General features: G+C 45.4%; 4 protein-coding genes and 1 long non-coding RNA gene across 11 annotated transcripts; all 5 read right to left on the reverse strand.

Annotated features, from left to right (window-relative positions):
• Positions 1-1,136: 1,136 nt before the first annotated feature.
• LOC130378531 (zinc finger protein 638-like) lies at positions 1,137-52,198 on the reverse strand. 5 transcript variants are annotated; one of them, XM_056585268.1, is made up of 25 exons: positions 51,823-52,198; positions 23,626-25,375; positions 21,195-21,256; positions 20,259-20,288; positions 19,980-20,155; positions 18,395-18,508; positions 17,979-18,127; positions 13,444-13,656; positions 13,072-13,170; positions 12,824-12,861; positions 12,695-12,738; positions 12,102-12,130; positions 11,762-11,881; positions 8,489-8,620; positions 7,867-7,914; positions 7,526-7,696; positions 7,025-7,174; positions 6,098-6,865; positions 4,471-4,953; positions 3,981-4,175; positions 3,609-3,867; positions 2,938-3,210; positions 2,297-2,401; positions 1,814-1,935; positions 1,137-1,675 (listed from the first exon to the last, which is right to left on the reverse strand). In XM_056585268.1, exons 1-25 carry the CDS (start codon positions 51,897-51,899, stop codon positions 1,619-1,621), a joined length of 5,664 nt encoding a protein of 1,887 aa, XP_056441243.1. In that variant the 5' UTR covers positions 51,900-52,198; the 3' UTR covers positions 1,137-1,618. The 5 variants fall into 5 exon arrangements, with proteins under 5 accessions (XP_056441243.1, XP_056441245.1, XP_056441238.1 ...); XM_056585270.1 differs by having other exon boundaries at positions 2,938-3,162; positions 17,967-18,127; XM_056585263.1 differs by having other exon boundaries at positions 17,967-18,127.
• Positions 52,199-53,432: 1,234 nt separating this feature from the next.
• LOC130379494 (uncharacterized) lies at positions 53,433-55,614 on the reverse strand. The gene is made up of 2 exons (XM_056586358.1): positions 55,348-55,614; positions 53,433-55,069 (listed from the first exon to the last, which is right to left on the reverse strand). The coding sequence occupies exon 2, from the start codon at positions 54,911-54,913 to the stop codon at positions 54,269-54,271; it is 645 nt and encodes a 214-aa protein (XP_056442333.1). The 5' UTR covers positions 54,914-55,069; positions 55,348-55,614; the 3' UTR covers positions 53,433-54,268.
• A 9,788-nt stretch (positions 55,615-65,402) lies between these two features.
• On the reverse strand, positions 65,403-68,938 carry LOC130379363 (CD209 antigen-like protein E). Its single transcript, XM_056586136.1, has 6 exons — positions 68,808-68,938; positions 68,488-68,649; positions 68,113-68,261; positions 67,421-67,533; positions 66,946-67,147; positions 65,403-66,546 (listed from the first exon to the last, which is right to left on the reverse strand). Exons 1-5 carry the CDS (start codon positions 68,914-68,916, stop codon positions 66,970-66,972), a joined length of 711 nt encoding a protein of 236 aa, XP_056442111.1. The 5' UTR covers positions 68,917-68,938; the 3' UTR covers positions 65,403-66,546; positions 66,946-66,969.
• Positions 68,939-69,915: 977 nt separating this feature from the next.
• Positions 69,916-72,461, reverse strand: LOC130379906 (uncharacterized). The gene is made up of 3 exons (XR_008895172.1): positions 71,982-72,461; positions 70,435-70,526; positions 69,916-70,097 (listed from the first exon to the last, which is right to left on the reverse strand). It is a non-coding gene; the product is annotated as an uncharacterized LOC130379906 (long non-coding RNA).
• Positions 72,462-72,529: 68 nt separating this feature from the next.
• naf1 (nuclear assembly factor 1 homolog (S. cerevisiae)) lies at positions 72,530-85,001 on the reverse strand. Of its 3 annotated transcripts, none has more exons than XM_056587031.1 (9): positions 84,861-85,001; positions 84,116-84,527; positions 83,524-83,641; positions 83,333-83,426; positions 79,709-79,791; positions 79,312-79,472; positions 78,757-78,808; positions 78,239-78,323; positions 72,530-73,298 (listed from the first exon to the last, which is right to left on the reverse strand). In XM_056587031.1, exons 2-9 carry the CDS (start codon positions 84,520-84,522, stop codon positions 72,889-72,891), a joined length of 1,410 nt encoding a protein of 469 aa, XP_056443006.1. In that variant the 5' UTR covers positions 84,523-84,527; positions 84,861-85,001; the 3' UTR covers positions 72,530-72,888. The 3 variants fall into 3 exon arrangements, with proteins under 3 accessions (XP_056443006.1, XP_056443005.1, XP_056443008.1); XM_056587030.1 differs by having other exon boundaries at positions 84,116-84,575; XM_056587033.1 differs by lacking the exon at positions 72,530-73,298 and adding an exon at positions 76,510-77,365 and having other exon boundaries at positions 84,116-84,575; positions 84,861-84,999.
• Between the last annotated feature and the right edge of the window lie 47,612 nt (positions 85,002-132,613).

Raw genomic sequence — 132,613 nt, forward strand, 5'->3', positions numbered from 1 at the left:
ACAAACCCCATTGTAATACGACCTATATAGATTTGAAGACCAGATCTTGATTTCATGAATAAATAAATTGTATTAATTGAAATAATATACGAAAATAAAAAGGCATAGAATAAAACACTGCATTGCCACTAAACAGTAGTGCAAATAGGCCGTACTGATGTGTACACCAAAGACTTCCTGACACTCCTCTGCCCCGCTGTGTTCGCTCTGGCTGTGGTCGCTCCGAACTGTTTCGGCCCGTGGCAAAGCGAGTCATCCTCGCTGCTGTCCAAGGCATGTTGAGACGCAGCATTTATTTAATGCTCATATGTCCTAGTGCTGAAAAAAGGTTATATGAAAAAGTGTGAGGGTAGCGGTGGTGCGCTAAACTTGTTCTGTGAGCAGCTGGATGTGAACCATGGTGTGAAGGAAGTGAACACAACGATCGATTTTCAACTGTGCGCGCATGCACTGGTGTAATTGAGCTGCGCTGCTATATATCTTTTTTTTTATCAATGTGACGAGTTGCGAGTCTAGTGCAGGCCGGGTTTTTTTCCCAGCACCCCCTGCTGAGAATACGTTCTCGCGGCTATGGTTGCACCAGATGTTATAAACATTAAACGGTCACATAAATCATTACTATTTTTAGAAAATGTATGTTTGTTTCATATAATTGTATTGGAAGTCCTGGTTTTCACTAGGGTTGCCGCGGTGTGGACATTTTCACACCGAGTAATACACTCGTCTCAACACCGGTATTACCGAGTATAAACGGTATAAACTTTGAAACTAGGTCAACCGCCACACAAGCATCGGTTTTTAGACCCTTCTCGTCCTTCAGTTGCCGCAAACGTTCAAAAGCAGCGCCTAGGATTATTCTTGATTTCAGTTTTTCTCTTTCAGCGTTTTTATTATCAATTACTCTCTGAAAAAGAGTTTTCCTTCTCTTTGCTGGTGGTGGTGGTGGTGGGGATGGTGGCGTCTTGTCTGCCATGGAAAATGTCTTCTACTGCTAGGTCCAAATGTGGATTAACTAGTTCCAGTAGATACCGCAGGATAACAACAAACAGGAGCTTGCTCTGGGTCACGAGCTCTGGGTCACGAGTACTGCACGAAGGGGTCGCGCGCGGGGCGCGGGGGAGGGGGGGAGGGGGAGTGCAGTATAACCGTTTGATTGACGTACTTACTGTCCAATGAAACTCGGTGGCAATGGAAATGATTGGCTGGAGTTTTTCGAGCCCTGCCCGTTCCACAGATGATTGACAAGTTTAATTTTCATGTCAGTACTTCTAACTCAGTGGCTGTAAGCGGGTTATGATAAGGATTTCAAGTAATTTTGCAAAAATGGCCAAAAAAGCGAATCACCTACGCAACCTTTAACGATTTAAAAGTTTGAATAAATGATGACCATGAAGGTAAGTTAATAAAATCCTCTTTTATTAGGCATAGCAACCTACTTCCACTTTCAATAAATGAATTAATATATTGTAACCAGAAAATCAACGACTCAAAATGAAAAGGAACGACGACTTTACAAAAAGAAAAACACTGGACCCTCTTCTCCCATTAAGTCGTCAACAGGGAGAAACTGTTTAAAAAAGGCAAGGAATGATAGATGTTCAGGTCGTCTTGGGCGGACCTAGCTTGTGGTAGATTTGCCAGGAGGTTTTTCCGTCTTCTTGGGCTGTAAATATTTCTGAAAGACAGAAAAAAAAAAAGGGAGGTTAATCTTTGCACTGAACCCTCCCTTCAACTAACATGAACTGGTTTTATAAATTCACATAATGTATTGATATTTTACATATTTAACTATGAATTAATGTTGATGTTCCACCTGCAGGCTTTCATAATGTTTCAGTGTCTTGCAGTGGCTGATTTGTGCCTCCTGGCTTCCGGTGAAGAAACGGTTGCACACTTTGCAGAAGAATCCGGTCTTTGGAACCAGGAACTCCAAACCTGAAAATCATTGAGAAAGTCGGGCATTAGACAGTTTACATAAATTTCTAAAAACGAATAACACTAATTACCAATCAAAATTCTGTAAAACAATGCCCAAAATATTGCCTAATAAAATACATATCTTTAAAAAGTGTTTCATTTTTGTGTAAGGATTTGATCCATCTTGCTGAGACTCATGAAGTCATTGAACTGGTTTGGACCAGTCCAAAGTGAGGCCATAACACCACGGTTTAAATACCTGTATATACAGTACGTCCACCAAATACAAAGCATGTAATTATATATAGAGATCTCCACTGAACGCCCGGACTCTGGTCGGCCGCAGTGTGAGGATACCGACGAGAACCACGGCTCTTACCAACAGGACTGCTGGGGTCAAAGGGCATAAGGGCGTTGTCTCCAGGAGAGCTCTTCCTGCTCACCACATCGCTCTTCTCTAGGTCCTCCGAGCCCTGCTCCTTCACTGAAATGGTATATGTTCTGTTAGAGATGGCTCCATAATCTACATAATAATCATTCTGGGACTATTACAGATCTATTATTCATGTGGCAGACCAGTCGCTCTATGTGCCCTTTGATTAGCATAATATTTGACGTTCTAGCTGATTTGCAGTGACCTGAAAATAAATAGAAATTCAACCTGGACCCAATTTCAGACGTTCTCTCGGATTACAGCTGCAGTGTTCGCTTAATACTGGTCTGATTACAAAAAGTGATTCAAGGTTGAAGAATCGTCCAGTTTTACTTTAATTCCCATCTCCGTCTTGCCGGAAATGTAGCTCTGCCACGGCTATTTTAGCACCTACTGTGTTTTAACCATCAATTCTATAATGTGGGAATTATTCCATTAAGCTAGAAGATGGTCAATTTAAATCCTTAACGTGATCACATGCCCACAACGTACAAATCCACATTACTGATCAGCCCATGTTCATCTTACGCTCAGTGATTGGCTTACTCAGGGTAAAAGTGTTCACTCTTAGAGCAGATCAGACGTACCTTCCCCTGCATCAGAGGGCAGCACGTCCTCCCCCCCCTCGCTCCCGGTCTGGCCCCCTGGCTCCCCTGGAACTATGGGCTCCACCTCCTCCTTCACCTGAGTGGGGTCCGAACAGGGGTCCACCTTCTCTTCTTCTTCTGGGGTGTCTCCTGGCGAACGGCCGCCAGGGGAGGAGGGCTTTGACCAAACACTGGGGGCGTCGCCCGCTATGACCATGGTGCATGCTGGGAAAGAATGGACCACAGAAATGGAATGGGACCTGCTCTCCTCCACTATTGAGACAATGGGAACAAGAATTGAAAAGTGGAATGTTTACAGTGATCATTTATATTCTTTACGCATGTTCCTAAACATTTTTAACAAAGCTATTTAAATTTTACCGTTGGCCGGATAATGTATTTAAGCAGCAATGGTTTAACCTTTGGGTGTGAAGGAGGCAATCCCACAAAACAGATTCAATACCTTTAAGTTTTCATAGTCGATTGACGCTGGAATTATTGGCTTTCCAATGTGCATGTCAACAAACTGAATCTTAGATTTGGGACCGATTACCTGACCCTTACTGCAGTGCATGAAATTCTTTATGGATGGTAAGGTACCATACTGACTCTAGGGGTGATGAAGAGTACACATCAAGGCATCACTTGAATCAAGATGAGCTAGTACGTACCCAATACTGGTGTGGTTCCTGCTGGTTTGATTGTGGCCTCTGCCTCCGAGGGGGACACCTTCTGGCCCGGGGGGTTGTGGACCCGGGGCGGGGACTCGTCTGAGGGGCTTGGGGCTTTGAGTGGATCAGGGAGGACCTGGGAGGCCGGGTCCCCCTGCTGAGCATCTGAGTCCACTGGGTCCCCAGGCTGGGAGTCAGGCCCCGGGGGCGGGTCTCCAGCAGCCATGCCCTCCTCTAAGGCGCTGAGTGATGCTGTGGCCTATGCAGGGAACAGGAAAAAACAATCGTGATCCCTTCTGAAGCTTATCATTTTTGTAGTTATTCCTAAAGAAACCTCACTCATTGTGGTTGTGACCTCAAAGCGCTGCATACCTGCGTTTCCTCCTGTGAGGCAGCTGCAGCCGCCGCAGCGCTGGTGACCTCCTCCACGACCCCCGTGTCTGTCTCCATGAGCTCGGGGAGAGAGGAGACGTCTGGGAGGTCCGCCACGTCCCCCACCTCGTCCACCGTCACAAAGTTGTCCAGGTCAAACGGGAAGCAGTCCATCTCCTCCTCCTCATCCACAACCTCCGGTTAACACAGGGAACAGAGGACTGAAGTTTGCACTTCAACATGTGGTTGCTTCATGAGGCCAGGACAAGAGAACACAGCAATGCAGAACATTGATGGAACGTCAATGCTAAAGTCCACACTTGTGATTGGGATCATTACTTTAAGAATGAAAAGACTTTCTACATAACATGCAAAAGTTATCTGAGGGCATAATGTATGAAGATACTTGTTTATGAAGAGGCTGCTGTGGTGACTTATAACCGGTGTCCTCAAGCGCACTGACTCTGAGCAGGCCGTGTATCTTCCTCACCTTGTTTGCCTTCTCAGCCGTACTCCTCTCGGGGCCATCCCTCCTGGAGCTCAGCCGACTGCCCTCCGATATCCCGGAGGACTTGGAGCCGGAGGAGCCCTCCCGCTGGGTTCTGGATCCTTCATAGCGCTCTCTGTCCCTCCTCTCTCTTTCGTCCTCCCCCCTCCAGCCCAGGTCCCGGTCCCTCTTCCTCCTCTCCTCTCTCTCCCAGTCCCGAACCCGCTCCCGGTCTCTGCGGTCTCTCCTCTCCCTGTCCCGCCGGGCCTCCCTCTCCAAGTCCTTCTCCTGCCTCTTTCTCCCCTCCTCTCGGCTTCGCTCCTTCTTCTCCGGCGGCCCGCCTGCAGACTTCTTCTTTTGGGGGGTCTGTGGTTTTCTGGCGGCGGCGGTGTTGGAGGGGGGGACTGCTGCCTCCAGCTGGCCCTGCCGGCTCAGGCTCCTTGTCCTGCATTCCTCCAGCAGCGCCTCCACCATCGCTGGGGTGACCTGAAGGAAATGTTCAAGATGTGATTTGCAGACACAAGACATTAAGCAAAACAGAAAGAATGATTAACCCGCGTTGGAAGTAGGCCTGTCGCGATATGCAGTAAATCAATTAATTGCGCGATAAATTAAAATGAGCGATAATTTTTTGCCGGCCGCAATAATTTCCATTCGCACTCTTTTTTTTTTTTAAATCTTTGCTTTATTGGCCTAATCTGAGAAGAAATCTATGCCATAAACAGAAATATTATAGGCCTTTTTTACACGGGTCTTCTCAATGCCGTGGAACGCTCCGTTCTATTAGACTATTTCTCTGCTGATCAACACTACGAATGCTGCTAACGAATAAATTGTAAAAAGAAACACCATGTGAAGGGATTTTTTCGTTTTGGCAAGTAGCCGTGTAATAAGCGGGATTATGTATAGAACGTCGCCGGTCATTATCGAAAATAAGCGCCTTCAGGGCGAAGCAAGACACCTCCCCTTCGCGTTGGTCGCCTGTTCAGGGCTTATTTTCCCGATAATGACCGGCGTTCTATACATTATATATACATTATATATATTTAGCAGGGTAGGCCTAAGTAACAAATGTCGGGTTGAAATCGGGCTTGGGCTCATAATTACATGGCACAACGAGTAGACCCCCTCGTCACGTGAGTCACTTGTTGCATGGTCTGTGTGGGAGGCAGAGCCCTTGCGTTACACGTGTTTATTATTTTTTGAAGCGCAATTGTGTTTACACCTTTTTATTTAGTGTTTAAATTTTATTTATTGTTTTTGGTTGTGTTTGGTTTTTATTCAAGAGCGTTTTTTGTTAAAATAGACAGTTCATTTTATTTATTGTTTTTGGTTGTTTTGTTAATTTATTCTGGATATTTTAAATGTCTTCCAGACGTCCAGTTCCAGTGTTCTTTAAAAATAAAAGTTGATTGATCTTCGGAAGGGTATACTTTCATTATTATGCCATTATCATTATATTAGTTGAAAAACTGCAATATTATCGCTTATCGCAATAATTTCTGGGGCAATTAATCGCCCAGAAAAATTTGTTATTGTGACAGGCCTAGTTGGAAGTACCATTTTATCTTTATAGGAAAAGCCTGAGTGACTTCTTCAGACATGGCCTTTTTGGGAATGATTGAAGTACCTTGGGCAGTTCAGGAGTCACGCCCTCTGCAGCATCAGTTTGAGGTGTCTTGGTCTTCTTTCCAAGGGGAGGAACCACCGACCCCTGTGGTTCCAATGTATCCTGCTTCTCAACTGCAGCGTTTGGTTCCAATGCATCCTGCATCTCCACTGCAGCGATTGGTTCTACTGCAGTCTTCTGTTCCACTGAACCCTGGAGTTCCACTGCAGTCTTCGGTTCCACTGAACCCTGGAGTTCCACTGCAGTCTTCGGTTCCACTGCAGCCTGAGGTTCCACTGCAGCCTGAGGTTCCACTGCAGCCAGAGGTTCCACTGCAGCCAGAGGTTCCACTGCAGCCAGAGGTTCCACTGCAGCCAGAGGTTCCACTGCAGCCTGAGGTTCCACTGCAGCCTGAGGTTCCACTGCAGCCTGAGGTTCCACTGCAGCCTGAGGTTCCACTGCAGCCTGAGGTTCCACTGCAGCCTGAGGTTCCACTGCAGCCTGAGGTTCCACTGCAGCCTGAGGTTCCACTGCAGCCTGAGGTTCCACTGCAGCCTGAGGTTCCACTTCAGTCATCGGTTCAACTGCAGTCATCGGTTCAACTGCAGTCATCGGTTCCTCTGCAGCCTTGATTTGCTCTGTCTTGGGTTGGCGGTCCTGGGTGTATGCGGGCTCTGGTACTTGACCCTTGCCCTCAGCTTTGCCCGTCTTGGTCTCTGCTCTTCTGTCCGCGTTGTCCCTGACAGCTGCTGGCTTCTTTTGGCTCTTGTCACCGTTGGCAGGCGAAGACTTTTGAGATGCATAACAAAACATCAGACAGGTCCGATTGGAATAGAAAGGTTGGCTTTGCGCACAGACAAAGTCTCAATCCCACTTAGGGATAGGGGCAAGTCAAACCATAAGAACTGCCGAACCACAGCTAGACTACTTAATGTCTGACAGACGTACCTTGGTCACATGGAGATCGGCGGAAGTCTTCAGTTTGGGGTCGGCCTCGCGGGTAAACAACAGGACCTTGTTCTGGACGACGCCAGGGAACCTCTGGAAGCGTCTGAAAATATAAAACGCCATCTGTGGCGTCTCCATCTCGCAGATGATCTGGCATTTAAGATGTTTGGGGAGGAGAGTTGGAAAATATTAACAAACATAACGAAATGCCTCAGGTAATTAATCAAATGTTAAAACTACTGTGGATAAAGTTTAAGAGCTATTATTTGGTTGCAAGAATATCAGTTTGTGTTCGCATTTCCTGCCTCTGTATGAGACCGTTTTGATTTTAGACCCCTTAAGGGTGTTTATAACCAGCCAGGACATCTCTTCACTGATTGGTTCAGGAAATCGATCAAGCCTATCAATCACTCTTTGGCACCTTTGCACAACTACAAATCCTACCTACTCCCCGGTTAAGTTATTTTAAATTAAGAGAGGTATACAATAATAGTGTCTTACCATGCGGTTCTCAAGCACTAGAAAGTTCCGTAACGTTCCAAGTCGCCGGACCAGTTGGATAACCTCATCGGGGCCCGAGGGCGTGTTTGGTACATTGGTGATCACCAACACATTCTTCCATCCCGTGGGGCAGGGCGCCTCCCCGAGGGAACCAGGCACCGCATCATCCTCCTTGTAGAGAAGGGATCAAGGACAAGATGTTGGTGTCAAGCAGAAAACCGAACGCACTAGCATCTACACTAAATCTCTACTCCACACCATCATCCTGTACACACTTTCTAGGCTTCGAGACTCACACAAATGGAACACAGGAATATGTGAGGACAGGGATTCAAACTCACCTCTGTGTTCTCTGGTGACCTCTTCTTCAACAGATTGTACAAGGCCACCTGTACAACGTTAAGAATGTGATTAAAATCGCTCAGTTTGGTGGGAAAAACATTTATACAACAAAAATATTTTTTATTAACAAAGTACTATCATGTAGCATTACATGATCTCGATAGAATATTGTGGTAAGTTCAAAGGTGCAGTAGGTAAGTTATAATGGAGCGCAGATGTAAAATGCAAGGTCTCCACTACAACAATGTGGTTAAGAGTGTTAAACACAACGTTTAGCCAATAATGTTTTCTTCCCATCAACATAACGCTAGCCTTGTATTTAAGACAGCAGATTATCTTGTAAAGCAAACCTCTCCCCTCAAGAGGGAGGGCGACTGGGGGTGGTTTGTATTCCGTTTCACTGATAAAGTCGAGTCAAGTACAGCCTCCTAGTCTCAATGCCCCTTACTCTGATGTCCTTCAACCGCAAATACACTTAGCTTGACTGAACTTTAAGAAACAAAAGCGAATGCCAAAGATTGATTATTGAAAGAGGATTAGGAAAGAGGAGGACACGAGAGAGGAGGAGGGTACACTAGAGGGGGCAGAGGCAGGACCAAGAGCAGGGAGGAAAACACTTACAGGGGTTTTGAGGGTACAGGGCAGCCTGAGGCTGACCATCTCCAGCTGAGAACCCTCCATCTGGACCGGGGTCACGGTGTGAACCTTCACCATCTCTTCTGCGGAGGCCACATCCGGCAGCCACAGCAGCGCCTGGAACAACCACACACAAGGGCTCCACGGTTATAGCAAGCGCCATCCATCACCGTCTGTTCGGAGGCTCATGAGGAACATTAGTCTGGCTATCACCAGACCAAGCTCAATCGTAGATTGCACGTTGGTCTGGGGAAGCTGCCGTCATTTCCTTCAGCACAAGAGGCGTGATCAACGGGCCTAGTTCAACTGACTCTGTACACGATTGGCTGCTTGCCGTCGCTTCCCTGTCTTCAGTGCCCATAGCGCGCCAAGGGGAACAGCCAGCTTGGTGATTGGCTCCCGCAAAAATGTATCGGAAGCAGAAAGAAATGTATTGCTCTTCTCCAGACCCTTGTAAAGGGCGAACTCAAATCGCCGGGAGAATGGGCGGGGCTACCCAGTCTAGGGGAACATCACACTAGCTTGTAGTTCCTCTAATGGCCTTGATGTGGCGTGCGGCATTTGGTGGCAAAATGAACCGTTGCATACTTTGTCAAAGGGAAGAAACGGGAGGGAACTATTTTGTGACAGAGCCAGTTGCAGATCTAGAATTTTACATGGGGTGGCAAAAAAATGCAAGAGTTCTTTGAAGGGGAACAAAAAAAAACAAATAAGGGGGTTGTGTAGAAGCAAAATGGTTCTACACACCATGAGCGAGCGTTTCACTTTTGGCTAATAATGGACGTGCTGTTATTGCTGATGCTCAATCGCCTTTAGCATGCATTCAATTAATAAAGAAATTAATTTTATGTTGAATTGGTTGATTTAAACTTTACCAGGGGACACTGACATTATTTTCAGGGGTGCCCACACTTTTTCTTCTTGCGAGTTACATTCAAAATGACCAGGTCAAAATGATCTAAATAGATACAAAAATGCATAACATTTCATTTATCTCTACTGAGTACATACTCTGATGACTTGCACCGACTGGAGTCAGCAAGGGTTGCATGGTCTGTACTAGGGCTGGGCGATATGATGATATATATCGTGGGATGATATAAAAATGTCTATCGTTTCATATTATCCTCTATCGTTTATATCGTCTTGTCGCAAATCTCACTCTTTACGGTAATATTGTACGTCATTTGGACGACGCTTTACATTCTTCCACACACATGAACACAACACAAACAATCATGGAGGAGAGTGAACGTGACAATTCTGAATAGGAGAAGGACTCCCACGACCAGCCAAGACAAAGTGAGCTCGCACCTAAAAGACGGGCTACGAAATAGGCCTTTCCATGTGGTCATTTTATATAAACTACTGTAATTTTCGGACTATAAGACGCGCCTTTTTCCCCATTTTTCGATTCTGCGGCTAATATAATGGTGCGGCAGAGGACAGCTGATTTGGAACGGAACAACAGCTGTTCGCTTTCACGGGGAAAAACTAAGGAACTTCAACCTACTTAGGCCTACTAATTAAAGTTCAAAAGCTATTATTATTATTAGCTATCTTTGAGTGTTATTAATTATTATTATTATTCATGTTTAACCTCTGTTTTCCTTTTATTCCTAGTCTGTTTTACATAGTTTTGAATGATGACTATATGCTCTGTAAGGTGACCTTGGGTGTCTTGAAAGGCGCCTCTAAATTAAATGTATTATTATTATTATTAAATCTTCAACAAAATATGCAGATACTGTCAAAATCGGTTCCAGGGAGAATATAGGGATTATTTATGTTGTTTTTGATGGTGTTTTTTTCTGAAACGAGTATTCAAATATTCGCTCGGAAAAACCAACGAGTATTCGATGCCTGAAAATGGCATTCGGGCCAGCCCTAATGGTAATTAAACATTAAAACACCTGCGGTTTATAGTCCAGTGCGGCTTATATTTGTACACATCATTCAATTTAGCTGCTGCGGCTTATACTCCAGTGCGCCTTATAGTGCGGAAAATATTCATTTATTGAATTTACAGAAAATGTGCTATATCGTGATATATATCGTTATCGGGATATGAATGACCTATATCGGGATATGATATTTTGGTCATATCGCCCAGCCCTAGTCCGTACAGTAGCTGCTTATAGCTAGTCTCAAGCTTCCAAACGACCATCAGTTATGGTGGAATGGTTTTGCCCTTAATAATCTTTGTGGGAAAAGGCTGACAACATAAATAGGTCGAGCCAAATAATACAGTCAATGTGGTAGCATATTGCCCTGGACTTCAGCTCAATATCAGCTTGTACTATCAAAATCCTCCTGCACTGCAGACATGTTAAGGTGAAACAGTGCTGCAATTTTGATTCGAGTAAAATCAACCTCAACACTTTCCGTAAATGGGTAGCACATATATATAGCATCAGCTGAAGCAAAGCAGTCTTGAAACTGTTTGTCAAAGTCTGACAGTCAATTTTCGTCAATCAAGTGGTGTCATGTCATAGGGATGATAATTTTTGTTACATTTTAAATGCACGTTTTTATATTTTTTGGAATGTCGCGCAATATACCTGCACTAACTTTGCGGTCGACGGTACTGGGCATCCCTGCTTTTTGATAAACAGGACAGGCGAGTCGTTTCACTCTTTGCTGGGCTGTGTTGCAGCAGTGAATGGGGCAGGGCCTAAGATTATCTACAATTATACACCGATGGTTCATTTATTGTTTGTTTCATTGCTTTGAGAGGCTTGAGGACAGTGTTTTTAAGGACACAAAAGGTAGGGAGGCCGTTGGGGAGGCAAGGCTCTATAGTGGGGGGAGGCCCCCCCCTTGGCCCCCAGTAGCTCCGCCCCTGGACAGAGACAATTTATTTTTGGGCCGTTCGGTTAGGACCTCATCACCAAGTTCATCCTCATGTTGAGCATTTTGAGAGGTCCTGGTTGGCAAATGTATTGATAAAAACATTTAAGAATTTTAACAATAATTTCACAATTCATTTCTTATATAAAAACGTTTTTATAAACACATTATCTAAACGCCCTCAATGTCGCACTGCTCCTAATATGGAGAGTTTCCATTGCTGATTGGCGAACCAGTCACCCAATGGCAGAAACCTCAACAAACCTCAGTCATGCACGGACGCAACATCCATATATTTGTCTGATATTATTCATAGATGCTGTGCCCAGCGGAAGCCAGAGTCAGTCGAGCCATCGCCATGTTTCACACCACAGCGTTTTGGGCGAGCAAGCCTCTCAGGACACCCACCTTTTGGCAGCCTCTCGCGATGACAACGTCTGATGGGGTACCGAAGGGCTTGGCCAGGGCGACGAGGTCTGCCTTGGTCCACTCAGAGTCAGGGAGTCCTTGGATCAATACCATGCCCTTCTGGAGGCGAAACCAGACCATGGGAAAAGAAGCTTGTTTATAAGTGAATGCACCAAAAGGATACCATGGATATCCATCCATAACATTTGCATCAATTGCTTTAATTGAAAATGGAAGAGTTGGCTAATTTACAAAGAGGCCGATAAAACAATGAATCAATAACTCAATTTTCCACTAAAACTGAATGCTGATCAGGTAATGGTCATGATGTAGTGCCTACCTCTTTGAAAGCCTTCTGTGGAGCTTTGCCTGTTGGAGCAAAAAATAATAAATTAGAATGTACTATTTAGAAGTATGATCACAAATGCTTAAAATACAAAGTGATTGTTGAGTATAACACACATGACTTTATAGACCTTTGTGGTATCCTCAACAGTTTGCTGTACAATTGCCGTTTACTAAAATGTGGAGAGAAAAAACTAACTAGATCAACGTCCTGCTTCTGAAGTCATTTTCAATCCTGTTTTAGGATTTGCTATATACCCCTATTTGCTATGTCGAGTGGGAGGTCGTTCTGGATGAGCGATTCTTCAGAAGGCAACGACAACAATTGGCCCGTTGGACGCAGGCAGTGAACGGGCTCAGAACAGGCCCCACATGGACCAAAGGAAGTGCAGTTGTTCGGACACCGGAGGAAGCTCATTGTGGAGCGGTTTCGATTGGCCCCTCTGGACCAAGTGGCATGCAAAAGCTCCAGGGCCCTCTTTCCACACAGGGTTACAACTGACAGTGGTGCAGCATCCAGTGTGGGTTCCTCTTGAGGGACCTCTTTATGCACAGGCATTGCACTAGTTAAACACAATGACATTTTACCTTTGCCACTGACAGCAGGTTTCTTGGGTTCACGGCTTGGCTTTCTGTGAGGAGAGAATGTTAACCTTTACCATCAGACAGCAGTGCAGAGAATATGCGAGTTGCGATGAAACGGTAGACACAACGTACCCTTTGAGGTCAGGGGCTGCTGGCGCCACCACGGGTTTCTAAAGATTAAAAAGAAATTAATATTTTGTGTTCTGGGATAATAAAACTCCCCATGCTTTATTTTGTCTCATGAAAGGGTAACCATTCATAACTCCAGCAAAAGGAAGAAATATGGACAGCATGGAATACAGGCTAGACAATTGTTGGTAGTCATGGCATGTCATAGTCCCTGTGACACGCTCCTACGTTGTGGTTTGCTGTTTCTATACCTTGGCTAGGGTGGCGGTGACCGCCTGCTGCCTGATGCTGAGGGTGGTGCAGTCCACCAGCGCCTGGGCCTCCTCCGCTTTCACCATGTACACCGACGCCTGGATGGTGGTGGGTGTAGGGAGAAGAGGAGGGAGGGAGGGAAAGATGAGATGCAAAAATAGATCGTCCATGGTGTCAAGTATTGAGAGGAGTAGTGCAGAACACATTTAAAAATATGCCAGAGACTTCAGAGAAAACAAATCAACTGATTTTGGTTGAATAGGAGCAATGTTGTCATGGCTACGGGTTTTCTTTGAGAGCTCACCCAGTTCAGTATCTTTCTATCTGTGTAGCATGTTTACTGGTTTAGTTGAGCTCAACCAGTTCAGTACCTTTCTTTCGGACATGGCCCTGCTCCTCTCCTCAGGAGGGGCCAACAGGTTGATGGTGTTCTTGCCGAATGTCCCCACCAGATCCGCCACCTCCTGCAGGGTGGCGTCCACAGGGAGGCCGGCCAGGTGGACAAGATGTCCCTGAGCCCCGGAGCCCTGCGGGGGCCAGTTGGTCCCCCTCTTCTTCTTCTTAGCTGGGGGACCTTTGGTTGCCTGAGAAGTCAGAGTGAGCCCTACAGATTAGATTTCTAATCAGAATAGATCTATTCCTATCATGCAATCCGAATGTACTGTATATATGGTATTTACAAAAGTGGTAAGCGCACGTTGGTATGTCTCTCGCGCAAAAACGTTATTTTAGTCTGGACTTGTATGATATATGTAAGGTCATTACTGGGAAAATAAGCCCCGACATTTGCGTCGGGGTCCGGTTCGGTCCGATCCTTCGCCCTGAAGAGTATTATTATTTTCGATAATGACCGGCGACGTTCTATACATTATCCCGCTTACTACACGACCTCTTGCCAAAACGAAACAATATCTTCACACGGTGTGTCTTTTTACAATTACCATTCGTAGTGTTGATCAGCAGAGAAATAGTCTGCCGTTGACGTCGCTTAGCAACTGGACACGTTGGGGTTGATAAGTTACCGGTCAAGTGTTAATAAAGACGTGAATCAGGCAAAAATCCACTTTCCTCGACAGCAGTCAAGTTCAGTGTGCATAAAAGTACAGACGGACAAATTGCAAACAACTGCAGCTCTAAGGTAAAAAGTAGCCGCACTAGGGATGCAAACAATTAATTGATTATCGATTAATTGTCGATAAGAGATTACTCGATTAAAATAAATTACTTGCAATTAATCGCATTTTTAACCCGTAATTCCCAACCGTCCACGTGAGGGCGCGCTTGACGCCAGACGTACTTGACGCACACGCGGGAACACAAGCGAAGAAGCAGGACAAGACAAACGAAAAGCGGGACACTAGAGCTGTGTTCGAAATCGTTCCCCATCATGGATGCAGTGCACTAAATAGGGTGCACGGCATTTTGTAGGGTGTTCGAATTCTCAGTGGTCCACTATATAGGGTACTATATAGTGGACTTAAAATAGGGTACATACGATGTTCCCTACATGTTACCTCCGTATACCACAATGCAATGCGGTTGTATTTTTCCAGGGGAGAACAAGAAGCTGAATAACCGCGAAAACTCGTTCCCTATTCCCCATATAGTGTACATGATATAGTGCACTATATAGGGAATAGGGAACGAGAATTCGGACACTACGCTGAACATTTCTAAACGTCATTTGCCTCAGTAAATGCGCCGGGTATTTGTGTGAATTGATGCGCCGACATCATCTAAGCAAACCGGGCTGGAGGTTGTATTGATGTTGAATGTTACATTTCCTTGTTCAAGTTTTTTTAAATTAATTTTGAATGTTAAATATTCTATGTTAAATCCCAAATAAATTGTTGACATTTCTAAACACAAGCCGGAGACTCCATCATTAAATGTATTCGTTTTCGCGGTTATTCAGCTTCTTCTCCCCTGGAAAAATACAACCGCATTGCATTGTGGTATACGGGAGTAACATGTAGGGAACATTGTATGTACCCTATTTTAAGTCCACTATATAGTGCCCTATATATTCGAACACCCTACAAAATGGCGTGCACCCTATTTAGTGCACTACATCCATGATTGGGAACGATTTCGAACACAGCTACTGACACGATGAAGAGGGCAAAACGGAGTGCAGTATGGAGCTACTTTAAGTTGGTTAATGACGACAAAGACGCCAAATGCACAATATGTGGAAGTATTTTAAAGTACAACTAAACGACTTCGTTGAATTACCACCTAAATGTGTCACATTCAGAAGGAAATTCAGCTTCTCAGAAGAATTGCCGCTTATCAATTAATCGATCATCGATCGATAAGCTGAAACAACTATTGATTAATGAATTACTCGATAATTTGCATCCCTAAGCCGCACCAACCCAAACCAATTTGAATAAGTGTATACATGTTGATTATAGGGGACTATAAATCGGCTATAATCGGGACCACCTATTCCGCATGGAATTGTATTCCGATCAGAGAATTGTATTCCGATTGAGGCGTATATATGATAATTTTTTATTCCGCTTGAGCTGTTCTTCCACTTCTAATCGGATCAGAAGTGTCCAAGTAAACGCGGCTCATGACGGGCTGTTTTCAACTATAACTAATACCTAAAAAAAAATAACCCAGGCGCAATCTCATCTATGAGACGTTTGCTTAGTGGCCTATAAGGAAGGCGCTACAACGAGACGCGACATGGGATGGATCGGGTTGGGCATCGAGCATCGAGCATCGAATGGAACCGGGACTAACATTCCGGTTCTCCCGGAATCGTTCAAATTTTTAAATTTCGATTCCTAGTTTCGATGCCCAGTCCGCTGACCGGAAGAAGAAGCCGCCGAACACTTCCGGAGAACCCGCCAAACTGTGTGTGCGTGCGTAAACATGGAAACTGTGCGGCGGCGCTCGAAAGTGTGGCTTAACTTCACTAAAATAAATGACAAGTCGGCTCGGTGCAACATTTGCAAAACAATTATATCGTGCAAAGGCGGGTGTTCCACCAACATGATCAAACATCTCCGGGGTCATGGTACTGAGTGCCCCGTCTTTGACGCGCTGCGCCGGCCATCCTCCGTTGCCACTTCCTCCACTGCCTCTACCTCCGCTGCCTCTACCTCCGGCTCCGACCCTCACCCTAGCACCGCACTATCGGGTAAGCAACAAATACGTAAACGGTTGGTGGATCTCATTCTCCATGCCGTCCGTCCGTCCGGGGACTTAAAGCTCCTTAATAGGATAACGCCGTTAATGGAGTAAAAAGAGTCGTCATAAACGCTGCGCCGGATGCCTTTCCTCAGGACAAATCCCACTCTAATCTTTTACGCCCTACCTGTCAAGAGTCCCTCACGGCGGCCGTGCCTCCACTCTGTGTTCCCATATTTATGCGTTCAAGCTTCATCTACGCCCAGCGAACGTGTGTTCTCCACTGCAGGAGACACTATCTGTCCAGAACGCTCACGCCTACTGCCTGAGAAGGCAGATATGATAATTTTCCTAAACAAGAACTGTTTCTGATTTTATACTGTACCTGCTGCTAATCTGGGCTAGGTTGTACAAGTTGTTCCTCTTTGTTTGTTCGATATTCTGCACCATGTTTAAGTACCTGCAGGATGTCTAAATTGGACGTTTTCAAAAGTGAATTAAACTATCTTGTGAAAAGTGTACCTCTATGTAAAGAAAATTCATAACATTTATATTTATTTCATAGATTTGATATCTATATACTACCTAGTTCAAAACAGCCCTGTGAGAAATTCAAAATGAAGTTCATAAAAAGTAAAAATGTAATTGAATTCAAATTCATGGAGAAGTTCAGACTATTTCATCCAGAAAGACCTCTGGTTAGCTAGCTCATTTAAAACATGTAAACTTTTTTGACCCTGCCTCTTAAGAGAATCGGAATCGAGAATCGTTAGGAACCGGAATCGAAACAAGGAATCGGAATCGGAACCGGAATCGTTCAAATTCAAACGATGCCCAACCCTAATGGATCGTCACTTAATTTAAACAATGTCTATATTCTTTAATTAGATTGGTTAAACTGCCACCCGGCCAAATTTAATTAAAATATGCCAACCATGCTATCTATCTATAACTGACTGTCACTTCCAGGACTGGACCGATGGGGGAAAAAACGCGTGCTGTGGTTTATCTTGATTATGATTGGGGGTCATTTGGCCAAAGATTTTTGTCATTGTGAAGATAGCAAACTTGTTTCTCGCTCATTATACTGTCGGTTATTATACAGTCTATGGTTGGTTGGTCGGTCGGTCCCCCCCCTAAAAAAAACTTTTCGGATCTACACGATTCATGTTAATGACCTATTTTGAGTTAAAAACTGTGAATTTCGCCGTAAGGTGACTAGATTGCAGGTATGGCCTTAATATAGTGCACTTCAGCATAGAGAAACAGAATGCATCATGGATCTATGCAGGCACTCGGTCTGTAACAATACAGGCATTATTATAGACAACTTCATGATGATGACTTTACATTAGACATTTACATTGGTAAGAAATGTTTACATTTAGCAGATACTTTTATCCAAAGCGGCCTTCAAGTGAGGCTGACAACAATTAATTCCAAAAATCACAATTGAAGTAGATAGATACACAAAACTAAAGTGATGGTCAATCCTAGTTCAGAAAAACAGCTGGACCGGGTGTTGGGACTCAGAAATACAAGAAGAAAACATACAGAATGTATTTGTTTTGTTCTCCCATATGAGAGGGCTTTCCAACACCTTCCTAATGTCTATGGTTCAACAACGTGTCCGTGGCTCAACAAAGTGCGTTCTAGAGACTACTAGTGCTAGATCATCACCAATCACAACCAATCTGCTCATGAGATGTTCCCAGAAATGCAGAGCAAAGAGTGGGAGACAGAGACTAACCGGGTCCGTCACCTTTGACCCGACCGGCCTGGGCTTCAGCTTGGTCCCCGTCTTCCCCGGCCCGTGGGCGATGCCCCGTGGGGCTGCAGCCTTGGAGCGCAGGCCCTGCTTGGAGCGCGGGTCGGCGTACGTGCGCTTCAGACCATGGCGAGACGAGCTTCCTGTGGATACACGTCGGCTTAATCAGAAAAAAAAACGATTTGCACTCGCTGTCCCCAAGACGATGACGGAGAGGCTGCCGGGGGAGCAGCACCGGTAGAGCAAGGCACAAACCAGGAAACACTTTCAATATAAGGATACATAGGGTCGACGACTGAACCCCCTCATGACAGGCAGCAGGGATGACAAGAGCACAACCACCCCCTAGCCCGGCGACACCAACAGTGCTAGTTGTGAGCTTTGGGCTCATAGAGCGTGAGACTCTGTACCTGGGGACCCGGAGGACCTCCTGTCTGGCCGGTTGCCCCCCGCATGGTGGCCCGGGCTGGGGCTGTTGGACTGGGAGCGGCGGCGGTGGTGGTGGTCGTAATGGAAGTTATCACCTTGGAGAGCAGACGCAGGACAGGGATCAGAAAGGGCTGTTCATTCAAGTGGATTCAAAAGTCCCTATGCACATATTCAAACCTTCTGATAATATGGCAAATTATATCAAACTAGAAAATGCATTTCCTGCAGTAAATGCGGTCAGTGCTGTAGTACAAAGTGAGGTTGAAAATATTTTTTAATCAATTGCTTTAAAATTGATTAAAATTTGAAGCGCGCGTGCGCGCGTGCGCGCGTGCGTGCGTGCGTGCGTGCGTGCGTGCGAATAGTGAGCCGGTGCGGGAATCTTAAAGCCCCGTTCACACGAAGCCGATTTCATGGCAAAACCGCAAAGGTCTTGTACGGTTCGGCCTTCCGTACACACGAAGCGAATCCGCGAATCCGCTGACCGAAACCGCAAATTTCTGAAACCACCCTCAGAGGTGGTTTCAAATCTACCCGGTTTCGTTTTGGATTCGTGTGTACGCCTGAAACCGCAAACCATGACGTCATCGCCCCACCCCTCGACCTCCTAGCCAATGGCTCTTAAGCCCGCGGAGTCTCAGAAATCACATGCGAGCATGCGCATAAGGGCAGCCTTTATGCGCATGCTCACCTCTTCTTCTTATTTAATTTCTTCTGGATTTCTGTACCAGAAGCAGCGCCCCTTATGGGCCTGGAATGTGTACTACAGCGTTTCTACAGATCTACCCGGTTTCGCTTGGCTTCGTCTTTACGGAGATACTTCGAAACCGGATAGATCGAAACCCTAACGGTTTCGCCCGTTTCGGCTTCGTGTGAACGGGGCCTAAAAGAGGCCCAATAGAGCGGGAAAACTCGCCCAATCAGGCAACACTGCCTGAACGTCCTCCAAAATTAGCCCAATCCGACGGGAAAAAATGCCCAATCTGGCAACACTGCTGAACGTCCTCACGCTCCAGCGTCAACGTTAATCAATGAGACCAACTAAAAACAAAACCGGTATGAAACTAAAACTGTGATTCTGAAGAAAGTATAAATGATATAAAAATTACGTTGGGATATAATTGAAGACAGATTTGTTAAATGGTTTGAATGAAGATAAACGGTTTTAAAATGATTTAGTAAGGTCGTAATCATTTAAAGTAATGGGATACCATTAACATCGAATACCATGTTAAAAAATAAAAAATTGGAATGGAGTCTCTAGGTGAAAAATGTAGGAAGGAGATAGGTCCCAAAGAAAGAAAGAAAGAAAGAAAGAAAGAAAGAAAGAAACCTAAGAAGAACAATAGTTGAGCGCTGCATGCAGCACTCACCTAATATATAATATAAATTCTAATACTAAAGTCTCAAACTGAACCATACAATATAACCAATGGCATTTCTGAACACCAAAAGTCCCTCAAATATATAATAATCCACTTGTTTGTACAAAGATAATATCTCTGAATGCTCATGGTAAACAAGAGATCAAGATGATGGGTGTCTTTACAACAGGTGTTTTCCTACCTGAGTGGCGCTGATGGCTGTGGGGGCGGGGGGCAGGGTAGGGCTTGGCGTGGGGACGGTGGCGAAGGGGCCCCGGTCTGTGTTTACTGGGGGACGGGCTGGGGGACCAGGAGAGGGAGCGGGAGCTGGTGTGGCCTCTGGCCGGCCATGGGCTCCGACTTCCATCGTGGTCCTTCCTGAAACCATATCAGGGATCAAGGATTACAGTAGACAAGGTGAAAGGACAAAGATAAAACAAAACATGTCCTTTCAAAATACTAAAAACATAGGGGAACTGACCGTGGTCTTTCAGGTTTCAAATCAGGGTACCTAGAGATAAACACACCCGTTAGACAAGGTGGAGTTAAGCTGGTAAGGAAATATAAGATCAGATTTAAATTGACAACAAGAACTGTAAGTGGCTAGTTGTTACAGCTTCTGTAAATGCAGCAACTGCCGCAAACTGAAATAAATGTGCACCTAACTAAATTAAACCTTGTCAACATCCGTTCTAACAAATTGAAACATTTAAAAAATGCAATGGGAAAAAACGATGACATAAACCAATGTCCTTTCAAATGTACTTTTTTCCAAATAGCTATTGATCGCAAATGTCTGGAGCACTGAAGTCCCGTGGAAGCAGCCATGTGATAACGGCATAATGGCGGTTCAGCATGGGTTAGAGCTGCCCCTGCATTCAAAGTGGTCTTTCATTTCATGGATTCCTGCTTAACTCTAGTTTAAATATGGAACACATTTGGTTGATTTCTGCTCATTCACTTTCTATATTCTTTATTATTAATAATGGTAATAAAAATGAGTACAATGGTTGGTCTGTAAAAGCAGACGGAAACTGCACTGATATTTGCCAGACTTTTTGGTAGTGGTTTGGTGTTGATCCCTCAAAAACTGTATGAGGAGATACTTACGGAAAATGAGGCGGAAGAATACTAAAAAGGTTCCGACAGAGAATAGAAATAGTGTTGCTTTCTTAGCAACCTTAATATAAAAGATCAAGACTGAATAACAATAGTGTTGCTTGCTTTGCAACCAAACTAATAACATCCCATTTTACAGATAGAGTTCCCAAAGACAATCTGAAAGTCTCAGTGGCTGGCAAACGCAAAGACCATCAGCAAACAAATGCCAAAACAACATTTCTGTTTCGAGTTCCAGATTTTTCTTTGCCAAGGACATTCAGTTTACAGCCTGATGCGGACATAGAAAAAGCCTCACTTGTTGCGAAGGTCTCTACAGGCGGCGGTGTGGTTCACTGTATTGACATGGTCTGTCCAATCCTGCAGTGAAGAGAGAGCACAATACTGTTAGGACACAAAGATATAAACCCCAACCAAGAGAAGAGATGGCCATACTGCCATACCTAACAAAAATGCATTCTTCCCAGGAGAGGTAGCTTGCATCACATGATATCTGAATCGCGTGACATTCAATTCGATTTTTTTACTTTATTCCTTGAAGATTTGGTCCCGATTTACCTCATACCAGAAACAGAATGCCATTCATGTAAAGTGCAGTACAGTGCTTCCAGTCTGAATTGTGCTTCTTATGGATATACAATATTATGGCTATACAACTGTGCTTCCAGCACAACAGAAGCCTATTATGTTACACAGAAAGGCAATCTTCCGAACATCTTGGAGTTTGCCATGTACGTTGGTTTAAAGGAGCAGTTAGAAATAGTTTCTATGCTTGGAAAACATGAAAATTAGGGAGACTGGATGAAATCAATAGGATCTGTACGTTGCAGATCGCTGACCACATGACTCTGGGGAATATACAACTGTGGCAGTAAAAAATAAAAAATAAAAATAAATCTTTAAGAAGAGGTGTGCCTATTTTACTGCATCGCCTGATATTTCAAATACAGCAACATGTATCAAATAAAAGACGCACGACTTTAATATTCAGAATGATTTAAATCCATAGCCAGGTGTGAAAGTATGTATTGATGTTGAAACAGGTGTAACCAGTAGTTTGTGTCAACCTCATATCATAGCCATATACACATTCTCAAATGACCAATGACCAGGCAATATGGCAGTGTACTCGCAAACAGACAATACAGCGAATTATTTCAGTGGTCATGATGATTCAGTGTTCATGACTTTCCTAAACATCATACATATCTTGGATATAGGTCACATTTGCCTCCATTTCTCTGCATTATGTAGATACTGCTTACCTATGATATTGTCATTTGTGTTGACTACATAAGCAAATCTATAGCAAGCAAAGCAAGCTGAAGATAAACTCCCAATTGTTGTCATAGGTATGCAAGCAATTTGGAGAAGCCAGCCGGAGTAAGCTAGATTTTGTAGCTAACCTAGCAATAGGTCTGCCTAGCCTTGCGCTAGACGCCTTGTGCAATGAGGGCACAGGCCAGTTGGGCCTAGGTCAGCGGTGAGGTAGGGAAACAGACAGCTAAGCCATTCAATCATTCCAGTCGGGGAGAATGAAATGATTGGATGGGTTTTTAAAAGGCCTGCAACAGCCAGTTACTGGAACAATTGTTTCCGAGTATTTTAATTACTGATAGCCGTCAGGTTAGATGTAAAAAAAAAAAAAGTTGTTTAAAATGAATTCCAACACTACCTTTGAGTAAGCCCATCTAAAGTAGGCCGTAACTGTCTCAGAATACCACTTTATACCTCAAGAGGCGATTGCTGGCACTCAAGCGTGGAGCCTGCTCCGCAGCCCAACTTGAGGGGAAGAGGCTGTGCTGCCCACAGGGCGTATCATCTCAGCTCTCACAATAGGGTTGGCTACCAAAACCTTCTGTTTATATGCTGCCCGCTATTTTGTGGAGGTTGGCCAAACCATTACACAATGCATCTTAAGGCATAGCGCCTGGTTTATCTATAGCGCCTTTGAATTACCAAGAAAACTTTTCCTTTGTTCCCTGGATAAAGCATTCGGGGGCATATTTTGTAATTGAAATACTAGTCTTTGAGCCAAAACCACAAAACGCATCTAAAGTAATAAACCAGGAGCTGTAAAAACTAGAGGTTTGCTTTCCAAAGAGACAAGAACATAAACATTAGCAACATTTTAAATAGCCGCGTTATTTTAAGCCCCACGGTGCCACAAATAGACGAGGATTCCACCTGTGTGGGTTAATTGGACCAATTGACTGACCTTGATCTTAAAACATCAAATGCTCAGTCCCTGGGAAAAGACAGATTCTCTCTTTGTATAGGAGGAATAAAATTCCAAGTGAAAAAAAAAAGGCTGTTGTTGAAAGAAAATATTGAGGGGGAAATATCGATGTACAAAAGACAAAAACATTGGTGCTTTTTAAGCACATCTAGTCACTGAAGCAGTACCCGTTACATAAGAATTCAATTCCAATAGCTTCGTTAGCGGAGTAACAACACAACTCCTGCCACAATGATGGTGGTGGCGAAAGTGCATCATCAATTTGATCATCTACAAAAAAAGCCTTGCCAGTGATGCAAATGGGAAGTTATGTCTGGCCATATACTATACTGGTGAACTTTAGATAAAAAACCATACCATTGGATTAAAGAAGAACAAATAAATTATTATATTTGGTGCTTTTGGGAAAAAAAGCCTTCATAGTCAAAATAATCAATCGGCCCCTACAGAGCCCAGGTGGACATTGAGATGATGTCATGGTGGCACTTACCTCGGCCCGATCACACTGTGCGTTGCACAGGGAACAGGTATGAGGATAGACCTTTGGTGGCTCTGCTGAGAAATCACATATCATGGTGGGAGCCGGTAATCTCTTGGTGCTGCTGCTCTGTGGTTTGGACGAGGATGCAGAGGAGGAGGGTTGTCTGGACGACAGCTTCTCGCTGATGGTTTCAGACGTCGGCCTCGGTTCGGCTCCGTCCCGCCGGTAATCACGATCCGGACGGAGATATTTGGATGCAAACTCTCTCGCGGGGGACCTTTTGGCCTTGCGGTTCTCGCTGCTTGGACGGCGGTAGTCCAGATCTCCGTGCTTGTTTGACTCGGCTGCAGGTTCCAAACGCACGTGACGCCGCTCATGCGTTTCTGATTTGTGTTTGGTCGTGGCGGGCTGCGGCGGTGGTGGCGCAGAGTAAACCATCTTCACAGTTCTCTCGTTGGACAACTGCTCACGCTTGAAGGTTTCTCTGCCACCGCCCTCTTCAGTCGCACGACTCGCATGGCCATAGTCAATGACCTGGCCCGCTGTCTGGGTCACCCTGAGGAGGCTGGAGACGCTGGCGGATGCTGAGTGTCCCATCCTCACGGGCGAGGAGCGGGAGGCTGGCGGCGGCATGCCTTGAGTGCTGCGTGACTTGTTGATTTGGATGTCCCGGAGAATGAATGGTAAAGTGTCCGGGGTCAGCTGATCATCGGGATAGTGACTCAGCACCTCAAGGTCCTCATTGGACAGTCCAAAGCTAGCCAGGATGCTTCCTGCACTCTCTGGGGTGTATAACCCCTGCATGTCCAGACCACCACCTCCACCTCTTCCACCATTGCCTCCACTCTGAGAGCCTGGTGCCTGAGGAGAGGGAGAACCAGAGGCACTCCAGCTCTGCATGTTCTGGGGCTGCTGCCCCCCAGGGAGCTGGTGTCTCTGCTGCTGCTGTGCACCAGGAAGCTGGTGTCTCTGAGCTTGGTGGGTGGAAGCAGTTGACGAACCGGAAAACAGTTTACTGGGTGGTGGGTATCTTGACCAGTCCACCGCTTGCTGGTGGCCTGGCTGATTATCAGGGGGGAACCCCACTGGGCTGTTGGTGTAGCCACTGGGCTCAGATGAACCCTGGTTTTGGTGTGGGTTTGGTTGGTTCATATGGTCCATGAGACGGTGGTCCATGTCCCTTGAGCCCCTGATGGCTAGGGCTGACTCCAGCTCATCGGGCAGCTGTGTCGGAGGAGGAAACTGAAAACCCAACACCTGGGACAGAATATCAGTGGCCGAGCGACCCTGCTGCTGCTGAACGGGTTGTTGTTGAGACGGGCGTGTTGGTCTGTTAGTAAAAGCTTGCGGCGGCCCTTGTTGCTGGGACTGATGGTGATACATGGCTCTTGACTGATACTGCAGAGAGTTTGTGTAGTTTGTGTTTCCGGATGATGCGTTTAGCCCGACACCAGACAGTTGTGGTATATTAATTATACGATTAAGGAGGGCTGGGTGAGGCGGTTGTGTTGATAACTTGTTGCCGAGATGACACTGGTTGGCAGATGTTATTGTCGCAAGAACCTTGAGCTGATTCAAAGTAATTTGGGCCTGAGCCTCTATTTGAGCCAATCGGAGGGCTGTGACCAAGGCAGCACTGGCAACAGGTCCATAAAGTAAATGGGTCCGTCTGTTTATGCTGTCAGCACCAACGTTTCCACTCCGGAACGACCGGAGGGAAGGAACGAACTCCGAACGACTGTCTGTGAGCACGGCAAGGCTGGGAGGTGGAGAGCAGAAATAGAATGTTATAGAAAACCTATTTACATTACAAAATACTTCTAGGCGTCGCTCCTTTTTCCAGACAAAGATTTAGGATGATCTTCCAGAAGTCTGATGTCCAACACATTTTTCTTTCAAGATGGGGAAAGCAAAGGTATGTTATGCAACACTTGTGAATCACTGAGAAGCATTTACAATTCCCCTCAGCCAAGTTTGGTTTTGCTTTAAATGCTATGCTTCCAAGGCACAAACTTGTTAGATTACCAGCAAAAAGCCCAAATATTTTCTAATCAACCACGCAACTTGTTAAATAGAATTCAATGATTTAAATGCAAATCATCATTAAATGCATATCATGTAAAGTTTTACACACGCATCAAGATGGAACCAAACCTCCCACTCACCATCCATAGAACAGATTCAGAGCTAAAAAATAATAATATTTTGGTTTTGTCGACAGCCAATCAGCCTGTATAACTGCTGGTAAACTTGAATAAATTCCAGAAAGGAAAGGCCACACAATTGAAACAAATTATGTGGTTGGCTCAACATATGGAGAACTGGGTTGATAATCTTAGAAAGCAGCATGCAGAACTACGAGCGCTAGGAAGACGTATACATAAAACAATAAACAATGTCAAATTCATTTAAATAATTATCCCGAAAATTGCCTTTTAATGCTTCTGTACCAGGTGGAAACGTATTGAAAAGGTTTGCCCGGAGAGAGGTTTGTCATGCAAAAGGGTTGAGGTTGTTAGAGAATGCTACTCTAACCCTGATAACATGAGAGATAGGGTGAAGTGAAGATAGAGGCATGCTGCGGTTACACACTTGGTGTTTAAGTTAAGCTACAGTCGAGATATTTACAAATTAAAACCCTTGAATGGGCATCTGGGTTATAAACCATCAGGCCTGCGTGTAGCTAACCTGCTGCTGGTGTTATTGGCATATTGAAACACACTAGCTAAACATCTGAATCGACCCGTTCAAACGTCTGCTGTAAACCCAGAGGCGGTCTGAATGCAGCAACATTAAATATGATGCTAGCATAGCAGCTAGCTCGTTTCAGAGTACGCCATTTTACTGTCACGGGGCGTTGCGCGGACACAACATACACATAATCTACTTAATGTCAACGTTTGGTCTATTTTAGGGTTTCAGAAAACTACCTTTCATCTAGTATCTTCGACGGGTCTCTTTATTATCATCACGAAATAAGGTTCCCCTCAGAAGGCCTGCAAGCAGGCGGCGATCCTGTTGAGTCTAGCGACGGCGATTCAAGGCTGATGAGTCGAGTTGGAGCGCCGGAAACACAGACCACGCTAAGAGATAAACGAGACCGAGTAATCGTTCTTCACTGGCCTAAGCCTACCCTATGACCTGAAATAGCCTTATTCAAATAGATAAATAAGGGATAATATAAATTATTATATATGATATTAAATGATATATATATATATATATGTATGTATATTGAGAAAGACAGTAATAAAAGACCTTTGGTAAGATGGTTATAAGAAGAGAGACTCGCAGTGAATTAAACCCGGTCCACTTGACATCGGGTAGGTGCATGACAATGGATGACCAGGATTTTATTTGTTTCAACCACTGAACTTTAGAACAAAACTCTTGCTCAGCCAAGATTCGAAATACTATGAAATAAGTCAGACGAGAGACCCGCAGTGAATTCAACCCGGTCCACTTGACATCGAGTATTCTTCGTTTGCAACTGACGTCACAGCTAATTAAAATACGTAACCACACCGGAAGTCGGCCATCTTGGTAGGAAAGCAATCACAATTTTTGTGTTCGAAACCGCATACTTGCTTACTACGCTTACTAACTATGACGTCAAATTGAGTAAGCATAAGCGAGTTTTAGGTAAGCGAGTATGATCCGAATGTCTTCTACTTCCGGAAAGATTTTGTGTAAGCATCGCTAGCTTACTAGACGTACTCAACTGCCCCAGAATGCACTGCGTCTATTCAAAAGAACAGTGGAAGCAATGGCGCTAAACGGGGAGCCGCAGCAGCAGAGCCCACAGCCATACCGATGTAATTGTTTAATAATTGTTTTTAACACATCACCGCAAATCCTTAGGTTGAAGATGTACTGTGACGTTGAATTTGACGTTTATATACGTTTATATATTTATTTATAATATTTATTAACGGCGCCCGGCCGGTAGGTTATTGACACGTCATTTGATTCACGTCATCTGAGGTGGTTAAAGGGACACTGTGTAATATTTTAAGTCATTTATTACATCAAATCAACATATTCATTCATAAATAAGTCCTCATTGGTGTAAAATTATCGCTGCCAAAAATCTCACTTATCCTCCTGAGCGAAGAATAATTAATATGTAGTTACATAGGACGGGTAAGCTTCATGGAGGCTTCCATGTTCTTCCGGTCTATGAACTGCCAAACGCGTTTTCTTGCTCGAAGAGTAATTACTCATACATCATTAGCTTACACTAATGATTCAATGCAGTTTGAAATTTGTTCGAAATAACGAACCTCATTATCACTCGAATGACTCAATGAGGTAGTATTGGATGTCATGACACAGCTTCTTGGCACATACTGCCCACCGTAGTTTTTGAACAAGCGAGCACTATTAGTTTGAATGCAATATACAATTGTACCACTAGATGGGAGTAAGTTTTACACAGTGTCCCTTTAAGTAAGGACGGTCTTCTGAACGTCGATTACTCAAATGGATTACTCAGTCATTATTTAAGGATTCGAGAATTAAGCCAAATATTTAGTAGGTAGTAAGCAGTAAGCAAGTAGGTGGTTTCGAACACACCCATATTGCGCCCGCTACTATGGAAGCATATATGTAGCAAAATTCAAATGGCAATGCAATTTGGAATTACATTATGCATTTGACAATTCATTATGCAATTTTATAATGTAATTTGTCAATACGTTATTCAAAGTGTATTTTAACATGCGAAGTGACAATGCAATCCTCAATTAAATTTGCAAAAGTTATAACAATACAAATAGAATAACATTTTGTCAAATTCTTTGAGTTCCTTTATACAAATTGAAAAGCTATAGTGTCCCCGTGATTGCAATCCACTTCGCCACGCTCCGTGTGTTGCAATATTCAAAAGACATTTCAATCCGCAAAACGAACGCTTTGCAAAAGATTTGGCAAAACGGAATCCAAAACGGAATCCAAAGAGGAATCCAAAGAGGAATCCAAAAAGTCAATATGCAAAGTGGCAAACGTATCAGCCAATCAGCGTCTGGGCGGGAACTACGTCACTTGCTCGTAATTTCCTTGTTCACTTCTAGTTCGTATGTGTCAGGTCCATGGTCACCATTCCAATGGAGATTATTGATACGCTCCGAAGTTTGGCCGATGATGTGGAGAACAATCTTGTTGAAGACAAAGATGCAGTAGATAGAGTGCGTGTTCTGGGAGATAGGATAGACGACTTATCCTCACTGGTACGTTTTGACGCCAGTGTGGTAAACACAAAGATTTCCCAAGTGCTACAGGCACTGGGTGCGAAACATAGGGTCGGGAGACCCACCGTCTCCACCCACTCCTCACCTACAAAGCTCTCGACAACCTAGCCCCCAGTTACCTCTGCGACCTCCTCCAAGAATACACTCCCTCCCGCTCCCTCCGCACAACCTCTGCTGGACTACTATGTATCCCAACATCACGACTCATTACGAATGGGTGCCCGGTCTTTCAGCTGTTCAGCACCCAGGCTCTGGAACTCCCTCCCCCCACACATAAAACAGTCAGACACCATTACAACCTTCAAGTCACAACTCACCTGTTCAAACTCGCACACAACGTCTAACTGATCACTGTCTTGATTGTTTGTTTGTTTTGTCTTGTTTTTGTTTTATTTATTTATTTATTTATTATTATTATTTTTCCACAATGTCTTGTTTTAAACGATTTATGATAACTTTATGCTCTGTAAGGTGACCTTGGGTGTCTTGAAAGGCGCCCTTTAAATTAAATTATTATTATTTTTATTACCGTAGAGATGCCCTTGGAGACAATAGAAAGTGACGTAGTTCCCGCCCAGACGCTGATTGGCTGATACGTTTGCCTTGCATATTGACTTTTTGGATTCCTCTTTGGATTCCGTTTTGGATTCCGCTTTGGATTCCGTTTTGGATTCCGTTTTGGATTCCGTTTTGCGGATTGAAATGTCATTTGAATATCGCAACACACGGAGCGTGGCGAAGTGGATTGCAATCACGGGGACGCTATAGCTTTTCAATTTGAATAAAGGAACTCAAAGAATTTGACAAAATGTTATTGTATTTTTATTGTTATAACTTTTGCAAATTTAATTGAGGATTGCATTGTCACTTTGCATATTAAAATACACTTTGAATAACGTATTTACAAATTACATTATGAAATTGCATAATGCATTGTCAATTGCATAACGTAATTACTTATTGAATTGCAAATTGCAAATTGCATTGCCATTTGAATATTGCTACATATATGCTTCCATACGCTACACTTGTTTCAGTCACATGAGTGGAGGTCATTCAATCGCAAAGCGCGTATCTAACCTCAATTGTTTCGCTATTATATTATTTTGTTTGGCTAATAATGCCTACCAGTTGTGCTGTGCACGGTTGTGTGAATAATTTCATACGGGAGAATGAGAATTGCAGTTTTTTAAGGATTCCAAAAGTGATCACAACTCAAGGTGAGCGGACGCGTGAGTTGACCGAGGAGCGACTTGGATTTCGAACATCCACCGGGGCGACATGGCACATATAAATCTCGCCAACACTCGTATTTTTGGTAATCACTTCATAACTGGTAAGTTTTGGGGCTCAATCAATTTGTGAGAGAGTTTTTGCGCCTGCAGTTCTAAGTTTGTTTTTACCAGGAAACCCTTAACCCGTAATCTGCGCTCGGTAAAAGGGCCTGATCCTCGCTACTTTTTCAGCTTGTAGGGATCGAAACCCAGCAGGTTAACCTTCTGCTGGTATCTTCCCCTGGCGGGACCGCTTAAATTTGAGAAATATTCCGACCTTTGTATCGCACACAGCAAAAACCACAGTGTACATTGTACTCTATGGGTGTACATTTAACACTCACTTCGGGGTATATATAGGTCCAAGAGTTCAGTGTTCGCTGAACACTGTTAGAAGAGCAAAATATGTACTCCAAATTTAGAGTTACATTTGAACACTTTGAGAGTGCAAATGTACTCTATTAGTGGTACTTTTGGGCACTCATTCAGTGCTTCCTTACACCTGCAGTGTAAACCTAGAACCCCAGAGAGAGAAAATATGTACTCCAAGTCAGTGCTTTGTAGCACTTCGCAGAGCTGATTATTTAATACTTCTAGAGTGAGAATGTACTCTGACTGGTGTACAACCAACACCTTTGAGGTGAATTATCAACACTTCATGAATGAATAGTCTACACATTAGATTCTTGCTGCTGTTGTTGTTACAGTGCATACATATATAATATAGTTAACATTATAGTTAAACTTTAATTATTTTTTATCAAGAACCATATTTAGTTTTACATTTATATGATGTAACAAACAACTTGAAAATAAATAAATAAATGTGTACCCGTCAACCAATTAAAGGGGAATTCCGGTGTAAAACGGATTTGGGATATGTTTTGTATGATAATGAGTTGAAACGTTCGTTTTGGAGCACAAAAAAACGCATATAGACGCTTTCTTCAGTTGGCTGTTTTTAGCCGATTCTATCAAAACGCTATAAACTTGGAACAATGGGGCAGTGGTTATGGTAAAAACTAAATCGCTATTTTAAACCATTTAAAAGGCTAGAAGTAGCCCGACACTTCTTTGGTAGTTCAAAAAGGGTATTAACATATAAAACGAGGCATTGAGAACTTTGTAAGTGTACAGATTGTTTATTAAAAAGTACATTTTATACACACAATACCATCAGTAGATCACCCGTCGACACCATTTTGTTTTCAAGACTCGATAAGTAGATTGGCCAACACAGAGATTGTGACATCCATCAGCAACACACAAGCTCTGGCGGCATGCCATGGGACCTTTAAAAATAAAATAAAAATTATCAGGATACAATTACCCTGTGAAACTTCACTACACGATCCACAGCTTCCTGGATACTGATTTTGACAGCTCCCTTGTTTCCACTTGGAGGTGGTGGCAGGAGGTAGACCAGCAGGAGAAGTGAGGCCATGTCACTATCCCAACCTGAAAAGGGAGAGCACATACTTTGAGCATGAAATACACCTGATGAAAGCACATGACACAACATAAAAGGTTCAAAAAGTTATTGTCAATAAATAGTCAGCATCTAAAAAGGTGGCCAAATACAAACAGGTTTTTATCATAGGACCCTTTTAAAAAAAAAAAAAGGGTCATATGTTCCCCAGTCTCATACAAAGAGGGGAACATAGGACCCGGGGAACATAGGACCCGGGGAACATAGGACCCGGGGAACATAGGACCCGGGGAACATAGGACCCGGGGAACATAGGACCCGGGGAACATAGACACGCTCCCACTAAATTAAAGCCACGTGCCTCGTTAGCATTAGCTAAAAATGTTAACGAGGCGTTAGCTAAATTGAAGACATGTGCCTCATTAGCATTGGCCATTAAGTTTGACGTTAGCTAAAATCGTTAGCATTTATAAGTTGGTTATCAGATCTAAAAGACGAAGAAATGCTGAATATTCTGCATTCAGGGTTTCTGCAGGTTTGAACAAGTTAAATTTAAGCCTCTGATACCTTCTTAAGACCCATTATGAATACAATTTCTGACCTATATGAAGGACATACGCACAACTAACTATGAAACATAGAAACCCTGTGCATTATTCACTTGGTACTTTTCTTACCTGTTTACATTCCCATGAAGTTCAAAAATGTCTTCGCTCACTCGGAGCAATTCCTTGGCGATATTGATTCGATCCTCTCTAGTCAACCGTCTCTGCCGAAACAGTTAGCTGCGTAGTGTGGAAGAGGACAAACGGTCACATGTCTCTAGATTCAACCAATGAGAAGGCGCAGCGAGCCAATGACGAATCGAAACCTAAACCGACGTGCCGCCGGGATAGTTGGACACTCAACCGTTGTACACTCAGGGAGTCCATCATCCTAAAATAAACACTTAAATTACTCTACACCAGCATTATACTTAGAGACAACACCCAAGAGTGTTTCTGGTACACCCCAAAAAATGTACTTAGTGCCTATTCAACACCAAAGTGTATAAAATCTACTCTGGTCATGAATACTCCGTGATTTTAACACTTTGCGATTTGCTGTGCACTATTGTGTTTTCCTACCAAGATGGCCGCCGTCGTGACGTAAGCACTTTTTACGTCATTTTGATGACGTGGTTGCAAACGAAGAATAGGGCTGCAGTGCACACTATATCTAATTTTTATCGCGCTGACGATATTGGCGTCCCACGATGACACGTTGTGTTCTCGCGATATTTTCACGATATTTTTTTTAAATAATTAATCTGCAAAAAAAAGAAAACCAAAAAAGAAACGAGCCCCGCCCATGCAGTATACGCTCTACCTCCGCTGCAAGCAAACCAAGCGCTCCCTGTACACCTGTCTGCGACTGCGTGAGTCCATCCTGCACACAGCGGCGTGAAGCCTGAAAAAGGGAGGGGGGGGGGGGGGGGCATGGCCACGCATTTCTACCACTAGGGGTGGTAGAAATTTGAAAGATTTTTTTTTCAATGAATAATCGTGGTAAATAATCTTGATATCTATATTGATCAAAATAATCATGATAATCATTTTGGCAATATCTGTGAAGCCCCGTGCATGACAGTGGTACTGGTACCGTAAAACTTAAATTGCCCGGGCTTTTATTTGTTTCATCACTGAACTTTCGAACAAAACTCTTGCTCAGCAAAGATGGGAAATACTATCAAATGTATTATTTGAACCAGTACAAATATTACCGTACAATACGTTATGTACAATATGTTTATCAGGCAATCGATAACACCTGCATGCACACACACGGAGTGGTAAATGGGATAGTTGGAAGAATTCCCTGTGGGTCGTTGATTACTGCGGGATAACAATATTGCGTTTATAAAAGTTCCTTGCAGCGCCGTCTGGCGGCCTGATCTGTGCAACCGTAACCTCTCACTCACTCAACACATACAATCTGACAATGTCGCAACCAATTCGATTTAGTCTAGATCAGAGTAAAGGCCGATATATGCTCTGTTTTAGACGTAAAGCGTAAGCACGTAAGATACATAACCCCCCCTTGCGCGGTAAAATATCCCCCCTTATGTGCTTAAGTGCGTCGCCCAGAATTCCTGACTATGCGACTAAAACACTACGGCCCTACGCAGCTCGCAAAGACTGTGATTGGCCAGCTAACCACATCCTTTCAGGAGTCTCACATTTCCGTTTTACAGCATAATAGCGCCATTTTTAAAAGGCCGTGACAGAAGCGAATGAAGAATTTTGAAGAAGGAGAAGAAGAAAACACAAGAACGAATTATGATAATTATAAATATAAACAAGCCAGCGATTTCCACTTCCACGCCCACAGATTCGTTCGTTGCTCCCCCTACTGTTCTGGCGGAGAATCCCCTTGCAACACGCGCAATCCTTAAGGAACCTTAAAGGAACCGTAAATCAAAACTTGTCTAAAACAAGTCCCTTGTGTAAATTACGTGCTTACGTCTCTGCGTCTAAAACGACCCTAAATCGGCCTTAACTGAGCGCCCCCTCCCAAGTGGTACAGCCCAGTGATACAGCCCCTGATGACAACATTGAACTCTCGTGCAGGCTCGAACAGAGTGACACACAAACACGCACAGACACACACACACACACACACACACACACACACACACACACACACACACACACACACACACACACACACACACACACACACACACACACACACTTTTAAGTTTTTCACCCGCTCCGATTCAAGCTTGTTCCACGCTTTAAGCACCCAGGCTACTAGTATGCGGCAAGCTGGGCTCTCACTGTGCGTTCACACCAAATGCAACGGGGCGACAGGATCCCATACAAAGTGAACGTATAGACGCGTATCGGGCGAATTTTTCGCGGTAGAGAAAACGGCGACAAGTTTTGATTTGGCGCGACAAATTCGCAGCCAATGATGACAGCCAATCAGCGTTCAACAGCGTGGCTACTGAGTCAGATGTGTAATGTAACAGCCAATCAGCGTTCAACCGTCAAACTCAGTGCAGTTCAGTCCGGGGTGAACTACAGCATGGAGGAGAAAGTGAATGTTTCCGTTTGCAACTCCCGGAGCTCTATATAATAGTATCGTAATATAATATTTGTATATATAATATCACGGCCAAAAGCTCTGTGCGCCTCCGGATGGCCGTAGCGCGGGGAGCTCTCATAGGGATTGGGCTTCTCGGGGTTTGTTTACCGGAGCTGCTATGTTTCCGGTCTTGTGTGTTCCAACGGTTTATTAGGTACTAGGCCTATCTAATAAATCTCTGTCTATTCAATACTTAATTCACTGCCTCTTCCGTGGTCATTACAATATTATGAATATACTGAGTCTGGTCCTCCGACGTCTCTCCGTCTTCCAAAAGGTAAAGACATGCAATGGTGGTTATCTTGTTGTGGCGCGACAAATTAGACAAAACTTGCACAGCGACAGACTTCGGCGACAACGCGAACGGACGACAAATTTCGCGTTTGGTGTGAACACACAGTCATGTTCCCCCCTGCGGGCTATTCCTTGCCGCATTACCTGCCATCCAGTTGTCATACGATTCATGCAGACTGGCTTTGAACGGCTGATTCCATGGATGTACTTTGCGTGTGCCGGGATTAACGGCCGATGTTGAGAGCTTAAATAAATGGACTATATAAGTAACAATTATTGAAGTTCAACATTTTGTTGTGTAAACCGCAAAATTCTGACGCGTACATTTATGTGCAGATTTAGAATAATTTGTTTCAAAATGTTGCACATTTTATTCTCGATGTATTAGCGCATCATGTCGATATTGCTGTTTAGCGCTGCTCTAGTTTGCACAGATTCAGGAGACCCGCAGTGAATTCAACCCGGTCCACTTAACATCGGGTAGGCGCATGACAGTGTTTATTTGGCTATTTATTTATTGTAGCGCCGGGGTTAATTTAGTTGTTTTGTTATACGATTGCTATTGGTTGATGTGTTCCCATCATGCTTTGCGGTGCGGAAGTTAGGGGAGGAGTTAAAAAGACGTTGAGCTTTGTTGTGGTTACGGGTAGCTTGTTGAGCTTTGTTGGGGTTACGGTGAACTCAGGATTTTTCAGTAAAGTCACTGAAAGAATATAGCACGCCTCTGCTTTTGATATTCGCCACAATATATATATATATATTACTATTGTCTCATTTCGGCTGCTGGTGTAGCCTATGTGATGCACTTTCCTATCCTTAACGTAAACATTAACCTACTCAGTATCCGACGTGAGCCAGACAGGACGATTGGTCTTTCCTTTCCTTCTCAAACTACGTTACAATTGCATGTTCATCAGCCCGAATTTCAAATTTTGTCGGGGGAGAAACGCCAGGGAAAAGCCGGTCTGCATGAATCTTATGACAACTGGATGGCAGGGGAGGAATGGGGACAAGAAATACACAGCAGGGGGGAACATGAGAGCCCCAGCACGCCACATACTAGTACCCTGGGTGCTTAAAGCGTGGAACAAGCTGGAGACGGAGCGGGTGAACAACGCATTAAAAGACGGTGGCGTCACTAGGCTGTTTTATTCGGGGATACAGCCCCGGATATTATTTAATTAGCCCCGAATATATATATATTGTGGTGGTTAACATAATTCACCCACGGAACTATGGGTGGGGGGCGTGTTTAGCACGGACCCTTTTAGCAGACGGAACGACCGTCCTGTTCAGTCCGGTTTGACTTTCCGAATGTACGCTTTATTGTGTTGTGTTCATTAAAACTTAGTGCTGGATACTCCGCCTCCGACTCTCGTCTCTCGGCACTACACTGGTGACCCGGACGTAGGTCTCGCTGAAGCTTCAGGGACCGATACGAACATGGCGAATAATGCTTTTATTAAGTTGCCGGAGTTCTGGGAGTTTTCACCGACGGCGTGGTTCGCGCAGACGGAGGCACAGTTAGCCATCCGTGACGTCACGGACGACACCACACGCTACTACCACTTCGTGTCGGCGCTGGGGAGATCCACTGCGACCCGGACCACGGCAAGTACAGGGACCTCAAAGCCTACCTCTTGAAGACTTTTGGGCTGTCGCAGTCAGAGTGGGCCCAACGGTTGTTGGCTATTCGGGGCCTCGGGGACAGCAAACCCTCTGAGCATATGGAGATGATGCTCAACCTGCTGGGTGCAGAAGAACCTAACTTCCTCTTCATGGAGCTGTTCCTCCAACACATGCCACCACAGGTCCGGACGGCGCTCGCGGGCACGAGGATTACTGAGCCACGTGCGTTGGCGGAGGAAGCCGACCGTTTTTTCCTGGCTGCTCAGAGTTTCGCACCCGAAGTGCTTGCCCCAACACGCAGTGCCTACCCACCGGACAGTGACAGGCTAACCAACAGTGCCCCAGTGACCGCCGATGGTCTTGCCAGCAATGGTATGTGCTATTTTGACGTGCGTTTCGGCGCTAAGTCAAAGAGGTGCTGGTCCCCGTGCAACTTCAAGCCAACGGGAAACGCCAAGGCTTGCGCTCATTAGTGGCCGTGAGTGCAGGCACGTCAACCCGGCTATTGTTAATCAGGGACACTCTCTCCGGCCGCGAGTTTCTTTGCGACACCGGCGCTCAGAGGAGCGTCCTGCCCGCTACGGTGGAGGACACCGCCCCTGGCGTCCACGGTCCACAGTTGAGGTCCGCTAACGACACACCCATCCGCACGTATGGTACAAAGACTGCGGACCTGTGCTTTGGGGGCCAGCGATTCAGGTGGGATTTTGTCACGGCCGACATCTCCTTTCCCCTCCTCGGCGCGGATTTCCTTTGTGTGCACAACCTGCTGGTAGACGTAAAAAACAACCGCCTGGTGGACGCACGGACGTTCTCCTCGTTTGAATGTGCCCGTGGCCGAGCGGCTTACGGCGGGCTCTCCAGCTCCCTCTCAGAGGGGGACGATTATCAACGCCTGCTCAGGGAGTTCCCCGGTATAACCCGACCTACCTCTTTCCGCGGTCACGGCGAAACATGGTGTAGAGCATCATATAAACACCAAGGGCCCACCCGTCTACGCTAGGGCCCGACGACTTAACCCGACAGGCTGAAGGTCGCTAGGTCGGAGTTCGCCAACATGGAGCGCCACTCGGACAGCCCCTGGGCCTCACCACTCCACATCGTTCCCAAGCCAGACGGCGGGTGGCAACCTTGTGGGGATTACCACCGCCTGAACGACGCTACCACGCCCGACCGCTACCCAATCCCGCACATCCAGGACTTCTCAGCACACCTGGCGGGCAAGCGGGTCTTCTCGAAGGTGGACCTGGTGCGCGGTTACCACCAGGTGCCGGTGCATCCCTCAGACATCGCCAAGACAGCGGTGGTGACGCCGTTCGGGTTGTTCGAGTTCCTGCGTATGCCGTTCGGGCTCAAGAATGCAGCTCAGAACCTTCCAGCGGTTAATGGACTCGGCGCTCAGGGAGATGCCCTTCGTTTTTGTTTACTTGGATGATAACAGTTTAAAAACATAACCAGACTGTTTAACACGTCAAATGAATTAACCTCCTATCCTATCCCCAGTCAGATCCATATATATATATATATATATATATATATATATATATATTAGTGCTGTCAGTTTAAAGCGTTATTAGCGGCGTTAACGCAAACCAATTTTAACGGCGTTGATTTTTTTATCGCGCAATTAACGCTCTTTTGGCTTGGCAAACGTTTTAGTTTTTTCACCTGCTGGCAACAACTAGTCACGTCAGAAAAACTACAACACCATGCCGGGTCTAGCTACACCGGAAACAAAACATCAAGCACGCCGCACAAACTTGTTGGGGCAAGCAAGGATACGGAGCGGGTGAAAATCTCCTTATAAGTGTGTCAGTTTGTGTGTCACTCTGTTCGAGCATTCGAGAGAGTTCATTGTTGTCATTAGCTGTTACGTCTTTCTGACCAATCGCAGGTCAAGGCCCACCTGGGATGTACCAATTTGGGAGGGGCCGCTCAGTTACTCCCCCCTAGACAAAATCGACTTGGTTGCGACGTTGACAGTTTGTGGCTGTTGCGGCTGTTGAGTGAGTGAGTGAGAGGTTGCGGGCGCACAGCTCAGGCTGCCGGATGGCGCTGCAAGGTAGGGATGGGCATGATTAATCGACGATTGACTAATTGATCGTTGAATTTCGTCGATTACCTACATTTTTCATCGATTAAACTAATGCAGTGTGCAATTAAACATTTTACCACAAGGGGACATTATTTAAATTTGCGGCTCCTCCCCCGCAATAAACATCCCGCTTTGAACGGTGAACTCTTTACCCCTAGCAGCTATAAAAAGCAAAAAAAAATATCAAAACTACAAAATGACTATTAATTCAGGCTATGTGGAACATGCGCCGACTTTGGCTCAGCCTGGCTCCGCCCTCTTCCGCTACGTAGCTAAGATGGCTGCCGTTGAGTACGAAAAGTGTACATCGCCACACACTTCGCAATTTCACCGTTTTCAGTACAATTATTTTTGCCCCTGATCTGAATCGGAACGCCCTACGTACTCAAACTTAGACGAGTATGGATATTGGAACACGGCGATGTAATCATGAAGCGGACGAGGCAACGGTGAAGTCTGGTGTGGGATCATTATGATTTTAAAAATGACTTCTTGGGGAGCACTATAGGCCTACCACTCAAGGCGAGTTTAGCATCAAAGCAGAAATAAAGAACTTTCTGAGCCCCTGGATTGTGGAAAGTTGTTCCCCCGCCTTGCCAAGTTAGCACGGAGGTATTTGTGCATCATGACAACGTCGGTCCCCTCAGAGCGGGTGTTTTCGGCGGCTGGACTGACGGTCACCAGGCTGCTGTCGCGTCTGACCCCAGGGCATGTCAACATGCCCATCTTTCTGAACAAAAATCCGTAGACTAGTTGGTTAAGTTCTAACATGATTGTTTTTTTGATATTATTATTGTTATTATTTTGGGAAGAAACTAGGGTTGTGTTTATCTTTAGTTATGTTTATGAGCACCGGCTTCCTGCTGCATGCTCCGTTGCTTAGAGCAGAGTAGCGCATAACTATTGAATGGATCTGGTTTTACTGAGTTGTTAATCTAATAATAAATATCCTAATGAGGAAAAAACACTGCATTTGTATTTTAATTTCATTTTGAATATAATAATTTTTAATTTTAATGTAAAATATGAACGATTAATCGACTAATTGATCGTTAATTCTCCCGACGATCGACTAAGACAACTTTATCGAATGCCTATCCCTGCTGCAAGGTACTTTTATGAACGCAATATTATTATCCCGCAGTAATCAGCCTGACAGCCCCGAAACGTTAACGGCCCACCGGGAATTCTCCCGACTCTCCCGATTACCACTCCGCCACCGCGCGCGCGTGCGTGGTAATGTGTTTAGGCCTGTATACGTACGGTAGGAATATTCATACTGGAAATAATAAATGTTATAGTATTTCCCATGTTTGCTGAGCAAGAGTTTTTTTCGAAAGTTCAGTGATTGAAACAAATAAAAGCCGGGGCTATTGAAGTTTTTTATACGGCAGGCCTACGACTGCCATGCAACAAATATATTTTATTACTGTCCTTCTCAACACTCTGATCTCACTAAAAGGCTAGCAGCAAGAAATCAAGGGATATTTAGAATAGAAAAAAAAAATATATATAGATATATTAGTGGTGGGCCGTTATCGGCGTTGACGGCTGCGTTTACCGAAACTTTTATCGGGCGATAAAATAATTATCGCCGTTAATCTATTTTCAAACACTTCCTTGTTCGGACCCATCACGTGACCGATTTAACCAATCAGAAGCTAGAATTTAGACTGAGGTAAACGTAAGGGAATCGGCAGATTCAACAGAATATCCTGACTGTGTTAAATATGTAAACATGTAAATATCTAAGTAATAATTGTGTGACATAAATATGTAAATGATTAACTGACACAGTACATTTCTAGCAAATTAACTCCAATATAAATTATATTAATTCATTCTACAACTTTCAAATATTTAACTTCTAAACCTTACATTATTATGGATTATTACACAGCTCTTCTCAATTCTGTAGACTGCTCCATTCACTTGCGTGGGCCTTCCCAACGTTCAGCTGTCAATTACTTTTGTTTATGCTCCGTTCACTTGCATGGGCACTTCACAACTTCCGGCGGTGAATTATATTTGATAATTCACCGTTGCCAAGTATAATTGACAGCTGTCAAGGTAAACGAAAGGATTTGTTTTTGCCGATTAATTCCAAAATCAATCTAGATAAAGGGTTAAAGGGTTAAATCTATGCCCACCACTAATATATATATATGTGTGTAAGGTCTGTCTCACTTGTATTTATTTTACTCTGAAATAACTTCAATGGAACTTTAGTTATTTGGGGATAAGCAGCACAGCATTCAGGTAGCTATTTAAAGCTAGAATAAATGTCGTATTTTGTGTATTTAGGTTAAGCATTCTGAAAAAAAAAAAATGCACAATAAAGCATAAAAAAAATGCATGCTCATGTCATTATGCAGAAAGAGGCGAGAGCGACAAGAGCCACAATCATGTCTTGTTGTGCGGTTGGTGGCACAAACCGTTTTAATAAGACTGATTATCCCATTTATTCTACTTCTTGCTTGCCAACATAAAACATTTCAAATACTTTAATAATTATGCTTTTTCTTATTCATATTCCATGCTTATTAAATGTATACTCTGTTTGAGTTCATCTCCCTCAAAAGGTAGGCCTATGCTATTCCCCTTTAATTACGGGATTGTGAAAAATTCATTAAACTGTAATCAGAAAACTCGGTTATATTCTATAGACTAGAGTATCTGTGGAATAAAGGCTGGGACGAATTTCGAATTATAAATACGTACAATGCACAACGTTAGCTCTCTGGCTCATAGCTGAGCGGACTAGAATACCTCCCGTTGTCAAGGCGTAGTTAAGGTCCGTCCTATTTACTGGAGGAGTGAACAACGTTTCCGTTGCATAAGAACCTTACGGGAGGGTAATGATTTTTCCAGGTATTAGTCAAACCCTCAGGCATTACCAGGGAAACAAAGTTATGGCTTGGGAATAACTTTATAATTGGATTGTAAAACGCATGAAAATATGAATGAATAGGCTTAATTTATTTTCTTTGGCAAGTGACCATGGTAAAATTGGGATAATGCCCTTCGAGGTGTCCATTTTCAGGAATTAATGGTATTCGCGGAGGCAACCGGCCTCCACGTTGTCCATTCATTCCTGTTATACCACGGCCTGGGGGAATACTCGATTCTGATTGGCTCTAGGGTGTGCATTTATGGCGACACATTAGTGCCATAATTCACTAATGTGATAAAAGATGCATTCGGGCGTATTATATTATTCCACGCGCGTAGATATTAACTGCGAGCGCGCAAATGATCTCTGCGCGAGCAAAACAGCCTCTCGCGTGCGCAAATTACCTCAACGCGCGCAAAACAGCCTCTCGCGTGCGCAAATTACCTCAGCGCGTGTAAAACCTCTCGCGAAAGATGTTTTTACGCTCTCTCTCGAATTTAATTTTGGCACTATGGGGGAGGGAACCAAGGCAGGGTGGGCTTTCCTATGATTGGTCGTTTCTGAAGCGTGATATTTGATTGACAGCCCTCCTCAGCCCTCCTCTCATTCAATTCTGAAATTGTACAGTAAATGGCTGAGTATCTATGAGTATAGGCGCAGCCTTTTAAGTGTCGGCCTCATTGTCCTTTAAATAGCTGAAGAAAAGCTGTTTATTGGGAGTAGAACGTCCGCCGGCACCCGACTATATCTGCGAAATGCGGACGTTGTTGAGGCACGCCGCACGCGGACGTAATTGAGGCCTACGCTGTTGGTGGTCGGGGATTACACATTTTTCAGTGCTACGGCTCACGCCTAGGGATAACTCAATAGCGATAGCCTTAAAAGGCTGCGCCTATACTCATAGAATCTAGAGTTACAATAAGTAACTATCGTTTCAGCCATTTACTGTACAATTAGGGCTGAGGAGGGCTGTCAATCAAATATCACGCTTCAGAAACGGCCAATCATAGGAAAGCCCGCCCTGCCTTGGTTCCCTCCCCCATAGTGCCAAAATTTAATTCGAGCGAGAGCGTAAAAACATCTTCACGAGAGGTTTTGCGCGCGCTGAGGTAATTTGCGCGCGCAAGAGGCTGTTTTGCGCGAGCTGAGGTAATTTGCGCGCACGAGAGGCTGTTTTGCACGCGCAGAGATCATTTGCGCGCTCGCAGTTAATATCTACGAGAGTGGAATAATATAATACGCCCGAATGCATCTTTTATCACATTAGTGAATTATGGCACTAATGTGTCGCCATATGCATTAACTCCTGATATTCGGACACCTGCTAAGTAGTTCCAGTCAAATTGTCTGTTCAGCTTTCAAACCGAGAGCTGGTAAATTGTGAAAAATGAATTAAACTGTAATCAGACAACACGGTTATATGCTATATACTAGGGGTGAAACGGATCAGTGTGTCCACGGTTCGGTTCAGATAACCGTTTTGGGCCTCGGTTTCGGATACGGTTCGGATTAGGATCATGTCCGTGATAGTAAATAGGCGGACTTTTTTTTGACGGAGGGTTTGGGGGAGAAACACAAAAATGAATGAGACCCACAGGCTATTTGCAATGTGTTAATTGACTGCAATCAGACAACTTGCAAGGCTTTTTTGTGCAATAAATGTTCCCCTAAATGCATTTGAAAACATGGTGCACTGAGTGTAACATGTAAGGGATAACGGCCGACGAGGCTTAGAACTCTGGCGACGAGCGCAGCATGAAGCCAGAGTTGCCTCTACCTGTCCATTATTTCCATCGAACCGGTCGACCTCGAAGGCCGTTATCCCGATTATCACCCGTTTGTATTTATCTCCCGTATATTTAGAATATAATTGTATCAATTACTTTCTTTAAATTTCTTAATCGTGCGCTTGAAAAGCCCAGTTTGTTTTGAACGCTGACAGGCTGAAGGGAGGGGCGGGAAAAGTCTCATTGGCTCGGGCAGCACTGGAGAGAATGCATTCCGCTGGGTCCTAAACACCCTTTTGTATCGGACGTAGGCTACAGTAGGCAAAATACGCTACATAAGGCAATGCCTTCATGAAACCGAAATCCGCGGATCTCCAGAATGCTCCGAACTGTGGTAAACGAACCGAACGGATTCGGATACAATTCGAATCCGCTGCAGGCCTACTATATACCCTAGAGTATCTGTGGTATAAAGGCTGGGATGAATTTCAAATTATAAATATGCAGGGCTTTCAAGTCTCACGCATTCGGCGTGAGACACACGCAATTCAACCAATGCACACGCTCATACGCCACACTTCGTATTTCTCACTCAGAGAAATGACCAGTATAGCGCCCACCAATTTGCGCCGCTATTTAACAGTGGAACAGGTAGGAATCAAATGGGTTCCCCGTACGTAGGGTAACCAGACGTCCTCTTTTGCCTGGACATGCCCTCTTCCGCGTCCGGGCGGAATTTCAAAATCGTCCTGGATTTTATTACAAAGCCTCATACATGTTCACATTGAATTTGCGTTGCGTTTCTCTGGGTCGTTCCCAAACTAGTTAGGCTACACCCTCCCCTGCTCAGTTCTGTTCGCTTTGCAGTGGAAGTGAGTAGGGGAGAGGTTAAGTAGAGCCTTCAGATTGGACGGTTTGACTTTAGAGTTACCGTCATGTTTTGTATTTATTTTTTTATTGTTTTATAGTCATTAACATTAACAAATTTATCCTACAGGGGATTGATAAAGTTCTATATATTGAACAGAAAGAAACACTTGGTCATACTTCACACACTTTACCACAGCATTGGCTAACTGAATGTGACGTATATTCAGTTGATGTATATTTTAAGCATTGGACTGAATGAACCTTACGGGAGGGTAATGGTTGTTCCAGGTATTAGTCAAACTCAGGCATTATCAGGGAAACAATGTTATGTCTTGTGAAAAACGTTATATTTGGATTGTAAAACGCATGAAAATATAAATTAATGGTCTTAATGTATTTTCTTTGGCAAGTGACCGTGGTATAAGCCGGATAATGCCCTTCGTCCATTATCAGGAATTAATGGACTTCGCGGAGGCAACCGTCTAAGGCCTCCGCTGTGTCCATTAATTCCTGATAATGGACACTTCGCCGGGCAGTATCCCTTACATATATATCATATAATATCATAGAATATATTTCATAGTTAAAATTCCCTTGTCAGTGTAATGACATAGTAGCAGGCTAGTAAATGTTTAATTGAAGGGTAATTTCTGCTTATTCAAATTTTCCTTTTAATTAATTTAATATTGAACAGTAATAGCAATAGTCCTAGCCTACTACAAGTGGAAGTTAGTAAGGCTAAATATTGTATACAGTATATGTAATTTGATAAAAGCTATTTTTCTATTGTTGGTTGTTGTTGACTACTTCTAGTTAGGTTTTGGTCACACTTGGGTAAAAAGTCAACACAAACCTCCCTCGTTTCATTCCTGCTTCCTCTGATGATCCTATATTGTGTATAGGCCTGATAAAGAATTGCATATTACCAACTAACAAGGGCTATCCTCTGTCGTGACTTTTACTACCACTGCTTTAACCCATTTTACCATGCGGGCTGAATCGTTTTCTCATACTGTGTGTTTAATCCCCTGGAGCAACCAGGCCTATAGCTGATTCTAGATGGTCTGACTGTTGATTGACTCATCCACTCCGTGGATGTTGGCATGCATCCATGATAATCTCTGGCAAATATTGGCCTGAACCCACTATGGCTTCAGTAACAAAAATGTCTCTGTTTTGTCTGGTTGTTTAATAATAAAAAAAACATTGTTTAATTCATGATCTGATCTGAAGTAGATGGTGGCCTAGGGCATAATGCTTCCAAACTGTTACATAAATGTTTTGATGTCTAACAGAAATGTGCTCATTCCATGTGTGGTAGATTACAAAACCATTCAGACACCTTATTTATCCGGTAACATTATGCAACGTAACATTATACAAGCTTTGAATTTGGTTGTTATGGTCATGAGGAAGGACATGTTCATTTCTTTATCCATTTTTGCTAGCAAACAAAATATTAAAATTATAGCCTACATTGCAATCTTTTCTGTATGACATAAAGAAAGCCGTACATTACATTCAGAATCAGAATACATTCTTATGCATTTAAGTTCCCTTTCTGAGAAGATCCAGATGTTTAAGTTAGCCTTTTGCATAATATATGACCTGCAGAGAGAAACAGAGTCTGAATTTAGATCAGGATGTCTTTTTCCCCATTATTAATTCATGTGTTTCACATTTTTCCTACACCAGGTGGCTCTGTTATGATAGCATTGCTGTGTCTGTAATCGTTTACAAGGTAATAGTTTAATGAACTTGATGAATCCATAGGTTTATAAACCTATGGCACGCTGGTGGTTGAGGACATAGCAACAAAAGAAACACTACAAAAAGATAATGCAAATGGATGTTATTTAACATTTGTAGACTATTCCCAATCAAAGTGTCTCTTTAATATGTTTACATATTCTGTTTGAAATAAAAAACTCCTTTCTGATTCTGATATCAGCCTCGTACCTATGACTGAATAACAGGCGTGCTGATATTCAGTACAACAACACAACCTCCAGGTCTATATCAGCACTCTTGGAATGCAGCTTGTCCATCCGAATGACTTGGTCGAAGTTAACTTTTGTATCATATACAGATACTAGAACAGCCGTTTATTATAACAATAAAAATGTATAATCATGCACATTTGTGAGAGCAAGACACACACATAATTGCATACACACTCAGATGGACACATGTACACACATGTGCATTGCACACCAAAACACCACCTACGATCTTGTGAAAAGGGAAATACACAAGTAGTCAACCTTTCAAATGGTGTGATGGACCTTTCAAATGGTCTATCTCGCTCGCTCACCAACCCTCCCTCCCTCGCTTGCTCCCTCTCTGCCTCCCTCGCTCCCTCCCTAAATCACTCCCTCCCTTGCTCCCTCCCTCTCCCTCCCTCGCTCACTCCTCCCTCCCTCCCTACTTCCCGCCCTCCCTCCCTCACTCTCTCCCTCACTCCCTCCCTCCCTTCTCTCCCTCAATGCTGCCACCTTGTTTCGTCCCACTTTTTGTTCACTTATAAATAACTTGTAGAAGGAAATCACATATATATGTTTATATGTATGTAAAAAACCTTTCTAAAAGCATGTCTGATTATTGATCGTTCTTAGTTTACATGAATCTCACGAGAGCGACGTCTTGCCAGTAAACAGGATTTAAAGAATCTAGGTCTTACTATTGTCGTTAACTTGTGCTATTCTGAATGGCATTCTGTACACTTATAAGTATACTTAATACAACGTAATGTGAATCAGAAAGAGGAGACGACGAGGTCATGCTGTTTCATGAATGTCTGGTTGTATTATGGAGGACTGCACTTGGCTCCCCTGAACTGAATGTTAGGGGTCACTTTTTATTAGGACTACCTATCCGTTAGTAAATGTATGTGAGTTGTTTATGAGTTGCGGTAAAGGCTCGCAAGCACATACATACACTCACACACAAACACATACACACGTACTCCAACACACACGCGCGCACTCACACGCATGCGCGCACTCACACACGCGCACACTCACACACAGACACACACATACACACACACATACACACACACATACACACACACATTTGCACCTATTTCACGCTCCCAGAGGGTGCAGCTGTCAAAATGCATGCCGAATGTATTCCCTGCCAACTCATCTTGTGATCGGCACGGTAAAGCCTGTGTAGGCCTACTATTAGAACCATGTTTTCCATGCCAGTCTGTAATTCATATGTCCATCTGAAATTGCTGGCATGAAGCTCAACCTTCTTTTTTTAATTGTGAAAAAGCACCAATACTGGGATGTGCATGACATTAAAACCCTCCAATAGCAATGTTCTGATTTTGTTGTTATGGTTGAATCCCTCTTTAGCTAGCATTAAGACACCGTCTTGCATAAGTGTGAGTGAGGGTGTCAACCTGAATCTTTTTTGACCTCTTGGATGTTCTGTCTTGGTTTAGCCCGTAGGTTCAACCTAACCTGATCCAGGCCGGGGAAGCCAGACAGCGTTCCTCAGCGAGTCATATGGATCACTTCATTAGATCACAGGGATTATGTGTTGGCTGGTCAGATATCAGACTGCAGACCTCATCCCAATGGGTTAGGGTTAGGGTTAGTACAAATACAAATGGGAGAAAAATAAACTAAGAGAAATTAGAAAAAGGCTGTTCTAAGTTTGTCCTATTACATTATAATGCAGAGATGATTGCTTCTGGGATCACCTTCTACTTTTGGAATTTTTCACATCCCAAGTCGTAGGCCTACCGGGGGAATGAGAGAAGATACCTCAGGTGTCACCTTAGTCTCTGTTGACCTCTGACACTCTGTTGACCTTTCACCCTTTTCAGGGTGAAATTGAGCCATTGAACCCCAAATATGAAAATCTGACGAATCACGACATTGCGGCGGGATGATAGGCTGATGCGACTGCACAGGGGGATGTTGCATTAATTCAAATCACTGTTTTAATTTTGTTTTTCAATGGCTTTAGACCAAGCACCAGCCATGACTCATGAGGAAGAGACTAGCATGCATGTCCTATTTCGGTAGGTGGGGTCAATGTCGCTATTTTATCAAATGTAATGAATCTTATGAGGTCCTGGTTCCCATTTATATTTTAATAGAAGTCGTAAGGGTTGAATATCAATGGTTTTCAGTCAATTGTCCCGAATATGTATTGTTTCTGCTGCTGGTTGGTAATGGCGGCGCTCTAAGAAGCATGGATGTAATAGTATTAAAGGCTAATGCACAGGCTCAAACATGGACGGGACAAGCAGTTGTGTATAAAACCAGTGGCTGACCTCATCGATGCTACATACCATTTTTTACATTTTTGGTTCCAAATTGGGATAATTACAGACATACATTCACAAATTACAAAAAGTATGAAGTATAAAGATTATTTTAGATCAATGGAGAGGCCACAAGCCCCAAAACCAGGACAAGCTGGTTTGAGGTTGTTTGAAACTGTGTGTGTGGGAGGGGAGAGTGTCTCTGTGTGTGCGTGTTTATTTGTTTATAGCTGCCAGTAGAGCTTATCGTCATATCATTGAAGATTAGATATAAGATTCTCCCAATCCTTTGCTAAACTAGGACCAACAATGGATTTGCCAACTCTGTGACACCAGCCTTACAGAATAACAATACAGTGTCAAGAAACCACTGTGCCCAAAGTATTGCCTCCACTTCTCAAAGTTCATTGCAAGGACGCCATTTTGATTCACCTCCATACTACCTAAAGGTCACACAGTACCAAACCCTAAAAGATGTGCACAGAAGCACAAGGTTAGGGACTTACTTATGCACATAAAACCAAGTGCCAAGAATAGAGCTTCCCCCCCCCAGCCAGCGTGATGCGCTCATGGCTTAAGGAGCCCCGGCATGTGACAGGTGAGACGGCACAGGCGTGACGATGCGTCTGTGACCAGAGCGGAGCAGCAGCACGGCTGCACATTAGTGATGGGGCGTTCATGAAGCGCCGGCTCTTTGAGGTGAATATTTTCTATATTTTACAGTAAAGTAAGGGAAAGTAGGTGGCTCGGATGGGCCCTAGCTTTTTATAAAACCTAACTTAGAAAAAGATCAAATAAATTCCCCATTAAAAAATACTACCAAGCATCTAGTAAAATGAGCACAACAATTATGCAATTCATCATCACATTAAATGGGTGTCACTAAGCTGAGCATCCGATGTTTCTGTTCCTATTTTGCATAGGGAAACATTAATGACCCAAGTTGAAAGAGCCGGCTCTAATGGCATGCTGAGCCTGCCGACTTCGTGAAAAGAGCCCGAATGCCCATCAGTACTTCAAGTGTTAAAAAGATGCATCTTGGTTTGTATTTGCTGAGCGGTTCTCCCCATCGTTTCTGCTTTGACCAGCGAGAGAGAGATGGGTAAAGGGCATCTCACTCTCTCTCTCTCTCTCCACTCCCACTCTCTGCTTTACAGCGTGTCTCTCGCCCAGCTCGCTGCATAATGGCCTTCACTGTTCACGGGTAGTTGTCCTCATTGGAGTTGGCATCCGCATGAGATGGCCTGCGTGCTGGGCCGCTTTAAGCTTTTACTGCCGACCAACCTGTCCTCAGACAGAACTGGCAATACGCTTTTCATGGTCAGATATGAGCTCATCGCTCACCCGACATGCCACAGAGGAGGATTAGAGAAAAGAAGGAGGTGATTTGTATATGGCTATCTTTGGAAGCCATGTACAGTGTACCAGTGGTTCCTATAGAATTGGGAAATAAAACGAATGTGGTAAATACTGAATATCGATACGTGCCTTTGAGTGTTTGTTCAAACAAGCCTTGTTAAAAACCCCACTGTCTTGAAACTCATGGAACGGTTAGTCACAATCTGTAAGTCAAACGTAAAGATATTCTCTGTGTGAAGTGGAATAGATTCCAAACCCATGATTGCGGCTGGTGAACGCAGCAGACAGCCTGTGTTGGCAGTGACCGGACTGAGAAAACGGAGAAAGCTCTGGAGAAACTGATCTGTGAGAGTGTTAATCTAACTGCGCAAGGACGTACATGAGATATTTACGGCAGAATATGTTAGCACTTAGGTCTAGCCACCCAGGGACTGGCTAATGCTTCTTCAGTCGTCAAATCGTCCCTGACGTTAGTTATATTATCATTGTTACAGGAACCATGGAGTAGCTTTTTACTTGAGGATCTAAAACCTGGAGCCAATCTCTAGTAGGTTTATTAAAAACGAATCACTAGCACCACAAGGAGAGAAGTAATATACCAATTCATATCGTTTTTTATGTGTGAGTTTAGATGAGCTTGAATTGAGATCTGATAAAATCAAGTACTGCTGACAAGTCTAGGCCTGTAATCTGTCTTCTGGGTAACAGCTGTCTGCACTAAATAAAGAAAATAAACAAATGCTCGCTTGGCTTAATGTGTCAAAGCACTTCAATGTTATTTTAATTTCATTAAAATAACAAATATTTTGCATGCCATTCACAAGCGTCTTGTTTTTTTTAAGAAACTAGATTATTAAAACAACCTCAAACAATTTAATAAAACAACTGTGTTTAATCTCTATTAACATTAAACATTAAACAGTAAAATGTGTTGGTGTTAGTAATGAGGTTCCCTCAGCCATATTGTTGGTTCTTAACCATTGGTTTGAAGCAAGAACAATCTTGCAAACATGCCACCGTTCGTCAAGGATGAGGCTACTGCGATGTCTTCTACCTTAAACCTTTCAACCTGCCCTGTGGAACTTTTAACAGCAGCTCTTTCTTCCATTAAAAGATATCTGCAGTAGCACGGTTCTCAATAATAAAATGTGTCATCCACTAAATCAACCCATCCAGGGAACTTTCTTTTGCCAGTACAACAATGGTAACTACAATCAAGCCATACAATTCAAGGTTAATTGGAAAACCTACATAGTGTAGTTCCACATGTAAAGAAGGAGAACTTTTTACTTAGGGAAATACACAAATCTGGTGGATTTCCTTTTTTCACACTTAGAAAACAGACCTAGCACACACAAAATACTCTGCAAGTGTCCAGAACACATAGGGTTCAAGCAACCAACAAATTCAAACCCATGCCATATTAAAAAGACGAAAGAAGCGTTAATGGCGGAATAATTTATAAATCAGACCTAAATCAGATCAGCTTGCAGGCAGAAGAACAGGCAAAAATACCACGAAAATTGGAGAGTTGGGCATGTTTCAAAACCCAAGTTTTGGATTGATATTTCACGTTGCTTGCCCCGGATCATAGCATCAGTTTAGTTGGGTTAAGTAGTTTATGTTATGCTTTATGAAACTCTCTTTTCCATTCTGATAAGTTCTTTTGACAAACATATAGTTAATCCGTATACAATGCTTTACTTATCAGTCATGTATTCATTACTCTCTCACCTATTAAGAACTACTGTATGTATGAATAATTGTATTATGCATCTTGTTAACATCCTGATAAGCACATTACAAACCCAAGATCTCACAGACACATGCATGCCTGTTAGTTTACATGAGGGCAGCTGGGCATTACTAATAAACAAGCTGATGAAATACATGATGTCATGTGGTTCGCTATCATAACCTTATCACATTCTCTTTCTCCCCTGGGCCTGACCCTCTTACCTCCCCCTGTTACTCACTGATGGGCTTGTTTAGCCAGCGGACCCCCGGCTGCCCCCCCCGCAGGCGGGCTCCTCTCTGTCTGCTTCTTCTGCATCTCAAAGGCAACTTCTAACAATGATAGCACTACGTTGAGGAGGGTTCTGTCCTGGCTGGGCTGCCACCACACTCAATGATGTGACGACGGAGAGGAAGTCAAGCAGTCCACAGAGAGGATTATTCTGATTGTTTCAGGTTGTTCCTCGCTTGGCAGGGCAGAGCTCCCCTGCCCGCCCCGATGACAGCTGGTGATTGGTTGGAAATAGGAAGTCAGACACATGAGCGTTGATTTGAGTTCCACGTAGGCACGTGTGTGACTGCTGAAAGCTCTCACTTGTACGTCAGGCAACGGAGCCAGTTGCCCCTCTCCTGTCGGGTCTCTGTCTCTCTCTCCCGCACTTATCCCCGTACAGGCACACACACATGCACGCACTCACACACACACACACGCAGTTACACGCACACACACACACACACACACACACACACACACACACACACACACACACACACACATACACACACACAGACACACACGCACCCTCTCTCACACACATACACACACACACATACACTCTCACACACAAACACCCACACACAACCCCCCCCACACACACACTCACTAACACACACGCACAGATACACACGCCACACACACAAACACACAATCCCCCTCCTTCCCAATCACACAGAGATACACATACACACAACCCCCCCCCCACACATACTCACACACAGACACAAACACATACACATACACACATACCACTAAACACGAAACATGGGAAAGCAGGATTTAGTTACTATGCAACAAATAGCTGGAATAAACTCCCTGAGGATTTAAGACTTGCCCCAACTCTGAGCACCTTCAAAACAAGATTGAAGACTTTTATGTTTGCTTTAGCTTTCTGCTAAATCTTAAATACTTTAGCTTTATTTTACTAAAATGCCTTTTTAACTCACTTTCAATTTTACTTACTAAAAAGCCTTTTTAACTTTCTATTTTACTCATTTCTTTGCATATGTTTTCTTTTCTTTTTTTAATGTATAACAATGTTTATATGTGAAGCACTTTGAGTCTGCCTTGTGTATGAAAAGTGCTATATAAATAAAGTTGCCTTGCCTTGCCTAAACACACAAGAATTGAGGACTGAGAAGTATTGTCAAGCTTAACAGTTGTCTGAAGTCTGCAGCAGGTGGTCAACTCAGTATTTATTGGGAGGTGGCTGCTGATAACAGCAGGGACAGGCTGGTGCCTGTTTCTCTCTACCTGCCCTCCAGATGTCCCCAGTGTGTTCCCCACATGATAGCTATGATGTCAAGAAATGTGTGTGTGCGTGTGTGTTTCATTTGATTTATTAGGATCCCCATTAGCAACACACCGGAATGAGAGCTAGTCTTCCTGGGGTTCGAAACATAAAATATGGACAACAGACAATCACTTGTTTGACATGTCAAACAAAAATAAAATTGTACAAATAATAAACAACAGTATGATTAAAAAACTTCAGAATTAGAAATATAACAAAAGTAAAAAAGATATTGTGGCGAGCAGCACGGGAAGGATGAGACGGGAGCCCAGGTTCGACCAATTATGCAGTCCGCGCCCCATACACCGCACGACAAACGGACTGCCTTTATTTACGACCAACATCAAACATGGAAAACAGCACACCCAATGAACAAACAAGTCATAGCCAGTGACGGCGGCGGCAACGTTACACACACATGTTAACATTAAACAACACACAACTACACGCAACCAAATTACACCCAGAACCCATTAACCCTACTTCACCTAACAACAAAACAAGGACGACAAAAGCCCCTTTTGTCAACTGAGAACACCAATTCCCAGGATCCTCTGCGAGACCCCGGAGGGGTTGCCACACAGCCCCCACCTTAGGGGTCAGACATCGCAACGACCCCAGCACCCATCACACAGTCTGTAATGTTCCGGTGGCTGGCGCCGCCGCCGCTGCCTCGGCCCCTGCAGGTGGCTAATTGCGGCGCAGTCTCTGACGCCCGTCTCCGGCAGCGGGCGGAATAGGCCCTCCTCCGCCGAACCCACGGGTCAGCAGCAGCCCTCAGGGTGTGGTCAGGGACCACCGCAATCGGGGCACCCACCAATTTCTGCCTTACGGGGGCGCTGGAGCGCCGTTCGGGGACCCCATCTTCCGTTGCCCTCCGCGGTCTGGCCCGTCGATGGCCACGCCGACCGCTATGATGCATTGGACGCTGTCCAGTCCACCCACAGTCCTTGACCCGCCGACACTCCTCTGGCTCGAGGTCTAGTGGCCTGGGTTTCCGGACCCGGTCCTTGTCCTGCCCGGACTGGGAAACTGTCGTTGTGTCACGGGAGAGGGCTGCCCCAGCCGCGTCCACCCGGGCACCACAGGGGCGGCAGCAGTGCTTGGCCGGACCAGACTAGTCCTGGCAAGCATCCTCTGTGGACGACTGCAGGCCGGGTTGGTCGGATAGCTCCCGCTCCGCCTGTTCCGCCACGTCGAGAGCCACATCGAGGGTCGGGGGCATGTTGAGGCGGACGTGCTGCCCCAGCCACGGGATGGCAAGTCCCTGAAGGAAGGCATGAAGGGCTAGCTCATCCCTAGCCGCAGCAGGGAAGTTGGGGTAGCCACGCCGGGCGTACAACTGAATGTCAGCTGCGTAGGCCCCCAACCGTTCCCCCTCCCGACGGCGGCAGCTGTTTAGCAGCCCCCTGCTGTGGTTCAAGACCGCCCGCTGCCCGAAACGCATCTCCAAAGCCCGGATCAGGGCCAGGACTCGGAGGTCCCGTTGGTCTGCTGGGGCCAGGTCCAGCATAACCTGCACCGCCGTCCCCTCGAGCGCAAGGGCGGGGTGGACGACCGCCTCCCCGGCACCCAAGCCATTGTGCCACTCAGCGAGCCGGAACTGGGCCAGGAACAGATCAAGCTCCGTTGCCCCGGGGATTTTCGGCAGGTTCACCGCCGTCCTTGCCACCAGAGGGAGGTTGACAGCTGCCATTTCTCTGTCCGTGGGCCGTTGCGCTCCAATAACGCAGGGTGAATCGGCGTCGGTTGGGGCTTCCATGGGGCTCAACCCTGAATCCCAATCCTTTATCCGTGTGCGCAGACCAATCCCACTTCTGACACCAATGTGGCAAGCAGCACGGGAAGGACGAGACGGGAGCCCAGGTTCAACCAATTATGCAGTCGGCGCCCCATACACTGCACGACTATGGACTGCCTTTATTTACGACCAACATCAAACATGGAAAACAGCAACAACGAACAAACATGTCATAGTCAGTGACGGTGGCGGCAACGATACACACACACACACACACACACACACACACACACACACACACACACACACACACACACACACACACACACACACACACACACACACACACACACACATGTTAACATTAAACAACACACAACTACACGTAACCAAATAACACCCCGAACCCATTAACCCCAGTTAACCTAACAACAAAACAAGGACGACAAAAGCACCTTTTGTCAACTGACAACACCAATTCCCAGGATCCCCTGCGTAACCCTGGAGGCTACAAAAAGAAATGAAAACATAAAAAATGTATATACATTACATATTGACGGGATGTTTTTTTGCAGACTTTTTAAAGTTGTATTTGCTATTTATGCTAGTGTATGTTTATTGGTAGTTTATTCCATAATGAAATTGATCTGTAAATGATGGTTTTTTTAAGAAGATTGGACCTCGGTCTTGGTAAAGCTAGATGTCCGTTACTTGCTCCTCTAGTGCTATGAACGTCTGTCAGACACTGTCGGACACTGACTAAACCTTCAGCAAAGAAGGCGGGTCTTTGTGTGTGTGTGTGTGTGTGTGTGTGTGTGTGTGTGTGTGTGTGTGTGTGTGTGTGTGTGTGTGTGTGTGTGTGTGTGTGTGTCTGTGTGTGTGTGTGTGTGTGTGTGTGTGTGTGTGTATGTTTCTGTTTGTGTGTGTGTCTATGCAATATTTTCACTCCTCTTGTAGGTTGTAACTGGATGAGGGGCCGAGCACTCAGGCCACGTTTGCTAAATCATGATGTCTTGCCTTACACCGCCTGCTGATTAAGGAGTGGCAGATGGTTTTCTGTTCTGGGATGTCCGAAACGGTGCAACGACGTCAAAGGAATGCTTGCATGAGGACATTGGTTCAGACTCCAAGTCCATGAAAGCCAAACCGTGTGACTGGGGCGCTGTATTCCTAGCATCACATGTCGCAATTCAGAAGGGAATACAATCAACCAAGAAAAGCAAGGATACCTAAAGTCGAAATAAAACGTATTTGAGTTGCTACGCTGTATGCTACGCTACGCTACTGCGCTGTATTTTTCTAAATAATATAAATGTATGTTTTAATGATGTCCAGCAGATGTTGACCGTGACCCCTAGACCAGGGGTCACCAACACAGTGCCCGCGGGCACCAGGGCGCCCGCAAGGACCATATGAGGCGCCCGCAGGCCTGTTCTAAACATAGCACTACTCATTCTTGAACAACTCTTTCCCACCTTTTTTAAGTCATTGTTGATAATTATTGTGAGGAATCATTAACATGACTTAATTAATTAACATGTTTCACATAGATGAGTATCATTAATCATCATTAATAGTAATATATAACTAAAGGCAAATTGAGCAAATTTGTTATTTCAGAAGAGTGTATCAAACGGGGTGCCCTTCGTATGACTCAGTACCCATGAAGTAGCTCTCAGGTTCAAAAAGGTTGGTGACCCCTGCCCTAGACTCTGGTCAGGACAGGTGGTGATAACTGTGATTGATGGTCCTTCCTTCCAAGCAAACATGCAAATCCCTGAGGCCCATGAAATTCCATCTCTCCCTCTCTTGTTTCATCTCCTGCTTTGCAAATGTCTGTGTGGGCCAGAAATAGTAATAATTGTGTGATAATGATGTCTGTAGGCTTTTTTAAAATGTTCAATCAGTACATAAATCCTTTTGACCCTTTAGGCACAATATGAAATCACATGACATGAGAACATTAAAGAGAGGTCTGTTAAAAGTATTCGCTGACTTCTGCAGCATCAGCCTGTTGAAAATGTCTTTATTCTCTCCCCATACCTCTACAGCATCTGCCTGGGCACCTGCCAACTCCACTTTCCAGTTTCAACCTCTGACCTCTAACTCCCTGGTCCCCCCTGCCCCCCTCTGAAGATGGACCAGTCTTCCTCTGGTTCCCCCTTGCCTCTCTCTGAAGATGGACCAGTCTTCCCCTGGTTCCCCCTTGCCTCTCTCTGAAGATGGACCAATCTTCCTCCGGTCCCCCCTTGCCTCTCTCTGAAGATGGTCTTCTCTTCTGCCGCCTCCTCAAACCAGCCTTTCGACGGCCTGATGTTATCGTCTGACCACTCTGGCTCTCTTACCCACTGCTGCTGTTCAAACAGGATCTTCTCCCTCTTAGATAAATAAAATTGAATTTATTTAATTGTATTGGCAAGGGTGCTTCTGGTAGACTGAGGAGATGTTGATCAAACCCAGAATGTTCCAGCTGAGGGTCAAACACCTGCTGCAAACGGCCTAGCCTGTCCCTGTTTTACAAAGCATACTTTTCTGTCTTCATCTGTCCTCAGGTTCCAAAAACTCATCCTAGAGCTCAGCAAAGATCTGCACATTCTGTTCGTGAGAGGACTTCAGCAGGACTTCGGAGCATGCTTTGGAGGGAGTGATATCCATTTAAAATAACCTCATTGTCGTTATTGTGGTTCTTCTTGTTGTTATTCTACGTCAGTTGGACTGATAACTGGAGTACACAACTCATAGTGAGTCAGTTTTGCCGATAACGTGCGTACACATCTTATAGGGAGTCAGTTGGGACTGATAACTGGGGTACACACCTCATAGGGAGTCAGTTGGGGCTGAAAACGTTCGTACACACCTCATTGGGAGTCAAAGAAGGGAACTGGCCTTGCAGTAGGCCATGTTTTGGCGACATTTCATGACGCTCTAACACCGAGTGCAAAGCATTCCCAAAGCAGCTTTCCAGAAGCTATGTTCCAAAGTCTGGCAGTGAGTGGGGAAGCCCGCATACCTGGGCCTCCCTCGGCACCTTTGCATCCCGGGTGATGATGTAATATGAAGTGTAACAGTTTTGTGCCACAAATCTTCCCCTGCAGGGGAGGAGCTACAACCAGGCTGGCCGCCAAGCTATGCACCACCATTGGACTTTTCTGGACGGAGACTTGGGCGAAGTGGGGTGTGCGGTGAGCCATTCGAGGTCACAATGTTAAAGACATTTAATTATTCATTTATGTTCTTGAAGTAAAGAAACTATTTCAAGCCATTTTAAATTGTATGTTATTATAAATTATACTATTTATTTGTTGAACATGAATGGAGTGTACTTGATATGTTCAAGTTACTGATTTACATGTTGGCCTATTGGTTCAAATTTGAAATTACTAAGAAATATTTGTATTCTTTTTTTATTATGTGTTAGTAGGGGGGCATTCAAATGATTGCACGGTGACACTTAAGGAGCTACTAACGACAGCGTCAACTTGCAATATATAATGATGATGAAAGCCCCCCTATTATGGGGCTTATGTCCAATATTACTGTGGGCGATCAAAAAAATATCGGAGGAGGTAAACTAAGTGATTCAGCGAGTGACTCATTGATTCTGCTACGGTGTCTGTGTGGGCCAAGCTCAGTGTGCTCTGCTCTGTCTGAACAGGACAGCGGCCAGATTCAAACACGTTCTGCATGTTCCTAACTGAGTCGGGGCCACGCATCTTACGATTATATACGAGCAGGGCCGTTTTTATGTTTTTTGGGGGCCTTATGCAAATGTTGTTTGGGGGCCACTCTTCTCTGAAACTATGGTTGGGGGATTCCAAATCCATTTAAAGAACCCGTATTTTGCTTTAAATTTGGTAAAATGTCTTAAATTATCTTCAACATAGTAATCTATGCCATCGTGATACTGTTCCTGCAAGACAAAATAACCTTTTTGACAGACAGGTTGTGGATGTTCCACTCAGCTTACAACGCAGGTAACGCACGTTTTCCCTGACACCTGTAGTATAATTATTTCCTGATCTCATAGCGTTATGCTTTAAGGTAGGCCGGGGCATGCATATAACAATTAAATGCATCAATCTGGTGCACTTTAAGTGCACCAGGAAATAGGCTTAATTTCTGAAAAACTTTTAACAACAGCATGTCCCTCAAATTCAAATCCAACATCTCAAGTTGAGCCCAGCAGTTTAAACCAAAAGACACAGATGATAAATGGGAAACTCTGGGGCTACCCTACTCCCTCATGGACCGATGAGAAAGACGCTGCATGTCGTGTATGCACCATACACCACAGTTTATGGCACAGTGTAATGGTTTATGTTTTAGATATAAAGCGTTAGTGTGCATTTTAAACAAATAAATACTCAAACTTTATTGTTTATTCAAAAACTGTAAATCAGAAACCTGGGCGGGGTGCCTTGGTTTGGTGCTGGGCGTGGTGCTGGGCGTGGTGCTGGGCGTGGTGCTGGGCGTGGCGCTGGGTGTGGTGCTGGGTGTGGCGCTGGGCGTGGCGCTGGGCGTGGCGCTGGACGTGGTGCTGGGCGTGGTGGTGGGCGTGGCGCTGGGCGTGGTGCTGGGCGTGGCGCTGGGCGTGGCGCTGGGCGTGGCGCTGGGCGTGGTGCTGGGTGTGGTGCTGGGCGTGGTGCTGAGCGTGGTGCTCGGTGTGGGTGTGTTGCTGGGTGCTGGACGTGGTGCTAGGTGTGGACGCGGTGCTGGACGTGGTGCTGGGTGTGGGTGTGGTCCTGGGTGTGGTGCTGGGCGTGGTGCCTGGTGTGGGTGTGGGTGTGGTGGTGGTGCTGGGTGTGGTGGTGGGTGTTGTGCTGGGTGCGGGTGTGGTGCTGGGTGTGTTGGGTGTGGTAGGTGTGGTGCTGGTGTGACCGGCTGAATCTGCGTTGTGTATTTTTCTTGAGCAAAGACGTGACCCAGGATCTCAGTCCGGACTCGGGAAATCCGACGACCATTTATTGTTTGCCACTGAAGATAAAAATAAAACAACAGCTTCCTTTCAGAAAGTGCCCTTAAACAATCCTCCAACTCCTATACAAAGCAGACAGAGGGGGAGGGTTACTAGCATGATTACACGAAGGCCAGGTGCATGCTAGCATATCGCAATAAAATATAACGTTCTCCAAAACACTACAATCTATGCATTGATATTTACATGACACTTCCATTAAACAATGCATAGTCAAAACAATTAATATAAAGAATGGTAAACTATAAGATGGTTAAAGATTTGATCACAAAATGGGGGGAAATAAATGCACCCACCTCTTCCCAAGAGAATCAGAGCAAAAGGGAAGAGGGCAGGGGGGGACAGGAAACGTATGGGGTTCTCAGAAATGTGGGCGGGAGTACAGAAGGAGGTGGAGCAAAATAAAAGAACAAAATCAAATAGAAAGGGGAACATAAGGCAGCTGGAACGCTAAACTTCAGGTAATAAAACTGTAAAAGGCAATTTTGTGTAACTATAACCAAAGGGATATCACACCCTGTTACACTGGGTGTGGTGGGTGTGGTGCTGGGTGTGGTGCTGGGTGTGGTGGGTGTGGTGCTGGGTGTGGTGGGTGTGGTGCTGGGTGTGGTGGGTGTGGTGCTGGGTGTGGGTGTGGTGCTGGGTGTGGGTGTGGCGCTGGGTGTAGGTGTGGATGTGGTGCTGGGTGTGGTGGGAGTGGTGCTGGGTGTGGGTGTGGTGCTGGGTGTAGGTGTGGATGTGGTGCTGGGTGTGGTGGGAGTGGTGCTGGGTGTGGGTGTGGTGCTGGGTGTGGTGCTGGGTGTGGTGGGTGTGGTGCTGGGTGTGGGTGTGGTGCTGGGTGTGGTGCTGGGTGTGGGTGTGGTGCTGGATGTGGGTGTGGTGCTGGGTGTGGGTGTGGTGCTGGGTGTGGGTGTGGTGCTGGGTGTGGGTGTGGTGCTGGATGTGGGTGTGGTGCTGGGTGTGGTGCTGGATGTGGGTGTGGTGCTGGGTGTGGTGCTGGGTGTGGGTGTGGTGCTGGATGTGGGTGCGGTGCTGGGTGTAGGTGTGGTGCTGGCTGTGGTGGTTGTTGTGGTGGGTGTGGGTGTGGTGCTCGGTGTGGGTGTGGTGCTGGGTGTGGTGCTGGGTGTGGTGCTGGGTGTGGTGCTGGGTGTGGTGCTGGGTGTGGTGGTGGGTGTGGTGCTGGGTGTGGGTGTGGTGCTGGATGTGGGTGTGGTGCTGGGTGTGGTGCTGGATGTGGGTGTGGTGCTGGGTGTGGGTGTGGTGCTGGATGTGGGTGCGGTGCTGGGTGTAGGTGTGGTGCTGGGTGTGGTGGTTGTTGTGGTGGGTGTGGATGTGGTGCTCGGTGTGGGTGTGGTGCTGGGTGTGGTGCTGGGTGTGGTGCTGGGTGTGGTGCTGGGTGTGGTGCTGGTTGTGGTGCTGGGTGTGGTGCTGGTTGTGGTGCTGGGTGTGGTGCTGGGTGTGGTGCTGGGTGTGGTGCTGGGTGTGGTGCTGGGTGTGGTGCTGGGTGTGGTGGTGGGTGTGGTGCTGGGTGTGGTGCTGGGTGTGGTGGTGGGTGTGGTGCTGGGTGTGGTGGTGGGTGTGGTGCTGGGTGTGGTGCTGGGTGTGGTGCTGGGTGTGGTGGTGGGTGTGGTGGTGGGTGTGGTGCTGGGTGTGGTGCTGGGTGTGGTGCTGGGTGTGGTGGTGGGTGTGGTGGTGGGTGTGGTGCTGGGTGTGGTGGTGGGTGTGGTGTGTGGTAGAAAATAATCTAGGTTTGAAAAGATATTTGCCAAATGTTGATATTTTGGAAAGAAATGTACCAGATGGGGGGAGAGGGACAGGCTCCAGACCTTGTTCCATTGTTATTCAACAGCTCAGAGGATCAGGCGGACATCCCTCTGTAATCAATTATATCAGTCTATCTCTCAGTTCACTTAGATACAAGTATTTGTAAGGTTAACTTAAAGCATGAATTATAAATATATTTACAGTTGATATTACCTGGCCCCTCAAAGACGGCTGGCTCACGTCAGGTGAGAGGAAACACCCTCCTATGGTTTCTCGTCTGTGGTTTCTGAATGTATATTCTGTAGGGTCCAAGTTAGAGTTAAGGTAACTATCCATAACCTGGTTAAAATCAGACACTACCAGCTTTAGGATTATGACTGTATATGCCACAGACAAATAAGTGGCATTAACTATTACAAATACATATTTTACTGTTAAAATGAATATTGCTTTCACAGGACTCATCTCTTAAACCCATGTGGTAAGTCATGGTGATTTAAGATCAGGTTAAAAAACAAGGCGATGAATGGATTTTAATGAAAAACCTCACTTCATGTAACTAATGTAGAATATGTAACTTTGTGTAACCATTGTTTAATATGTAACCCTTCTTTACGTAATGCTTGAATTACTGTATGGAATGTATCGTATGTACATCGTGGATGTGAATGTCAAGAGCCCGTAGTTCGAGCATTGTGATTGGCCAAGGACATCTTGGGGGAGGCCACAAAATAGGATATAACACGGAGCTCCGAGACTGTTGGCGAGTTCTTTGCAAACCAACTCAGGTGATGTTGTTACTCTCTGCGGTGACAATAAAGCCTTGATCATTCAACCCTAGCGCTTCTCGACCTCTCGTAATTTGTTAGTATAGTATTAGACCGTTGGGTTAATCCACGACAGGTTCTGGGTGTGGTGGGTGTGATGCTGGGTGTGGGTGTGGTGCTTGGGGTGGTCATGGTTCGGGGTGTGGTGGGTGTGGTGGTGGGTGTGGTGCTGGGCGTGGTGGACGGGCTGTGCTGGACGTGCTGCATGGGCATGGTGAGCCCCCAACTGTCCTAAATTGTCCTAATTGTCCCAATCGTTCAGTGGCAGCCCTGGATGCGTTTCACAGGGAGCAGTACAAACGTCTTTGTAAAGTTGACTAAATCAATGCATAAACATTGACGTCATCATGTGTAAGTGAGGGGTGAGTGTTGCTAGCTGAGCGCTGCCATTCATCTAGATTGGAGGGAACACGTCCAGTGGCTTAGGAGCACATTCCATTGATTATTACGACAGCGTTACCATGAATAATTGAACATTTACAAAAAAAAAAGGATTCCTATATCCAACTATGTTTGCCTTTTGATCAGTAAGCCTATCGACAAGTATTTTGCATACATACGCTTGTAAGCCAAATCGCATTGATGATGATGTTGCCTGCTCAATGCGAATGAATGGGAGGTAAAAATAAATGACATCATACTAAATAGGTTACGACATACAAATAAATCCTTTGCAAAATGCATTTGATGGAGGGTTAGTAGACACTTATTATATTAAAATAGGTTTGAATCATTATGATGATCTCAATGGGATTATTTCATGTAAAACAAGACAGGAGCAGACCAACTATACAGCACAGTAAGACACACGCCCACACATGTGCTGACAAACTCAAAACGTGTGGCTTGTCAGTGAAGCCGATGTGTTGGTCACTTTTTCATCTGAACGAGACTTGGTAAGACCTAAACTATTTGTATGCTTAATTTATATTGTAGTGCCTTATATCATTCTATTGTCGAGAAAGAAAAAGGTATTGAGACCCTACTGTACATTTCTGTTGGTATGGGGTAAATGTGTTTATGAAATTACAATTATATTAGTCTACCGTCATTTAATTGTAAGGAAAATACATGAATACCATTTTAAATTTGTAACTCATCAATATTTATAAACAAGTATTATGATAATAGTAAGCATTATGAATTATTATATTATTAACAATATTATTATGTGTATTATTAAAATATTGTGTGTGATACATCATGTTTATTATTATACTATGAATGTTTATAATACATATCTGTTATATCAAAGTAAAGTATGCAACAGCAATACAATATTACTGATTTATAAGCCTTTACTTGGAATACTTTTGTCTAACCACCTCCCAATGAAATCCCTTGTTAGTTGAATTGAAAAGAAAAGATGACTATATATATTTTTTTTTATATGAATATTTCAATATATATATATGTAGTTTTTATATGAATATTTCTAAATATTATATCTTTATTTTCCTTTTCATATACACACATCATTGAGATGGAAACATACTTCTATTATCTCCTAACAATAATTCAACTTGCATTAAGCCTGTCTAGATGACCTCCCTACCAGCTTATATTTTGTCTATGGTTGTAATAAATGTAAACATAACAACAAAACCTTTTCAGGGTGGCTGCACAACCTGGAGACCACATACTTTACAAGTATGGCCTGGCACCAAAACAACAGTGAGGACTCATTCTCTGGCACCATGGAAAACAGGACGGTGTATTGTCATACCTGTTTGCATCTCTTCAACAACACCTATGAAGGCCTCCTGACCACCTTCATCCTGGCCGTGGTGCCAGCAAATTGCTGGGCACTTTGGTTGATGATGTCCTCTTCCAACTTTCTTACAGATAAGATGGACTTGTTGAAGTTCAGCCTGTTGGTCAATGATCTTGTCCTTGGCCTGGCTCTATCACTTGTGTTCCCGGGCTTGTACCTTTTCCTTCAGACCACTCTGTACCTATGGGGTTTTTCAATTGGCCTCATGATGGTGGGCAAGCCCCTCATCCAGTGCAGCCTCTGCTTGGAGCGCTATCTGGCCGTGTTGCAACCCCACACGTTCCTCCGCTACAGGCCTCTGCGTTACCGGGCGGCCATCTTGGCTCTGATCTGTCTAGTGATCACAGTGTTTTGCTGCCTAGAAATGGCCCTCTGTGGGACTTTAAGCGAACACATCTATGTTCTCGACCATTTCTTTGCCGCCGAAATACTGCTACTTTTGTTGGTGGACTTGTTCTGCTGCCTCTGCATCCTTAATGCTCTTCACCGGCAGAGGGTGGGGGACGGGGGTCCGGGGTGCGACAGGCTGAAACAGAGAGCCTTTAACATCGTCGCTAGCGTTCAGGTCCAAATGATGTGCTCCTACATGCCGCCCATACTCGGAGGTACCATAGACTATCTCCTAGAGAACGACCACTACTGTCTGTGGAACACAATGAGCGCCTGCTTTATTCTGTGTTCTTCCTGTGTCTATTCCCTCCACAAAGTATGGCCCGACATTCAAGCCTGTGTACGCAGAGTGAGAACAGCAATTAAACCTGCGGTATGTGAGCGTTCACATTAGCCCTCTCGAGTGGCTCGAGTTGAAGCTACTGTTAGAGCTATATATTTATCAGACACCAGTTACTGTCAATATTCTGGTCCACCTTTGGAGCAGAATGAAACCGTTTGTAGACAAACATTCCCTGGATGGATTGACTCGTAGGTGGGCAGATTCTTTCTTGCTTCTAGTTGGAGTAAATAGCAGTAGGAAAGGTTTAAGGATATGCCAATTTGGCTATTTTCTTTCTAGAGTCTGTTATTTTCAGACCCATGTAGACCCACCTACCTCTCATGGATATTGAGAGCATGGGCAAAGTGTGCGCAAGCAGACAGACAGGTAGGCCATCAAATCACTTAATTCGGGCCGAACAAAATGATTGGACGGCCGTATTACAGGTCTGTGAGACCCATAGATTCATGACCCTTTAGTCATTTATTCAGAGCATTTCAAGTATTGATTGTCAAATATGACAAAATGTGTAACTAAAATAAATTGTCTAAGCTGGCTCTTGTGAAATAATGGACATATGCAGCATCAACTCTGATTCAGCAAATAATTCAAAGAAATCCAGTAAATTGGAACATTGATATCATTGTCATAACTCTTACAAATGGAAAACGCATATCCCGGACCAATAACGGCAAAGGTCCAACCTTGAGAGTTGATGTTGCAGACTGCAGGTTTGGTTCCACATGTATGAAGCAGTACTCTCATTTTAGAAAATAGAGAGTGTGACAGCATCCCTTTGATTTCAACAATCATCATTTAAGAAGACAGTCAGCCATGACTCAGAAATAGTACAATGTTTAAATGTGTGCATAAATTATTATTGCCCAAAATGGACCTACACAAAACTATTGATGTAGATCATTGAAATCGTGCATTAAAGAGACCACATGTTAAGTTGGGTGCTGGTATGATATCTTCATAATTTGAATGCCCAGAATGTTTGGTTAATATAATGATTTAAAGATCTCAAGTTACACTAAGTCATAACATTATTTTCGGTGTCTTGAGCACATATCATTACAATTGACCATCAGGGGTAAGGCAGTTTATTGCTTTACCCCTGATATTATTATGCTATGTGGTCATTGTTGCTTGGTGATGAGCTGTGGGCAGAACATCCACATGGTCCTACAACAGCAAATTCATCAAATTCCTCAAAAACAAACACAAACATGTTTCATCAAATTGTTATTTTAAATTGCTGATCTCTTATAGCCTGTGGCAAGGCCGGCCCTGACCAATTTGGTTCCCGAGGCAAGGTTTAAGACCCTTGCATCCGGGGCAGGGCGAGTTGCAGGAGGCAGTCTGATACTGGAGGGGATGGGTTCAGATGAAGTGGGTGGTCCGGGGGTCCTTCCCCAGGGAATCTTGACCATAAAACACTGCACAGATGTATGCCTTTTCTGCATCCATTGATTGTGAAAATGTCTTTATTTATGTAAAGGGAAACAACAAATTGGTTATTTTGCCGTGTTGCAGCTCATTTCCACACCAATAACTCTCTTCCTACACTCCTACATGGCTTGATGCCTTTGGCATGTTCTGTATTTTAGAAACAAAAAAACCCACACAAAATATAAACAATATTAGAGAAACAAATTATGAAAAAATGAATTGTTAATACAATATGAATAAGTTATGTATGAATAAGGGCTTTTTTGTAATATTTCAAAATGATAAAGCATATACAAAAATATTAACATAGCTTTAAATTGTAGTAAAATAGTCAAAGTTCATCCATGGGGGGGCAGAAATGTCACTGTAACAAACAAATGTCCCTCATGGGTTTAATGAATGTCATTAGTTATCTTATACATGAAACCCAACTGACTACAAATATATGGTGCACGCGCACGCGCGCGCGCACGCGCGCACGCACGCACGCACGCACGCACGCACGCACGCACGCACGCACACACACACACACACACACACACACACCTGCATGTCAATAGCAATCCAGATTTAAGCTCCGTTCCGCTCCAGCACCCTGAACTCCGGGGGCGTGGGTATTTTCTCACAGATCCACCTCAGCCGGATGGAGCAGTCGTAGTCGTTGAAGCCGCTGAAGTTAGCCAAAGTGTGGATCTCTCCACAGTCCTCCCCGCCCGCGTTGTCGGGCTGCCCCGGGGCCCAGTAGGGTCTGGACCGGGACAAGAGGAGAGCACAGGAAACATAGTCCCTATAGGTTTAACCCCATACAGTGCACTGTAGGCCTGGAGGGAGTCCAACGGCAGGACGTGTTATATGTGTTGTGTCGTGCAGGAATTATTGTGCATAAGTTGTATACTTCTTTTATGGGGCATTATGGGTATTAAGAAGTGCACTATATTCACACTTTATTAGCTCCTAATATTACAGGATGTAATGTCGTCTCTCCTTCACACTAAAGAAACAGCATCAATGACAGTTGTACCTGTCGAGGGTAACTAATGTTCCATCCAACCAGCGCCACGAGCCCTCCTTCCTCAGGTCAGTCATCCCGATCCACGCTGCTGTGGGATCTCTGGCCAGCCTCGTCACAATGGCCTGTTGGCCACAGCAAAGCCACAATGCATTGTATTGGGTGTGTTCGTTGATATGATTCAGGATGATATTATTGACACACACATATATATACTGTATGTGTGTATGTATATATATATATATATATATATACTAGTGCTGTCAAGCGATTAAAATATTTAATCGCATTAATGTCATAGTTAACTCATGATTAATCGCGAGCAATCGCGATTAATCGCAAATGTTTTTTCTATGCTAAATATCCCTTGATTTCTTTGTCCCATTAATTTTTCTCATTTTAATGCTCTTATCAACATGGAGAAGTGCATCGGCTTGCCTTGTGCAAATGTTTTTTTATTGATAACAACATTGGCATACACTGATCAAAACAGGACGGTACAAAAAAAATGTCTATAGTGCAATTAAACGATGAACATACAAACATACTGCCTTGAACATAGCAGTCAGGCTACTGCTTCTTTGTTTTGAGCCAAAGAAAAAGAAAATTGCGTTAATCGCGCGATAAAAAAATGATGGCCCTTTTCCCACCCTGGTGGTGTTTACGAGGTGAATAAACCATCCTAAATAAAGTGTGTTCTCTACCAGTTCCTCTTTGTCGTTGACGATGACAAGCTGAGCCCCGCGCTCCAGGCAGTCCGTGCGGCCCGTGTTCCAGCTCCCCCGCACTCTGGAGACGTAGTAGCTACCGCTGCTGAACATCTGCCAGCTTGTGTGACACCATGTTGGCCTGTCTATTTCACACACCACAGGAACATTGCTCCACCAAAACACACAACCCTCGCATCACAGCGCAACCCATGCCATTGAGTCATAACCAAGAAAAAATACGTTGCTAAACATAGAACAGCACGGCATTAGAACACATATCCGACCTATATTGGAAAAAACGTAGGGTGTTTGTATATTTCATATGTCATGTCAAGACATATTTTTTTCGAAATATTTAAAAGCTCTGACCTTTATTAAATCCCCATCCACCTGACTCACAGGTCAGGTTTGGAAAGGCCGTCTCTGGGGAGTCTCTGGGCCCGTTCAGGTGGACCCTAAGAGTGATGTTGAGGAGAGCTTGGAGGATACAGAGCAGGCCGAGGTTGAGGAAGGCCAGGTGCAGGTGTCTTTCTGCAGGGAAACACACACGGGTTACTTCATAGTCAATCTTTAAAAAACGGATGACAACCGTTCAATTGGTCAATAAATTCCTTGTTCAACTGTTTACACAAAAAGAAAACGCAACACAGAAAGACAGACAGACAGACGTAAAGAGAGAGAGTACCTACTTGAGTTTGCGGTATAATCTGGGCCAAACACTTGGGTTTGGTTCCCTGAATATGACTGGTATGCGCTGGTCTCGACGTGCATCTCGATATCACCTGAGCGCTGCGACATGGCCGACAATAATCACCAGCTCTCTCCTGGCAGACTGAGGCGATCTGCAGGCTCACTCAGAAGAAGACGAAATTTCCTGTGATCAACCTTCCTGTTTCTGACACGTGTGACGACTACAGACTCTGCAGTGTCATTTTCACTCAAGGCCTGAGGTTGAATTAGGTCTGCATTACTAAAATATGCTGTGTATTCTATAAGCTATGAGGCTCATTTGGTATTCAGATCATTATCAAATAATATTCCCAAGATTAATATACTATAATATATTTATAATGTATATAATGTATAATATATTCAGGCCAGGGTTTTTCGATGCTGATCCTCGCCATACTCTGGGGCCTCACCATGGGGTCCGCAGAAGAACCAGCTCAGCTTCATGGCCCCACAGAACGCATGGCCTTTGGTTGGGATCTCGCCTCCATTCACTTTGTATTGGACGTGTGCCGTGATGGACGCGTGCCGTGATGGACGCGTGCCATGATGGACGCGTGCTGGTGTCCGGTTAACTTAATGCAAATGAATGCTCGTCATTCAGTGAGTACTGGCGGACCATACTGGCTCATTTCCTTGTTTTAAGGACTTGAGTGAACAGACGTTTACTGCAACCATTTTCTTTTCTTATTGTATTGTTTGAACAATCTGACCAGGCTTTTTTGGCAGAGGCTGAAAGTGGATCTGTAGCAATGAATAGTGATTATAGTAAGGTCAATTTTTAACAATAAACCATTACTCTCAGATGCCATTATTATGCAGATCTGTTTGTTGGTGAGGTCACGGAGGTAATGGAAGACTGCCAACGAGCCATTTCAGGTAGTTCAGGAGACGGGTTTCTGTGGGAGTCCTCCTTTGGCGTGAACTAACCACTGACTAAAGGAAAGGGAAAACCCCAAAAGCTAAATATGACCCCTTTAGGGGGACATTACACAAATGCTCCTGCATGAGGCCACTTGTGTGCGTCACATTAAACATAAAGTAAGGAAGACACCAAAACCCCTTAGTTTAAACTTTATTAGACATGTAGATCAGGCAATGTTAACGCATCAAGATTTTTCTCACAGATCCAGAAAATAATTTTTAAACACGGTGCGAAATTCCATCCATCCAGTCTGAAATGCTCAACACAGTCTTCCCCTTCTGTTTTGGTTCCCCCTCCATTACTTGGTTCACCGTTCTTCCAGTACCTGAAAAATGTTTAATTTATGGGATTTTAGTGTTTATATTGGTGTAAACATGATGGAAAGGGATGCATGATGAATACATGTTTTTTCCAGCACTTGGCCTGGTCCTGAGTGAATGTTCAACTCAGGAATACATGAAGAGGGCCGCCTTACTCAAAGAATTTTTAGCCCCTTCTCAAATACTTTAGAGAATGGATCCTTCCCTCATTTAGAATTTCACATTGACTTAAGTTTGTACTTGAGACTCGATAATGGTTTGCTGATGATGAATATTAAGAAATTCCAAAGCAGTCCAAATCCCAGCAGTGCAGTCCTGGTAATGGACTGCATCAAGTCTTACTTTGTAGTCAGAAGAGTTCAATCCACCCACTTCCAGGTCCCTTTGTCTTCTGCATCAGTTAAACCGAGCTAAACGCCTGAAGAGAAGAAATCCTGATAAAGCAATGAAAGGGATATAAATTATATATATTTCAACTAATGGGATATTCTTTCTGGCACTGCTAATGATATACACTATTCTCACATACTGCTACATTGTTGAACATTTCTGTTTCGCCCTTTCACACATGGCATAGAAATGCTGGAATAGATGGACAAGGGCAAGGGCAAGGGCAAGGGACAGTCCAGCAGGTGGCGGTAATGCAACACTTATGGATGCCATCCGCCTTAACAACATTGGACTGAGCGGAGCAGACTTATTTTAGAGCCTTGAATCAAATGGACGCAACCCTTTACGTGCCTCTGTCGGAAATGTAACTGCTTTCATTCTCAACACAGCCATACAGGCAGTGATCCGGAAATGTTACTCTTTATTTCCTGGAATATCAACCCGTTCCCGTGCAAGAAATATTCTGGAACATTTCTTTATGTGTGAAATGGCTTATGAGTCCTTTAAATCCTGATGCATATATTAGAATGTACAAAAAACCTGCAGTAGTGTGTCTCAAAGGGCTTCACAGGCCAACATCATACAATCCCCCTACCCTAAGCCCCCAAAGGGCAAGAAAGAACTCCCATGATTATCATGAAGAAACCTTGAGAAGGAACACAGGTTTAGCATTCCTCCTGAGGGTTTCTTCCTTGATAATTGAGGGTATGGGTTGGGAGTGCAATGGCTGCCATCATGGACAGACACAACGGTAGCATAACAAGTAAAACTGTTTCAGTAGATAAGATAATGATGCTCCACTGAACCGCTGGCCATTCCTTTGATTTGATGTTTGATTAAAATATATAAATTTTCTTCACTGTTAAACAGGAACAACACTTGCCACTGCAGCCGTCCAAAGTCAACCACCGTAGGTCAATTTCGCCAATGGTAGAAATCATGCTAAGCTGACCTTGGTACCTGGTATGAAAGCGTGTAAAAAGCACACTAGCACAGTACCTGCTCCTCCTGGCTGTTTACCACAATGAGATCAGAGCCTCTCTCCCTGCAGTAATTCCTGCTATCGTTCAAGTTCTTGTTTGAATGGGACATGTAATAGCAACTGCAGTTGGTGTCTGTCCAGCATGTCTCTTCTGCATGTGCAGAAGTTTTAGACAAATTGAACATATGTGCGACGGCGATACTGTCACCATGCATGGTCTATCATAAGGCCTCATGCTGCTTCAGCAATGTGTTATGAGCAGTCTGCGAGCGATTCAACTCTCCCTTTACGTCTAAAGCGATCAGCAAGAGATTCCTCCCTTCCTCCATATAAGAGATGGAAGCAAAACATTATTGCATTGACTTGTGGCTTGTATCAGGGATTGACATCAACTGCAATACACAATGCGGTTTAGGTAGAGTGCTTAGTACCAATGCTGTTCAATCGTCTTCATAAACACACAGGAAAATTCGCAACAAACGCATTGAGAAACAGATGTGTGTTGTGAGGAACTCACATTGGAAGGCTAGACCTTTGAGGCCAGCCAGAAGCAGCAGACACAGGAGGGCCAAACCACAAGCAGCGGCGTTCAGATAGTTCTTACTCTGAGTGTTGGCAGGGGCTGCACACACAAACAGATACACTCGAGGACACAACAGCTGATGTCCTAAATCAGGCTGGTATAATGAATCATTTCCTAAAAGTGGGAGGGTTATACACATGTTTACAAAGAGTCCAAGAACATTATATGCCATTCAGCATCAGGAAGATAATAAATAAATCACTATTCACGAGAATATTGTGCCCATGTCTGCGGCTGTCACTTGTGCGTGTCTCGCTCGTCTCCGTAGGCCCGGTGGTGTTAGCATTGATGCTGTCATAGATGTCCACAACCTTCTCCCTCCAATCATCCCCCGTTCCCTGCCATGTCCCAGCCTGGGAATCCTCTTCCATCTGCATATTAGTTGATGAGTAACAACACCTTGGTTACACTCAACTTGGTTGACAGATTACGTTATGTAAAAACGGAACAACAAACAGTGGATGGGAAGTGTCAAAAGAGGAAGAACCAACATTTCATAGAAGATTACATTTATTTACTGTGAGAAAGGTCACCTTTCAGACAAATACACATCTACAAAAAGAGGTTCTCTTGGTTGTGGTTCAACACTACAAATACATTTAGATGAGGGCTTCAAGACGAACAAGGCCATTTTCTGTTAAACTTCAATCAGAAAACATGTGGAATTTAGGAACGTTTTACTTGGAAACTGAAGACTACAATGAAATTCGGCTCATATTTTAACATGAGGAGACAGGATTGACCAGCGTAATAAAAATAGAAAAAAAGAAAAACCAGCGAGATCTTTTGCCACTGGTTAACGGTGTCCATGTGACCTAGAAGAGTTCATCTTGTTGTTCAATCAGTGGGGGGGAGGGGGAGGGGGAGGCGGCGGCGGAGGGGGAGGGAAGTGGAGACCCGCGTGGAGACCCGGGGGCCATGGTGGGGGAAGCTGGGGAGGGCCGTAGGCGGAGGAGGCGTGGTGGTGAGGAGGAGGAAGGTGTTGGTGGTGAGGAGGAGGAGGGTAGAGAGGGTAGTTATGCGGAGAGAACGGCCCCATTGGGGGAGGGTAGGGGCAGGGCGGCGGGGGATATGCGTGGGGGTGGTGGCCGGGGTGTTGGTACGTGGCCCGGTGGGGATGCATGGGGCCCTGGTGCCTGTAGCGGTGAGGTGCTGCTCCGCGGGGCCTCTGAGGGAAGGGCCGGTAGTTGGGCCCTGGCTGCTGGTCCTGGGGTGCGGCGGCCACAGCGCGGTGGGCCTGGTGGCTTGTCTCTGGAGGAGGGGCATCACATGTGTTAGTCCTCTACTACTACCAGTGATCCTCATGATGGGAGGTCCACTAGTGGTTAGTCCTGTACTACCAGTGATCCCCATGATCGGAGGTCCTCCACTAATGGTTAGTCCTCTATTACCAGTGATCCCCATGATGGGAGGTCCTCCACTAATGGTTAGTCCTCTACTACTACCAATGATCCTCATGATGGGAGGTCCACTCTATGGCAGTGGTTCCCAAACTTTTTGTGCCCAAGGCACACCAAAGGACAAATTAAAATGTCAAGGCACACCTATTGTGCAAAATAGCCTTATAACACGTGTTATCACTAATATCTGTTTATCTATTAAGTTTATAATTATTTACTAATGCCAAATAAGATGTGACAAAGACAACTATTCTACTCATGAAATATTTATTAACAAAATACTTCACAAAAATATTTAAACTTTATCAAATTGGGCTTAATCAAACACACCCATTTCAACCAGACAGGCGAGGCAAAGGAAACAGAAATGCAGCAGAGAACTGTCCATGAGAAAGCTGCATGGTCCTGAATCTGACCCATTTAGAATCAGGCTCTTTTTGTAAATATTCTGCCTACTAACAATTCAGTGGGACACATGTGCCTGTCGGGGCGCACAGATTTTTTTAATCCTTGGTGGCACGGAGGAGAGGGCCACTCGCAAGTCCTGCTCAACAGAGAGCCGTGACCTGGTCTTGTTCTTCATGTAAACAAGAGTGGAGAACGCCAACTCACACAGGTAGGTGGTAGGGAAATGAAGAAGTTGGTCGATAGCGTGGTGGGAGATGGTTGGATATTCTGATGCACAAACCAACCAAAACTGATCGAGTGTGAGCTCACTAAATTTCAGTTTCAGCGTGCGGTCCGCACGGAGCTCTGCGCTCTCCTCTCTCTCCTTCATAGTGAGCTTCTCGGTTGAGGACTCGGACTCCTGGTTGAATGGGTCTCGGATCCAGTCATTGTCCTCGATGTCCGCCACACGTGGAAAATAGCGCTCAAACCTCTCTTTTAAGGTCTGAAGGTGTTCGGCATATATAGCACGCTCACTGGCTGCCTTTGGCGCAGCTGATGCCAGCGGGATCAGCTGTGCTGATCCCGCTTTTCTTTCGGTGGGTTGTCGGACTCGGCAGTCTCTGCACTGGTGGTTGGTGGTTTGCTCCGCACGAGAAAGCGCTCCATTTTCCCTCTTGTTTATGTTTTAATGTTGTGTTGACCTACTGCCTTTGATGTGTCACAGTCTAAATTAAATTCCCACCTGCGCAACTGCGCGAACAGCGAAATGTGGGATCCTCTTTGAGGATTTTTTAAATAGTTTTTAGATAAAGAGTTTGCCTCTGTATTATGGAATGAGTGCATTCAAAGTAGTATATAGTAAATTAAAATAATTATTTTTGTATAGTTGTATGCTATATTGCAGTAGGCTATGGTTGTCACAAAATCCCGCGGCACACTCGGACTTGCCTCACGGCACACCAGTGTGCCGCGGCCACACTCGGACTTGCCTCACGGCACACCAGTGTGCCGCGGCCACACTCGGACTTGCCTCACGGCACACCAGTGTGCCGCGGCCACACTCGGACTTGCCTCACGGCACACAGTTTGGGAACCACTGCACTAGTGGTTAGTCCTCTACTACCAGTGATCCTCATGATGGGAGGTCCTCCACTAGTGGTTAGTCCTCTACTACCAGTGATCCTCATGATGGGAGGTCCTCCAGTAGTGGTTAGTCCTCTACTACCAGTGATCCTCATGATGGGAGGTCCTCCACTAGTGGTTAGTCCTCTATTACCAGTGATCCTCATGATGGGAGGTCCACTCTATGGCAGTGGTTCCCAAACTTTTTGTGCCCAAGGCACACCAAAGGACAAATTAAAATGTCAAGGCACACCTATTGTGCAAAATAGCCTTATAACACGTGTTATCACTAATATCTGTTTATCTATTAAGTTTATAATTATTTACTAATGCCAAATAAGATGTGACAAAGACAACTATTCTACTCATGAAATATTTATTAACAAAATACTTCACAAAAATATTTAAACTTTATCAAATTGGGCTTAATCAAACACACCCATTTCAACCAGACAGGCGAGGCAAAGGAAACAGAAATGCAGCAGAGAACTGTCCATGAGAAAGCTGCATGGTCCTGAATCTGACCCATTTAGAATCAGGCTCTTTTTGTAAATATTCTGCCTACTAACAATTCAGTGGGACACATGTGCCTGTCGGGGCGCACAGATTTTTTTAATCCTTGGTGGCACGGAGGAGAGGGCCACTCGCAAGTCCTGCTCAACAGAGAGCCGTGACCTGGTCTTGTTCTTCATGTAAACAAGAGTGGAGAACGCCAACTCACACAGGTAGGTGGTAGGGAAATGAAGAAGTTGGTCGATAGCGTGGTGGGAGATGGTTGGATATTCTGATGCACAAACCAACCAAAACTGATCGAGTGTGAGCTCACTAAATTTCAGTTTCAGCGTGCGGTCCGCACGGAGCTCTGCGCTCTCCTCTCTCTCCTTCATAGTGAGCTTCTCGGTTGAGGACTCGGACTCCTGGTTGAATGGGTCTCGGATCCAGTCATTGTCCTCGATGTCCGCCACACGTGGAAAATAGCGCTCAAACCTCTCTTTTAAGGTCTGAAGGTGTTCGGCATATATAGCACGCTCACTGGCTGCCTTTGGCGCAGCTGATGCCAGCGGGATCAGCTGTGCTGATCCCGCTTTTCTTTCGGTGGGTTGTCGGACTCGGCAGTCTCTGCACTGGTGGTTGGTGGTTTGCTCCGCACGAGAAAGCGCTCCATTTTCCCTCTTGTTTATGTTTTAATGTTGTGTTGACCTACTGCCTTTGATGTGTCACAGTCTAAATTAAATTCCCACCTGCGCAACTGCGCGAACAGCGAAATGTGGGATCCTCTTTGAGGATTTTTTAAATAGTTTTTAGATAAAGAGTTTGCCTCTGTATTATGGAATGAGTGCATTCAAAGTAGTATATAGTAAATTAAAATAATTATTTTTGTATAGTTGTATGCTATATTGCAGTAGGCTATGGTTGTCACAAAATCCCGCGGCACACTCGGACTTGCCTCACGGCACACCAGTGTGCCGCGGCCACACTCGGACTTGCCTCACGGCACACCAGTGTGCCGCGGCCACACTCGGACTTGCCTCACGGCACACCAGTGTGCCGCGGCCACACTCGGACTTGCCTCACGGCACACCAGTGTGCCGCGGCCACACTCGGACTTGCCTCACGGCACACCAGTGTGCCGCGGCCACACTCGGACTTGCCTCACGGCACACAGTTTGGGAACCACTGCACTAGTGGTTAGTCCTCTACTACCAGTGATCCTCATGATGGGAGGTCCTCCACTAGTGGTTAGTCCTCTACTACCAGTGATCCTCATGATGGGAGGTCCTCCAGTAGTGGTTAGTCCTCTACTACCAGTGATCCTCATGATGGGAGGTCCTCCACTAGTGGTTAGTCCTCTATTACCAGTGATCCTCATGATCGGAGGTCCTCCACTAATGGTTAGTCCTCTACTACTACCAGTGATCCTCATGATGGGAGGTCCTCCACTAGTGGTTAGTCCTCTACTACCAGTGATCCTCATGATGGGAGGTCCTCCACTAGTGGTTAGTCCTCTACTACCACAGTGATCCTCATGATGGGAGGTCCTCCACTAGTGGTTAGTCCTCTACTACCAGTGATCCTCATGATGGGAGGTCCTCCAGTAGTGGTTAGTCCTCTACTACCACAGTGATCCTCATGATGGGAGGTCCTCCACTAGTGCTTAGTCCTCTACTACCAGTGATCCTCATGATGGGAGGTCCTCCACTAGTGGTTAGTCCTCTACTACCAGTGATCCTCATGATGGGATGTCCTCCACTAGTGGTTAGTCCTCTACTACCACAGTGATCCTCATGATGGGAGGTCCTCCACTAGTGGTTAGTCCTCTACTACCACAGTGATCCTCATGATGGGATGTCCTCCACTAGTGGTTAGTCCTCTACTACCACAGTGATCCTCATGATGGGAGGTCCACTAGTGGAAATTGTGAGACAAGGTTGGTAAGCAAGCGCAGCTTCCCCTCATCTGCATCCCTGCCCAAGAGTCCATTATCGGGTGGCTCATTCCTTACGTAATGCAGACCATGGAATGTTATTCACCAATCAAGTGTTTTACTGGGGTATCACATAGAAGAAGGCATGGATGCAAAATATATTTATTTTTTACAATTGTGACGCAGGCATTGATAAAATATTTTCTCTTGAAACCCCTTTTAAGGTTTGAAAATAATTTTGATGCATAGCTTTTGCAATTTCCCTGTTTTAAATATATACATTTTGGTGGGTAATATCCATGTCCAAGTGAAAGCAGCATTATTAGGTGGTCTGTTTGGACCTGCATCCTCTTGTGAGAGCCAGTATGCACATGAGGTGGAGGTGGGGACTCAAACCACATGACTAGAGACCCTGAGACGTGCTTGATTAACCAACAAAAGACTCCACTTTGACTTGGAATTCAGGACTTAAAACTTCTGTCTGGTCGTCTACACTGAGGAGGGTAACCCGTCAGTTATATTATCAGCTGCTTCTGTCGGGTCGTCTACACTGAGGAGGGTAACTTGTCAGCGGTGCACCAGATAGAACCAAATAATCACAGCACCAGAAAAAGAGCGCAAAGTTGGAACCGATTGGAAATCTTTGGGAAGTTATTTGAAGTGTATTCCTTCAAATGAACAGGAGCTACTGTAACTCTGCGAGTCGATGGAGAAGGCTAACAGAAAGCAAATGCTAACCAAAGGACCTTACCTTCTGGATGCACAATGAAGAATCAGACTGCCAATATATAGCGACATCTGGGAGGTACTTTAATGTTGTGGCTATGCGTGTGTGAGTGCGTGTGCTAACCCACCGTTTTCATTCTTCTTCTTCTTGCTGCCCTGTCTTTTCTTTTTCTTAGCATCCTGTTCCTCTTCATCGTCACTGTAATCCAAGGACTGCAAAGGGAGAAGAACACAACAGAGATATGATGAGCAGACCAGAGGCAGAAAGAGCATTTCCACTGCATCAAAGGTTCTTCAGCCAGGCACAGCTCTGTATTCTTCATGATGTTCTTCAATACATTAACGTTTGGGACATTTATTTTTGCAAATCAATGGTGGTTTAAGAAAGTTTGCGATTCCCAAAGATGACAGGTCGGTTTATTTGGGGGAGAAAACTAAGACTAAAATGAATGTGCATTTCCATCGACCGTTAGCTGACAGACAACTCCATAGAATGGGGGGGGGGGGCACTCAACCTAGTTCTAGATGGGAGGGTGTGAATAGGTATGAGGCTGTGCCCTCATTATGCGTTAGCTCCATAGACTGGAGGCCAACCTGGTTCCAGAGTCCTGTTCAGGGACTACAGCTCGTCTGTGTTGGTGTGTACCTCTGGGGGGGGCTCCTGGTCGTTTTTCCAAGACGCGTCAGATCCTTTGAGACTGAGAAAAAGAAAAAAAAAAAGTTCACGTAGGCTGCAGCATACCTGGCTGACTATAATTATTTAGCGTTTGCTGTAAAAGTGTTAATTGCGCGCGCGCCCCCCCCCCAAAAAAATGCTTCCTATTGCTGGGTCGGATCACATTCATACTGTTGCGAACCAAACCAGATATATAAAATTTGTCTCAGTGTGAAAGCCCCTGTAGCCTATCAGCCCCAAGGTTTTCTTCTTAATAGCAGCGAGAGTGTGACAGTAGAGCAGGAGGAGTGATGCATTCAGTAAGCCACGCACCAACACATTCACTGACAATTCACCCTGAGAAAGGGTTAGGGTCAAGATTAAGATAAGCGTTACGATTTATTTTTTTACCAGCCGATCTTAATTCTAGTCAGCTATTGGCCGGTTAATGCTGGCTAACTGAAACCCTGATTGGACCATTGAAACAGCTGAAATCTCAAGTACCCTTCAGGTCAATTGAGTGGTTGTCTGAGGGCCTATACTTACTTTTGGAGGTGTTTGGTGAGCACGTATCCGGTGTATTCTTTGTGTTCTGGTGTGTAGAAGACCGTGCAGCCCACCACCAGCCCCTTTGTAACAATCTCTTCCTCAGAGTTAAAGCGGAGCACGTAATAGGGAGTGGTGACCGGGCCAAACACCTCAAACACCTGGGAAAGGGGAAAGCACAAGGCAGTTAGCCTGATGATAATATGCAGGTCTTATACAGGGCTCAAGACTTTCACCTTTTCATTTGGTGGCACCCAAACAAAGTTCATTTGACAATTTTGATAACAGCGTCTTCTTATTGTGTGATGCAACGTAAACTGAGGACATTCCTCACAGATGGAGGCAAGACTCTATAGTCCCAGTGTCCATGCTGTGTCCCCCGCGGCGGGATGCTCACCTTGCCTACTGCCAGCCGGTCCGAAGTGAAGATGATGCTGTCCTCCGTCAACGGAGGAGTTCCCTTCAGTGATTGGACTATCACTAATGATAAAAAAACAAAAAAAGGATTTAGCCACTTGTTGGGGGTAACGGCCCAACATCAAATGGACGGATGATCTGTGGTGCCGCCCATAACAACACTACGCTGGCTGACGCATGTCAACGGAGGAGCGCACAAGGGGAACACACAATGGAGCGAGCAAGTACACAGTGGAGCTCACGAGTACATGCGCTAACGCGTGTGTAATCGCAGTAGCATTTAGCATTGATTTACTTGCGAGAGATGGAGGAATTTCCCAAAGAGGAAGTTTCCATCATGTTTTGGTTAATGGTTTGTCCAGAAACCAAAGTTTTTGTTATGAGCACAGAGCTTAAGTTTTTATCAGCGTGTACAAAACACACAATAAAGTCCAGCTTCCATTTTCGCTCTAGGCCGAGCGTTGCTGTCTGGAAGAGGACTTTATTGTATTTCTTGTTATGTTTTAATTTCTCTTTCTACTGGGCTGTAAACCAACATACAGGAAGAACAGAAGTTGCCTTGGGGTGGACCAGGATAACGCTACAATTCATTGCCCTCTCTCAGCTTAATAATCAATATAGTGGATAAAATATTGGCGATAGGGATCGACCGATATATCGGTCGGCCGATATTATTGGCCGATATTCGCGGTTTTTACGTGTATCGGTATCGGCCGACGCGCGGCTGATTTTCGCCGATATATATATATATATATTTATATATATATATATATATATATATATATATATATATATATATATATATATATATATATATATATATATATATTTATACAACGGGGGACCTAAATCCAGCGATCTGATTGGTTCCCAACTGTTGTATAATGAGCGTATACATAACTGCTATGACGCCCGATCATTTTGTGAAAGTTTGCATATCACTCCGCGGCTGGAAGTAGAAACAGTTACAAAGTAAAACATATGTTGGATGATGGAGAGGGTGTAAATGTTGTTACTCCGGGAGTGAGCAAGGCGATGGAGAGACTATCGAAAGCTTAGGCACACGGCGAGTGAACTGCTCCATAGGATAAATTGCCGGCGAACCGCTCTATCGGAGCCTTCTCTCGGAGGGACGCTAAAGTGTGTTGCATAGCGACCGTCGATGCATAGCGGCAGCCATGAGGGACTACTTTTTTGACTTTCTTGGTTTCTTTTTAAATGTAGTGCGTCTATGACTTTCGTTTCGCCATAACAGTAACCGTTGTATAAAAGCAATAGATCACTTCAGTCAGTGGCATGTGCTCATTATACCACTGTGGCCTGGCGTGATCTATTGCTTAAATATATTTTTTTTTTTAACTTGTTCTAACTCACCTGTTTTTAATATTTGTTAAATATTGTTCATCTACTTGTTCTACCTCACCTGTTTTTACTATTTGTTAAATATTGTTTTTTATATTGAAGTTCAATAAATGTTACTTTTTTTAAATTGAGACTTGTAACATTTGTTATCAGTGTAATTTTTATGATTGAGAGAGCAAAAGCAGTATCGGCTCAAGAAAATCGGTATCGGCGTATCGGCTAAGACTGATGAAAAAATATCGGTATCGTATCGGCCCTAAAAAATCTGTATCGGTCGATCCCTAATTGGGGATTAGTGTTATCACGATACTTGATTTTCTAACTTTGAAATACAATATCGATACCTTTTTCAATACCACAGGGTAAACATCCCAAAAATAAATAGAGTTTATCCCCATAACTACAAGGGCCATAATATGTCATCTTGTAGGCGTGTAACGATACATCGATGTAGATCGATACATCGATTGATTGGCGAACGATCCAGCTGCATCGATGCAACGCCCAAACATCGATGCATATCGCTGTATTACACGCTTTTATTATTATATATCTCCTTTCGCAGGTGTTTGTGAAACTATTTCTGCGCAAAGCGCCAAGCCGCTCGTATCCATTCACCGGTTAAATGAGGCAACAGCGAGCACATGTGTGAGCGCGAGGATGTCTAGTTTCGTTTTGTGTAGCCAGATTGGGCATACGTCCCGTTTCTTCAGCCTAACGTGATTAAAAGTAGCCAAATCGGGCTGAAAAACGTGCCCAATCTGGCAACACGGACGGCTTATCTTTACAGCCAAGATGATTCCGAGGGATGTTTTGTTTTTAGAAGAAAACTATCCTATCCACACAGATCGGTTGGGAATGGTCTACGTTCAAAATGAAAGATCATTACAGGCTCTTTAATTTAAGCCATAAAAAACCTTTGGCACTTAAATGCAATTATGTGGCACTTTATTATTTGTATTAAAAATGGATTGTTTTTGTTTTAAATATCCGGAAGAGCAAAGAAATAAAATGATGAAATTATAATTAAGTTGATGTGAGTTGATGTGATTGTAAGAGGTTGTGTTAAATTGGCATATGATATCGTCTCATATCGATCGCATGCCCCTGAATCAAATCGTATCGTATCGCGGCAGACTTTTGATGTCGGCAAATATCGTATCGTTGTCCAATGAATCGATATAATATCGTATCGTGATGAAACCAGAGATTTACACCCCTATCATCTTGGTTCCAAAAGATAGGTTGCTGTTCAAGTGGAATATTCAATGTCAATTAATTAGTTAGAGTGGATAAAGCTAGAACAGAGAATAAATTGACGATTACATTTTCACCTGAAATAATTATCAGTTGGTTATTTTCAGCACTAACAGGGACTGGTAATTTTGACACTTGGCCCCCATCGAAAGATATTTAATATGACACAAAGCCAAACACTCGCAAATACACCATATGCCCACCAGATAGCGCTGAAGAACATTTGTTCTGATTTAAGGCAGCAAGGGGACCTTGCCTATTTCCTCAGAAACCTTCTTAGTCATTGAATTTAAACACCATGTTTAGTAGAAAAATTGGGTTAAGACACTGGATTATCTGTTTATGGTGGTTTAATGCAATCAATACATACTTTTAGGACAAAAAACACAAAAGGTTTATCATGTATAGTTTGTGTACGGTGTGGAATGAGACTATTACGCGAGCACGCAGGAGTACTTTCCATATTTTCAGTAGTTGCGCGTAACTTTAAAGGTTACTGTATTGACGTGTTACTTACTTTGTTACGCGTTACACACAACACTGTCTACCGGTCACACGGTAACGTCGAAATCCATACTGTAGCGCAAATTCACACTGGTGTACTTTCTATACCGTTTATACCGCAGGCCTAAGCCCCTACATCCAATTGACGTTAAGAGTTTCCTTCAGACTCGCGCGGTAGCCAGGCGTCTATTCCAAAGGCGAGCTCAGTTGGCGCCGTGGCACACCGACGGCAGAGTCAACCATGCAAGGCGACAGGGTTAAGTGTCTTGCTCAGGGACACATCAACTCTCAGCTAGGGTACGAGAGAAGAGGGTAGAAAGCGAGATTTATTTCGAATTTATCGAAAAAGCGATATTTTTGACAACACTATAAGGGATATGTTTTTATGCATACCAAAGGATGGCACGATGTCTCCTGTCGTGGAGGCACAGGGGGGAGCTGGCGTTACGTAGAGAGGTGGCTGGCTAGTCGGTGTACTCACTGAGCTGCTGAATAACACTGGTGACCGTTCCGATTGGCTGGATTTCTGCAGACTCTGGTAAGGACACACACAGTTCCTCCACAGCTGGAAGTTCCTAGGAACGATCACACATACAGAAAATGATTAAAAATGATATGACTGAACAGGCTCAGTGTTTTAGATTAATCAGTTTGTATATATATTTTTTTTACCTCAAGCAGAACCTCATCTCGTGTTTTGATTTGAGCCTGTTGGCTAAAGCCTTCATCATCCTCCTCATCCAACATCCGAACACAGGGAGGGGAGGCAGCGGAGGACGAGGAGGAAGAGCTGTAAAATAAAGTCATACAAAAGTCTTAAAGGTTGTATCAGCGATGTTGGGGGATGTCACTACTGTTGGTATCTGAAGCGAGATTCTAAACCTCCCTTCCATGTTTCGTGCATCCCGTAAAAACTATCATGATCGCAGCGCAAAACCCCAAAACCCCACAAGACCTAACCCTTGTCGGTTCGGTGTATTGTTTTTGTCTACGATCTCGGAGCATAGGCTGCCTTTTTTTGACGTCCTGCATATGGGGCGGGCAGCTAGTGGATCGTGAGGAAAGAACAGATGAATATGATCATTTATGTTTCGGCCTAGAATCACTGATGTAACCTTTAACAAAATACAGTTACTAAACAATTGATTGAATAGTACACAATCTTCAAGGCGGCTATAACTTTAGTCCAGAATGTGCTTATGGTTTAGAAAACTTGGTCCTCCCTTGGGGCTCAAAGAAGGATATGTGTGAAACAGCCAGTTACCTGTCCGAGTCCTCTGAACCGTCTCCAGGGCCCGCCGGGGCAGCCCGCCTGTCCTCGGTCCACTGATCCCCGTCCATACACACGTCCCCCTTGGCGCTGGCTTCCCCTGGAGCCTGGGACTCCCCTGCGGGCTTTGGGTCCACTTCTTTTGGTGGGTGTGTATTCCCATGAGCAGCGTGGAGGGTCTCCGACTGCGTTGCTGCCTTAGTGTCCATCTCTTCCTCAAGCTCTGCGGGTTGTTGGAGCTGCTCTGCGGACTGTGGGAGCTGCTCGGCGGACTGTGGGAGCTGCTCGGCGGACTGTGGGAGCTGCTCTGCCGACTGTGGGAGCTGCTCTGCGGGCCGTGGGGGCTGCTCTGCGGGCTGTGTGGGTTGTTCTCCGACCTCTGATGAGTCCTTACCGGCCATTTCGACTTGAGACCACAGAACCCCACGGCATCAACAAGACGACAGGCGTAACGCTAGATACATAGTTTGAGTTGTTTAACTTAAAACAAAGCGAACGACATGGCAAATGACCACTTCCTTCAATCAGTTAAATACATATTCGAACTGGCATGTTTTGTCTATTATGTAGCCCAGGATTGAGCAATATCGAAAAGATTCATGCATCCAAACAAACCAGCATGGCTCGTAGTATGGACTTATTTTCATTCTCAAACTCGTTTTTTTATACGTACAATAGTACGCCAATATTAAAGACTGAACTGAGTTGACAAATGTATGTATGTTTTGCGTTTACGTACCTGCTTGACCTGTCACCGACGCTACTAGTAAACAGATTATAATTCAAGTCCATGCCATGCAACTAGACAGTCTGCAGCCACGGATGCTTCAAGCTTCAAACATGTGCTATGCTATGTAGTATTGTTCCTGGTTTGCGCAGATCTGATGGGCGGTGTCATGCTCACGGAGTTCCAGTCGTCTTCGCTAGAGGGCGGCAGAGTGGAGGTAGAGAGTGCAAAGACAAACTTATATTAGTGCAAATGATGCTCTCCAAATGTTTTTTCCAAACATTATATCATTGCACAGTGATGCATTATTATATTTGACTTATTTCTTGTGAAACAGTTCAAATATGGAAGACAAGCATTTCGTGATTGCTCATTCGCACGGCAAGTGGGAACTGGGCGCAGTATTGGGCTCCTAGGGGGTGCCCTCGCACCGCGGCCCAAAGTACATTTCAAAGTGAAATGTTCTATTTTGCCTTTATTATTTTGTCAGAATGCACCAGAATGCTTCGTTTTTATATGAAAAACACAAAAAAATCTTCGGGGGGAGGAGGGGCACAGACCCCCCTACGGGGGTTTGGTTTGCAAACTTTCTGCCCCCCCTATAATACAATTCACCAGCCGCCCCTGCTCCCTTCACTGAACTGGGCGATCCACTTTATTTCCAGCGCTCCCAACACGGAGTCAAAACAGCGACCCACACGCAGACACTTCCGTTCTCCTCCTTCAGAATAAGAGTCCCTAACAGGAACTGGGTTAGATATGCGTTCATCAGTACTTTTAGACGTGTTTCCAATGGCTTTGTTGTGCGAAAGAACGGGCTGCGTTCAATGAAATCTAAACTAAAACGGATTGAGCCTTCTTTTTATGTCCATGATTGAGCCCCGTTTATAAACAACCCTTCCGGGTTTGTCCGTTGGCTTGTGTAGATACGTCCATAGACATCTTATAGATAGACGGAGCATTGGCTGCTGGGAAGCGAGAAATACGGCCGCCATCTTGGAGTGGTCAACCGGGAGCAGCAACAGCAGCAGAAACAGGATGCCGGGCTGTTGTTCAGCGTATTCCTGCTCAAATCGGCGGACAATCCATAATAGGAATCGGGGGATTACTTTTCACAAGCAAGATTACCGTACTATTGGTATAATTAGTATTGAATAATAAAACACGCCAAACCATGTGGCCTTTATCATAGCTACACGTACGACAAAAAAACGCATGAAAATCTGTGGTATTCAGTGAGGTATGATTAATTAAATGCGCTGACAGTTCATTGCTCCAGCCAAACGGATTACACTGAGGGGAGCGGATGACCACTCCAAGATGGCGGCCCCGCGTCTCGTCAGCGCCAGTAGGCGGTAGCATTCGGTGCTCCGTCTACCTATAAGATGTCTATGGATACGTCAAGTGTCGATACGTCATCTGTAAGCGCAGGACCCCGCGTCGATCTGGCGGCCGAATCTACTCACACCGGCCCACCGGGAAACCCCCCGATCGTCCCGATGGCCGCTCCGCCTCTGACCCATTGTTTCGGATGGAATTTGAAAACTATGATATTAATAGAAAAAATTGAATGCTGTGAAAGTTCACAAACTGTTTGGCGGAGACAAAAACATAGTGTTAGAAAAATAGAGAGGCTCAGTGCCTAATCGGAGTCTAAAAGTCTTCAGACAAAACCCCATGTAACCCGTGTTCCAATACCCGTACTGTCCGCACTTAAAATTTGAGTACACAGTACGTTCCAATTCAGATCCGGCGAAAAGAAGTATACTTCAAGGACCCGGATGCCGTACTCAAAACGGGCTAATCGTGAAGTGTGGATCGAAGGACACCCGGGCCGTTTCTCAATTCGCGTACTTGTGCGTGCTCGTGTGCTCGTGGACTCGTGAAACGTCATCAGTCGTTGCCCGAGCACTGTTCCAATTCGAAGCACGCATCAAGCGAGTACTGTCGTAAAACCCGGAAGTGTTCTTGATGCGGGCTCGATCTCGCCGTTTCACCGAGCATGCATCGGAGGTGGCTCGTGTGTGCTTGCAATCGCTATAAATCCCAGGATTCATTTCGCACTCGCAGCAGTACGATGGCGGACAATACACGTGTGTATAGCTTATACACATGACAGGACACGCATATCTTTTCAATTTTTATTCATTCAGAATATTTACATAGCCTACTAATTGAAAATGAAAGAGGCTGGGATTTTGTTTTATATCATTTGTTTATATTGTTCAGCATGCCTAAATGAGGCCGTAGCACAGTTAACGGACGAGCAGAGGTGGATACGTCATCGAGTCCGCTGCTGTTCCAATTGCAGGTACGTACCCGCGTGCTCGCAAGTCTGTGCTTGAAGTACGGACTTGCCAAGTACGTGCTTGCAAGTCATCGAGTCCGTAGTACGCGTGCTAGGAATTGAGAAACGGCTCCGGGCTGTTTCCCAATGTCAAGGAAGCATGCTCAACGGCCGCCCTTTTAAGGACGCTACGTCATCGAACGCCGACAAGCACTGTTCCAATGTTGAGGACACTCGAAATACGCCCCCTTTTCGGGTCCTTCGTTTTTGAGAATTCCGAGATTTTTCAAGGATGCATCGCTGCATCCTAGACGAGCCAATACTACCCACAATCCTCTGCGTTCACTGGGCGGGTTCTTGAAAATGGCAGAGAAGTACACGTTCAAACGAAGTGAAGTTATATTAGTTTTCAGAAATATTTTGTGCCGTATTGCTTTTTATAGATTCATCATGTTAATGCAAATAATCAAGCCTAAAGGCCTGTGCCACTTTTCAAACGTTTTTGCAACTTAATGATACGTTGCTATATTTTGCATGGACGTAGCTGGTGTTAAACACCACTGTCACCAATGTCAATTTACTCGCTCACAAGATTACATTATTTATGTATACCTATTTATGTTTTACGTTTTTTTTAGGGTCAGCCCAGCAAACGGAGGCTTTTGTGCGCCTTAGGGTGGTGCACAAACATTTGTTTGCCGGTGGAAGGGATAGTGCCACTATCCAATGTTGTAAAATTAATGCACAACCGATCATTTGCAATGTTTGTAATTTTTAATGAACGTATATCATTTTATTTTATATGATATACTTATGTGTTCAAAGCACTGGTAGATTGTAGGCATATATGAATGAATGAATCAGATCATATATCCAAATAAATACACGTTTATCATCTCTTTCTTTGTCTTTTTCCCCCTGCATAATAGTAATCAACCGTACTGTAAATGTGATGCATGAATTAAGTTCTCAGACAATTTCACTTAGTTTTATAAAAATTGAATGGATTTTCCTTTTAATAAAGACAATTCGATCAACCACAACAAAGCTTTTGTGACTTCCCCAAAGAGGCTCCATGCGAAGGAGACATGACCGCATTCATAATAGACAAAAGTCAAATAAATATCGATCAGCTTGATTGCTGCCATGTTTTATTCATAAGCGCACATGTGTTTACAAGCGGACACGCAGTATTAAAAAGCGGAAGCGGAAGCGCTTCCACACTACCAAGTCGTTCCCAAAGTCAGACGTTACAAACGCTAGGAAGCACTCGAGCTAGCACTCTAGTCTCATCTCCATAGGACGCGACTAGCAAGGACGCGTCCTAGCAAGGCTGCAGCCTTCACTTTGGGAAACAGCCCCGTAGCAGAGAATGTCTAATATGAGGAGAACTGGCACTCGCGGGTTATTTTCGGTTTTCTGGACTGGTTGCAGTAATAATCTTTGACCACGCGGGGCGCTCGTAGGCGAGTCCAGAATGAATGGGGGCCAACGGGGTTTTATCCTCAGAATCCACTTTTCTCATGATGTCATTTTTTGTCAAGTAATTTTAAAGTTGCTATCAAAGGGTGGGGCTAAGATAATAAACTCAGCTGAATATTGCATTTTTTAAGGTCACGTATCTGTTCTAAAAAGGCGTTAAAAACATGCGATGACGTCACACACTGTAATACTGTCAGAGGTACTGCTTTACGGCAGTTTCTAAAGCACTTCCCTTGTCCCGCAACGATAACACCAGCTGTTGGAGGTAAGGCTTTTGTTTTTTGCGCTAGTTAGAGTTTTAGTGAGCTAATGTAAAAAAAAGAAATGCGTGAATGTTTTACATAAGTATGTTACTTACAGAGTGTGTTTTTTTCTAATCCTCACTAGTGCCGATGATAAAGCTTTTTTTTTTAGTAACGACTATGAGCCATTTCTTTCTCCTAAAATAGAAACCTGGATTAGAATCATAATTTTAAGACTGCATCAATTTAGTTTACATCAGTAAACAATCTGCTAGAGAGCAGTGTTCTGTTGTTCTCCTCATGCCTCTTCCTTTCTTGATCTCTACAGTCGGACCTTGATGCTGTGACAACGGACAAGTCTTCTTCCTCTGTCCTTTTCCCCTGCCTCTGTTCAGTATGTTCAGTGTTGTTAAATCATTTCTCTTTTTTTTTATTAGTTAAACCTCCCACATTCAAAACCTTATACACACAGATGCACTGGAGTCTGCTGCATCTTTTGGCCTAGGCCACGCCCATTTGCGTCTATGAATATTTTTCGCTAAATCGCGAAAACCGCTAAACTGTTTTTTCGCTACTCCTCCCACATTTCTTGACCAATCGACACCAAACTTTGCACACGACATCTTCAGACTCACACGCAAAGAAACCCTCAGACAGTTTTTTGATCCGACTTTCGACGACGAAACGGCAGCGTTTTAAATATTGGTTTATTAGCTAAATTTGACGTGGAAAATCAAAAATCCAAAAAAAACTAAAATTAGACATCGGATCGAGTCCAAATTGTACAAACATGTTGGTGCTAACCTTAATGTCGTTCGATAAAAAATTCGGAAAATTTCGCCATTAGGGGGCGCAATAAACAAGGAAATTGTATATCTTCTACAAAATTTCGCCGCGAAAACGCTACACTGACTTCCCGCTACTCCTACCACAGTCAAATCCTTTGTATCCACAGGTTCAGGGTAGCGTTTTGAACACATGCTTCGCGTTGTGCCGGCGAAATGCACATTTCTTGTCGCGTTGTGCCGGCGAAATGCACACTTCTTGGACCCCTGCATAACTGCTTGCAGTTCTAGTTACTGTTCTTATTGTGTTCTTGTTAGTATGATGTTTGAATAAACTTGCCTGTTGCAATGTTGGTATAATGTTTGTATAATTACTGTTATACAACTGTTACTGCGCAGGATTGGCGGTTTGACCCGCAGGGAGCTGTGCGCACACAAGTCGCGCAGCACAGCCGGCTGGTGAAGCAGTGGCTGACAACGGGAGAGGGTCCCAACCCGATGGGACACCCGGACCTACCCCACGTGCCACGTGGTTGTCCGCACCCCACACGGGGTGTTCACAATCAGGGCGGGGATTGTCCCCCACCTACCGGTCCCCGTGTTGATCGGGAGGGACTGCCCGATCTTCCACCGGCTGTGGGACCCGACGCGGGAGCTACGGAGCTGGAGAGGCCCTCCCCGCAGAGGGGCGCGGGGGGTTCGGCAGGCCTACGGGGCCACCCGGCGTCCATCATCCCCGGGAGAGCTGACGGCGGAGGACGAGGAATCGGAGGGGAACGGACCTTCCCCACCGGGGACCCCGGGGCACACAGCGAGAGGTCCCGTCCGGAGCGAGACACCGGAACCTACCCCCGACACCACGGAGACCCTCGCAGCCTCCGAGCAGCCAGACCCACCGGAAGACCCGGAGAGCTCCCCCCTCACTGAGTTCTCGGACTTCTTACCCGGGGGGGGGGAAGGCTCGACCCGACCCGACCAGTTCGCCAACGCTCAGCTCCAGGATGAGGCCCTCAAGCACGCCTGGAGCCACGTCCTGGTTCACGACGGGCAGGCCCGGGACTCGGTGAGTCACACACCACACCCGCACTTCAGCACCAGGGGGGGTCTGTTGTATAGAGTAGCCTCCGGGGAGGGGGGGAGTGAGGGAACAGCTAGTGGTGCCTCGTCCCTATGTTAGTAAGGTGCTTTTTATGGCCCACACTCGGCCCACCTAGGCATGGACAAGACCCGGGAGCGGGTCCTAGCCAGGTTCTATTGGCCGGGGGTTAAGCGGGATGTGGAGCGCCACTGCCAGGGGTGCCCCGAGTGCCAGCGGGTAGCCTCCCGGTCCATCGCTAGACACCCCCTCATTCCCATGCCCATCATTGAGACCCCCTTTGACCGCTTAGCATTAGACATCGTGGGGCCCCTTCCCAAAACCAGCCGGGGCCACCGCTATATCCTGGTGCCAGTTGACTATGCCACCCGTTAGCCCTCACCCTGCGCGCCGCCACCGCCAAGGCAGTCGCCCGTGAACTAATGCTCCTTTTTAGCCGGGTGGGAATAGCGAAGGAGGTGCTCACCGATCAGGGGTCGTGCTTCATGTCACGGGTGATGAAGGAGGTCCTCAGGCTCCTGCAGGTGAAGCAGCTCCGGACCTCGGTTTACCACCCCAGACAGACGGCCTGGTCGAGCGCTTCAACAAAACCCTAAAGCAGATGCTCAAGAAGGCCATGCAAGCCGACGGGAAGAACTGGGACCAACTACTACCCAAAGGTACTGTTCGCGGTACGGGAGGTCCCCCAGGCGTCCACCGGGTTCTCCCCCTTCGAGCTGTTGCATGGGCGGAGACCCCCGCGGGATCCTGGACATCGCAAAGGAGGCCTGGGAGAGCCAGCCGTCCCCCCACCGCACCACCGTGGATCACGTGGAGCAGGTACGTGACCGCATGGCCCGGGTGTGGCCCATCGTCCGGGGGCACCTCCAGCAAGCGCAGCAGGCCCAGGCGAGGGTCTATAACCGAGGAGCCCAGCTGAGGACCTTTCAGCCCGGGGACCTGGTCCTGGTTCTAGTCCCCACGGCGGAGTGCCGGTTCCTGGCCAAGTGGCAGGGACCCTACGAGGTGGTGGAACGCGTGGGGGAGGTGAACTACCGGGTCCGCCAGCCAGGGAGGCGGAAGCCGACACAGCTATACCACATCAACATCCTGAAGCAGTGGAGGGGGGGGGGAGCAGACACCCGCCGACCCCGCTCCCTTGGCCCTGGCGGCCCGGCAGGAGATCCCGGAGGTCCCGGTGGGGGAGGACCTCAGCCCGGCCCAGAGACACGACCTGGACGAGATCGTCCTACAGCATCGGGACGTGTTCTCCGACCTGCCGGGGAGGACTGCCGTCACCCACCACGACATCCGGACGGCGCCAGGCATAAGGGTAAGGGTTCCGCCCTACAGGATCACAGAGGCCCGGAGGGAGGCCATACGGACCGAGGTGCGCCGAATGCTGCAGCTCGGGGTGATAGAGGAGTCCCGCAGCGCCCGGTGGTCCTGGTGCCCAAGCCAGATGGTACCTTTAGGTTCTGCAACGACTTCAGGCGGCTGAACGAGGCGTCGGAGTTTGACGCCTACCCCATGCCCCGGGTCGACTGATCGAGCGCCTGGGCCCGGCGCGGTACCTGTCGACCCTGGACCTGACCAAGGGGTACTGGCAGGTGCCGTTGACCCGGGCGGCCCGGGAAAAGACGGCGTTCTCCACCCCGGGCGGTCTTTACCAGTACACCGTCCTCCCTTTCGGGGTACACGGCGCCCCAGCCACCTTCCAGCGGATGATGGACCAGCTCCTGAGGCCCCACCAGGACTACGCGGCGGCGTATATTGATGACATCATAATTTACAGCCCCAGCTGGGATATCCACGTCCGCCAGCTAAGGGCCGTGCTGGGAGAGCTACGGAAGGCGGGCCTCACGGCTAACCCGGCCAAATGTCGCCTCGGGAGAGAGGAGACGACGTACCTGGGGTACCGGGTCGGGAGGGGGACAGTGAGGGCGCAGGAAGGCAAGGTAGCCGCCATACGGGCCTGGCCACAGCCCAGCACCAAGAAACAGGTAAAGGCGTTCTTGGGGCTGGTGGGCTACTATCAGCGCTTCATTCCCGGGTACGCCACGCTGGCCAGCCCCATGAATGACCTGACCCGTAAGGCCTTGCCAGACCGGGTCACTTGGTCGGCGGCGGCGGACCAGGCGTTCAAGACGCTCCGGGAGGCCCTGTGCTCTGAACCGGTGCTAATTACTCCTGACTTTAATCTCCCTGTGATTGTGCACACAGACGCCTCGGAGGTGGGACTCGGGGGGGGTCTTGTCCCAGGTTCGGGCCGGAGAGGAGAACCCCATAACTTACATCAGCCGGAAGCTCCTCCCCAATGAGCGCAACTACTCCACTGTGGAGAAGGAGGCCCTGGCCATCAAATGGTGCCTGGAGAAGTTGCGCTACTACCTCCTGGGGAGGGAGTTCACTTTGGTCACCGACCACGCCCCCCTGAAGTGGATGGCGGGGGCCAAGAATACAAACGCCCGGGTGACACGGTGGTTCCTGGCTCTCCAGGATTTTCGGTTCCGGGTGGACTACCGACCGGGCCGTGAGCATGCAAACGCAGACGCCCTGTCACGTCGGGATGCCTGCCTGGGAGGGTTCCCCAGAGTCCAGGGGCTTAAGCAAACGAGGGGGGAGTGTGGCATCCCGCCCCTGAAGCCTCGGCCGTCACGGGCCCGAGGGACCGTGACGGCCGGGGTATACCGCCGCCACCCACCAGCCGGCGACGGAGAGCACCGGGACCGTCCCCCCAATCAGCGGGATGGGGGACACCTGGCGGCTGGCAGGAGGAAGGGCGGAAGCCGGCATAAGAGGCTACAGACCCGGAGCACGGGGAGGAAGAGACACGCATGGACTGCAGAGGCTTGAGGCTCACGGAGACCCAAGCGCACCCTTGTCTTGTCTGATCATTGAAATAAACGCCGAAGTCGGCTTAAACTAACCGTTGCCTCGTGTAGTATCTCTGAACCCCGGCACAATCTCCAAGCCGGATACCACAATATATATATGTATATATATATATTTATATATATATCAGTGGCGGCTGGTGGTTTTTAAAGTGAGGGAGGAAGGACTGCGCGCTTGGTTGCCATTGGCCTGCTTGCACTGTTGGTGTATGGTGGCAAAAGAATGTGAGACTCAAGTTGTTTCAGGGTGTTTTGGTGAACTACAAAATAGCAGGGAGGGAGTTATGTGAACAAAATGTATACAAAGCCACCAGTGGCATCACTGTAATTTGAGAAGGAAAGGATGCAAAGCATATTAGTCAAATCAGGCCTACTATTGATTTGTAAAAGTAAATCAAAAAATCTGGGCCTATCATTGGGCCTATTTTTGCCCTCACTGACTGAAGTTATTTAGCTATGTTTATTTTCAGTTACAATTGCTTGTAATGCTACCAGTAAGTCATGCGTACCTAGCAAACCATGTAGCACTCACAACACTGACGTTGCCATTACTTCTGGTGACCTTGATTTTGGGAAGTGGTCTACCTCTTTCTTTGGTCGCTAACTTAGCACTGTAACTGAATGAATGGAATGCTTTTTGTAATAAGACGTTAACAATGTCCTCCGTTTCCAATGTTTCCATTGTGCATTTAGGATCTCGCTATCACGGATTTCACTTGCTCTGCGTCTCTCAGACTGAACACTGCGGCAATGCAGACCGGGTTTGCTATCGACAGCGTTGCCAGATTGGGCAGATTTCCCGCCCAATGATGATCTTTCCAGCCTAACATGGTTAAAAGTAGCCCAATTGGGTGGGAAATCGGACCAATCTGGCAACACTGCTCAACATCCAGGGATCCTGCTTATTGGTTCATAGCGCAGACGGATAGATTTTTGCGCAAATCAGACCCCTTAAGGTCCCACCCACTCAGAGGAGGATTTTCCTCCTCTCTCCCATTGAAACCCATGTTATCCACCGGCCGCCAGTACTTTCGGGAAAATTAATGGGAGTGAACGGTGGCAAAGGGAGGACGTTCCTCCCTGAAGTAATTGTCAATAGGCGATAGGGGGTGCTAATGTCCCTTTACCCAGGGAAACGAACATTATATATTCAAAGGCAATAAAGTAGTCATATTTAAGGGCATTAATTCATTACAATAGTCTGGGCAATCTACATTTTTTATTCTCAACAATGTTAGGGGGGATCTTCCTCCCTCTCCTCAATGGAGAAGCCTCCACTGATATATATATATATATATATATATATATATATATATATATATATATATATATATATATATATATATATGTGTATGTAAGGTCTATCTCACTTGTATTAATTTTACTCTGAAGGAACTTTAGATGTCTGGGGGTAAGCAGCACAGCAGTCAGGACGCAATTTGAAGCTATAATAAACTGCGTATTTTGTGTATTTATTGAAAGCATTATGAAAAACAAATTGCACAATAAAGCATACAAAAAAAATAGCCGCGCGCTATGCGTGCATTTTCCCTTTCCCTCTGAGCTAAGCCCCGGATATTTCAGAAACCTAGAAATGCCCGTGTGTGTGTGTGTGTGTGTGTGTGTGTGTGTGTGTGTGTGTGTGTGTGTGTGTGTGTGTGTGTGTGTGTGTGTGTGTGTGTGTGTGTGTGTGTGTGTGTTCCTTGATTGTATGACACTCCTCGTCCGGATCACTTCAAGGTCATCAACAGAAAAGTGATTCCTAACGACCGGCTGCAGACCGGTTCCAAACAACCTCAGCGTTGTCTCTGCAACGCGACAGAAGGAGAAGGCCATTGGAGAGGTAGCCCGCGCCTCCAGGAGCATGGTGGGCAGGGCAAGGGCTGGTGCCCATTTATTAATATTGATTTAAATCCGTTAATTTATTATTTATACATACAAATATCAGTTTGAAATGTTATCATTATATGATATGATTCAAGGGTTTTCTGAAAAGGGATTGTTGAATGATGAAAATGTATTAGTGTTGTTGGACTGTCATATTAAAATCTCAAGAGTTTTAAGTTTAAATATCACCAGTAGATGGCAGTGCATACCTGTTTATACACGTCATAGTGTTGATGAACTCCTGTATGTGTGTGTGGGTTCCTCGGGGCCTGTGTGCGTGTGTGCGTGCGTGCGTGCGTGCGTGCGTGCGTGCGTGCTTGTGTGTGTGTGCGCACTTGCATGCGTTGGTAAAGCACAACTAATACAAAAAAGTGCTAATGTATCGGAGTGCATATGTGTATTTCATTGTAACAAGATATATAGGGCCGGTTTCGGAGACAAGGCTTAAGCCTAGTCCCAGACTAAAATGCTGTTTGAGCTGGCTTAACTGAAATTCACTTGCACAGACGTAGCTTAAAATAGTCGTGGATTAAGCCTGTTCTGGATTAAACAAAGCCGATTGCAAAATTGAGCATTAGAGCTACTCCAGGACTAAATTGGACTGAATCGAAGCTTAAACTAATCTGCCAAGGAGGCAGGTTTAACTCCCGCTTAGTAGGCTAGGCTACTGTTTGTGAAACTGAGCTTGGATTGTTTGGGAGCATGGACTATTTGGAATATCTAAATGAGGACCAATATGCACGACAAAGGCCAGCCAGACGAATACTGGATAGGAGTGATCCATTGAATCAGTTTGATGAAATAACTTTTCGAGACCGCTTTCGTATGCACAAGGAAAATGCATTGGAGATAATTACTTTGCTTGAGCCTAGACTTTCCTCTCTGTCTCAAAGAGGAAGGCCTGTGTCCAATCAACTGCAAGTTCTGATCACTTTGAGGTTCTAATCTTTCATCGTGAAACTGGTGATTTGTGTGGTGTCAGTGAACCAACTGTATGTAGAATAGTTCACAAAGTCTGCAGTGCCATTTGTGAACTGAGGAGTCTTTACATCAAGTTCCCTGATGCTGCTGGGCAAGCCAACTATAAAGTGCAATTCTATGAATATGGGCACTTCCCAGGAGTGATTGACTGTGTAGACGGATGTCATGTTCCCATCAAGTGTCCATCAACTCCTGATGCAGAGGAATACAGGAATCGTAAGAACAGTTTTTCAATCAATGTTCAGGGTGTATGCACTCCTAATTTGGAGTTTTCAAACATTGTTGCCCGTTGGAAAGGTGCAACCCATGATTCAAGGATTTTTCTCAACTCTTCATTGTGTGCACAATTTGAGAGAGGACAACATAGTGGACTACTACTTGGTGATAGTGGATATGGTCAGAGTAACTATTTATTCACACCACATCTAAATCCCACAACAGCTGAGCAGCAAAGGTACAACAGAGCTCATATCCGTACTAGAGGGATGATCGAGCGTATGTTTGGAGTATGGAAAACTCGATTCCAGTGCTTACGAAATACGCTTCGTTTCAAGCCAAGAAGATGCTGCAAAGTGATCATTGCTACAGCTGTGCTGCACAACTACCTGAAGCAGCATGGCTGTCCTGATCTGCCAATGGAAGATCAGGATGATGCAGATGTGCCCATGGTGGCAGAGGCAGCCAATGACCAGCGAGGACTTGCACACAGAGCTGCTTTCACAGTGCAGCACTTCAGCATTTAAATATGGAATGTATTCATTATGGTATAGTTTTGCTTGCATACTGTTTCTGTACAGAATTACAATAATGTAGCAAAATTAAACGAGTGAACCAAGGCTGGTTAAAATGTAGTTTGTGATGATTAATACTCACTCACACTCACATGCCAAATGACAATACATTTATTTTTATTTTTCACAATTCCTCATATTCACCATGGCTACTGGTATGCAGAATTCTTTTTTGGAGCATAGCCCTCTCTCCCAATTTCATATCCAGTTCAACCTCTAGAATTCTCATTTTCATTTCATGTTCTTCTTTTAAATATTACATTTTACGCTCATGAAATTCTCTGGCTAACTTTTCATGCATAGTTATCTTTTTTGGTCTCTGTTGGATGATAGCAGCTTCATCTCCCAGGGGTGCCATAGCAGATGTGGAGGGTTCAGGCTCGTTGTGAACTGGCTCTTGATTGGTTTCCTCTGGAAAAAAAGACCACTGTTCCAAACTCAAATCAACTAATATGGTCCTGTAACCAATTTACTTCCTAAGGTATATTTACCATTTGTGCTCAGTTCTCCATGTTCACTGTCCAAAGGGTCATTGTCTGGAATACCATCCAGAGGTTGCTGGTGCTCTATTATACCAGACAGCAATCCCAGTTTAATGTTCTTCCATAGAACCTATGAAGGCAGATATCATTCATTTATATTTCTTTCCCCCTCACATATAGGTATGGATTTTCCTTTGTGCAACATATCTTACTCTACCACCATGTTTAACATGCATATGCCCCTTTAAAATAGGTTACTATCCTTTTAAACAGGATATTCATTCAATGTGAATGCTACAAGCAGCAGGAGTATTGTATTTGGGTAGGCCATAAATAAGCAGGGTATAGGCAACAGGAAACAAACACATATTTTTGTGCCTAATAATGAAGATTAACTCACCTGCAGTTGTTGTACTGTTCTTGTGGTGACATCTTCATTTGCATTGAATGCATTGCCAATTGCAGTCCAAGCACTTATTTTCTTCTGTTCAATAGCAGCAGTATGGATTTTGCTTTCAATGACTGGATGGTTCGATACAATTAGTTTTAGTAGTGTTTTTTCATGCTCACTATAATTCTTGGAGCGAATTCTCTTTGCCTCTGCCATTGTGTTGTCTCAAAATTCACTGCAACAATGGTGTTTCATACTCCATTTCAGGTTTTCATGAGCACAATTGGACCAACAGCCTGTGCTTCCACTTAGTCTAATGAGGCTTGAACCAAGTGTTCTCAGTAAGCTTACTCCAGGACTCCATAGTCTCAGACTAACTAAGCCAAATTTATGCCATGTTCATGCAAGCCACTTAAATAGCCAGGATTAACTAGTCTGACTTAGGCCTACTCCAGTCTTGATTTAAGCCCTGTCTCCGAAACCGGCCCATAGTGTCTTAATAAAAGCAAAACCCAGCAATATAAATGTATTTTCTTATCAGCAAATTTCATATTGAGTGTTTTTAAAGAGTGGTTCTGAATCTTGTTGGTGATGTGGCCTTGAGGGTCAGATGATTAGTCCAGAAGTGGTGCTTCCTGGACAGCTATTGTTATTTAGCGGATCAAATGTCCATTGGTGCCACTAGCCGCATTTGGGAGCAACTACTTCTTGCTTTTGCAAAAGGGACAATTGGATTTTCGGGAAGCACCCTGGCTGATTCCCAGGATAATAAAATGTGTATTGAGTCAACACCAAAGTGCCGGGTTTCAAGAGAGGCCAGTCAATAGGATGTCGTTGCTTGTTCCTTCCCTGCAGTGACTCTTTTTACAACTTTAAATGCCGGATGTCAAACAGAAAAGGTATTGGAAAAGGTATGTTAGGAATTGTTTCAGCAGTTGTTTGGCTGCGATAGGCTAAATAACTGCTGAAACAATTCCTAACATACTCACATCACACCCTGCATTTTAATTTAGGGTCTAGAAAAACAGTTGAACCTCCTTTTTCAATTCTCAAGGGGACCCCCCACACAGACACAGACACAGACACACACACACACACACACACACACACACACACACACACACACACACACACACACACACATGCATACATTGTTGTAAATACAAGCAGCAGCATCAAATCTGTCAAATCTGTTAAATCTTTCGATGCATTACGTTTGTGGCTGGAGAGCTGAGGGGGACAGGGGACAAAAAATACTTGTAACAGCATGCACATAGAAGGAGATCCCTGACAAGGCCTGACAGGCCCAAACATGTTGTAAGGGAGGGGAGGATAGCAAGCTAGATGAAAAAGACCCAGCAAAGGCTCTAGAAACACAACACAAGCAGTGTCGCCTGGGGCCCGGAGCCATGCCACGGCCCACAGAGGGTGATTTTAGACAAGGGCCCAAACAGCCTCTTCCACCATCACATTTGGTTAATTATAATAATGGTTTAAATTAGTATTGACATTTTTATTCTACTAGAATTTAAATCTTCTAATCATCTAAAATGATGAAATAATGCGGACAATTCTTTGGAAAAATATCACTTCCTTTTTTGAGTTACTTGCTCTTACATCATTGAGTTGCAAAATGCTTCAGGCTTCACTGAAAAACAAACAAAGAATTGAATGGTCTAACAATGAGACGTATCAACTGAAATAAGTTGGATTGTGAGGGATGTGCACCTTTTCTGCTGGACTGAGACTGAAGATCATGTTGGTCCAAGGGGAAAGGTTGAGGGGTCATAAACAGAGCAGGTGTTGGTCTTGCATTGTCAGTCTCGCATGCAAACAGACAGACGCACACACAAGCACACGCACGCACACACACACACACACACGCACGCACGCACGCACGCACGCACGCACGCACGCACGCACGCACGCACGCACGCACGCACGCACGCACGCACACACACACACACACACACACACACACACACACACACACACACACACACACACACACACACACACACACACACACACACACACACATACACACACACACAGCAGATGGTGTTTGTCAAATACCTTTTAGTCCCTGTGTGTATTCTGTTTTTTTAACAGCCCAATGTCACTCATTGTGTTTCTAATGACAAACATTGACATCAGCATTCCGCAGAAGTAGAAAACAATCACCCAACTTTGGAACACATGACCACCCAGATAGAGACGAGCATGTGCATAGTAACAGTAATGTGACTTCCCCTTTCGCGGGAAGTCTGATGATGTGTCACTTGCCAAACATCTTCCAAAGAAATGCTAACTTTCTTTTACCACCTCAATTTAAATTCCTAGAAATGTTTGAAAGCAAGGAAGTGATGGTGTGACCAGTCGTTAAATAGGAAATGTCTTATATCTAGAAGCTATAACAGCACGTCGAGGTTACACAGCACAGGGCATTATGGAAATAATTGGTCAGGAACACATTTTTTCCCTTCAGGGAAAAATGAGGAAAGGAAGATTTCTGGTCACAAACACAGTGCATGTAAAACGGCATATCTGGGCGAAAAAAGATATCAAAGGAGGATAAGTGTTTTGAATGGATGACATTGCTGTGAGTTGGCAGAATGTCTGGCTATTCTAGAGTCGCCAAGGTTTAGTAAACATGTTAAACTCAATCTAAACCTATTTCGTGTGTCTGATCCTGGTTTTCTCTGTTGGTTTGAAAGCAGTCCCTTTTCAATCTTGAATTTGGTAGAAAATGTTGACGGTTCGCTTGACTGACAAACAGAGAACAAGATTTGAAAGTTCTAAACAATAAATGTAGCCACAGCTATCCATATACAAATTATCTCTTGCTGTGTTTAAATATACGAGAGAAATGTACTTTTGGAGATTATAGTATTAAATGTAAGCGTAATGAGAATATTGAAATCTCTCCTTTTGGGCTTTCAAATCCCTTTGTTTCTAATGCTACTCATACTACTTATGATTGGAAGAAGCTGAAGAAGAGGAAACAAGCAAGGAGACGTCCTGCCTCCTGCAAGGTGTTGTGGACGGGAGGGTGTCCAACCATCCTGCCGTCCTACCTTCCTACCGTCCTACTGTGCTGCAGGGTGTTGTGGACGGGAGGGTGTCCTACCGACCTACAGTCCTACCTTCCTACCGTCCTACCGTCCTGCAGGGTGTTGTGGACGGGAGGGTGTCCTAACTCCTACATCACCACATTTGGTTGGTAGGATGGTAACGGGACAATTTAAGAAGTGCTTCACTTTTCACGCAGATCAGCCAAAGGGCATGTGGGAGGTGTCTGTGAGCAGGGCATCTTCAAAAGACGGGCCTGGATTCACCCCAAGTTCGTGAGCAGGTCATGGCTGGAGTAAAAATGCATTGACTTTCAGGGCAATCAGCCAGAAGATGGCGTGTCATATCCCTAAAAGATGAATCACTTCCCATAGACTTGCATGACATCACCAAGACATTACCCTAATAGGTTTATCCAGGGTACTAAATGATTGTTGTGTGACCCCCCCGAGCCCCGACAACCCGTCATGCACTTCCTGATCTCTAGACGGGCCTGGGGGGTCACCCACTCGGTGCCGTTCCCGCACTTCTTTCTTGAGGAGGACTATATCCACATGTTCTGGTTTAGGAGGGGTTTTCAGCTATCAAGGTTTCCAAACAATCTGTCAATTGTTTGCTAAAATTGGTGGGAAGTATAATACTGGCTTTAGATAGCACTTCTGTCAGGATTCAAGCATACTTGGATTCAAACTTTTTTTTGTTCAGTATAAAACGAGACTTTGATGTTTATAAACTCTTTGCAAAAAGAAGTGCTTATCAGTGCTTGTGTACTCATGCCCTATTAATGCCTCAGCCTACAAAGTCTTCCCTAAGCAGCTGTACAACCCGGTATCACGCGATTGCATGCTCATGCGCACGAACGTTAATCTATTGAAGCGTGTTCCAGACAGTGCCGCTGCTAGCTATTTTGGGGCCCTAAGCATAACTCCTTTATGCCCCCCCCCCCCCCCCCCCCCCCCCGAAAAAAAGAATTGGTTTCTGCCAGTTTAACATTTTATTAAAACGCAAAAGTTAAATCTACTTTGTAAACACAGTTCACAGAACAGCCAAAACATACGTACAGTACACACAAGTATTGGAATGTCCAAAATCTTTTAAATTAAATAGTTATCCATGAATACAAACTTAAAACCAGAAGTATACAAGTAAGAAAAAATCTTCTATGAAGCAAAGATTTACAAGCAGAAACTATTTACACACTTTACTTTGTAAACAGAGACAGCCTATTTTATTTATTTTTTATTATTTTTTTTCTTTTCTTTTTGGGCCCCCCTCAGGACTTGAGGCCCTACGCGCAGCGCGTAGTGCGCGTTATGGGAGCGGCGGCACTGGTTCCAGAGCACGATAGTCCGACTTTTCTCGTGCTACACAGAACGAAATGTAATCCAATGCATTCTGAATGGGAGTGTTCTCAGACAATTAACGTGCTCAACAAAACGGTACGAGAGAGAGAGAAAGAGAGAGAGGGAGGGACAGAGAGAGAGAGAGAGAGAGAGAGAGAGGGAGGGACAGAGAGAGAGAGAGAGAGAGAGAGAGAGAGGCTTCAGAAAGGGTGTTCTCAGATAGTACAGTGCACCCTAGGTATGATTATGACAAAACCACAAATGCTATGTATATATATATATATATTGCCTAATTATATATATTTTGCATATATATATATATAGGCTATATATATAATTAGGCTATAATCATATTATTTAGCGTGTAATGAGACAATCTATAGCCAAATTGTCGAAGACGCCCGAGAATCTCCGGAGATATCAGCATGGGAAATGGCGCATCAGACCCATGAACCTATAAAGAAAGACGTCATCTCAAGCGGGAGAGAACGTTTGCGGTGCTGGTTTGTGTCACGTAAGTACAGGGCTCTCATGTCTCATGCATTCGGCGTGAGACACACGCAATTCAACCCATGCACACGCTCGAACCTGGTCTCACGAAAATACGTGACACTGTCACGTTATTTAATCTATTGAAACGTGATCAGGGACACGTATGCCTATTTTCTAAATTTTGTATTTCAATTGGAAGTAGGCTATTTGTCGTGTCACTAGCACAACTTCCAAACTAAGGTTCTGTCCGGGAGCGTTCTCCCTAATGTCCCTTATGGAGCTCCGTACAGATCACTCATTGTTGAAAATTGTCTGTGATAACTAACAAATGACAGCTTTTGGCCACCCGTTTCTACTTAAAATTGCCTGTGATAACTATTAATATGACAGCTTTTGGCCACCCGTTTCTACTTTCACCTTTGATACTGAGAAATTGTGACAATACACAGATATATTAAATGCAGGTGCGATGCTCTGTAGGCAAACCGCGAAGGAAAAAAGGGTAGCTGCTTCATCTGTTCTTTTTAGAATTGTATGTCTTGATGTTTATTTTATCTAGCCATCTATTCTCTTGTTTTTGGCTATGTGAATGAACGTCCGCGTCGTCCAGTGTCGCGAGCGGACGTTGCCATGACATCTAGAAATCATACCGTATTTAATGGGTTGTAGTGAGTGTAACATAATTCACCTACAGTATTTTGTTATGTGTTGTTCTTTCAATTGTGTTAGGCATGTCGTTTACTGTCTTGGTTATTCAGGGATCGCTGTCCCTTTAAGGATTACGAGCGTCTCATGACGTCAGAGCCCATGCGGGATTTGTTTACTTGCAGCACGTTTTGATTTCCTGTTTCTCTCTTACTAAATAAACGAGTCACACAACTTTGTGCTCAACGTGCGAAATTGTATCCCTCACTTATTGCAATTTCCACAGGGTTATCATTAATATTGATGTGTAGGGGTTGATTATAACTCGTGAATAATATTGTTTAGACCACGGTCTGGGGGAATACTCGTTTTGTGATTGGCTGCAATGCGTGCATTAACTCCTGATATAGCCCTACAGACACCTGCTAAGTAGTTCCAGTCAGTGTTTAGATTCTCTGCCCGAGCCCGACGCGGGCCGGGTCGGGCCGATATTTCCCACCACTATACTCGGGCCGGGCCTTTGATCGAGCGTTTTTATTTTTATTTTACCATTGGTTTATTGGCCTAATCTGAGGAGAAATCTATGCCATAAACAGAAATATTATAGGCCTTTATTACACGGGTCTTCTCAATGCCGTGGAACGCTCCATTCACTTGCATGGGTAGTAGTCCGGTGACTTGTCTACCCCAGCGTCTTCCGTTGCTAAGCGACGTCACCGTCTTTGCGGACAAATTATTTCTCTGCTGATCAACACTACGAATTGCCATATGGCAGAATTATTATTATTATTATTATTATTATTATTATTATTCTCATTCAACTTGAACATGTGTTTTTACAGTAGAGTGGTGGAGGGATGACGTATGTTGGCCAACCCGGAAGTGAGCGTCGCCCTGGATTCCCTCGACAAAAAGCCAACGGCTTTTGCCATTGGATTTGGATTATTGCAGAAACCTTTGCATCTTTGAAGCACCTCCTCAAAAACTAAAAATAAATAAATAAATAAAAATAACCGTGCTCCAAAGAACGAAATGTAAACCAATGCATTCTGAATGGGAGTGTTTCTCCGATTTTTCCATGCTATACGAAATGTAAACCCATGCAAATAAATAAATAGACTTCATGGTCATAATAATTTAAACATCATTAATCTCCTGAGTGTGTAGGGTGGTATTCTATTTTTTTCAACGGGGCTGCATCCAGTCACTTGACCGTCATGGTTGCTATGGTGGTTGCTATCGACCGCCCCCTCTAATCCTTACATGGCTCTAAAAAACACACGGCAAAGGAGCTGCCGTCAATTGTGTTGTTTTTGTCGTAAACTAGGGTCCGATGGTTAGAAAATAGACAGATATTCCAAGGTATCCTTAAAAGGCAGCTTGGATGTTTTTATTTTCTGCAGTTTAGACTTCTTCTATAACCTATTTTTGAAAGCAAAACACCAAACTCATTGATTTAACGAGGCAGGGTTATTTGAAACAATTTATTAAATAAATATTTGTGAGAGGTCATTACTTATCATTACATTTGCTTCCTATTTATGTCGAGTATACACCCCTACTGTCCACAAGCATCCCCCCCCCCTCCCCATGTGGATTTGGAGAATTGTTGCCACGTCCCAGTGGTGGAGGTATCATATATATGAAAGAGGGCATTCAATTATACTATATTGATCAATTAGGAGGCCGAAGCCCTAAAGGAAGTGATGCAATAGGTGACTGAGTCGACAACATTTAAGTAAGCTGTAGAGGTCTCTTATATATCAAAGGGGGTCTCAAAGGACGCATACGCTTCAACCTGTGGCTCCAGCCCTACAGGAAATGACTCAGCAAGTGCTCCATCTTGTTGCACCTGCACCCAGCGGATCGCTTGTAAGATTTTGGCCTGAAGTTCTTCCCAGACCTACATCCTAGCCATCCAACATGCATATCTGAGAATCAGGCCTCTCTTTAATAATGAAAAAAAGCTATGAGAGAAATACACATGAACTTTTTGTTATCTCATAAGCGGCGTGGTGCCGGCTCCTTTTGACCTTTTGACCCCAGACTTCAAAAATGTGGCCACAGGCCAGCTCTGTCTACACACCTTAAGCCACTAATGTACACCTCCATCCCACAAAAAATGGGGACTAGAAACTAACCTCTGTCTTATACATTTACTGTACTGTTGGAGGTCACGCCCCTTTTCCGGCCTTTTCGAGATAGCTAGGGATACTAAAATGTTTAGTAAAATGTTTTGGCTCCCTTATATGGGCCGACCCGAGATTGGTGCATACCAATCTCCCAAATATCAGCGGGGGTGTTTACATATCAAATCACCAAAATATGCTTCAAAACTGTTCAAAACAAACGTATCTTAAATTAATTAGACTAAACACCTTAGTTACTATTTGTGCGTCTATACCCGCCACTACTTACAAATTATATATTCCAACAAAGATAATTGATTTGGCGGAGACGCAACAGCGTCATTCGCACACGCCCCGCACCATATAGCTGTCCCCCGTCGGGCGCGCGCTTCCTAGAAGCCGCAGGGATCGCACAGCTGAGCACGGCGGTGAGCAGTTCTACTTTTTAACCACTCCATACACAAACCCGCCCCACGATCGCATCATTCACCAAACCCCACACAATATGCAGATACTTGATTACGGGTTAATGCACGTCAGATAAATGCCCGGTGCGGCCTCAACACGGACGCGTGAGGACGCGCCAATAGCCGCGTCATCACACACCCCCCTACTTAAGCTTGAACCTCCTCGTAGAGGCGGGACAAGAAGTCGGCAGTCACATTGTCTTTTCCAGCCTTGTACTGGACAGTGAACTTATACGGCTGCAAAGACAGATACCACCGCGTAATCCGGGCGTTATTGTCCCTCATGCGATGCATCCATTGCAGTTGCCGGTGGTCAGTCTCTAGCACAGTCTCTTTCCCCATCAAGTAGTACTTCAGAGTGTCCAGTGCCCACTTGATGGCCAGACACTCCTTCTCTACCGTGGAATACCTGGTCTCTCTGGGGAAGAGTTTGCGACTGATGTACAGGATCGGCCTCCACTGGTCTCCCTCCCCCTGTAACAAGACGGCCCCCAGTCCCAGTCCTGAGGCATCCGTCTGGACAATGAAGGGTAGGTCAAAGTTGGGGCTCTGCAAAACTGGACTGTGACACAGGCTGCCCTTCAGGTCCTGAAAAGCCTGTTCACACTCCTCTGTCCAAACCAGCTTGTTGGCGCTTGATTTGCGAGTGAGGTTGGTCAGCACCGCAGCCCTAGCAGAAAAGTTGGGTATGAACCGCCGGTACCATTCCCACCAAGCCCAGGAAGGAACGCACTCCCTTCTTGGTTGTGGGTGGCGGGCAGCCTTGGACGGCCTCCACCTTGTTCACCTGAGGTTTAATGTTACCGCCTCCAAGAACATACCCCAGGTAGCAAACCTCAGATCTTGCCAGCTGGCACTTGCTGGCATTGACCACCAGCCCGGCAGCCTTGATCCTCTGGAACACATCAGCCAGGTGGGTCAAATGTTCATCCCATGATGAGCTGTGGATGATCACATCATCGATGTAGGCAGCGGCGTAGCTTTCAGCCCCCCTCAGCACCTGGTCCATCATGCGCTGGAAGGTCGCCGCCGCTCCATGTAACCCGAACGGCATGGTGGTGAAGTGAAATAGCCCGGTTGGAGCCCTGAAGGCGGTCAGCTCCTGGGCCTCAGGCGTTAGCGGCACCTGCCAGTATCCTTTGCACAGGTCCAGTGTGCTAAGATACTGTGCCTTGCCGAGCCGTTCCATCAACTCACCCTCGGCATAGGGTAAGGGTCAAAGGCAGAGATGGCGTTGAGCTTCCTGAAATCCACACAGAAGCGCAGCCCCCCGTCCTTCTTTGGGACGAGCACCACGGGGCTGCACCATTCGCTTCGTGATGGCACGATAACGCCCATCTCCAACATTGACTGGACCTCCTGCTTCAATGCAGGAATCAGCCTTGCAGGGGCCCTCAGTGAAGTCTGGCGGATTGGCCCTGGAGACGTCAGCTTAATGCTGTGGTGTATCAATGTCGTCCGTCCGGGCTCCTCCCGGAACAGACCCCCAGGGACAACCTGCAGGAGCTCCCTCTGCCGCTGGTTGGAAAGGTGCTCCACAGAGGGACGTGAGGCCTTGCCTCCGGCGGTAGGGAAGTACTGCTCCTTCAGTTCCTCCTCCTCGTCCACTCTGCGGGCCCACATCAGGTCGCTGGTGGCTCCCGGTCTGGATATCCACTCCCTGAGCAGGTTAATGTGGAACACCTGCTTCGGCTTCCGTCGATCCGGCATGGCGACCTCATAGGTCACCGGGCCCATCTTGCGCAGCACTTCAAAGGGACCCTGCCACTTAGCGAGCAGGCTGCTCTCTGAAGGGAGCAGTAGGAGCACCTTTAGGCCTGGGTTGAAGGTACGACTGCGGGCGGTCCTGTCGTACCAGGTCTTTTGGCCCGCCTGGGCCTGCGCCAGGTTGTCGTGGGCCAGACTGCTCAGCTCCTCCAACTTGTCTCTCATTTTGAGTACGTAGTCCACGATGTTGGTCGGTGGCTGAGGACTCTCTCCCATCCAGGCCTCTCTCAGGATATCCAGGGGTCCCCTCACCTGACGTCCGTAGAGCAGCTCGAAGGGAGAGTAGCCGGTGGACGCTTGCGGGACTTCTCTGTAGGCAAAGAGAAGATAGGGCAGCCACTGGTCCCAATTATCTCCCGTGTCGTTCACATATTTCCGCAACATTGCCTTGAGCGTTTGGTTGAAGCGCTCAACCATTCCGTCAGTTTGAGGGTGGTAGGGCGTAGTTCTAATGCCCTTGATCCCTAACAGTGAGTACACTTGCTTCATGAACCCAGAATTGAAGTTGGTGCCCTGATCTGTTATGATCTCTCTAGGGATCCCCACCCTTGAAAATAGCTGCATTAGACTATTCGCTACCTGTCTAGACTTGGTGTTTCTCAAGGGGAAAGCCTCAGGATAGCGAGTAGCATAGTCGCATATCACCAAGATGTACCTGTGGCCAGCCCTACTCCTGTCAAGGGGGCCTACAACATCCATAGCAATCCTAGTGAAGGGGACATCGATGATGGGGAGGCTAATTAGGGGTGCCTTCAAGCCTCTTTTTGAACGGGAAGTGAGCTGGCAGGTCGGGCAGGATTTACAAAAAGCTACAACATCCTGGTATACACCAGGCCAGTAAAACCGGGTAGCAATCCTGTCCAGGGTTTTCTGTTGCCCTAAGTGGCCTGACCAGGGAATACTGTGAGCTAGGTTCAGTACCTTAGCACGCAGTAGCTTAGGAACTACCAGTTGTTCTCCCTCAGCACTTAAACGCATCAGCCTTCCCTCTCTCACCACAAAGGACTCTTTTCCACACACTGCCGCCCTAGAAACCTCCTCCTCGTTCCTCACTCTCTTGAAGTGGGCACCCAATGTGGCGTCATCTCTCTGCACCTGCCCAAAGTCCGTAACCTCCACCACACTCACATCTAGTGGTGGTAGGGGTAGCTGCTCCTGTACTGGAGTTCCTAACACTTTTTCCCTCCTCCTAACAAATTTGGGTTTCCTATCCTTCCCCCCTGAGCAACCTACAGGAAAGGGTAACTCCTGCCACGAAGCTGCATCCGTGGCGTTAGCCTTAGCTTGAGCTCTAGTTACCACACAACTGCTCGCTTGGGGTAAGTGACGCTGCAATAACTCTGCCAACACAGGCACGTCCTGTCCTAGCACCACAGGGTAAGGACAGTTATCCATCATGCCGACATTCAGTAAGTAGGACTGACCTTCAATCTCCACCTGTATGTCAGCTGTCTGGTGCTCACTCTCGTCACCGTGTATACAACGTACCTTGACGCTCCCCAGTCCTACTAACCCCTCTGTACCCAGACATGCTCTTCGGACAAATGTCTGGCTACTGCCTGAATCTATTAGGGCTTTCCACACCTTCCCCCCGATTCTGACGGGCACTATCGCATCCCTAGAGCTAGGGGTTGCCCTAGTAGAACCATTGCATGGGGTGTAACATAATCTGGCATCTCTAGTGGGTGCTAAAGGGCACTCTGGCTTGATATGGCCAGGCTGTCCGCAGTTATGGCAGATTATGTTATACCTAGGCTTACTGGGCTGATTGGGCTGCTGGGGCTTACTATTAGGGCTACTAAGTCCCATGAACTCACGACCACCACCCCCAGACTTACCAGACGGCTTCCGGTCAAAGTCCCGCTGGGCGTCTTGACTGCGTCGGTTCATTGTCTCTTGGTTCCCGACTTGGTAACCTTTCCTGTGTCGGCGGGCAGCGATGAAAGCCTCCGCCAGTTCAGCGGCTTGCTTCGAGGACTGTGGGTTATGTTCTTTAACCCACACCCTCAGTTCCGGGCTCAGTATGCGGAGAAACTGCTCCAGAATGATTATATCTCCGATCTGCTCTTTAGTCTTCTCCGCGGGGCAAATCCACTTTTGGTAGAGATCGGTGAGTCTTGCTTGAAGTTCCCTCGCCGTCTCATCCTCCAGGAAGCCCATGGAGCGGAACCTGTGACGATAGGCCTCTGGGTCAATTTCATACTTTGTCAAGATGGCTTGCTTCACCTTGGCATAGTCTCTGGTGTCCAGTATGTCCATTGCCACATAAGCAGCGCGGGCCTTCCCTGACAACAGGGGTACAAGATACAGTGCCCAACTTTCCACTGGCCACTGGTTTGCGAGAGCAATCCTCTCAAACGTGGTTAAATAATGTTCAATGTCCTCATCTTCCGCGTATGGGGTCATCTTCGGTGGACTCCATCTGAACGGCGCCGGAGGGAAATAGGGCCTTGGAGTATCCGAGAGAGGGCTGGATGAATGTGACCTTACGTCCGGCCGGGGTATGCTGCTGGCGGGACGCGACGTCCTCGGCGATGAGCCCGGATGAGGATTTTGCAACGGAGCAAAGTCGGGCGCGCGGTGTGCGTCTTCCTCTTCTTCTCGGGACCGACGATCCTGGCTTCCGGTGCCCACCAGGGTTTGCAGTTGTTGGAACTGCTGCTCTAGTGATCGCCATCTTTGATTCTGTAGCTGCGCCTCCCGCTCCTGTCGCTCCTCCCTGGTTTGCTGGGCCTGGAAGAAGGATCTTATTGCAGACTCGATCCGGCATATTCGGTCCACTGGGGGGGCTGAATGTGGCCTGGGCTGGGTGTCCCCAACCGAAGCTGACGAGGGCGCCGACGGGGTGGCTGACGTTGCAACCGTGTTGGTTGCTCTCTGCGCCGTAGCAGAGCCTTTCCGCGTCCGTTGGGACATTCTGCGCTTGAGTGCCGACTCTAGCGGACCACTGGATCCCACCACTGCCACCAAATGTCAAGGGGTAGAATGTCGAGCGGTCTTAGGATCAGCACAAAAGGCAGTAGTGCAGCAAAAGTTTCTTTTATTTACATTTTCAGCATATACAGAGAGCATGGCCTAGCTTCTGCCTTCTAGCTCCCCCCCGTCAGGACTGACACGGCTCCCTTATATTGGCCGACCCGAGATTGGTGCATACCAATCTCCCAAATATCAGCGGGGGTGTTTACATATCAAATCACCAAAATATGCTTCAAAACTGTTCAAAACAAACGTATCTTAAATTAATTAGACTAAACACCTTAGTTACTATTTGTGCGTCTATTCCCGCCACTACTTACAAATTATATATTCCAACAAAGATAATTGATTTGGCGGAGACGCAACGGCGTCATTCGCACACGCCCCGCACCATATAGCTGTCCCCCGTCGGGCGCGCGCTTCCTAGAAGCCGCAGGGATCGCACAGCTGAGCACGGCGGTGAGCAGTTCTACTTTTTAACCACTCCATACACAAACCCGCCCCACGATCGCATCATTCACCAAACCCCACACAATATGCAGACACTATGCAGATACTTGATTACGGGTTAATGCACGTCAGATAAATGCCCGGTGCGGCCTCAACACGGACGCGTGAGGACGCGCCAATAGCCGCGTCATCACATATAGATTTGCTTCCCGATGGAGATTTTTGACAAATTACATGTTATTTAGCATCTACACGTTAAGCTGAGTCCAATGAGATCAAGCTCGCCCTCTTGCTACACCGAGATCATGTCCTAGACCTAGGTGTACCATGTAAAATACATGTTACCATTTGCTAGAGTGTCATGCTTGGTGTCATTGGACTCAGCTCAACGTGTAGATGCTAAATAACATGTCATTTGTCACAAATTTCTATCGGGAAGTAAATCAATAGCTGCTCATTATTGATTAAGGCCTCCAATTTCGACAGCTAATTACTACCATTAAACATGTTCGAATATGCTCATGTGTGGCACCGTTGCAATCGCCTGGAAGCATAGATGTTGAAGGACACCTTGTTTGCCCTCTTACGCCACCGGGAAGATATTTACATAGCCTACTTCTGATTGACTAATGAATTGATTCAGCTATTCCCCCAGAAGTCTGGGGTCAAAAGGAGCCGGCACCACGCCGCTTATGAGACAACAAAAGTTAATGTGTATTTCTCTCATAACTTATTGTCATTATTAAAGAGAGGCCTGATTCTCAGATATGCAGGTTGGATGGCTACGGTGTAGTTCTGGGAAGAACTTCAGGCCAAAATCTTGCAAGCGAGCCGCTGGGTGAGGTGTAACGAGATGGAGCACTTGCTGAGTCATTTCCTGTATGGCTGGAGCCACAGGTTGAAGCCTATATGCGTCCTTTGAGACCCCCTTTGATATATAAGAGACCCCAAGCTTACTTAAAAGTTGTCGACCCAGTCACCTATTGCATCACTTCCTTTAGGGCTTCGGCCTCCTAATTGATCATTGTAGTATAATTGAATGCCCTCTTTCATATATATGATACCTCCACCACAGGGACGTGGCAAACATTCTCCAAATCCATAAGGGAAGGGGGGGGGGGGTGATGCTTGTGGACAGTAGGGTTGTACACTAGACATAAATAGGAAGCAAACTCAGGAGAAGGAATGACCTCATAAATATTTATTTAATAAATTGTTTCCCTCCCGCTCCCTCCGCTCAACCTCTGCTGGACTACTATGTATCCCCACATCACGACTCACTACAATGGGTGACCGGTCATTCAGCTGTTCAGCACCCAGGCTCTGGAACTCCTCGTCCCCCCACACATAAAACAGTCAGACACCATTACAACCTTCAAGTCACAACTCAAAACTCACCTGTTCAAACTCGCACACAACGTCTAACAGATCACTGTTTTGATTGTTTAACCCTATTATTATTAAATAACCCTGACTCGTTAAATCAATGAGCTTGGTGTTTTGCTTTCAAAAATAGGTTATAGAAGAAGTCTAAACTGCAGAAAATAAAAACATCCAAGCTGCCTTTTAAGGATACCTTGGAATATCTGTCTATTTTCTAACCATCGGACCCTAGTTTACGACAAAAACAACACAATTGACGGCAGCTCCTTGGCCGCGTGGTTTTTAGAGCCATGTAAGGATTAGAGGGGGCGGTCGATAGCAACCACCATAGCAACCATAACGGTCAAGTGACTGGATGCAGCCCCGTTGAAAAAAATAGAATACCACTCTACACACTCAGGAGATTAATGATGTTTAAATTATTATGACCATGAAGTCTTTATTTGCATGGGTTTACATTTCGTGTAGCATGGAAAAATCGGAGAAACACTCCCATTCAGAATGCATTGGTTTACATTTCGTTCTTTGAAGCACGGTTATTTTTATTTATTTATTTATTTTCAGTTTTTGAGGTGCTTTAAAGATGCAAATGTTTCTGCAATAATACAAAATCCAATAGCAAAAGCCGTTGGCTTTTTGTTGAGGGAATCCAGGGGGCGACGCTCACTTCCGGGTTGGCCAACATACGTCATCCCTCCACCACTCTACTGTAAAAACACATGTTCAAGTTGAATGAGAATAATAATAATAATAATAATAATAATAATAATAATAATAATAATAATAATAATAATTCTGCCATAGTATTTATTTAAGGGGGGGGGGGGGGATACAAGTATTTTGGCCATTCGTAGTGTTGATCAGCAGAGAAATTATTTGTCCGCAAAGACGGTGACGTCGCTTAGCAACGGAAGACGCTGGGGTAGACAAGTCACCGGACTACTACCCATGCAAGTGAACGGAGCGTTGAGAAGACCCGTGTAATAAAGGCCTATAATATTTCTGTTTATGGCATAGATTTCTCCTCAGATTAGGCCAATAAACCAATGGTAAAATAAAAATAAAAACGCTCGATCAAAGGCCCGGCCCGAGTATAGTGGTGGGAAATATCGGCCCGACCCGGTCCGCGTCGGGCTCGGGCAGAGAATCTAAACACTGACTGGAACTACTTAGCAGGTGTCTGTAGGGCTATATCAGGAGTTAATGCACGCATTGCAGCCAATCACAATACGAGTATTCCCCCAGACCGTGGTCTAAACAATATTATTCACGAGTTATAATCAACCTCTACACATCAATATTAATGATAACCCTGTGGAAATTGCAAGTGAGGGATACAATTTCGCACGTTGAGCACACAGTTGTGTGACTCGTTTATTTAGTAAGAGAGAAACAGGAAATCAAAACGTGCTGCAAGTAAACAAATCCCGCATGGGCTCTGACGTCATGAGACGCTCGTAATCCTTAAAGGGACAGCGATCCCTGAACCACCAAGACAGTAAACGACATGCCTAACACAATTGAAAGAACAACACATAACAAAATACTATAGGTGAATTATGTTACACTCACTACAACCCATTAAATACGGTATGATTTCTAGATGTCATGGCACAGCCGCTCCCGACACTGGACTTGCGAGGCATCGACACGGACGTTCATTCACATAGCCAAAAACAAGAGAATAGATGGCTAGATAAAATAAACATAAAGACATACAATTCTAAAAACAACAGATGAAGCAGCTACCCTTATTTCCTTCGCGGTTTGCCTACAGAGCAGCACACCTGCATTTAATATGTCAGTGTATTGTCACAATTTCTCAGTATCAAAGGTGAAAGTAGAAACGGGTGGCCAAAAGCTGTCATATTGTTAGTTATCACAGATCATTTTAAGTAGAAACGGGTGGCCAAAAGCTGTCATTTGTTAGTTATCACAGACAATTTTCAACAATGAATGATCTGTACGGAGCTCCATAAGGGACATTAGGGAGAACGCTCCCGGACAGAACCTTAGTTTGGAAGTCGTGCTAGTGACACGACAAATAGCCTACTTCCAATTGAAATACTAAATTTAGAAAATAGGCCTACGTGTCCCTGATCACGTTTCAATAGATTAAATAACGTGACAGTGTCACGTATTTTCGTGAGACCAGGTTCGAGCGTGTGCATGGGTTGAATTGCGTGTGTCTCACGCCGAATGCATGAGACATGAGAGCCCTGTACTTACGTGACACAAACCAGCACCGCCAACGTTCCCTCCCGCGCTTCAATAGATTAACGTTCGTGCGCATGAGCACGCAATCGTGTGATACCGGGTTGAGCTGTATGGAAGATTCTAGAGTTGTGAAGAGAGAACGAAAGAGACGATGATTGCTCCTTACTGAACACGGGCTCACCACCAGCTCTGTGTTAATGTAGTGAGAACATATCGATTCGATTGGCTAAATCTTTGGGCTCACTTCATATGATGTGTGGGTTGGGGAGGGGGGAATTGTAGCTGAGGCACTTTTAGATTCCAATCAAACACAATGCAAGCTGACTTTTACTTGGCTATCAAACAGTAGCTGTTTGATAGACAACTTTTGGGAGTTGGCTGCCATCAGAATAGTAGGAAAAAAATACGGTATTGACATCAAAAGTAAATTCTTTAAAGCAAAAATTATCTAGAAGAGTTAAGGAGAAAAAGCACTTTAAGTGCATGTTTAGTGCATAGTATGTGTACAAGCGTATTGTATTCGATGGAGGTTATCACCTAATACGTTCATAATGGTTTGGCGGTCAGCCCATGACTGGCTGCATAAAAGCTTATCAGTTACTTGTCTAAACTTCATAGTCCATGGCTATGCATAGTGAATCAATTTATAGCCGCAGGACCAAAGAGCACAGACCAAAATGAAACATGCTCAAGGACACCCGAAACCCTGGAGGTCTCTGCTTTCGTTCTTTCTGCCCAGCAGAAAGAACGAGAAGGGGGCATTCATAGGTCAGGAGTGAGCAACGCTGGTGGAACATCAGGACCTGCTGGGCTGCCAGGACGCATGCCAACTGTGAAAGTGATTTCTGTCACAATGAATCAAACAAACCTCTCTCCAATGAGTAATATGATGTATCTTAATATTGTTATTATTATTATTGGCTCAAAAGCGTTTTCCTTATATCAACACTACAAAAAAGGGTTCACATTATTGGTTACACTTTATTTTATCTCACTTTATTTCATAATAAAAACAAAAACACCCAAAATGACAGCATTAGGTTTGATTAGGATGAATTCGGTGCCACAATGAAATGTAGATGAATAATGTATCTGGTAAGGCTAATATTTGTATTGCACAGATGAATAAAGAGGTGTCAGTGCGATATGAAAGCATAATGGGGTATGCCAGTTTATCTTTGGCCATTCCTCAGACCAAAAAGTACACAAAAAATATAATGAAAGTGCATGAATAAAAGTAACTGTGTTCTACATGAACCATAACATCAGATCATAGGATTTAGATGTCATCATGAACCATAACATCAGGACATAGGGTTTAGATGTCATCATGAACCATGCTGTGGTGTGATTCTATTTTTCAAATTGACAAATGTACAATAGAACAAATAATATTGATAAATTAAAATCAACATATATATTTTTTATATTTATGTATTATATGTGTTATTAAAAAGCATTATTAAATGCTGTGCTTTGTTCATTCCATCATAAGTTTTCCATTGTTATGATTTCCAATAATTTTTATTAATTTATGCTTGCTGAATAAAGACACGGGAGTATATGCTTCAAGTTATTTCTTTCGGTTCCACTGGCCAGGGCAGATGTAAGTGTGCATAAAGGGGCATTCTGCACGCAGCAACTGCATGTCTATTACCTAAGTTGACATACGAGTCCTCGAAATGTCTTGATGACAATTTAGTGGTTCACCTAAAGACAGAGGTTGGGAACAACTGTTAAAATCTACTTTAGTTTCACATGTAGTGCTTGTTGGCGTGTATCTTTGGTTCTGCCATGAACACCGTAAAGCCACTTAGTATTGGTTTGGAAGTGAAAGTAATAAATGTTAACTCAAAAACATAAAATATTCCTTTGCTGATACAGCAAAGAGCAGTAAACCCCCACATCACGTTAACAGTTGAACCTCGTTCTGTCTGGGTCTCGGGGGGTCTCTCTGCTCCTAGCTCACAGAGCCTTTTCCTGAGCCCCCTTGCTTCAGCGAACACACACACACAGACACACACACAGACACACAGACACACACACAGACACAGACACAGACACAGACTCTCACACACACACACACACACACACACACACACACACACACACACACACACACACACACACACACACACACACACACACACACACACACACACACACACACACACACACACACACACACACACACACACCAATCTCAAATCCTAAAAGCTCAGCAGACCTTCCAAAAGGAGCGGGTCAAGGTTGGTGGAGTGACACATTCTTTTCACTCTCTGCCTTCCCTCCTATTATGTTTTTCTCCCTCTTCTTAGATTAAAACGGGTTGGCCTTTGGCCATGTAATTGCAAAACATTGAAATAATTATCCTGGAGCAGTGGAAAAATCAAGATAACATTCTGAACAAAATGAAAATACATTGTGCTCACGCTCTGTGAGCTACTTTAGGTAGACCCTGTTTCAGTGTGGGCTGTGAGAGGTTTGTCATGGCGAACCATGAGCTACTCTGAGGGGAGATGTTTCAATATACAGCAAATATATCCGCACAATGTGTGGGACCAAATGTATATATAAGTGTACGTATTTAACAAATATATTTGTTAAATATATGTATACAATAAGAATAATTTCTTTCACACCAAGCAAAACAAAGAAAACCCAAAACAATTTAATAAAACAAGCAAACACACTAACACATACAGGCAGGCACAGACACACACAGACAGACACCCACCCACACACACACACACACACACACACACACAGACAGACACCCACCCACACACACACACACAGGCACACACACACACACGCACACACACACACACACACACACACACACACACACACACACACACACACACACACACACACACACACACACACATAGACACACACATAAACACACACAGGCAGGAACTCACACACACCAACACGCTCTAGAGAAACAGCAACAAACCAATACAAGCCCACAACCTTACTAGATGACTTGAACTGTGTTGAACTGACTCCTTGGGCCCGTCTAATTAATGTGTCTTAGTGTCAACCGACTAACAAAGGGGGCTTATCTTTCCTCTAACATGCTTTCCCTCAGCCTCTACCCCCTCTCCATTCCCAGCCCAGCTCCCACCGCTGTGTGTGTGTGTGTGTTAGTGTATTTGTGTGTTTCTGAATGTGCCTGTCTGGTCTGTGAGTACTTCAGAGACAATAGTGTCATTAATAACCTATTTTTCTCTTTCCTCTGTGTGTTTACTCACACGTGCACGCTCACGCAGGCAGGTACACACTGAATCACACACACATGCGCATACACACAACTACACTAAGTTCATAAGAGATCCCTGGAAGTCTTAACTTCTCTCTTTCATATTTTCACTACTGATTAATGTAGGGATTTCTGATTTCAGAAATCTAATCCTTCAGATGAAGCACAACTTTGACTTTAATTAAGTGTTTTTAATTCAGGGCTCACTTCATATGATGTGTGGGTTGGGGAGGGGGGAATTCTAGACGTGAACAATCTGAGCAGGAAATGTTATCCAGCATGTTGTGCTTCACAACTTAATCACAAGGTCATGACTTTCATTCTGGTTTAAGAGCTGCTACAGTATTATGGTGTGTGTGTGTGTGTGTGTGTGTGTGTGTGTGTGTGTGTGTGTGTGTGTGTGTGTGTGTGTGTATGTGTGTGTTTTTGTGTATCTGTGATGCTTGTCTTTGTGTATTACGTGTGTGTGTACATTAAGTGTGTGCTTGTTATGTGTGTATATGTGTGTTTGTGTGACTGTTATGTTCTGTTGTATGTTATGTTTGTGAGTGTGTTATGTTTATGTGTATGTGTATTATGTTTATGTGTGTGTGTGTGTATCTGGTGTCTGTGTGTTTGTTCGTTGAGGCAGACATGACAACCCATTTAGAGCACAATCTATAGGTCATATGCTTTCTTCCACATCAATGATCCTACAAGGAGCTCGGCAGACATCATCTAACACCACACACACATACACTCGCAGACACACACGCACACACACACACACACACACACACACACACACACACACACACACACACACACACACACCAACCCAGTCGCCAAGAAAAAACGTTGACGGTGTACGTTTCCATGAACACTGGATACGTAGCATTTCAACGTAAAATAGCGTGTTATACCTACAGTATCCACGCGTGCCGCTGTGGAGGCGGGTTTCGGGGTTTGGGTTTCACGGGTTTCGCGGCAAATTGTGGACACGATTGTTGAGGGGCGGGGGGGGAGACACGTTTGTTGAGGGGGGGGGGGGGACACGTTTGTTGAGGGGGGGGACACGCTCGACAACAAGAGTTGGTTTTTATTGAACGCTCGACAACGAGAGTTGGTTTTCATTGAACAAGACTTCAACACGGAACAGCTGCCCGAAACGATGGTCACGTCACTCTCGGTGACGGTGTCGACAACAATGAACACACGAACAATGAACATGTTAATAGAACAACACACAACCACATAACATCCCGAACCCATTAACCCCACTTAATCCTAACAACAAAACAAGTTGACAAAAGCCCCTTTTGTCAACTGACAACCCCAATTCCCAGAATCCCCCGCGGCTCCGGAACACGGCGTCCACACCCGTGGTCGCCACAATATATATATTTTTTCATTTTACATTCCCCTCTGCCTTGGAGCAAAGCGTGACCCTGAAAACGTTTTCTTCTCCATTCGAAATGAATGGGGGAATAGCACCAATGTAACAGGGTGTGTTATATCCTTTAAATTATAATTACACAATTGCCTTTGTTTTTCTGTATTACCTGAAGTTTAGCTTTCCATGCCGCCTTAAGCTCTATTTTATTTATTTTTTTGATTTGGCTCCACCTCCTTCTATACTCCCGCCCACATTCCAGAGAACCCGATAAGTTTCCCGCGCCCCCCTGCCCTCTTCCCTTTGTTCTGATCCCCTTGGGAAGAGAGTTGGAGTAAGGGCACAAGGGCTAAGGAAGCTATTTGTATATGTGTGTATTCAGATTCAGATCGAATAAATGGACGTCGGAGTGCCCGAGTCCAGACACATCGTGGGTCACGTCAACCACATTGCTAGAAAGAAACACAACGCAGAACGAACCGGTCACACTTGGTGCCGTTTGACCCGTCGGATTGCCGACCATCATCGCCTGCCTGGTCGTCGGGGTGCGCCCGCCGCTGCCTGCCCTGCTCTGCTGCTCGGCCCTATCTCCATCGTCTCCTCGCCGTGTTCGCCGCTGTCTGCCCTGCCCCTGCCCCTGGTATTATAAGCGCTGAGTGCGCGTGAGGTACACGGTAGTCGTTAAGAGTGCTTAAAGGGGAAGTAAATACTGCGCTATTTTGCTATAGTTGGGTGCGTCAGAAATAAATAATTATATATATATATATATATATTTTTTTTTTAATAGATATATATATTCTTTTTCTGTCTCCTGTTTTACATTGGGGTTATTCTTTGGAAGTGTATTGTCGTGTTTAGTCTCTCTTACTGTGTGTATTGGGGAAGGGTATTGATTGTAGAGGTTTTTATTTATTTTTTATTTTGTTATGTGTTTTGTGCAGTTGTTTTAGTCACCAAGACTATTATTTTCTGTTCGATTTATTTTATTGGTTTTTTTTTGTCAGAGGGTCAAATATCTCGTTTTGTAAGATGTCCAGTGGGGATTCTTTCAGTGCAGATATTTTGGCTGGTCAGGGCCCTGTTGGGCGTAACGTCACTTTTGGGTTGGGGAGGGGCCAGAGGGTCACTCCATTTGGGTTTGGGAGGGGTAGGCCGGTAGCCCCTGGTAATCAGGAGTACTCTGTTGACCAGTCAGAGTTTAGTTTACCAGTAGGTCCCACCGCCAGCTCTACACCCATGGCACCCATAGCCCCTCAGCCTACCCAGGTTGTTACCGTAGAGTCATTGGGTGGCCTAGTAGCTGATTTGGCCAAACAGATGGGCGATAGCATTATAGCCAGCCTCAACACCATGCACCAGCCCAGTAGTACTCTGCCCCAGTCCCCGGGCCACCAATCCCTTGGCATTACTGATCCATCACAGCTGAAGGTGATTGTTCAGTCAGACCCTAGAGCTCCACCATACTTCAGGGGTGACCACACGGATGCATTCTCCATTCATGAATGGGAAGACATGATGAAGTGTTATCTGGGTAGGATGAAGTGCAATACGCGCACTGAGGTGGTTGATTTGATTATGGCGATACTGACTGGTAAAGCGAGAGACGTGGTGAAGGTATCTCTTCGCAGCCACCCTGAGTTAGATTCTAGTGAATTCCCAACAGCTGTATTTGACATTCTAAAGCGCAACTTCAGTGAGCTTACGTTCTCAAGCCTCCCTATGAAAGACTTTTACAGCACTTCCCCGAGGGCTGGTGAGGACATGATGGATTACTGGATCCGCCTTAACAAGGCTGTTGATGTCGCTGATGAGTGCCTCCGTAGGCGTGGAAAGGGCGTTGAGGACCCTAGTACTGAGGTGGTCATGATGTTCATTACCCACTGCTCTGACCCCGGTCTCGCCATGTCGTTTAAGTTGAAGTCCCCTGAACTGTGGACCGCAGCGGAGGTTCAGGAGAGACTGGATGATCACATGACGAGTCTGAGAAGAAATACAGCTCATGCCCAAAATGCAGTGAATGTGTCGGTGTGCAGCCAGAGTCCTGTGGCTGTGTCTTCTCATCGTCCCCAGCATAGTGAACCACATCAGGCCCCTTCGGTGATACACCAATCACTGCCTCATCCTGTCTCTATCGCTCCTGTCTCTGCCCTTTGCCAGCCTCAGTCAGCCCACATGATAATGAACCCGCCCCAGGCCCCTCCTGTGTCCCCCCTCTATCCTGCTCCAGCTACTGTCCCTGTTCCCGTCACTGCCAGTTCCTCTGGTGTTGAGCTTGGTCCTCAGCAGGTGGTCGCTATGTTTGACAGAGTCCTCTCTATGTGTACTGCTTCTCTTGCCACTGGTCAGAGGGGTCCTCGTCAGAACGCCCGGCCACAGAATCAGCAGAGTTCTCTGTGTAGAGTATGTAGCTCTGGGGATCACACAACCAATGCGCAATGCAGGTTTCATAGGCTGTGTCTCAACTGCTTCAGACCGGGTCACTTCAGGCATGAATGCCCCAATGCCTCCCAATCTCCAGCTGTGTCGACAAGCCGTCCTTCCAGCGCACCTTTAAACTAGCCAGCCCACGTAGAGAGAGGGATAGGGTGGGCAGTGATGGAGTAACCCTCATTGGAGAACGAGATTTGTAATCTGTCTATGTAAATAGTTGCAGCCAGCTTTCTGAAGACAAGACGGTCATAATGGTGGGGTCGCAGAGAGTGGACAGAGCTAGTGAGTTGTTTTATGCTCCAGTGTCAGTCGGTGGCCAGTCTATATTGAAAGGAATGTTAGATTCGGGCAGCATGTCATGCACGCTTAAAAAGGAGGCAGAATCCAAATTGAGAGCTGCCGGTGTTCTCCCTTGTCCTCATCCTGTGCCTGGTAATGTGGTGCTGATCGGTTGTGGTGGCCTCACTACACGGCCAAAGTGTATCTACGATCTGGATGTTGATGTCTATGGATTTAAGTTCATTGTGCCGACATTCGTTGTTCCTGGACAGAGAGATGAGTTCATACATATGTTCATATGTCTTTTCCAAGGGCAAGCTAGACTGTGGGGAGGCAAAAGACTTCGTCCACCGTATCCACCTTTCTGACGACCGTCCCTTCCGACTGCCCTACCGTAGAGTCCCTCCTGCTCATTACCACCACCTGAGAGAAGTACTGTCTGAGATGGAGATGAAAGGTATCATCAGCAAGTCTCTGAGTGAGTACGCCTCTCCACTAGTCATGGTGTGGAAGAAGAACGGGGACCTGAGAATCTGCACTGACTTTTGCTTGCTCAATGCAAAGACCGTTAAGGACGCCCACCCACTGCCCCATCAGGGTGACTGCCTTGCCGCCCTTGGGGGAAATGCCTTTTTCAGTACCATGGATCTGACATCAGGGTTCTATAACGTCCCTCTCCATGAGTCTGACAGGAGATTCACAGCCTTTACGACACCTCTGGGCTTGTATGAATACAATAGGCTCCCCCAGGGCCTGTGCAACAGTCCAGCGTCCTTCATGCAGATGATGCTTAGCATCTTCGGGGACCGGAACTTCTCCAGCCTCCTTTGTTACCTGGATGACCTGTTAGTCGTTGCTCCCTCTGAAGGCGAGGCCCTGAGTCGTCTGGGGGAGGTCTTCTCCCGGCTGAGGGCCAACAATCTGAAGCTGGCTCAAAAGAAGTGTCACTTTCTAAGGAAGTCTGTGAAATTTCTTGGCCATATGGTGGACAGCAGTGGCGTCTCAGTTGACCAGGAGAAAGTCAGAGTTATCTCTGGTTTCAGTAGGTAAGATCTGATGAAAGCAGATGGCTGCACACCATCACAGAAGAGGGTGAGATCTTTCCTCGGAATGGTCTTGTACTACCAACACTTCATCCCTGGGTGTTCCTCCATCGCAAAGCCCCTCTTTGCCCTGACAGCGGGCCAGAAACGCAAGGGGAGAGGCACTGGTGTTACCAGGAGAGCTGGCACCTTCCGTGAGCTGACTCCACAGGACTGGACCCCTGTCTGTGAGAAGGAGTTTGATGATTTGAAGAGGGTGCTCCTCGATTGTGTGGTGTTGGCTCACCCAGATTTCGATAGGCCATTCATCCTCTCCACGATGCTTCATTGGATGGCCTAGGTGCAGTCCTTTCGCAAGTTCCTGCTGGCGAGGAGAAGGCCAGGCCCATAGCGTTTGCCAGCAAGTCCCTCAGTCGCAGCCAAGCAAATTATCCTGCCCATCGACTAGAATTCTTGGCTCTGAAGTGGTCTGTGTGTGACAAGTTCAGCCACTGGCTCAAAGGTCACAAGTTCACTGTCTGTCTATTTTATTTATTTTTTTGATTTGGCTCCACCTCCTTCTATACTCCCGCCCACATTCCAGAGAACCCGATAAGTTTCCCGCGCCCCCCTGCCCTCTTCCCTTTGTTCTGATCCCCTTGGGAAGAGAGTTGGAGTAAGGACACAAGGGCTAAGGAAGCTATTTGTATATGTGTGTATTCAGATTCAGATCGAATAAATGGACGTCGGAGTGCCCGAGTCCAGACACATCGTGGGTCACGTCAACCACATTGCTAGAAAGAAACACAACGCAGAACGAACCGGTTACACCAACAGGGGGCCATACGTTCTCCTAGCATTTGGTGAAATTGTTACGTAGCCTATATTAATCTTTATTATCTGAATGGGAAATGCAATATTTTAGGACAGATACACCATTAAACGCGTTTCTAAAGACATTTCTAGCGATAAATGTACATTTTCCTTACATAATCTTCAGTCAGTGAATGTGTATGATCTTTATTAATCTTTATTAGGGGTGCAACGGATCATCATTGATCCGTGATCCGTTCGGATCATCTATTTCGGTTCGGCACACGCATGATCCGCGGATTGATTTATGAAAAAAAAAAAAAATTGCGCATGTTCAGTCCACACACAGCCGTAACCATTCCTGCTAGTTCCAGGGACAGAGCTACTTAACACGCTCTGGGTAAAAGTCTGCAACAGTTCCCTTTTCAATAAGCAAACAGTCCTATGGCTCGTTGTGATTTATTGTCCTCAGCGTACAACATGAAGAACAGTGGGCATGGAAAATAAAGTAGGCTAGACTTCGGTGACTACTGTAACGATAACTGCTGCCTCCAGTGCTACGTCCGTTTCCATATACTCGCGCTGCCACACAAACCGGTCGCCTAGGTTACCACACAGACGTAACACGTAGCTGACATAGCGATTGCTAACATAAAGAAAAACACATCGAGCATGGCCACGCATTTACAGCGACATCAACCCGGTGTTTCACTGACAGGAGTGAAACCGAAAGCGGCTCAACAACCGCTCATCACCGCGGCATTTAAGCAGCCCCTTCTTCCACAATCAGACCGGGCTAAAGCAATCACAAACGCTATTTTTTTTTTTTTTTTTGCTGATCCGAAAAATGATCCGATCCGTGACTCTGATCCGCGGATCGATCCGAACCGTGAGTTTTTTGATCCGTTGCACCCCTAATCTTTATTACCTGAATGGGAAATGCAATATTTTAGGACCGATTCACCGTTAAACGTGTTTCTAATAACATTTCTAGCGAGAAATATACTTTTTACTTGCATAATCTTCAGTCAGTGATTGTGTCTGATCTTTAGTTTTATAGTTATTAGGAAGATTTTATCGGCTCGCTCGCATGTTTCAATGGCGTCAGGTTGTTAGGGACGCTGCTTTCGCTAAACTAGCAGCTCACGTGTTTCCTGCGTTTGTTTTATTAAACCGTTACTTTATGTAACTTTTAAGGATATCATCTTGGTAGAAACACGTATATCTGAGAGCCAACCCAGTCGCCAAAAGCATACGTTGACAGTGTACGTTTCGTGAACACTGGATTACGTCGCATTTCAACATAAAATAGCGTGTTATACACACACACGCACGCACGCACACGCACGCTGTGGCAGCCCAAGTCGTCGGCGGCTGAGATTCCCGAAGGAGACGGACCAAATAGGGTGTGGGTCAACGGTTTTTATTCCGTATAACCACTTAAAAAAGGTAAAACAAAAGACAACGAAAGTTCTTCCACTTATGGGGTAAAAATGGTGAGGGATCTCCGGGTCCGGTCCGTCGGTGAGGTCAGCATGGCTCCCGCTCCCGGCTTCTCCCGCGACCGCCGCTCCCTCTCAGCACGAGCCACATGGCTGAGAGAGCCCCGAATGAGTGGAGAAGCAGGCTATTTAAGCTGCTTCTCCACCGGTTCCTCAGGTGCTCCTCATCTTCTTAATTGGCAACGGCCGGGTTGCCACACTCCTCCACCCTTTGTTGAAGCCTCGGGTGGCCTTTCGGAGCAGGGGCGGTCCGGCGCGTAGCATGGCTAATTCTGCTGCCGGCGCCTCTTGCGGCAGCGGCGGCGGCGTCTCTTGCGGCAGTGGTGGCGGCGTCTCTTGCTGCGGCGTCGCCGTCTGTTGCGGCGTCGCCGTCTCTTGCGGCGTCGCCATCTCTTGCGGCAGCGCCGTCTCTTGCGGCAGCGGCGGCGGCGGCGACTCTTGCGGCAGCGGCGGCGGCGACTCTTGCGGCAGCGGCGGCGGCGACTCTTGCGGCAGCGGCGGCGGCGACTCTTGCGGCAGCGGCGGCGGCGACTCTTGCGGCAGCGGCGGCATCTCTGGCGGCGGCGGCATCTCTGGCGGCAGCGGCACGGCGCGGCCTCGTCCCCCGCGGCCTTGTCTCCCGCAGCCTTGTCTCGGGCTGCGTCGTCTCGTTTGGGGTACGCCAAGGGATCGCGTTGCCTGCATTCTCCACCACTGTGGCAGCCCCAGTCGTCGGCGGCTGAGATTCCCGAAGGAGACGGACCAAATAGGGTGTGGGTCAACGGTTTTTATTGCGTATAACCACTTAAAAAAGGTAAAACAAAAGACAATAAAAGTTCTTCCACTTATGGGGTAAAAAGGGTGAGGGATCTCCGGGTCCGGTCCGTCGGTGAGGTCAGCATGGCTCCCGCTCCCGGCTTCTCCCGCGACCGCCGCTCCCTCTCAGCACAAGCCACATGGCTGAGAGAGCCCCGAATGAGTGGAGAAGCAGGCTATTTAAGCTGCTTCTCCACCGGTTCCTCAGGTGCTCCTCATCTTCTTAATTGGCAACGGCCGGGTTGCCACAACGCACGCACACGCACGCACACGCACACACACGCACAGACACACACACACACACACACACACACACACACACACACACACACACACACACACACGGTGCATTTCGCTGCTAAAACAACAACAAAAAAATATTCCCTCAAATATTATTACTTTCAAAACATTGGCCAAAATGGCCAATAATATCATTTTTATTTGGGATGCTTCTAGGACTTTTTGGGTGGATTTTGAACGGTATGTGGGCAGCACGTTTTTTGCAGGACCTGGCAACCCTGCGCTGTTGCCCGAGGTGCTGAAATGCTCCGGAACAGATCTGGATCCACCCCCCCCCCCCCCCCCTAAATAAATACTATGGCAGAATAAAGAATAAATTCATGCATTATCGTTAAACTTGAACATTTGTTTTACAGTAGAGTGGTGGAGGGATGACGTATGTTGGCCAACCCGGAAGTTAGCGTCGCCATGGGTTCCCTTGACAAAAAGCCAACAGGTTTTTCCATTGGATTTCGGATTATTGCAGAAAAATTAGCATATTTGAAGTACCTCCTCAAAAACTGAAAATAAATAAATAAATAAAAAGAACCGTGCCCTAAAGAACGAAATGTAAACCATGCATTCTGAATGGGAGTGTTTCTCCGATTTTTCCATGCTACACAGAACGAAATGTAAACCCATGCAAATAAAGACTTCATGGTCATAATAATTTAAATATCATTAATCTCCTGAGTGTGTGGGGTGGTATTCTATTTTTTTCAACGGGGCTGCATCCAGTCACTTGACCGTCATGGTTGCTATGGTGGTTGCTATCGACCGCCCCCTCTAATCCTTACGTGGCTCTAACGCGGCAAAGGAGCTGCCGTCAATTGTGTTGTTTTTGTCGTAATCTGGGGTCCGACGGTTAAAAAATAGACAGATATTCCGAGGTATCCTTAAAAGGCAGCTTGGATGTTTTTATTTTCTGCAGTTTAGACTTCTTCTATAACCTATTTTTGAAAGCAAAACACCAAGTTCATTGATTTAACGAGGCAGGGTTATTTGAAACAATTTATTAAATAAATATTTGTGAGAGGTCATTCCTTCTCCTGAGTTTGCTTCCTATTTATGTCTAGTGTACACCCCTACTGTCCAAAAGCATCCCCCCCCCCTCCCCATATGGATTTGGAGAGTTGTTGCCACGTCCTAGTGGTGGAAATATCACATAATATGAAAGAGGGCATTCAATTATACTACAATGATCAATTAGGAGGCCGAAGCCCTAAAGGAAGTGATGAAATAGGTGACTAAGGATATATCTGTCTATTTTTTAACCGTCGGACCCCAGTTTACGACAAAAACAACACAATTGACGGCAGCTCCTTTGCCGCGTGGTTTTTAGAGCCATGTAAGGATTAGAGAGGGCGGTCGATAGCAACCACCATAGCAACCATGACGGTCAAGTGACTGGATGCAGCCCCGTTGAAAAAAATAGAATACCACCCAACACACTCAGGAGATTAATGATATTTAAATTATTATGACCATGAAGTCTTTATTTGCATGGGTTTACATTTCGTTCTGTGTAGCATGGAAAAATCGGAGAAACACTCCCATTCAGAATGCATTAGTTTACATTTCGTTCTTTGGAGCACGGTTATTTTTATTTATTTTCAGTTTTTGAGGAGGTGCTTCAAAGATGCTGATTTTTCTGCAATAATCCAAAATCCAATGGAAAAATCAGTTTTTTGTTTTTTGTTTCTCTTTTTGTCAAGGGAACCCAGGGCGATGCTCACTTCCGGGTTGGCCAACATACGTCATCCCCCCACCACTCTATACTGTAATAACACATGTTGAAGTTGAATGATAATGAATGAATTTATTCTTTATTCTGCCTTAGTATTTATTTAGTTATTTAGCAGCGATATGCATTGTGTGTGTGTGTGTGTGTGTGTGTGTGTGTGTGTGTGTGTGTGTGTGTGTGTGTGTGTGTGTGTGTGTGTGGTGTGTGTGTGTGTGTGTGTGTGTGTGTGTGTGTGTGTGTGTGTATAACACGCTATTTTATGTTGAAATGCGACGTAATCCAGTGTTCACGAAAACGTACACTGTCAACGTATGCTTTTGGCGACTGGGTTGGCTCTCAGATATACGTGTTTCTAACAAGATGATATCATTAAAAGTTACATAAAGTAACGGTTTAATAACACAAACGCAGGAAACACGTGAGCTGCTAGTTTAGCGAAAGCTGCGTCCCTAACAACCTGACGTCGTTGAAACATGCAAGCTTTTTACTGTACTGTTGGAGGTCACGCCCCTTTTCCAGCCTTTTCTAGATAGCTAGGGATGCCACAATCACTGACTGAATCATTGTGTGCAATATCTTTGCACACAACTGAAAAAACAAAGGATATCAAAAAACTGTATATTACTGAAAACACAAGTGAAAAATGTATTCAGGCATTTTCTCTGTCCCCGCTCCTCCCCTGTGTCTCACTTAATGAGCATGTAGGTAACTTCAACTCAAAAATTACAAATATTATCGATACTAGTGCACCCACCAAGGTGAAGGTCATCTCTGGTAAAAAAAGGTCTCCCTGGAGAAATACCCCTCAGGACAGAGTTGAAAAGAGAGAGTGCCGTAAAGCAGAACGCAGGTGGCGAAAGACAAATCTCAATGTTCATTATGATATGTTCAAAGAGAAACTACGTACTTTTAACTTAGAACTAAGAAATGCAAGGCAGTCTTTCTTTTCTGACATCATCACCAAAAACGGCAACAATGCACGTGCCCTGTTTGCTGCTGTTGACAGGCTAACAAACCCTCCTGTGGCAGTAGCGTCTGAACATCTTTCCACGAGGGCCTGCAATGAATTTGCCTCCTTCTTTACAGAGAAAATTCATAAAATAAGACAAGCTGTTACCGCATCAATACCAGGTTCAAGATATGTTTTATCTCTGTACCCATTTAAAATGGGTTCGGATGCCATGACAGAGTTTTATCTGATGGACAAGAAAGGCCTGGATGACATTGTACAACACCTGAACTCATCCTCCTGTTGCCTTGACATTCTGCCCACAGGCTTCTTTAAAACTGTTTTTAACTGCATGGCCTCAGATGTCCTAGAAATTGTCAATATGTCCCTTCGCACTGGTGTATTCCCACAGCCCCTTAAAACAGCAGTCATCAAGCCACTCATAAAAAAGAAAAATCTAGATACATCACTCATGAACAATTATAGGCCGATATCCAACCTACCATTTTTAAGCAAGATCATTGAAAAAGCTGTTTATCATCAGCTAAATAACTACTTAGCAATGAATAACTGCTTTGATGTCTTTCAGTCAGGTTTTAGACAACACCACAGCACTGAGACCGCACTGGTTAAAGTCCTCAATGATATCCACTTAAACACAGACAGTGGCAAAAGTTCTGTCTTAGTTTTACTCGATCTCAGTGCTGCGTTCGACACAGTTGACCACAAAATTTTACTAGATCGACTTACAAACTGGATTGGACTTTCTGGAACTGTGCTAAACTGGTTTGAATCCTACTTAAAGGAAAGAGACTACTATGTGTCAATAGGCAATTTCACATCTGAGCGAACAAATATTACATGCGGGGTCCCCCAAGGTTCCATTCTTGGGCCTCTTCTGTTTAATATATACATGCTACCGCTAGCTCAGATTATGAACAAGAACAAATTATGTTACCATAATTATGCAGACGACACACAAATTGACATAACCATATCACCAGGAGACTATAGTCCGATTCAAGCACTCAGTAAGTGCATTGAACAAATCAATGACTGGATGTGCCAAAACTTTCTTCAATTAAACAACAATAAAACTGAAGTAATTGTCTTTGGTGCCAGGGATGAACAATTAAAAGTCCACGCACAGCTTAAATCTGTTATGTTTGAAAGCACACACCAAGCTAGAAATTTTGAAGTAGTCATAGATTCCGACTTAAATTTAAAAAAACACGTTAAATCAATTACTAAGTCAGCCTACTACCACCTTAAAAATATATCGAGAATTAAAGGGCTAATGTCTCAGCAGGACTTAGAAAAACTTGTCCATGCATTTATTTTTAGTAGACTTGACTACTGTAATAGTGCCTTTGCAGGCCTTCCAAAAAAATCAATCAGACAGCTTCAGCTAATTCAAAACGCTGTTGCTCGAGTCCTCACAAGGACCAAAAAAGTGGATCACATCACCCCAGTTCTGAAGTCCTTACACTGGCTTCCTGTCAAACAGAGAATTGATTTAAAAATATTGATGTTGGTATATAAAGCCCTAAATGGTCTAGGGCCAAAATACATGACCGATCTGCTGATCCGCTATGAACCGACTAGAGCTCTTAGGTCGTCTGGGACAGGTCTTTTAAAAATCCCCAGAGCTAGGACTAGACAGGGAGAGGCGGCATTCAGCGTTTATGCGCCCAATATCTGGAACGGACTGCCAGAGAGTCTGAGGTCCACGGAGACTCTCAGCTCGTTTAAATCGGGTCTCAAAACTTTCTTGTTTCCCTTTTAACCTGTAATTTTAATCATTATTTTTTTTGTACAAATGTTTTATTTCTTTTATTTAAATGTTGTATTTCTATCCATGCTTTAAATTTGCTTCTTGTTTGTATGTGTGTTCTATATTTGATTTAAACCCTGTGAAGCACCTTGAGTGGCCCTGTGTCTGAAATGTGCTTTATAAATAAAATTGCCTTGCCTTGCCTTGAAGATGATGCATGTAAAAAGTATATTTCTCGCTAGAAATGTTATTAGAAACACGTTTAACGGTGAATCGGCCCTAAAATATTGCATTTCCCATTCAGATAATAAAGATTAATAAAGATCATACGCATTCACTGACTGAAGATTATGTAAGGGAAATGTACATTTCTCGCTAGAAATGTCATTAGAAACGCGTTTAATGGTGTATCTGTCCTAAAATATTGCATTTCCCATTCAGATAATCAAGATTAATATAGGCTACGTAACAATTTCACCAAATGCTAGGAGAACGTATGGCCCCCTGTTGGTGCTATTCCCCCATTCATTTCGAATGGAGAAGAAAACGTTTTCAGTGTCACGCTTTGCTCCAAGGCAGAGGGGAATGTAAAATGAAAAAATATATATTGTGGCGACCACGGGTGCGGACGCCGTGTTCCGGAGCCGCGGGGGATTCTGGGAATTGGGGTTGTCAGTTGACAAAAGGGGCTTTTGTTAACTTGTTTTGTTGTTAGGATTAAGTTGGGTTAATGGGTTCGGGATGTTATGTGGTTGTGTGTTGTTCTATTAACATGTTCATTGTTCGTGTGTTCATTGTTGTCGACACCGTCACCGAGAGTGACGTGACCATCTTTTCGGGCAGCTGTTCCGTGTTGAAGTCTCGTTCAATAAAAACCAACTCTCGTTGTCGAGCGTTCAATAAAAACCAACTCTCGTTGTCGAGCGTGTCCCCCCCTCAACAAACGTGTCCCCCCCCCCCTCAACAAACGTGTTCCCCCCCCCTACAAACGTGTCCGTCCCCCCCTAAACAAACGTGTCTCCCCCGTCCCCCCCCTCAACTAACGTGTTCCCCCCCCTACAAACGTGTCCCCCCCCCCCCCCCCTCAACAAACGTGTCTCCCCCCCCCCCCCCTCCCCGGCCAACAACAGTCTACCCCCCCCCCCCCCCCTCAACAATGGTGTCCTCAATTTGCCGCGAAACCTGTGAAACCCAAACCCCGAAAACCGCCTCCACAGCGGCACGCGTGGATACTGTAGGTATAACACGCTATTTTACGTTGAAATGCTACGTATCCAGTGTTCATGGAAACGTACACCGT

The sequence above is a fragment of the Gadus chalcogrammus genome, chromosome 3 (genome assembly GCF_026213295.1).
Source record: "Gadus chalcogrammus isolate NIFS_2021 chromosome 3, NIFS_Gcha_1.0, whole genome shotgun sequence".
In the NCBI taxonomy this organism is placed as follows: domain Eukaryota; kingdom Metazoa; phylum Chordata; class Actinopteri; order Gadiformes; family Gadidae; genus Gadus; species Gadus chalcogrammus.

Bases quoted from the DNA above. Each gene is read 5' to 3' on its own strand.
- LOC130379363 (XM_056586136.1), bottom strand. From the start codon at position 68,916: ATGTCGCAGCGCTCAGGTGATATCGAGATGCACGTCGAGACCAGCGCA. The intron at 68,262-68,487 runs GTCAGAGCTTTT...TGTGTGAAATAG, and splicing joins TGGATGGGGATTTAATAAAG to ACAGGCCAACATGGTGTCAC. The intron at 67,148-67,420 runs GTACAACTGTCA...GTCCCGGTCCAG, and splicing joins ACATTAGTTACCCTCGACAG to ACCCTACTGGGCCCCGGGGC.
- naf1 (XM_056587031.1), bottom strand. From the start codon at position 84,522: ATGGCCGGTAAGGACTCATCAGAGGTCGGAGAACAACCCACACAGCCC. The intron at 83,427-83,523 runs GTAAAAAAAATA...GATCGTTCCTAG, and splicing joins GAGATGAGGTTCTGCTTGAG to GAACTTCCAGCTGTGGAGGA. The intron at 79,792-83,332 runs GTGAGTACACCG...TTTTATCATTAG, and splicing joins CAGTGTTATTCAGCAGCTCA to TGATAGTCCAATCACTGAAG.
- LOC130379494 (XM_056586358.1), bottom strand. From the start codon at position 54,913: ATGGAAGCCCCAACCGACGCCGATTCACCCTGCGTTATTGGAGCGCAA.
- LOC130378531 (XM_056585263.1), bottom strand. From the start codon at position 51,899: ATGCAGAAGAAGCAGACAGAGAGGAGCCCGCCTGCGGGGGGGGCAGCC. The intron at 7,915-8,488 runs GTAAGTGTTTTC...AACGTTGTACAG, and splicing joins CCTGTACCCTCAAAACCCCT to GTGGCCTTGTACAATCTGTT. The intron at 6,866-7,024 runs GTACGTCTGTCA...GCATCTCAAAAG, and splicing joins CCGATCTCCATGTGACCAAG to TCTTCGCCTGCCAACGGTGA.